The 144,179-nt window shown below is 38.1% G+C and overlaps 1 protein-coding gene and 3 pseudogenes across 1 annotated transcript; all 4 read left to right on the top strand.

The window, feature by feature from the left end:
- Positions 1-27,914: 27,914 nt before the first annotated feature.
- LOC110200882 (ubiquitin carboxyl-terminal hydrolase 15-like) lies at positions 27,915-80,114 on the top strand (annotated as a pseudogene).
- A 187-nt stretch (positions 80,115-80,301) lies between these two features.
- Positions 80,302-81,095, top strand: LOC144454100 (ubiquitin carboxyl-terminal hydrolase 15 pseudogene; annotated as a pseudogene).
- Positions 81,096-113,928: 32,833 nt separating this feature from the next.
- Positions 113,929-114,873, top strand: LOC110200892 (WD repeat-containing protein 82 pseudogene; annotated as a pseudogene).
- Positions 114,874-116,738: 1,865 nt separating this feature from the next.
- On the top strand, positions 116,739-118,665 carry HTR1E (5-hydroxytryptamine receptor 1E). Its single transcript, XM_020976307.2, has one exon. It carries the CDS (start codon positions 116,912-116,914, stop codon positions 118,007-118,009), a length of 1,098 nt encoding a protein of 365 aa, XP_020831966.1. The 5' UTR covers positions 116,739-116,911; the 3' UTR covers positions 118,010-118,665.
- Positions 118,666-144,179: the final 25,514 nt, after the last annotated feature.

The raw sequence follows: 144,179 nt of genomic DNA, 5'->3' as shown, positions 1-144,179 counted from the left end.
AAAAAAAAAGATTAAATTGAATTTAGATGACATATGATATTTTTTCCTATAGAGCAGGCCTGTACAACCTGTGGCCCGCCAAAGGATTTTGGGCAGTCCACAAAAAATGTAGAGAATGTTTTCCTGTAGAGAAGAATAAAGCTAATTCAATCCCAAGGAATAATGGTATAGGTTCACATGTACCACCAAAAAAAGTCATCCAAATCCTTGTAAAATGAAGAAGAAACAACAATGATGGTTGTAGACTCCAAGTCATGGGACATTGGGGTGGGAAGGGAGGATAACAGGCTGACATGGACAATGCAGAGATAAGCATTTTTCTGGCATATGTATCTATGATGTTATGGAGAGCATCCCAAGACTTGTCAAAACTCGACCACAAGTCACTATTTGTGATTAATGTGGGAGGAAAACATTGCCACTCAAGTAAACCTAAAAACAATGCTATGAATCATGAAGTCTCCAACAAGAAACTGAAGACCTTAAGAGTATATGTAGGTGGAATTTTCATCTGCAGTCATCGTTTCAGGAAGCAAAATGCCCCTCCCCTAGAGTCTTTACCAAAGAAACTGGATGGACCAATTTCTGTGTCTTTTAGTGGCCAAAATCTACTTCCTAGAAAAAGCAGTGCTAGAGAGACTGGAGGGTCCTGGTGGAGTCCTCATTGAGTCTTCATTCTGAACCATCTGAATAGTAGCTGTGTAATGGATGGTGGCCATCATTCAATGGATAGATACAAGTAGAGGACAAGGAGCCTTAGTAAAGACAAAAGTGAAACAAAGTAAAGCACAGACAAGATGAGCCAACAGATCATGGAGGGGTTGATGAGATATGCACATCTCACCTCTAACACGTTTCTTTGCTCCTTCCATCCCTGGGCAGGGAAGCTGTCTTCCATTACCAATCCAAATTAATACCTGGTAATTCTCTCCTAGGGGAAAAGTTTGACCCCTCTCAGCTATATCCCCCATACAGTCACCATATTAGTGAATTATTCCCAGATTGCTCACTTTTGTTGTCTACCACTTGCTACCTGTGAGATATTAGAGAACTGGTTTTTCTTCTCTGGCCCTTAGTTTTTCATCTCTAAAATTAAAAGAGTTAGAGAAGATGCTTCTGAAGTCCCTTCTAGCTCTCCTGCCATAAGGCCCTTATAGCTCAAAAATCTCATTGTCCTAAACCACAGTGCTGGCTATGTTACCGAACATACAATATGAGTTTATCAATAAGGAAAAAAGGCATAATCCAGTGAAAGAGCTAACAAACTTGTTTGGGGCTGCTCAATCACCCAATGATGCCTATATGATTTGGTGGGTTGTGAGATAAAAGCAGAATTAACCCGTTTTCCCTTCTAGCATCAACTACAGGATATCAGTAGCAAATGGTGCAGCTAAATGATAGAATACCAGGCCTGGAGTGAGGAAGACTCATCTTCTTGAGTTCAAATCTGGCTTCAGACACTTACTAGCCATATGACCCTGGGCAAGTCACTTAATCCTATTTGCCTCAGTTTATTCATTTGTAAAATGAGCTGGAGAAGGAAATAGCAAACCACTTCAATATTTTTGCCAAGAAAACCCTAAATGGGGTCCTAAAGAGTCAGGCACGACTGAACAATCAGTAACAACTAAATTTCACCTAATTTTAAAAAAAGTTTTCTATTCTTTCTAGTCATTTGGCATTTAGCATAGAAATATGATGTGGGGAAGAGGGAGGAGTGAAAACAACACGGTCTAGATTTCTGATTCATCCACCTTATTAAAATCTGTTTAGGTTTTCACAAAATACTCTAGTACATATTTACAGATGAAATTGGTTTTTTAAATCACAAATAATCACAAAATAACAATAATAGCTTGCTCTTTATATAGCACTTTCAAGTTTGCAAAGCTTTTTTTCCATATGTCATTTGATCCTCTCAACAGCCCTTTGAAGGAAAAGAGCTATTATGTCCATTTTAAAGATTGAGGCTAAGAGTAGTTCTATCTGATATTTTAAAATAAATTTTTATTAATTTTTTATGTCACTGAAATCCCTCTCCTCTTCTTCCAAAGATCTGTTCTTTAACAAAAAAAGAAGGAAGAAAGGAAGGAGAAAAGGAAGGAAAGAAGAAAAAAAGAAGGAAGGAAAAGAAAGAAAAAGAAAGAAAGAAAAGAAGGAAGAAAAAAATCAGCAAAACTGATAAAAGTTAAACAAAAGTCTGACTTCATATGCATATCTCCACACTCCAATTTCTGCAAAGGAGCAGAGCAGGGAAGTTATCTTATATTTCTTCCTTGAGGCCATATTTCTTCTCTGTAATGTTGCAACATTCATTTTTTATTGTTTTGCATATGTAATTCTTCGTGTTCACATTGTCTTAGTCATTGTGTTGACTATCTGCTTTTGTTGGGAAAGTTTTTTTTCTGCCCTTCAGTCACAACCTCACAGTGAGGAAAGGATGATCTCATAAACACCCAGCCCTGGCTGATTTATCAGACAGACACCCTCTCCTCCAAGTGCTTCTGTAGGCAGGTCACCAGAGGTTTGCTCCAAGGTCAGGAGCCTTCTTGGTTTTGTTATAGAGGCTCCAGCTCTTAGCACTTAGCACCTGCTCCAGCCAGGCAAAAGGTCTTCACTCCTGCTGCATCAGCAAGATGGTCAGCAGTGGATATTTCTGGTGACTCCAGCATCACCCTGTGTTGCCCCCAGGCCTTGAGGTGAGTGGTTCTAAATCTAGCAACAAGAACAACCAATCTGACCTCATGTGGCAAAATCTCTGTTCATGATAAGTCTCAGGAATATCTGTCATAATTGCTGTTGAGACAGTGAGATTCTCTCTCTTTTTTTTTAATGTCCTGCTTAAATCCAATAAAGATAAACTTGAAGGCAATGTGGTGTAGTGGATTGGACACTGGGCTTGGAGTCAAAAAGACATGGGTTAAAATTCTACTCAACACTTAGCTAACTGTTGACTCTGGGCAAGTCATTTTGCTGTTCTTGGCCTCATATTATTCATCTGCAAAATGAGGAGGAAGAGAAGAGAAAGAAAATTTAGGTTCTTTGGTCCCTTCCAGCTCTAAATCTACAATTCTAAGAAGGTGGGTAACTATTCACATCGAAATGCTTTGGAAATTCAGTACCACAATGCCCATCTCTTTGAACCCTCCACCATGAAAATGCAACACACAAAAGAAGGGGAAAACTCAGACAATTTGGGTGTTAACAGTTGTAATCAGAAATCACCAAAGGTGCCTTGGTTGTTACATTTTTAAGAATTTTGACATTGTACATGGGAAACATCTTGTTTGGGGAAATATTTTAAGGCACTATTCTGATCTACCTAATCAAATCATTTCTTACAGTCAATAAGCAATTGGCACAGTAGGATCTTATATCCTCCATGTCTTTCAGGGAATTATGTAATGATGAAAAGGTGACTTACTATGGAATATCATTTCATAGAATCACAGAATTTAATAACTGGAAAGTTCTTCAGTGGCCATCTGGTCTAAGCCACATACAAAAGGAATCTCCACTACAATAACCCCAACTGTAGTGTAGTATAGTGTAGTATAGTATAGTATAATATAGTATAGTATAGTATAGTATAGTATGTTTTCATATCCTGTCATATCACAAGTCATATCATATATTGTATCATATATAATATCATATTGTATAATATATTGTGTTATGCTGTGTTATGTTACATATTATGTTATATGACATTCTATTCTATTCTAGTCTAGTCTAGTCTAACATAACCTCTGCTTAAAGATCTCTAAGGAGGGAAAACCCAAGACCATTTTATGTTGATAATTTCACTTTTAGACATCTCTAATTTTTAGGACGGTTTTTGTTTTTGTTTTCTGATATCAAGTCTAAATTTTCCTTTGTGATTTCTACCCATTGCTCCTGGTTTTTCCCTCTAGTACCAAACAATGTAAGTCTAAGCTCTCAATCCCATGGCAGCCCTCTAAATTCTTTGTAAACGCCTGTGTCTGTCCTTTTTGAAGTAGCTAGGTGGTTTGGTGAGTACAGTGCTGGGATTTTCACTCAGGAAGATATAAGTTTGGTTGTGTGATAACAGGCAACTCACTTAACTTCTGAAGCCTCAGTTTCCTCATCTGTAAAATGGGGATAATAATGGTACCTACATTCTATGGCTATAGAATAAAAGAGCACAAAATGAGCTGATATAGATAGATAGATAGATAGATAGATAGATAGATAGATAGATAGATAGATAGATAGATAGATAGATATACATAGATGTATATGAAGTGCCTTAAAAACCTTAAAATAGGAAAAAGTTGGTTAGCTAATAATATTACTAATATTATTACTAATATTAATTACTAATTATTACTAATATTAATCTTGTCAAGAACGAACTTAAAGAGTATGTATTCACTTAAAAACCTAAATAAATGGAAAAATAGATCTATAGATCAGTAACTGTTGATATCTTTTTCAGTCCCCCATTTTTTTTAGCAATAATATAGTCTAGGGTATTTTTCCCTCACACTTTTTATCTTCCAGCTCCTTCAAGGCCCTCAAAATTGTACTGTCTCCAATACAGACCTTGTTTGTAACTAGTTGGTCTACTCTATTTGCTTTCCATACCTTCATTTTCTTTGAGGCCATTCACATTTCTTCAGAAAATACATCCAAAATGTGATGTTGGAGTCCAAATGTGGGTCACTCCTCCCATAGAATCACTGAATTTGAGAGATGGTAAGGATCTCAGCAATTATTCCCCTACCATAACACATTAGTTCACTTTTGAATATTTGTCGTATCTACAGTCTGTGCTACTTAATTGAAAATTAACATGTACTAACTTACGTTGTTATTTATCATTTTGTACATATGTCCTGTCTCCACAATCATATTTTAAGTCTTTTGAAGGCAATACCAATATGAGACACTTCTTTGTGTCCCTAATTTATAAACAGTAGATACTCACCACATTTTCAATTTGATTGAATCCAATTCAATGAGGGTTTTGATCCTCATCTTCAGAGCTAAGGATAAAAAGTAAACCTCTGTGGTTAGATAGGGTAGGGTTCCCCAAAAGTTATCATATTTCCCCAGGTAAAGACTGGTACAGGGGTGGGAAACCTATGGCCTTCTAGGTCCTTTGGCGCAACCTTTTGACTGAGTCCAAGTTTTACAGAACAAATCCTCCTATTAAGGGAATTTGTTCTGTGAAGTTTAGATTCAGTCAAAGGGCTGCACTTGAGGACCCCACTTGGTGTTTACTTCAAGAAAATCTCCAAATACAGCATATTTGCCTCATTCGCCATTGAAGATTATTTTCTCCTCTCTGACTTCACATGGACCCAAAAGAAACCACACCCACATTATAGTTTAATATACATTTACTAAAAAAAAAAAAAGAAGATACATTTACTACTACAAACAGAAAGATGGTAAAATTCAAATAATGAGACTCCCCACATAACTGTGTACCACTCAGGTAAAAGGTCATCCATACCTCATTATCGAGCTTCTACTCAGGAACATTTTAGAATGATGACATCTCTTTAACACCTCTCTTTTACTTACCTTATACTCTATATGCTCCAACCAGCTCTTAGTTTCTAGCTAGGTAATCTCTAGCTCTCCAGAACTCCAAGCCTCTATTTTTCTCTCCCTTTTCACTACTTCAGCTGCGTTTGTTGCCCTTTCAAAGGAATATATGAAATACAACTTGCCTCCATTAAATGCAAATTCCCAGACAGATGACACCATTATTTTATCACATGACTTCCTCAAGGGGACAGACCTCTTACTGTGTTTGATAATTTGAAACCAAACAGCATGTGATGATAATAGCTTGCTCTTATATAGTGCTTTTAGGTTAGCAAAGTTCTTTACAAATATTTCATTTTATCCTCACACAACCTTGTGAGACAGGTGCTATTTATTAACTGCATTTTGTAAATGAGGAAATTGAGGTAGGCAGAAGTTAAGTGATTTACCCAGAGTCGCACAGCTGTTAAAGGCAAGATTTGAATTCAGACCTTCTTGACTTCATGAGGTCCCCAGTCCATCTGCTGTGTCATCTCTTATACTAGGAAGGAGGTTAGAGTACACTACCTTTAAGGCAGCTAAGTGGTGAAATGAATAAAGTGTTGAGCTAGGAGTCAGGAACACTCATCTTTAAGAGTTCAAATCCAGACTCAGAACTTATTAGCTGTGTGACTCTGGGCAAGTCACTTAACCCTGTTTGCCTCAGTTTCCTCAAGTGAGCTGGAGAAGGAAATGGTAAACCACTCCAGTGTCGTTGCTAAGAAAACCCCAAATGGAATCACAAAGAGTTGGACACAACTAAAAACAATAATACCTTTCTTTGAGATATTTTAAAAAATTTTAATGCCTTCAGAGGGCAATATTTTATCCAAAAGAATCTGTGATGATGATATATTATTCCCTCTGGGCTGTTTTCCCTATCTTTTCTTTGCACTACACTGAATACCTTTAAGGTTTCCGTTTTGAGTTATTATTTCACATTTCCATACTAGTAGCTACCTTCAGAAATTTGTTGGGATATTTTGATGCATTACAAACAAATCTATAGCATATCTGGACCATTGCAATAAACTTCTAACATCTGTCTGCCTCAAGTCTCTTCCCATTCCAATCCATTCATCACTTGGCTGCCAGAATGATTTTTCTGAAATTCAGGTCTGATTACCTCACTCCTCTGCTCAGTGAATACCTATGACTACCTTTAACTCCAGGACCCAATATAAAGTCATCTTTGGGGCATTAAAAGCTCTTCATAACCTGTCTCCTTCCTACCTTTCCAGTCTTCTTGCATTGAGCTCCCCAATACATATTATACATTCTAGCTAAATTGTCTACTTGTAATTCCTTCAACAGGAACTACATTTTTACTGCACTGACTGTCCCCAATGCCTGGTATGAATGCTTCCTCATGTCTGCTTCTGAGCTTCCCTGGCTTCCTTCAAGATTCCAATCCATTTTCCGCAAGAAGCCTTTCCTGATTTTCCTCTGTACCTCACCCTAGTGACTTTGTTTGTGGGATTGTCATCCACATATATTTTGTATGTACCTACTTGTTTACATATTGTCTATCCTATTAAAATAGAGGGCAAGAGTTAATCTTTTTTTTTTGCCTTTCTTTGTATGCTTAAAGCTTAACACAGTTCTCAACACTGAACAATTACTTATTGAATGCTTGTCGACTGACTGACTTCCTGAAGTTTTTCATTCTTTCTGCCTAATTTTTACCCAGTGAAGAATTCCAGAAAAGGCATTTTAGGGGCAATGATAACAACAATGGAAGGAGGAAAGAAATGCTTGGATGAGTGTGCATTTCTACATGTCTATGAACATGTTCAGTTATCTAGATAAAGGTTATACCCATCCCTCCAAATTCAAAGTATATCACAGAATGAAAAAATAGGTAAACATTAAGCATAAAATTCAGATTAAAAGAAAACCTAAATAAGTCTCACCTTTTCACTCCCACCACCTATTTTTCATATAAAAAAACTGAGGAGGGCCAAGAGAAATTTGGTAACTTTCCCAAAGTCACAAAGTTAATAGAGATAGGATGCAAACCCAGGTCTTTCAACTAAATCCCAGTGTTCTTTCCACTATATACTGGTAAATCTTATGTGTGATGGAGTGATGAATTTAGAATCAGAAAACCCAGATTCAAATACCAGCATTGCCACTTACTACATATACTAATTTGAGCAAATTCTATAACCACTCTTGGTCTCAATTTCTTCATTTAAAAAATGAAAATGTTGGATTGGTGTCCAGTCATGTCTGATTCTTTGTGTGGACCACACTGTCCACGGGTTTGGTTAGTTGTTTTTTGTTTGTTTTTTTTTTTTTGGCAAAGATACTAGAGTGGTTTGCCATTTCTTCTCCAATGGATTGAGGCAAGTAGAGTTAAATGACTTACCCAAGGTCATAGTAGAAAGTACTTAAGGTCAGGTTTGAACTCAGGTCTTCCTGACTCCAGGCCCAGCACTCTATCCACTGAGCCATCTAGCTGCCTACTATTCACTTATATCAAAGGATAGCTGTATTGTGGAGTGTTCTGGAGCTAGCTGATAGAGACTCCACTCTCAAGACCCAATTACTAAATTTTCAATGTGAGCATTTACACCTAGGAAATGAGCAAATGCTACAAATCAGAACTTGATTCATTATTTTGTTTATTGTCTATACTTAAGAAAGGGATGGAGAAAATGTAAACAATGTAGATTTAACTTAAAAATGTTTCCTGCATACATTTCTTTTCTTCTGGAGAGCCAGTTGTTAACCATTTACCAGCATATGTCTGTCTGCCTGTACACTTGCTGGTTCCTTGTTACAAGCTAGTTCTAATTGGCCTTCTTCTTTTCAGCCTTCATAATATGGAAAAAGCTATTAATCTTGCTAGGGTAGGTAGTCAAGGGGCAGCTCCAGAAATAAGGAAAGTAAAATCAAGGCTAGTAGGAATTTTTTTTTAAAATGGCATAGCATAACAAGAATAGAATAACAAGGTCACCTCATATTTTTATAAGGTAGAGGTACTTTACTCACAACAATCATGAGTCAGATAGTTGCAGATATTACTATTCCCTCTTTTGCAGCTAGGTGAAGCAATGGATAGAGTTCTAGTCTTGGAATCAGGAGGATCTAAGTTCAAATCCAACCTCAGACACTTAGCAGCTATGTGACCCTGGGCAAGTTCCTTAACCCTGTTTTCCTCTCATTTTATAAAATGAGCTGGAGGGAAAAAATGGCAAACTATTCAAGAAAACCCCAAAATTGGGGTCACAAAGAGTCAGACATGACTAAACAAGAACAGCTTACAAATAACAGAACAGAGCTTCAAAGATTATGGTCAAATGGCTGGTAAAATTGAGAATTCAGATTTGAAGCAGTTCTCTTGAATCCAAATCCAGCACTGTCCATTGTGCCATTCTGCCCCTAGAAACATGTGCCTTTCCCCTAACTCCTCAACCCTTTCCCCACGAACTCAGTCCCTCCCAGTCAGAACTAGACATTCTGGCCCCTGGGTCAAGAAGCTCTAAAAATGCCCTAAAATCAACTGGGGAGGATGAAGACCCTGATACTGGTCCTATGGGAAGAGACTCCAAGATCCAAGGTTGCTTCTGGAGAAGCTACAGCCTGGTAAGGAGTAGTATGAGGACTGGGTCAGGGAGGAGCTCACCTGTTACGTGACTGGGTAAAATATGAGTGGGAAGTTCACCATCTGGTATCTTCCCAGCTTGATCATTCTGGCTAACTAGTTTCTATACTGTTAAATGAGAGAAAGTACTGTCCAAATATGCAACAAATTTTAAATGTGCAAAGTCTTTTAGAATCATTATTTAAAAGTTTCCTGCCTTCAAAATGTCAACGCCCTGAGGAACTGCGCAATTTTCTCTAACTTAGACATGACTCGATTTCTTTTTCTAGTCATAAAAGAATTGAGGCCTCATTAATTAGAGGTAGCTAGATGGTGTAGTAGATAAAACTTCAACTCTGAAGTCAGGAGGACCTGAGTTCAAATTCATCCTCAGACCCTACTAGCTGTGTGACTCTGGGCAAGTCACTTAACACTGTTTGCCTCAAGAGGACGGAGCCAAGATGGTGGAATAAAAGCAGTGACTTACTTGAGTTCTCCCCCAAACCCCTCCAAATACCTATAAAAAATGGCTCTACACAAATTCTAAAGCAGTAGAACCCACAAAAAGACAGAGTGAAGCAAATTTCCAGCCCAAGACAACCTGGATGATTGATTAGAAAGGCATATTGCGCCACGTGGGAAGAGGAGCACAATTCAGCTTGGGCCACATGCCGCAGCGACCCTGGAGCATGCCTCAGAGGATTGAATCGTGGGCAGCTGTGGTGGTTTCCAGACTTCTCAACCCAATAACACCAAAGACAACTTAGAAGGTCAGTGGGAAAAGTCTGTTTCTGCGGTGCTGAGAGAGAAGCATGGGGTCTCAGCTCCATTCCCTGAGGGCAGCCCTGGGCAGGGGCTGCCTCCTGAGCTTCCAGCCCACAGACTGAGGGGGAATCCAGTGGCTGATCAGAGGGGAATTTCAGCGATCTCTTTGCCAATGCTGTGGCAGGAATCTCTTGCTTTGCCCATGCTTGGATCTGGGTCACACTTCTGGGAAGCAGCCCTGGGGTGAGGAGAAGTGCTAGCATGGTGGAGCTTATAGTGGCTGGAGAAGGAAAACCTTTCTCACATTTCCAGGACAGAAAGGAGTGCTTGTGGTCACTAATAGACCAGAGCACAGGACAGGAAAGGAGTAAACACCTCTCCCCTTCTCATACCACCTTGGAAGAACTGAAAATTTACAGGTCCATACGAGTATCTCTGAAAACAGCTGTACAAACCCCTGAAGCTTGGGACAGGCAATATATTCTCCACATTGGAAGCAGACTCTTACCTTAACAAAGAGTTTAAAACTCAAGTAATTGGCTGGAATCATGAGTAAGCAGCACAAAAAGAGTCTGACTATATTATCTTAGTTTGGTGACAAAGAAGATCAAAACATTCGACTAGAAGAAGACAACAAAGTCAAAGATCCTACATCCAAAGCCTCCAAGAAAAATATGAATCAGTCCCAGGCCTTGGAAGAGCTCAAAAGGGATTTTGAGAAGCAAGTAAGAGAAGTAGAGGAAAAACTGGGAAGAGAAATGAGAGTGATGCAAGAAAATCATGAAAAACAAGTCAACAGCTTGCTAAAGGAGACCCAAAAAAATACTGAAGAAAAAACACCTTAAAAAATAGCCTAACCCAAATGGCAAAAGAGGTCCAAAAAGCCAATGAGGAGAAGAATGCCCTAAAAAAAAATTGGCCAAATGGAAAAGGAAGTCCAAAAGATTACTGAAGAAAATACTTCCTTAAAAATTAGAATAGAGCAATTGGAAGCTAGTGACTTTATGAGAAATCAAGACACTGTAAAACAAATCCAAAAGAATGAAAAATTAGAAACAATGTGAAATATCTCATTGGAAAAACAACTGACCTGGAAAATAGATCCAGGAGAGAGAATTTAAAAATTATTGGACTATCTGAAAGCCATGATCAAAAAAAGAGCCTAGACATCATCTTTCAAGAAATTATCAAGGAAAACTGCCCTGATATAGTAGAACCAGAGGGCAAAATAGAAATTGAAAGAATCCACCAATCTCCTCCTGAAAGAGATCCCCAAAGGAAAACTCCTAGGAATATTGTAGCCAAATTCCAGAGTTCCCAGGTCAAGGAGAAAATATTACAAGCTGCCAGAAAGAAACAATTCAAGTATTGTGGAAACACAATCAGGATAACACAAGATTTAGCAGCTTCTACATTAAAGGACCACAGGGCATGGAATATAATATTCGGAGGGCAAAGGAGATAGGATTACAACCAAGAATCACCTACCCAGCAAAACTGAGTATAATCCTTCAGGGGAAAAAATGGTCATTCAGTGAAATAGAGGACTTTCAAGCATTCTTGATGAAAAGACCAGAGCTGAATAGAAAATTTGACTTTCAAATATAAGACTCAAGTGGAACATGAAGAGGTAAACAGGAAAGAGAAATCATAAGAGACTTATTAATGTTGAACTGTTTACATTCCTGCATGGAAAGATGATATTTATAACTCATGAGACCTTTGTCAGTATTAGGGTAGTTGGAGGAGGAAAAATTATATGATAGATAGATAGATAGATAGATAGATAGATAGATAGATAGATAGATAGATAGATAGAGGGCACAGGGTGAGTTGAAGATTAAGGGGTCATATCTGGAGAATAAAATTAAGGGATGAGAGGATATACTAGGAGAAGAAGAAAGGGAAAGGTAGAACAGGGTGAATTATCTCACAAAAAAAACAGAAAAGGCTCTTACAGTGGAGGGGAAACAGGGGAAGGTGTGAGGGAATGAGTGAATCTTATTCTCATAGGATTTGGCTTAAGGAGGGAATAACATACACATTCAATTGGGTATGGAAATCTGTCTTACCCTACAGGAAAATAGGGGGAGAAGGGGACAAGAGAGCAGGGGATGATAGAGAGGAGGACAGATTGGGAAAAGGAATAATCAGAAGCAAATACTTCTGAGGAGGGACAGGGTCAAAAGAAAGAATAGAATAAATGGGAGGGCAGGATAGGATTAAGGGAAATAGAGTTAGTTTTTCACAACATGTCTACTATGGAAGTGTTTTGCATAACTGCACATGTATAACCTATATTGAGTTGCTTGCCTTTCAATGAGGGTGGGTGGGGAGGGATGCAGGGAGAAAATTTAGAACCCATACTTTTAAAAACATATGTTTTAAAAAAATGTTTTCACATGCAACAGGGAAATAAGAAATACAGGAAATGGGGCACAGAAGTCTATTCTGCCCTACAGGAAAATAGAAGGGGAAGGGGATAAGAGAAGGAAGTGGGGGAGATAGAAGAGAGGACAGACTAGGGGAAGGGATACTCAGAATGCATGCCATCTTGGGGTAGACAGAGGAGCAAGATGGGGTGAAAATTTGGAACTCAAAATCTTGTTGAAGTAAATGTTGAAAACTGAAAATAAATAAATTTATATTTTAAAAAAAACACTGTTTGCCTCAGTTACCTCATCTGTAAAATGAGCTGGAGAAGGAAATGGCAAACCACTCCAGTGTTTTTGCCAAGAAAACCCCAAATAAGGTCATGAAGAGTCGCACAAGACTGAAATAACTCGGCAACAACCATATAAAATTCTCCTACACACTGATGAAGAGTAAGGAACTCCCCAACTCCTCCTCCAGCCACTACATCAGTATTCTCAAAAGCATTAAAGCATCATTAGGAGTCCACTAAATCAAATCAGTTTGCCTGTTGTAATAGTTCCGATTATTATTCTCTAGAGACAGCTATTCAAAATGTATTTGAGTGATGGGACTTTTTTTTTCTTTTGTACCCTAGTCTTTTTAAAATGTAGTTTGTATAATTATAGGAGTAATTCCTTATTCTATGGTACTGTAAGTCTAAAACTTGTTATTCAATCAAATCTCATTAGATCTTTAAAACACTCACTGGTCAGATGAAAATTCCTCTCAGGGACTACTTCTGCACAAGCAGAAAGACCGTATTGGGAATGTGCATTATAAAAAGTCTCCTGACAATAAAACCCCTGCTGTTAGAGCAAATTTGATTTTGTGATGCATATGATAGCTTCTTTACCAGAATTATCATGTGTAATTTTCTTATGTGTAATTCTTAATGTAATTATACTTTGCAAAGTTTTCTAAAAAGATGCTTTGGTGTGAATATTTGGAAACGTGCCAGAGTTCAAGCTATAGCTACTTGAGTACCCCTGTGGGTTTACGTAAGAATCCACAGGGTTGAGAATATCTGGAACGGTGGGAGCCACCAAATAATAGGTAGAGCTGGCAGAGAATCTGAAGATTTGGGAGCAAGGAACCTGCAGGAACATGATGAGAAAATTACATTATATTGTATGCTCTATGAGAAGGAAAATATGAGTGTAATGGAAGGAAGGGGGCAGGAAGGGGGAAACCGACCAATAAAAGTCCAGTCTTTAACACATGCACAATATCCACATGGAGGCTTGGTAAGCCTATTTGAAGAAATGTGTGACAGAAAGGCACTCTTCCTCCTCACTTCAGAGCACATTCAGGTTTCTCTGACTATTTCCTTTTGGCTTACTACACAGTGATGAAAAGGAATGTTGATTTGCAGCTGAACCAGAAGTATTGTTTTTCATCCTCCATTTCTCAAAGAGAACCAATAACATCATGAGGGTAATGTTTTAACTTGCACAAGAGTGTGCATACAAAAGGTTTTAATAGATGAGCTCTCTTCTTGATAGCTTTGGAGGAAAAAGAAATGCTTTTCAGTAGCCAGATAGGGGAGCTGCTCCCCCACCTGACCACCATTTAATACATGGCACCACGGTTTCTTCTTTCTCTGTTGTGTTTAATCTTTCCTGAACTTGGGTGAGTATCAGTGACGGAGTGAATCAGGTTTGGGTTTTGTGAACTTCGAAAGGTCAGAGGAGCCATCAAAGATCCCTTCAGCAACCAAAGCTGACACAGCAGTAACTAAATTCAGTAAGGAGTCACCCCTGAGAAACAACCTGCCTGACCTAATCCACAAATGAACTTGGTGAGGACTCTGAGAAATGAGAAAAAGACTTCCTGGCTTAGGAAGTACTCTCCTTCTCAGAATTAGGGAGCTGGTACATTTTGTACCAACCACTTTATACCTCACCCCCAATTTCATAAAAAACCTTACTCTTAAGATGCCAAAAGAGGTACATTTTCAGTCAAATCAGAGTTCAAACTTTTTAGGAAGAATTAACCTTTCAGGTTTCTCAGTTATGAGATGATACTTCATAACTGAATGAGGGTTATGTAAGGTAAGGGCTACTTGAATGTAATGAAATTCCACACATGCTTATTAACAGTCTACTATATATAAGATATAAGGATAGCTAGAGAGAGGACCTGGACTCATATCCCAGTTCTTCCACTTGTGTTGTCTTAGGCAAGTCACTAAACCTCTCCAGGCCTCAGTTTTCTCATCTTTAAAATGAATAAGTTGGCTTAGAATATTCTCTAAGATTCCTCCTCGCTCTAGGTTTGTGATATGAGAAAACTGTGAATATATTTTATATACACATGGTATTTTCAAAGTGTGAATCTTTATATTTGGAGTTTGAGATAAAAGCTGAAAATTATTATTCAAATTGAATTTGTCATTCACCAGTCTTATTTACTATTATTCCCTTCAAATACTCTATGCCAGGTAAACTGCTGTACTCATTGTTCTCCAAAAATATGTTATATTATATTGTATTGTATTGTATTGCATTGTATTATATCATATTGTATCATATCACATTATATTATATTATATTATATATTATATTATATTATATTATATTATATTATATTATATTATATTATATTATATTATATTATATTATATTATATTATATTATATTATATATATTATTTATATTATATTATATTATATTATATTTATTATATTATATTACATTATTATATTATATTATATTATATTATATTATATTATATTATATTATATTTATTATATATATTATATTATATTATATTATATTATATTATTATATTATATTATATTATATTATATTTATTATATTATATTATATTATATTATATTATATTATATATATATATATATATATTATATTATATCATATCATATCATACTATACTGTGTCGTGTTGTTTTGCGTCATGTCATGTTGTGTCATGTTATGTATTCTCATGTTGTGTCATGTTATATATTGTCATGTTAAGTCATGTTGTGTCATGTTATATCATATTGTATCACTATAGTATAGTATATGGTACTCCTGTGCCATTAAACTGCATGCCTATTTATTCTTCAATTGTTGCAAGTTGACCTTCTTACCGTTCCACTCAAAGCGCTCTTAGAAGGTCAGAAAGTCATCTCCAAATCACTGAATCTAAGGCCCTTTTATTAGTCCTCATGTTTTTTGATGTCTCAGCAGGACTTGACACTAATGATCACCCCTCTTTCTTAATGTTCTCCCCACCTTTGGCTACAGAGATGCTGTACTATCAGTCAGTTTTCTTACAGATAGATATAGAGCTTGACAGTGTGGGAAGCAGGACTAGAGGCTAGGTTTTCTCCCTCTGAGTCCTGTATTTTTTCCCCACTGTGGTACATTACCTCTTAGAGTTCAAATATAAGGAAGGGTAGGATGGACATACATTTTGAGAGAGTAAATTTCATGTAGTTCATAGACACACCATGCCTAGATACTGGCAATGCAAATGGCAAAGTTACTAATGCTTTCCTTATGGGCAAGACAGATAAATGTGGGCCCAACGATAGCATAGTTCAGAATATACAGCCCTGGATGAGTGATCAAAGCAAAAGAGATTAATGGATTGATGTAAACCTGAAAGTAGTCTTTTTTTTTTTAGGCAATTGGGATTAAGTGACTTGCCCAGGGTCAAACAGCTAATAAGTGTCAAGTGTTTGGTCTGAGGCCAGATTTGAACTCAGGTCCTCCTGACTTCAGGGCTGGTGCTCTATCCACTGTGACATCTAGCTGCCCCTGAAAGTAGTTTTTCAACAAAGTGTTTTATATATCTGCCCTAATCCTGTGTTGTTCGAATATTTTTTCAAAGATGTAGATGAATGCATGGTTGGCATGCTTACCATATTTTCAGATGGCTCGAAGCTGAACATGAGTAAGTAGTGGATAAAGTTAGGATCAAAAATGATTTCTATATTCCAGAGGTCAAAAGAGATAAACCAAGAATACCCAGCTATATTGAGTATAATCCTTCAGGGGGAAAAAATGGATATTCAGTGAAATAGAGGACTTTCAAGCATTCTTAATGAAAAGACCAGAGCTGAATAGAAAATTTGATTTTCAAATACAAGACCCAAGAGAAACATGAAGAGGTAAACAGGAAAGAGAAATCATAAGGGACTTATTAAAGTTGAACTGTTTATATTGCTGCATGGAAAGATGATATTTGTAACTCATGAGACCTTTGTCAGTATTAGGGGTAGTTGGAGGGGAAAATTATATGTATATATGTATAGTTGCTTGCCTTCTCAATGAGGGTGAGTGGGAAGAAAATTTGGAACCCAAAGTTTTAAAAACAAATGTTAAAAAAATTTCACATGCAACTGGGAAATGAGATATACAGGAAATGGGGTATAGAAATATATCCTGCCCTATAGGAAAATTGAAGGGGAAGGGGGTAAGGGGGGGCAAGATAGAAGGGAAGGCAGATTAGGGGAAGGAGTATTCAGAATGCATGCCATCTTGGGGTGGGGGGAGGGATGAGATGGGGAGAAAATGTGAAACTCAGAATCTTGTGGAAGTAAATGTTGAAAACTAAAAATTAATAAAATTTAAATTTTTTTCTACAAACTAAAAGATGTTTAATTGAATAAAATGAAATTCATTAGAGATAAATGTAAATGTATATGCTTGGGTTCAAAAAAGGTTCAATGTACAAGTACAAGATGGGTACAATGTGGCTAGAGAAGAATTATGGGGAAAAGATCTGGGCAAAATCAAGCTCTACACAAATGGTTAATAATGCAACATGTTATCCAAAAAGCTATTATAATGAAGATTTAGAGCATGCCTATAATACCTAAGATGGCCTTCACATAGATGGTGCCACTATCAAAATTTTGAGTTTCATTAATAGAGGCATAGATTTATTGACCATTCCAGAACTTATGCTCCACTGGTATAAGAACTCAAGGTCATCTTCATGCCATGGTGAAGAGTAGAAGTAGGTCTCTGTGTAGGACCATATTTATTAGCCAGATCATAACATGCATTTCTATAGACAACCTATAAAACTTGTCCATCAGCATGTAAATCTGGGATGAACAATAAAAACAGGCAAGTTGGGCACAGAGTTGATTGGGAGGAGGAGAGCAGGATACATTGCCTTTAAGAAACTGCAAAACTCCTTTAATGACCCCAAGCTAAAAATAAAGTCCCATTTTTTAAAATTCCAATATCCTTCCAATGTTACTATATAACAGGAAAATACAGAACATAGCGATCACTGAAAAATTGAAAAGGAATATCACACAGAAGGCAATGGAAAGGTAAATGGTAGGTGTGAGCCTACCCTTGATAAACTCTGAAGGATGGGAGTAAAAGATGCCATCAGGGAAATGTGAGATGGAAAGAGAAGATGGGCTAGTCATGGGGTGAGGATAAGGGATGACAAGTGGACAGCTAGGCACTCCATTGGCACTCTAGTGCTATCAGAAGAAAACAAAAAAGGTCCTTTCCTGAGGTAAACTTTTGGGAGAAGATAAATAAGAGTTGCATAGGATGAGAAGGCATAGATGAGATGAGTCTTTTGTCATTGGAAGGAACATCCAAATCAAAGAGCCCGTGGATCCATTTGAGTATCCATAACAAGGGAGATGATAGTTCTGCTGCCATGAACCCTGGTCAGATCATCTCTGCGGTAATGTTCAACTCTGGCACCATATTTTTGGAAAGAAGCTGAGAAACTGGAGAATGTTCAGATCAAGATAGTAAGGAGATTAAAACTCTCTGTGAGGAGGTATAATCACATTGTGTGAGCATCAGCTAAAGGAACTGGAGGTGTTTAGTTTGAAGAAAAGAAGATGAAAAGAAGATATTATGACCACCTTCAAATATTGAAAAAATAGCTATAAGGAAGAAGGATTGAAATTTATGTAAATCCAGAGGAGCAATAGTGGGGAGCTCCAGAAGGGTTAATATTGACCAATGTGAGGAAAATCTGACTAATGACAAGAATTTCCTGAAAGTTAAATGGGCTGCCTATCAGGCAGTGGGTATCATTAGTGTATAAAGGTCTTCAAATGGGGACTAGGTAACCACTGGGTGAATGTGCAGAAAGGATAGCTCTTAGCTAAATTATATTAAATAACCTTTGAGGTCCCTTCCAACTCTGGAATATGTATCTGCCTGTTATTTTTAAAATATTGCTATACCTGGGCTGTTTGCCTCAGTTCCCTCATCTGTAAAATGAGCTGGAGAAGGCAATGGCAAACCACTTAGTATATTTGCCAAGAAAACCCCAAATAGGGTCATAGAAGAGTAAGACAAGATTGAACAATAATGGGGATGTTAAATGTGGAGGATACACACTGTCCTTGCCCCCAAGAAACTTTTAATTTAAAAAAATGTTTCAGTAGGGATAAAGCCAGGTTCTGATTAAAGAACACAATTATGTAACTACATCTTCTGGCCTTTCATATTATTGATCCATATTGGATCTTCTTTCAAGGCACTACAAGAAATGAGCTAAAATGGTTAGAGTGAGTTGTATATGGCATGAATGAGTTAAATATGGTTGTGTAAAAACTTTGCAAGTTAAAAGGCCGACACAATGAAGGTCTGTGCTAGAATGATAATTATAAAGCTGAGAATGCCAAATGTAATAGCAGTGCAAGATAAGCTAGAGGGTCTGGAAGCAAAGCTGAGAGGCATTTAGAGAGGAACAAAAGGAGACCTTTGAGATATGGATTAATTAAGAATGCACAGATCATGAACCCAACCCTTCAGAATGTATTGAAAAATATACACAGAAAGTTACTTGATGAGCCACAGCACTAGTGAGGCAATGCTGCACAATGGACAGAGAGCCAGTCACAAAGTCAGGAAGATCTGGTAGTTCAAGGCTTGTCTCTGAGACAAACTGACTGTGCGACCCTGGGCAAATCACTTAACTTCTTAGCAACTGGCCAGCATTGTAAGTAGAACTATTCAAATTTGTATTGGTATTCAGAGATTCCTCACTGGGAGTCTCCAACAATCATGAAACCATAGATCTGGACCAAAATAAAAAATGCAGCTAGATATTTTATTAATGGGGTAGGGAGTAGGGAGGGAAGCCTGCGAGCTTGCTGTATCATAGAGGACTCTTCTGAGCATACCACAGCAAGGATCCATTTTCAACCAAGATATCTGGTCAAAACTGCAAGTCAGTTCTCTTTGGTAAAATGCCATTCATCTTCCATTCCTCACCTCTTTCCAGAAATAGATACATCCTATTTTTAAAACCCAACTTCGTGAAGGAATGTCTCTTTATGTAGCAATAGTCTCACTATCCCATTCTGGATAAAATTCTTAACTTCTCTGGACCTCCATTTCTTTATATGTAAAACGAGGGAAGATTCTATGATTTCTGTACTTTTTTTTTCTAGCTCTAAATCCTATTTATGGAATTATGTAGAGTGCTGGTTGTTGTCCATCATTCTTAAAGAGGATCAAAATGACATCACTGTGTTGGAGTTAAGGTACAGTGTGTCCAAATGTGGCTGATGAGACCAATATGAGTTCAAGGCTCTACCACAGGTCAGGCACAAATAATCCACATAAACATTTGGAGTGAAGATGTCTCTAAATTTGCACATCACACTTTTTTTAGCTACAGCAATTCTGCTGCACTCAAAGAGCACAGTGCCTTCCTTGATGAGAAAGTAAGAAGACAGCCCTATGGCCTGTACCACCTGTGTGCACGGTTGTGACTACAGCTCCCAGTGTATCCATACCAGCTGCTTCATCACTTGTCTGTCCCACAGGACTTTGACGTAGGTAAAAATGACAAAATGATATGGGTGATATACTTTTATTCACACATAGATTGGACTTAAGTGAGGCATAATTGCAAAAAGTCATTGGTCTCACTCTGTCTTCCAGAATCATCAAAGTCCAGTGGCAAGACTAAGCCAACTGTTGATGGCTTGGGATGCGGTGGATGACCTTGGCATCTTCAAAGGCTTTAGCCATCTTCATGGCCATTGAAACAAATTGTTCTTATCCACCCAGTCAGCTGGGGGAAGTCTTCACATACTTGGGGTAGACAACCCCCCTAACTCACAGAAGGGTGTGAGACCCCTTGGTTACCCTCAACCTGATTTACCTGTCTGTAAAACAGTTTACTGGGGTATGGCCACATGGAACGCCAGGAGCCCCAGGCAAGATATGGGTGAATCAGATGGACACCAAAAATTGAAAGCATCCCTCACACCAGAGGTACTAGTCTTCCTTAAATACACCCTACATCTCATATAGAGTGTTAGTAGCATGCTAATACTCTTAGAAAGGGTATCTCTTTTTCTTCTAGTTTTATTCAGCTGAGGAAAAGTAGGCTTGCAGTAGGTAGTGGAGAGGAAGTGGAAAGGCAGCTAGGTATTAATGTGGATAAAGAGCTGGGCCTGGAGTCAGGAAGACTGGAATTTAAATCTGGCATCAGACACTTACTAGCTGTGTAACTCTGGATAAGTCACTTACCCTCTGTTTGACTTAATCTACTGGAGAAGGAAATGGAAACTATTCCAGCAACTTTGCCAAGAAAACCGCATGGACAGCATTGGTGTGCTCTGATCTGCAGGGCCACAAAGAGTCAGACACAATTAAACTACTGAACAATGACAATAACAGGGTGTGGCGGTGATGAGGTACAAGACAAGGGGGAAGTAATCTGTGCTACCAAATATGCAAATGTCATCTAGTGGCAACTCCCTTAAGACTTTAGACATATGGTACTACAAATTTAGCTAGAAGTCTAGGCGAACATGCCAGATTGATTCAACTCATACATAATGAAATCATGTCACACTTTCTCAACACTTCCCTAAATCTTAATGATCCTTTAAGGCCCTGGTTCATGTCCCCATTTCACCATTAAGTCTTTTCTACTTCTGCAGCATGTCATAATGATGTCTACAGGGCTAGACTTGGAGACAGGAAGACCTGGTTTCAAATCCTGTCTCCAATACTTACTAACTGTATGACTATAGGGAAGTCACTTAAATTCTGAATCTCAAATTTCTAATCTGAAAAATGAGAATACTAATAACTGGAATATTCACATTTCAAGACTGTTGTATAGCTCAAATGAGAGAATGTATGTAAAGCACTTTTAAAGCACTACATAAATTCTAGTTCATATGATTACTCTTTTTTTTTGTTGTTCAGTCATTTTTCAGTTGTCTCTGACAATTTATGACCCCATTTGGGGTTTTCTTGGCAAAGATACTGGAATGACTTGACATTTCCTTCTCCGGTTCATTTTACAGATGAGGAAACTGAGGCAAACAGGGTTAAATGACTTACCCATGGTCACATAGCTGGTAGGTAAGTGTCTGAGGCCAGATTTGAACTCAAGATCAGTCTTTCTAACTCCAGGGCCAACACTATCCATTGTACCACCTACTTGCCCTCATTATTCCTCTAGTCTTTACTATTCTTCTCTGTACCATGTCCATATTACTGAAAGTCTTTATCACATAAATATACGGTTTTGTACAGTTTTCTATTATCTAATGTGTTTTAGTTTTGTTTTCTCAACTAAATTATAAACTCCTTGAGGGAAAGGACTATATTGTACTTCTTTTGTATCCCCCACAGTTCCTAACACGAAACTCATGTTGGGCATATAGTAGATATATACTTTTTGAATAATTCACAGGGAATAATATCTTAACCTAAAGGAATGACTCTCCAATGTTTAGAACCATACGATGTCCAAGCTAGAAGGTACCTCAGAAATCAAATCCAATTCCTTCATTTAACTTTTTCTAGACATATTTTATTAATGTGCTTTGCTTTTACATTAAAAATATTTACAGATGACATTGTAACCCAACTCCATAAGATGTCTATTGGAACAAAGTAAAACTGTTAAGTAAAACTAATAATGCAGTAGCCTCATCTGAAAGTTCATGCAGAATTCTCTAGCTGTAACATTCCTAACCTATTTTTCAAATGAAGAAAAATATATTTTTTCTCCCTACCACCTCCCATCCTATTAAAACAGAAAAAAAATCCTTGTAATGAATATGCAGAGTCAAACAAAACAAATTCCCTCAATGGTAGTATATAATATATAAGCATGCTGTATACAATAAATACATATATATGTATCATATGTATTTTTTCTTGTTCTGCACCCTCAATCCATCACATCTGTAATAGTTAGCATATTTTATTATCAGTCCTCTGGAATCACAAATGAACATTGTATTGATTATAGTCCTTATAGCTTTCAAAGATATTTGTCTTTACAGTATTACCAGTATTACATAAATCATTCTCTTTCTTCTCCTCATTTCATTCTTCATCAGTTTATAAAAGTGCTCAACCTTGCTCATTTTAATAATACTGATGTTATAGAATAAATTGTTCTTCTGCCTCTGCTTACTTTGCTCTGCCCAGTTCACATAAGCCTTTCCGTGTCTTTTTGAAATCATCTATTTCCTCATTTCTTAGAACACAATAGTATTCTATCACATCATATGTCACAACTTATTCAGCCACTTTCAGTTCTGCTTAGTCTCCAGTTTTTTACCACCACAAAAAAAGAGTTAGCATAAATATTTTTGTATTTATAGTACCTTTTCTTAAATCTTTGATCTTTTGGGGATGTAGACCCATGGGATTTAGTAATGGTAGGGCGGAATCAAGGGACATACCCTATTTAGTAACTTGTTTGTATATAATGCCAAATTGCATTAGAGAATAGTTGTAACTATTCACAGGTTCACTAACAGCGCATCAATGTGCTTGCTTTCCCTCAGTTCCCCTGAAACCACAAACCAAAAACTACCATTATTTATAAAAGAAATAAACTAGAATCCTTTCCAGAGGTGAAACAAAGATGTCCATTGCCAAAGTTTCTATTTGACATAGTAGTAGGAATGCTAGCAATAACAATAAGATGATCTTGTACTTAAAGAATCCTAAAAAGTCAAATGAAAATAATTGAAACAATAAGAACTTAGGATATAAATAAATGCACAAAAATCATCAACATTTTTATATAATGCCATTTAGATGGTACAGTGGTTAGAGAACCAGAACTGGAGTCAGGGAAAACCTGAGTAAAAATCTAGGCTCAGGGGCAGCTGGGTGGCGCTATGGATAGAGCACCGGCCCTGAGGTCAGGAGATTCTGAGTTCAAATCTGGCCTCAGACCAAACACTTGACACTTACTAGCTGTGTGACCCTGGGCAAGTCATTTAACCCTAATTGCCCTAAAAATAAAATCTAGCCTCAGACACTTCTAGCTGTGTGTCCCCTTCATTTTATGATAAAGGAACTGAGTCCCCTAAGTGACTTTTCCAAGGTCAGACAGCTAGTGTGATTTCAAACATCCTGAGAGGGAGAAGAATGAGGCAAGAAGAGAAGAGTTCACCCCACCTTGCCATCTGGTAGCTTCCTGTTTGAACTAAGTATTCTTGCTCATCTTGCTGATGTACTGCAAATGCTCTCAGCATCCTCTAAATTTGGAGCACTGAGGCAATACCCTGGTCACCATGCCCTAGTTAGAGCTCTGTCATAATAGGTGAGGATGATTCACCATGATCAATGCGAGCCGTGTATTAAATTATTTTTCCCCAAGCACACATGCTGTCTGATTAATCCCTCCTTGTGACCAAAAGTGCACTTGTACCATCAGTTATTCTAAATGTGTAACCATAGAATAGAGTTTTTGTTTTGCTTTTGTTTTCATCTGTGCAAAATTAATTGAACCAATAAGATCTTGTTACAGAAACAATGAGATCCCAGGCTTATGGATTTTGCATGCACCCTCTATGGACATGGAATTCTGATTTCCAAATGATTTATTAAATCATGTAGTCTTGGGGCAGCTAGGTGGCAAAATGGATAGAGCACTGGCCCTGAAGTCAGGAAGACCCCAGTTCAAATCTAGCCTTAGACCAAACACTTGACAGCTATGTGACCCTGGGCAAGTCACTTAACCCCGACTGCCTCCCCAAAATTTTTTTTTGAAAATCACATAGTCTTACACATACATCACTTCATCACCTCTCACCAAGACTATAGGTCCCTAATTGGTCTCTCTACATGCAGTCTATCTTCTCTCCAATCCATCCTCCATACAGCTACCAAATTGATATTCCTAAAGTACAGTTTTGACCATGTCACTCCTTAGTTCAAGGAGCTTCAGGTCCTCATAGACTTTAGGATAAAATACAAATTCCTTTTTGTGGCCTTTAGAGCTCTTCATAGGCTATCTCCTTTCAGGGGTGGGGAACCTACAGCCTTGAGATCACATGTGGCCCTCTAGGTCCTCAAGTGTGGCCCTTTAACTGAATCCAAACTTCACCGAAAAAACCCTGCAGCCACATGTGGCCTCAAGGCCACAGATTTCCCACCTCCCGTAATGAATATTACTCCTAGTCATACCCTCTGTGCTCTGGACAAACTAATTTATTTGCTATTCCTCTTACATGATATTCCATCTCCCCATCTCCTTGTCTTTGCAAGGCAATTATTGCTCATGGCTGGAACACACTTCCTCCTCACTGACATCTTTAGGAAATCCTAAAGCTACTTATTGTTACCTCCCACATGATCCCTTTACTGATTCTTCTCATTTCCCCTCCCCCCCAAGACCTTTTCAAACATTATTTTCCATACATTCTATACTAACTTATTTATAATACATATCGTTTCCAGTAGATTGTAAGCTCCTCTAAGTCAGTGACTGCCTCACTTTTGTCCTTGTGTCCTCAGCACCTAGTACGGTGCTTGACATGTGTTGCTGTTGTTTAGTCGTTTTTCAGTCATGTCTGACTCTTCCTGACCCCATTTGGGGTTTCCTTGGCAAAGATGCTGGAGTGTTTTACCATCTCCTTCTCCTGCTCATTTTACATATGAGGCAACTGAGGCAAACAGGGTGAAGTGACTTGCCCAGGGTCACATAACTAGTGTCTGAGACCAGGAAGATGTGTTTTCCTGATGACAGGGTTGGCCACTTGACATATAGTAGGCAATCAATAAATGATAATTGATTGATTGATATATTCACACGCAGTTCAAGTCATATTAATTCAACAAACATTTGTTAAGTACCTACAGTGTGCCAGGTACTGTTCTAGGAATTGTTGGACATACAACATGGAATAAGATACAGTACATGCCCTTAAAGAGATTACAGGCTAATAATGTAGCTGATATCATATTGGTCTGAATATAGGCGTCCCTTGAATAAGGGACATAACTCTAAAATAAAATCTCTTTGAGGAGAAGAAAAATATTTAGATATACAGTGAAAAAATAACATGTCTTTTCATAATTTGTAGCTGCTATATTTGAAAGCATTCAGGTTGACCAATCCCCTTGGCTTCACAAAGGAGTGGGTATAATTTAGGAAGCTTGCAGCATCAGCTGTGGTTTTGACTGAATGCTTCAAAAAGTCCCTTTTTTCTATGCTTTTAATATATCTGAAGAGGCCCACAGAAGCCTTTGCCTGCAAAATTTCTTTCTGAATTCTGTCCATTTCTTCCCTTATCAGCTCAGCAGGCTTTTCTGGCGTTGAGGACATTTAGCCCTCAAGATTTATCAGTCTTAGATTTCTGATATTATTTATTTTTTCTTATCAGGCCAATATCTAGCCTTCCATGGATATATCTGCACTCAGTGGAAGGTCCAGTCTTGTTTTTCTTATCCACTTTCTTTGCTGGTAACTTTCCATACAATTTCAAATATTCACATGTTCTGACAATTCATTCACAATTCTGCATTCCAATTCCAGTTCTGATTGGTTCCTTAAAACAATCTGATTTTCATTCACTATTATACCTATCGACTGGACCATAGGTAGAGAATCAAAAATTTAAATATCATAATTACTAACTCACTAGAGCTACAATTATTTATTTATCAACTAGCAGAAACCCATAGGTTCACTGTTTGAACCTGTGTTCTGAGTTCTAACTACTTAAACTGATCTGCCTAGATTCACAGCTGCACCCCTAGAATGCGTGAAAACTGTTCTGTCCTTAAGGATAAAACGCACCCCATATTGCATGTTATTGATCTTAATTAATATTAACAACTGGCTAGAGTTTATGTGATGTTCTGCCTATTACAAAGTGCCTTACATATATTCTCTTATTTGAGTAATAGCCAAGTAGAAGAAATGGTTCACACTCTCTTTCTCTCTCTCTCTCTCTCTCTCTCTCTCTCTCTCTCTCTCTCTCTCACTCTCTCTCACTCTCTCTCTCTCAATCTCTCTCTCTCTCACTCTTTCTCACTCTCTCTCTCTCTCAATCTCTCTCTCAATCTCTCTCTCTCTCACTCTTTCTCACTCTCTCTCTCAATCTCTCTCTCAATCTCTCTCTCTCTCTCCTCTCTCTCTCTCTCTCTCTCTCTCTCTCTCTCTCTCTCTCTCTCTCTCTCTGTCTCTCTCACTGGAGCATTTCCCTGAGGTTCTTAATCATTCTCACCACCACCGCCATCCCTACATGTGCGATAGGAAACCATAGAGAATATAAGTATTTTTGATTCTTGAGTGTGCTGTGTCTATATTTGTACCATTAATTTGCTTCCTCACCAATAAACAATTTTAACCCTGGAAATGAGGTTTCAATTTTTTCCTGAGAAAATATTGGAGAACAGTTATGACACAGTGTTTGGCACAGATGGGTACTTCATAAATGCTTGTTGGTTGATTGACTATTGTTGCCTTTGAACTTCCATAGCAGACATATACATATTCCATGCTTTATACCAGTAATTAGCTCAATCCATTATTTTTCCTCTTCTTTCCCTCTCTCCCCCTCTTCCTTCCTTCTTTCTTCCTTTCTTTCCTTCTTCCTTTCCTTTTTCTTTCCTTCTTTCTTTTCTTCTTTCTTCAATGAAATAACAGCTCTAATTTGGGGGTAAAGCTCAATATGATTCAGCACTGTGATGTAACAGCCAAAAAAAAAAAAAGCTAAACTTGAATTTTGGCTGTCTTTAAAAAAAAAAGACATAGTATTCAGGATAAGTTCTGGTTCTGCTTTAGTCAGGCCACATCTGGAATTTTTTTGTTCCATTCTAGAGGCCACCTGTAGTAAGGATATTGATTAGGGGGCAGGGGGAATAAGCATTTATTTTGTATCGGTGATGTGTCAGGCGCTGTGCTAAATCTTCTGACAAATATTATCTTATTTGATCTTCACAAATACCCTGTTACATAGGTGCTATTATTATTCCCATTTTATAGATGATGAAACTGAGACAAACAGAAGTTAAGTAACTTGTTCATGGTCACATAGCTAGTAAGTATCTAAGGCTGAATTTGAATTCAGGTCTTCCTGACTCCAGGCTTGGCACTCTAACCTAACTAAAGACTGTCCAGAGGAGGGTAACCACAATGGTGATGATAACCAAAATGAATGATTGTTTGTAGGGAATGGAGATATTTTGTGTAGGGATGGGGTGAGAGATGAAACAGTATTTATTAAGAGCTTATTATGTGCCAGGCAAAACTTATTATGTGCCAAGTGCAGAGAAATGCAAAAACATGATCTCTGCCTACAAGGAGCTCACACTGTAATGGGGGAAGGAATGTGCAATTAGCCAAGAAGACAAGAAGAGATGATAGAGAAAAGAATAGAGGACAAAGCATTGTGGGACACCTTTAAAGTTGGAAAGAGAACAAACTGGGAAAAAAGATTAGAAAAAGCAGTCAAAGAGGTAGAAGAAGGTAGAAAGAGAGCAGATACTCGGAAGCTAAAGGAGGGTATCCAAAAGGAGCAACTGGTCCAGAGTATTTGCTGCTATGGCGAAGTCAAGGTATACAAGGATAGAGAAAAGACCAAGAGATCTGATGATAAAGAGAAACTGGAGAGAGCGGTTTCAGAAAAGCGGTGGAGGTTGGACATTACACAATAGGAATGAGATGATGGCAAAAAAAAGTAGAGGCAGTGAAGTTTTTCATTGAAGAGAAGGAAATACATAGGACAGCATCAGGGGGATAAAAGGGAAAAATGCAAGGCTGCATGTTTTTTGTTTGATTATTTTGCATTGCCTTGTTTTTAGGATAGGTGAGACATGAGCATATTTGCAGGCAACAGAGTAGGAGCCAATAGTTAGGAACAGATTAACAGAGAGAGAAAAAGCAATGGAATGATTGATGAAGCACACTCCAAGAGGAGATAGGAAGGAATTATTAAAGGGCACAATGAAGGGGTTAACTTTGGCTAGAAGGAGAATCACCTCATCCCCTAAGAATTAAGGAAAGAAAGAAGAAGAACATAAAAGGTTTTAAGAGCAGAGAGTGAAAATTGAGAAAGTGCATGACAAATAGCCTAAGTCTTTTCAGTAAAGTAATCAATGTGGTCATCTATTGAAGGAAAAAACATGACTTTAGGATAGAGTTGGGGGCTTGAGGAAAGAGGACAAAATTTGGGACAGCAGGGGTTAGGGATATGGTTTAAAAAGAGAGAGAGAGAGAGAGAGAGAGAGAGAGAGAGAGAGAGAGAGAGAGAGAGAGAGAGAGAGATGAATGGGTGACTATGCCAGGGGGAAAACCCAGTTAAGGTTAAATAGCATGAGGGGCAGCTAGGTGGCTCAGTGGATAGAGTACCAGCCCGAGATTCAGGAGGACCTGAATTCAAATCCAGCCTCAGACACATAACACTTACTAGCTGTGTGACCCTGGACAAGTCACTTACCCCTATTGCCTAGCAAAAAAAAAAAAAGGTTAAATAGCATGAATCTGTAGTAGACCCAGTCAGAACAATTTTGTGAATTTCTCTAGCAGTGTTTGGAGTAACAATATGCCATGTATATATTATATACTAATTTTGTTATATTTTTCATATATTATATTATTATATAGTATATATAATATATTAACAGTGCAGGAAGAGCAGGAAAACAAGGAGCTAAGAAATTCAAAGGTGGAAAATAATGCACTGTTGAAGCGATTACCCATGAGTTTAAGACTGAAAAGGGAGGAAAGTGAATCTGACACATAGGGCAACTGAAAAAACAGAGGGAATGAAGGCTCAGAAGTCTCAAAGAGCTGCTTCATGAGGAATGAAGCAGATGAAAAGACAGACAAGAGTTCATGAGAGGTTTTGATCAGTTCTTTAGGATCTTGAAAGTGGAGAAGTTTTGGGTGAGGCTGAGGTCTAAGGTGGAACTACTCTTACAGATACCTGTGGTAGAATACAGATATAGATCATAAGCCTTGAGGATATTGGAGACCAGGACTCTAGAAGAGTTGTCAATATGAATATCAAAATCACCAAAGAGAGGTCAGAGGGTGGGGTAAAGAGTAAGATGGTGAGCAAGATGGGAGAGGCACTATCTACAGCCAGTAGTTAGGCTGATATAATGGGGTAGCATGAACTCTTCTTATTTGAGGAAGAGAAGTTGCTGAGTGATGGTGACAGAGAAAAGATTTGGAAGCAAAAGTGGGTCACAAAAGGTCTGCTTATTTTTCTTCTTGGCCCATGAACTAGAAAGGACATGAGAGAAGGAATGTCCAGCATTAAAGAGAGATGAGGTAAAAGATGAGATATCTTAAGGGGAAAAGCGAGTCTCATTCTGTGCTAGAAAAGACAACATGGTACAATGAGAATTGCACTGCTTAGATGACCTAGATTCAAATCCCACTTCTAATTCCATCTGTATGACCTTGGTTAAGTCACTTAGCATCCCGGGGCCAGTTTCCACCATAAAATATGGGGCTTGGAATAGATGGCCTCTAAGACTTTTTCTGGCTCTAAAGTCATGATCCTATGAAAGTAGTGCAAAAGGAAAAGCTCAAGAACAGAATGGAATACTAATAATGGATTAGGGACTTCCGATGGCACAGTGGAAAGGCTAGGTAAAAGAGAACTAGGCAGAGAAGCGGAGCTGAAGTAGTTAAGGATGAGACTACAAGGAGAAGAATCAGGGGCGGGAGATCTTTTATATAGGCAGGCCATGATTCCGAATCTCAGGGATTGGAGAAGCAGAAAATTGCTTTTTGATAGTCATAGAGCAGGGTGAATACCAAAATCTGGTCCCAAGTTTCTAGTTGGAATATTTGAATAATAGACCTTTTGCTGAGAACCGTTTTCCCGGTGACTGAGGACTCGGTGGCCAAAGGCTACAAAAGCTGAGAGAACACTGGTATTTAAAAGAAGGAAAAACCTTATTTTAGCCAAAATTTCCACCTCCTGTGTCACCAAGCCACCTACTAACCAGTAACAAAATTAATTTCCTTCAGTATCCTTTTCTCTTCCTTCCCCTGTTATTGGAGTAGTAAAATAGTCAAAAGCATGGTGGAGGGAGGAGGAAGAGAGACTATGAAAACACATTCAAATGGCAATAACTCATGAATTGGATCATTAACCTCCAAATAATGAGTTGCCTTTACTTTAAAACTGGTATGCTATTTAATTAAAATTACACAACCCAGAAGATAATAGATAGTTTGGACAAGGACAGATTCCCCTGAACCTGAGTCCCTTGAAGTAACCTTCATGACATTTCTTAAGTGACAAAGCTTATTTTCATGGAAACTTCCTTTGAAGTAACCACACAGTGCTTGGCACGTGGTAGGCACTTCATACATGTTTATTGATCAATTGATTGATTAAAGTAGGCCAATTCCTTGGGGAAATGATGTACAATATATTCTTATTTCCTCTGTCTCCCTGGTAAAGGACTTACCTCCTTATATAATTTCTTTATTTTCAGACTATATAAATTGTTCTCTGTTTTTGAATACTGGCCCTAAATAAACCACAGCATCCTTCTTTCCAAGATGAATTAGAACATCACTCTTGTTCTATCCATTCCAAGTCTAGGTTTTATGAACCAGGGACAGAAACAGATCATTCCATATATATCAGGGAAAAAAACTTTTTCTGTGTTTCCTGTGGCAACTTTTCAGGTGATATCACTAGCCTGTTATCCCATTTCCTTAGAGAAGCAACTCAGAGCCCAAGGACTGGAATAATCACTCTTTTTTGCCTCATTTAGCTGTACTTTCAACCACACAGATCTTTTGCATCCACAGAGTACCTGCTATTTTCAAGAGGCACTCATGAAGCCTAGGAGATGGAGAACTGGACCACTGGCATTATTTTTCCCTGTTGTGCTGCTGTTATTAAAGAAACATGAATTTCTGCTTGGGAATTAACAAGCTGTAAGACTTCTTCCTTAACAATACAGCCATAATTCTGTTCTTGAGTGTGGCAAATAGTTTGCCATCTTATGAATATTCCCCATTTCACAGAAGCCTCTCGGGGTTTAAGTGCTTCACATTGTGGTTGCTGTGTTTCTGCTGCTGTAGTTACTCCCACTACCCACTCCAAACCTACCTCTCCACAACAGAATAAAATAAAATAAATCCAGGTTCAAGTAAATGCCAATTGCCTAGTAAAGCATCTGAATTCCAGTCTATGTGAATTTATTTGGGATTCCGAGTTTCAGGACTACTGAGTTCCAGCTCAAAAATGGTAGGCTAGCTGTGAGAAGTCCTTTCGTCAGATCATTTGGGTTCCTCCGAAATTGTTTTACCACTTAACTCTGGCCTGATATGGTAACCCTTAATTCGTTTCTCCAGGAGCTGTTACAAGGAGTCATAGGATCATAGACTTGGAGTCAGAAGGTACCTAAGGGGTCATCTAGTTAAATCTCTTTGTTTTACAGGTGAGGAAACTAGGCAGCAATGAACAAATATAGAAAGCAGTCTGCCCTTCTGAGAACTTTAGCTGTGTGATCTCTGGCAAATCAGCACTTCTCTGGGACCAGATTACCGTAGCTGTAAAATGGAGGGCATGGCTAGACGACCTCTCAGCTAACTTCCAGCTCTAATTCAGTCACAGAATCATAGATTATAGATCTAGAACTGAAAAGGACCTGCAAAGCCATCTAGTCTAACCCTCTCATTTGACAGGCCCAAGGAGGTGGTGACTACTCAAGGTCACAGGGGTTGGAAAAGGGAATTAAATTTAGGTCCTCTGACTCTGGAAAATGGGCTGGCATGTGAGGAATCAATTCAAATGTCTTCCCAATCTCCATTAATGACCTTTCCTACCTCCTAGGTCCCCTCTCTTAGAGAGACAGACACACCCATTCTTTCCCTCACCTCCTCCATATTTATGGAAATCACCACTTTTAGCTTTGAGTTGAGCAATTTACCTCCTCCCACACAAGGGACTATGCCAGGAGCCTCTAGAAGCTGCAAATTGTCCCTCTATTCCCTCTCCTTATGCCTCCCCCTTTTGCATTTCTCCATCCTCAGCCCTAATCCTTTTCCTCCCCTCCAACTCAACAAGAAAAAGAAAGGCCTTCCTTAAGCAACCAATTCTGAGCAATTCTCGTCTCCATTTCCGCAGTCCCGCAATCCAGAGCCAAGACTGGAAGAGGGAGGAGGAGCCCAGTTCCTCCGTTCCTATCTCTATTCCTAACCCTATCCTTGTCTTTACCCTTATCTTCGATCTTATCTGTTGTGCCCCTGCCTGCCCGCTTTAGTACTTATACAGTGGAAATCGCTGCCCTCTAGTGTTGGCACCTGGAAGCCCAGGAGGGGGCCCACCAGTCAAGTTTTGGGTTTTTTTTTTTTTTGCGAGGGGTCCCCTTTTGCATCCTGAAAACTGGAGGAGCTTGAGTAACCCCGAAGCTCAGATACCCTGTTCTCTTCCACCCTCTTTTGGGACCCTCTTCTTCCCTCCACCCCTTTCTTCCTTCCTAGCTGCCTGGACTGAATTGCTGCTACCTGCGAGGTGGGTTTAAAGGACTCCTCCTCTCCATCCTCCTCCCCTTCCTTCTTCTCATCCTCGCCACACTAAGAACCAGGCAGAGACTTGCAGAACCCTAGCCCCCCTGCTGCCGGGCGTGCTCCGATCCATGCCTAGTGCTGTCAGCTGGAAAGGCTTGGGAAGGGTCTCTCTCTGTCTCTGCCGGGGTCCCTCTCTACCCCCCAGTCCAGAGATTACTGGATTTCAGGAGCTAGATGGGAGAAGAGGAGGTTTAACATTTTCCCAGCACTGAGTGAACAGCCAGGAGTTGTGAGAAGCGGAGCTTCTCCTCCTCTATCTCTTTTTAGTGAGGAGAAAAGAGAACGAAAGAGGACAGCTGAAAAGAGCTTCGGGAGCCTCCTACTACCCCTCCTGCAGCTGTCTAAGCGCTTACCATGCAGCCAGGAGCTAGCTGAAGACACGGTGGGATTCGGAGCCCTCTGGCCCGCCAGGTGAGCAGGGCGCCACTTCCCTCGGCATAGCTGCCCTTTCCCCCTGGCCCAGAGTCTGGAACTCAGGCTGCTTGCCCTCCAGTGGATGTGCTCAGTGGGGTAAAGATGATGGGGGCAATATACCCTGAGGGGCGGGGGCAGGTCTGCAATTCTCCAAAGCGCAACCAGAGCATGGTGAGGGGAAAGAGCTTGGAGAGGGTGGGGAAGGGTACCTGAGCGTTTGAAAAGCACTGGTCTGGAACGCGTCGGTGTGCCCAGACAGCTGTGCCATCTGCCTGGACCCTGGAATGGCATGTGTTTCTTTGTTGGCAGCTCCTCATTAGTTACTGAAGATTCAGTTTTCTTTATGAAAACTGAGCTAACTTTCAGCGACTAGATACATGGGTGGATGAATGGATGGGTAAATATTGTAGATAAATAATGAATGTACATGTAATTCAGTATTTAAGCATTCCTTTAAGATTTCAGTTATTTGGAATGTGTATCCTGTCTACTTCCAAAAGGATTTAAGGTATTTTTGGGTAGAATAAATGATGGAGGGGTCAGGAAATGCTCAAATCTTGGGGTGATCCATGGTAGCCTCCAGGACTGCAGAAGAGAAGATAGAGAAACTGGAGCTGATTAAAAGCCCCATAGATAGGAAGAGCCAGTACATCCATGCCTCAATAAGTAATCAAGGATTTGACTTTGATAATGGAGATGCTTGGGCAGGGAAGTGATGGAAGTGGGTCAGAAAAAAGGCATCAGGGCATAAGTTAAGACTGCAACTTGTTTGGGTTCAGGTTATTCTAACCCAACACTGCAGCCCAAGTAAGGCAAGCAGATGAAGTTTGATGATCATTTATAACATATATATAATTGTGTTGTTTTATGTTTATATGTATATTTATAGAATCATAGATTTAGAACTGGAAGGAACATATATGGCAATTTGAGTCTAACTCCCTCATTTTACAAATGAGGAAACTGAGGCTCAGTGACATGTCACTTTCCTAGGGTTACACTGAGGCAGGATTTGACCCCAGGTCTTCTTGATTTAAAACCCAGTGCCTAAGTCACTAAGTCATACTGCCACCGTCCCCCCCCCCCAAAAAAAAAGGTTTTATCAGTGTCAGAATTATCCTTCCATGCCTCTGTAAGTAGGTGGCTTCATCAGTATCTATGGTCCTAAAAATGCACCACCTGGTAACCAATGTAATAGTGAGTGATAGCCTTCTCCATTCTGGCCAGGTTAATGTAAATAGGCTTTCCCTCAACTGAGAGCTACAGATTCTTTTACCCACAGATACCTGAAGATTTTCTCGGTTAGTAAGATCCGTCTGTGTTATATAGCCTTCATGAACTGAGCATTATTTCTACACCATGACAAGGCATTGAAGTGTGACTAGCAGGAACTTAGATATTGAAAGACAACCCAATATTGTCTCACTTGCAAGGGACATTGCTGTCTGCATCCTAAGAAGCTTTTAACTTCTCTGGTGCCTGTTACCTGGTCTTCCTCATCAGAGCAGAGGAGGAAATGGCTGAAATATTTAGGGGTAGACAGCTTTCCCCAAATGATCTGGGTTTGGTTTTTTGTTTTTGTTTTTGTTTTTTTTACTTTCCCAACCCATTCTCACATGTACATGAGTATGTGAAGTATGTGAAGGGCTACATGGGAAAATAGATGTCATTTTAATGCAGATAGCTACAATTTGCATAATGTCAAATCTGAAGGGCCTCATTTGGCTTCCTTGAATCAGTGGCATCATAAATATACTTTCTTTGAATAGTGTATGAAAAGAGAAACCCTCAGGTGGGAATGAATCTGTGACTACAACTTTACTAGCTGATCACATATGAAACATCTCATATAGAGAGACTGAATCATGCCATGATTATTTACAACCTTTTTTCTGGAGTGATCTGTTTTTTCTGCTGAAATAAATATGTTCCCTCTTCCAGACAATGAAGGGGTTACACCAGAGATCTATGAGCCCTAAGATGCCTTGGCAAATGTTTGGAATAAATGAATAGAGGTATTTTAAATACATTTTAAAAATTTTAGAATATGCTTCTCCTTTTCTCTTCTCTCCCTCTCATCTGAAATACAGGGTATCCCAAAAGTCTTAGTGCAGTTCTAAGCCTAAATAGTTTAAAACTGCTCTAAGACTTTTAGAAAACCCTGTTTTTCAGACCACTGGGATCACTCAACTGAGAGTACAAAAAGAGTCTATCAGAGGGGACTTAATTTGCTTTTCCTACTTTACTTAAAGCAAAATATGTTGCCACTTTCCAAAATCAAGCTACACCTTCAAATAGCATTCAACAACATGAAGAAGGAACAAATGAATTGACCACAAAGTTATATACATCATATCATCTTCAGCAATTTAAGGAGAGGTGAATGCAAATTTTGATGCATCAACATAGACATAACATGAGCTGTTGTTCTATCATCAGTATACGGCTGCAGCCATGAAGAAGTTGCTACAGCTCTCATTCCATATGCAGAGGAAACATTGCAATGGAGGTCATTAAATCAGCAAATCTAAAAACTGGAAAGGATCTCAGAACTACTGTATCTGAACCTGTGTCTGAGCATGATTGCTCACTATGTGCAAAACACTTACTATGTGCAAAACATCCCTAGTACTAAGTGCCAGGGATGCAAATAGGAAAGGAATGTCTTGCTTGCAAGGAGCTCACATTCAGATGGAAGAGACAATTACATATAGAAGGTTTCAGCTGCAAGTCAGATGACAAGGTTCCATGGTCCTTAGGATGAAGTAGAAAAGCAGATGGTATTTCTTATGCTTTAATGTCATTATTGTTGATAAAATCTTGTCTGTGTCTGATGTTCATCTATTTGACAGTAGCAAAGAATTTGGTGACAAGAGTTTTCTTTTCTGGATCTTTAGGAGCTGTGGCTGTATCAGTCGCAGAAAAAGTTGCCCAGCCACATCTCCATAAAGGCTGTTTCCCTGGATACTGACTGTGGGTGCTGGGCTGGAAGCAGGATCAGTGGTCTAAGGGGTATTGACATCTCCAGAGCTCTTGGGTTTATCTGCCCGTCAGTGGAAGATGGTTATCAGTTGGTGTTGACGGTATCAAGGAAGGGGGTCCCTTCTCTGCAGTGATTGCTCCCCTTAATGATGGTTGCAGGGTCCAGGCAGGGAGTAGGGACTGCTATGGCCAAGATTCTTGGGTTCAGAGTCATTAAGCCTGAAAATTTCAAGATAATGAGCATCTCAGTAGTCCCCAGGCAACCCATTCAACTTTTAGGTGGCTCTGTCAACTTTTTTTTTCTCTTAGGGGCCTTTACATAGTAAAATGGATAGAGGGTTGGATGTGGAGTCAGAAAGATCTGAGTTCAAATTCTGCATCAGACATTTACAAACTGTGTGACCCTGGAAAAGTCACTTAAACTCCTTGTGGCCTCAGTCTCCTCATCTTACAGATGAGGAGGTTGGACTGAATGATCTCTTAGGCCTTTTCAAATTCTAAATCTGCAATCCTGAGAGAACTGCTTCCAGAGTTGGAGGACCTGGGTTCAAATCCTACCACTGATGTTTGGTCCCTGTTTGACCTGAGCCTCAGTTTCCTCTTCTTTAAAATAAAGGAGTTGAACTAGATGTTCCCTGAACTACCTTCCAGCTTCAGATCTATGATCCTTTGATATTGCAAAAAGAAAATCTGGTCCAGTTCCCTGCTGTCCAGTGTATACATGTCTAAACCATCCATAAATGGCGGTTGTTGTTGTTCAGTCCAACTCTTCATGACCCCATTTGGGGTTTTCTTGGCAAAGATACTGGTATGGTTTGCCATATCCTTTCCAGCTCATTTTACAGATGAGGAAACTGAGGCAAGCAGGGTTAAGTGACTTGCCTAGGGTCACATAGCTAGTAAGTGTCTAAGGCTGGATCTGAATTCAGGTCTTCCTGACTCCAAGCCTAGCACTGTACTACACCACAAAATTTCGAACTTAGAAGAAATCTCATTTACCATCTAATCAAAACTATCCTTGAAAAAGAATCCCCTCTACAACATGCCAGATAGAAATCTGGCCTCTGCTTGAAATCACGAAACCTTACTTTTGTTACTTATTACCCGTGTAATTCAAGGCAAGTTATTCTACACCTGTATACAATGAGGGAGTCAGACTAAATGCCTTCTAAGGTTCTTCCCAATTCTAAATCTCTGCTTCTTATCATCTCCGATTGTCATAATTCTGTTAGGAGATAAGACTACGCAAGCTGTTCTCCACATTTATGGATGAAGAAACTAAAGAGCAGTCTTGTCTAAGATCACTCAGCTATGTATAACATCTTCCTAGTTTATAACAAAAGTGTAATTATATCACAATGTACACTTTTCTTAATGTTTTCACAGTTTTTATTGTAAGAAATGCTAAACAAAATATGGTTGTCCTTCATACTTGAAGAGGACCAAAATGACATCACCATGTCAGGATCAATGTGCAGTGTGTCCAATGGCAGCTGATCAGATGAGCTTGGAAGGCTCTACCACGTGTCAGGCATGAGTAGTTCATATGAACATTTGGAGTGGAAATGTCTCTAAATTCACACATTTCACATTTCTTTTGAGCTACTGCAATTCTGCTTTGCTCATATAGCACAGTGCCTTCTTTGATGCAAGGGAATAAATGAAATATACACAGCCAGCAGAGGCCTAGTAGTAAATTCACTTTTGAAGCTTTTATCTGACTCATCAGATCTCAGTAGTTCTAATTATAGGATCAGAAGGACAACCAGCATCCACTTCCATCTATATCCACCACCACAATAAACTGAAAGACTAGAGGAAAAGCCCATGATGAATCCAAATAAAACAAGGCTTATGCAGCTGAATCAAATCAAGAATTAGCTAGATGGTGCAGTGGATAATGTTGGACTTGGAGTCAGGCAAGCCTAAGTTCAAATCCTATCTTCAGTTGTACAACTCAAGACAAGTCACTCAACCCATCTTAGCTTCAGTTTCCTCATCTGTAAAATAGGGACAATAACAATACCTACCCCAAGCAATGCTTCACAAATTTTAAAGCACTATAGAAATGTTAGCTATTAATGTTATTAGCTAGACTACAAGCAGTGAGTAGATGAGACACATAAAAGATGTAGGTATCACAGGAGTTGAACAGAAGAAATTTACAAAGTCTGGCATGAAAGAAAAGTATTACAACGAGAAAAAAAAACTGTGGGGGGGTTGGAATAATGATTGACAGTTCAAAGAAGTAGCATCTGTGATTCTCACACAGTTAGTTTCTTGCCATGGTTCCTAACTAATATACCCAATTAGATTAAAGTACATCCAAAGTTTTTAAGTTCTGCAACGCAACCAAGTTTCCTAGCTGTTGTAAATAACATGTCTTCGAGCTTCAATTTTTTATTACCCCCACATCAATTTAAGACAACTGTTAAAGGAGGAAGAGGGATTAATCTCTGAATCCCTATGAATACTGTCATTGTAGATATATACACCTCCTGATGGCATCTTGCTTGGAGAAAAGCAAGCCATCTAGTATCTCAATAGTTATTTTAGTGCATCGTAAGGGACAGGACATGTACCTCTTCCAGCAATACTTGTTCCTTAATATTTCAAATAGACTTGGTCATCCTTATGCCTGTAAAATGAAAAAAAATTACATGATAGCTTTATTATATATTTTCAAGGAATAGCAAGTTGTACAAAGTAGACTAGCAGTTCTGGGAGCAATCATCTTTTTTATTATACCATATTATGGAAATACTTGTTTTATTCCATAAATTAAAATTAATGAAATAAAATAAGATGAAGGCTAATACATTGTTAAACAGTTAAGGAAGTCATATCATCAGTAACTTTCCCTACTCTTCTATGCAGCTTGAGTCAACGATACTTCCAGGAAAAGGCAATTTTTCTTATTTTTGGAAAAGTGCCTTTTTTAACCAAAAAGATCTACAATAAAAACCAACTGCCTATTTCAGGATTCTCTGTACATGTTTATTCCTTTTCCACCGGAGGCAAAATATCTTCATAAGTAGAGATGATTTTTCAGAACGGTTTTTAGCCCTTCTTATTAAGGTACTCTATGTCTTATAAAACAGGTTGCACTGTGTGCATACATACACATATATATATGAATACACACATATGTATGCATATATTTATATGTAAATGTGCACACATACATATAACCATATACAATATACATTATGTATGTATACATATGTGTATATTACATATATACATTCCCATACACATGGGTATGTTGTACATATAGGCGTGTATATATGCAAGCATATACATATACATGCATATACATATATACATATATACATATATATATGTATATTATGTATATACACATATGAATGTATATATACATATATACATATATATATATGTATATTATGTATATACACATATGAATGTATAGGCCACAGTGGTGGTGCAATGGAAACTATACTCCCTTTGGAGTTGGAGGACCTGGGTTCAAATCCCACCTCTGATCCTTCAATCAATCAATAAAATCAATAAGCATTTATTAACTGCCTTTTATGTGCCAGTCACTGTGCTAAGCACTGGGGATACAAAAGGAAGCAAAAGATAGTCCCTGCCCTCAAGGAGCTTACAATCTAATGAGTCTTACTACCTAAGTGACCTGGGACAAGTCACTTTCCCTCCCTGGGACACAATTTCTTCATCTATAAAATTGAGGGATTGTACTCTGAGGTCTATTCCTTCCAGCCATATGGCTATGACTCTATTCTCCATCCCTAAATGCCTCACTTTCTGCAGAAGATTTTGCCTCCTTTATAGAGATAAGCTAACCTGACTGAAACTCTTTCAACTTAACTCTCTTCTACCTTGGAATTTCTCCGAATCTTCATCAATCATCTACTCCTTCCTTTCAGTCTCAGAAGCATCCCTGTTTCTGACTTTTACCTCTCTTCACATCCATGAGTCTGTCCCTTCTTGCTTCTAGAAGCTTGCTCTGCCATTCATACCTACTTTCCCTTAAGCCTTCAATTTCTTCCACTATAATGATTCTTTCTCTTCTGGCTATGACATGCTCAGATGTTACCATCCCAAAAAACCCAACGACTTGGACTCCTGAGCTCTGCTAGCCATGTGGCCATCTGCAAATCACTTGGCTGAGCCTCAGATTCCTCTACTGTAAAATGGAAATCATAATAATTGTACTGCCTACCTCACAGAACTGGTGTGAGGGTAGTGCTTTATAAATCTTTCATTAAAGCACTGGATACCTATGCTATTGTTATTCATTATTCATTTACTTACATATTTATCTTCAATACTTCTTAAAAGAAATAGTCCCCACTCCCAGTCTATACTTCCTTACCTTCTTATTCATGTCTAAACCCCATACAATCTGGCTTGCACTACTTTTCTATGGAAACTACTATCTCAGATATCACCAGTGACCTTCTAATCACAAAATTCATCGGTTATTTCTGTTTGTTTCTCTGGCTTCTGATGCATTAGATGCTGTACTACCTTCTCCTTCATGTTTTCTCTTGGCTTCTAAGGCATCTTTATTTTCCTGTTTCATCTCAGCCTTTCTGACCATGCTTTCTTTGATCCTTTCCCTGACTCTTCACATTATTCCTGTCACCTTAAATGCTTGTGTTACTCTGAGTTCCAGGGTGAGTTCTCTTTTCTCTCTGTGTTCACCTGCTATGTGATCATCATCATTTCCCCGGTTTCCACTATCACTTCAGTGCAGCTGATTTTCAAATACATACATGTGTGTGTGTGTGTGTGTGTGTGTGTGTGTGTGTGTGTGTGTGCGTATCCCTGATTTCTTTCTTAAGCTCTAGATCAGCATTGCCAAATGGACCCTGGATATTTTCACATGTTATGAGAGGTAAACTGTTTTTTGGTGGATTAAGGAATGAGAGGAACAACAACAAAAGCCAGGTCAACTTTTGAGTTAGGAAGACCTCAATTCAATTCCTGGCCAACAACAACACAAAAATCATAGGTCCAGATATTAACAAGAGGTCGTGAGCATCTGAAACACAGCATATCCAAAACTGAACTCATCTTTCCTCCCAAACCAGACCTTCCTCTTGACTTTCCTGTTCCTGCCAATAGCCCCATTATTTTCTGATCGGTTACTCATGCTTTTAGCACCCACTTTGACATCTCTGTCCCTCATACATGTGAACACAGAGCCAATTCAGCAGTTGCCATTTCTGCCCCAGAACATCTCTTGCCTCTCATCTGTGCTCTTCATGCACTAAGATTCAGTTCAGTACTCTAGGCTACTCTTTGAGGCTACAAATTTCAAAGAAGGCATTGACCTGCATTGGTAGAGAGGATTTCCTCAGATGGCAGGATAGTTAGAGGTCCAGTTCATTTACTTACTAACTCCATGAAAATAAGGACAATAATGCATTTTTTTATGTTCCCTGAAGTGCCTAGCTCAGTGCCCAGTAGGTGCTAAATATTTGTTGAATGAATATTGAACAAGAAGTCCATTGAATTTTTGAAGTCCAGAAAGCTATGGGTTAAGTGCCATGCTTTTTCCGATTTTCTTGAACTGTTGCTTAGGTTAGCTTGTTCTTTTCTTCATTATAATTCATTTCAGAAGTAGTTCTGGTTTTTTTTAAAGCATCATTATCCCCTAAGAAAATATCAATGGTCCTTTGACCTTTGTTCTGTCAATTTTCTCTAATAAAAGAGCTTGTCTACTTTTTATTTTTTTCCTCTTACTTATAATCCTGATCTTGCTGGGGTTTTTTTTTTTTCATCTGTGCAGAAGTGAATACCTTCCCATTAGATATTTCTATTAGAGATGCTGTCAAAGGACTTCTGGATGAGTGGAATCTTAGACTAAATGATCTCCAAGGGTTGTTCCAATTCTGATATTCTCTGAGTCTTGACAATCACACTAGTACCTTTAGGGTTTCCATGTTAAAATATTATGTATTCAAAACTGCAAAGCCAATTGTTAAGGGTTGACTATTAATGGATGTATAGGAGAAACAGAGTGGTGTTGGGTCCTGAGAATGGAAGAGAGTCAGCGGAAATTTAAAAAAAGAGTTAGTAGTTGAAATTGAAGACCAAAACAGAATTGTTCTTTAATTGTCTGGAGGAAGAGAACATATCTTGGATCGGTGGTAAAAGCAGATGGGGACTAGAGAGAGAATTCCCTGGAGCCAAGGAATTATACTGAGCTGGGAATAGCTTTACTTAATAGCAATGATCATTTTAAGTGCCAGTTGCATACCAATCGCTATTCTAGGCAGTGGGGGAGACATGAAGTTTAGATAAGATATAGACCCTTCCCTTATTTTACTTAGAGTCTAGTAGGTTAAGTTAAAGACAATATATGACACTAAATGACTCAAATAAACCCTAAGGTAGGTTTTGTCCTAAGCAGGACAAAATCGGACTCTATCTATTGATAGAAAATTGTAATGGTTGTCTCCTCTAGTTTTACTCTAATATCTAATGGAATGAGTGTGACCCTGGACTCTCAAAGACTATACCAATAAAGTACAATTACTTACAAAGCTAGAAAGGCTTTTAATATAGTACTGGCAATAGATAGTGTCTGCTGTCCAAGGCCTAGCTGATCTCAACTGAAGAAAAGCTCATCAGTACCGTGACCCCAAGGACATGAATTCTTCAGACAAAACAACCCATAAAGTAGACCTCCTATATATGTATATGTAACTGCCTATCAATGTGTAGTTGAACCCTCATATAGCCTTAGTGCCTATTCCAGTATTTGTTACATTCAAGGAAAATTGCCCAAGTATACATAGCACTGAAAAACTGACTATGAGCTAAGCGGAAAGGCCGTATCCCAAAGACTTGAGAGTCAAGCCCCTCAGTGGTAGTATAGAAGGTAGGGCATTTGCAATAAGAGCTCATCTTTTCAGTTTAACCTTTTTAGTATCAACCACAGACTGAATAATAAAACAGATAGTTTTATTTCTGATTTTTTAAATGCTCTTTCTTTTCAGAAACTTTTCTTCTTACCTCTCAACCCCATGAAAACCTTCCCTCATAGCCTTCATTTCAGTACATCTATGACCTCATTTTTGTGGTTGTCTTGGGTTTAGTGGTAGCTTGGGACAAATAAATGAATGAATGAGGCATTTATTAGGCACTTATTATGTACAAAGCACTATGCTAAGTGCTAGGAATACAAATAGAAAAGCAAAGAGAGCCTCTGTTCCCAAAGAGTTCACATTCTAAAGGTAGAGATAATACATATTAAAGGTTTCAACTGCAGTCAGGTGGAAAAGTCTCATGGTCCTTAGGGTGCAGCAGCAAAGCAGTTGGTAATGCCTTTTCTTTAACATTATTATTAAATGTCACTAATCCTGGGGCTCTTGGGTTGAGGGTCCTGGCATGCCTTCATCAGAGTCTAAAAGGAAGTGGTGCTTAAGGTGGTGGTGGTGGTTTGATTTGCCTGGCACATTCTGCCTCCTGTCTATTCCTCAGGGTACCTTTCTGCTTCAGCTAGGTTAGCTTATTACCATCCTGTGTGTGGCCATTGATTAGCTGTTGGTGGGGATGACTATGCCTTTTTTCCACAGGAGTTGTTTCTGTAGATGATAGCTATAATGGCTAGGTTAGAAGCAGAAATGGTGATATGGGGGACTGGGGAATATTGCAACTCCCAAAGATCCTGTGTCTATCTGCCTGTTGGTGGCAATTAGTCAGCATTTTGTGGTGGTGATGAGGAAGGTGGGCCCCCTTTCCACAATTATTTCTCTCCTCAATGACGGTTGGGGTAATGGGATGGAAACAGGATATGGTTTGATTGCTGGACTTGGAGTAAGGAAGACCTAAATTCAGAGACTATTTTAGACATTTTATTAAGCTGTATGTCCCTGGACATATCAGATAGCTTCTCTGAGCCTTTGTTGATGGAGGGATTAGCCACACTATTAAATGTGAAGTTTATAAAACACTTCACATAATTATCCCCATTTCCTCATCTACAAAATGGGAATTACAATGATGCCTTCATCAGTGTTGGTCTGAAAATCAAATGGGATAGTATGTGTAAGGGCCCAAGACTGGATCTAGACCTATGATGTCATTAGTATATTAGGATATTTCATTAGTATATTATTATATTAGGAAATTCCTTCTACTAATGCTGGTTGGTGCCTTCTCTGCACCTTGGAGAGTTACCTAGACCATTGAGCAATTAAGTGACTTCCCAAAGTCACATAGTCAATATGTATCAGGGGCAGAACTTGAACCTAGTTCTTTCTTTCTCTCTCCACAGATGGTTCTTTATTCACCATATCACATATGTAAAACACTTTATAAATATTAAAACATTATGCACAATTCAGCCATAATTATTACAGTGTGGATCACAAGCCATCCATGACTTCTCCTATGTGATTCTTGTCCATGTTACCCCAAAGATTCTCTTTCAAAGGATCTATCTAATATACCAAAAATCTTTCTTTGGGCTGTTTTCTACTGTATGTGTGCCAGTGTAGCACTTGAACTGCACATCTCTTACCACTCTTGTCTACGCACATGATCACCTTCCCTGCACTGACCCGGGTAGTATCCCATAGGCCAATTGTTACACAGAGGTATGAATGACTGATAACAGCTCAAAGGAGCAGTTTTCAGAGTTTTGTGACTCTGGAATTACTTTTTCAATCATCGTTATACTAGAGGAGTGATGTGACTACATTATGTGCCCTAAAGAGTCTAAAAAGCTTCCTGAAAGAGAACTTTAAAATATACCATCACACAGAAGTCTGATGCCCCTAAAACCAGAGGTTGCACAAGAAACAGCCATTCTAGAAATGAGGTCTGAGTACTAGTTGCATAAAGTATTTCCCTTCCTAGAGAGATTTGAAATTTAACATCTAAAAACACAAACCTCTGAGATAATTTCAGCCATGAGCTAGGGAAGAAGACGTCTGGGGCCATAGGTCTTTCCTGAATTCCTCCCTCCTCAGCCCCTCCCTCCCATCAAACGAATGCCAAATCCAAAAAGTATATAGGCAAAATTGACACCATGAAATATGTATGGCAGTTCACATGATATTGGTCCAAAGTACACATGTCATAGTGACTCGTGTGGTAGGCTATAGTGTCTACATTAGTGTTAGTCTTTCATACCTGTCCTTTGGGGTTTATGAGCTGCGAGAATTTCATCATCTGTAAGAACTGGCCTAATGATTCCTCAAAGACCATGATTAAAAAAGGAAATTAGGAAAGCAAAAAGAATTCTGAAGCAGATACAGGCATCTAAGTAGTGAATAGAGATGCTGAAAGAAAATAACACTAAAAATCAATGTCAGAAACTGGATATGTATTAATAGCAATGGATGGCTCATGGATAGAGTTCCAGGCCTAGAGTCAAGAAGAACTAAATTCAAATCTAGCCTCAGATACTTATTGCTGTGGAACTCTGGTCAAATACCTTAGGCTCTGTTTGTCTCAGTCTGCTCATCTGTAAAATGGGGATAATAATACACCTACCTCTCAGGTTTGTTGTGCTATTATCTAAATGCAAATTCACTGGTACATATGTAGATAATGGAAGGATATACATATATTAGTTGACTCCCAAATCTCTGTTCTAAAAAATTATAGAAATACTGTCCTCACTAAGCAAGAAAACATATTGCTCTTATTCTGTAAACTTTTTTGAAGATTTATTTTCATGGGGTTTCCCTCAAAATCTGACAAGATACATTTAAAACATCTTGTGTGTGTGCATATTGTTACATTGCAGAGTGTGATATTAGCAACAACAATAGCAATAATGATAATAACACTGATGGCTGATATTTATATAGTGCATTAAAGTTTTCATTGCTATCTGGCAGAGATATCAGAATGTCATGACATCCAAAGAACTAAAGATGAATATCATTTATAAGGCAATGGAAAGATACATGATGGCGATGAATAGGCTACAACAAATAACAAATGAAGAACTCCAAAGAAGAGTAGGTATAAAGGATAAAGACACTAAGAAAAGGGGCTGGGCCCCGTGTCAAGAGTAGAGAAGTCAATGGTGAGAGTGTTGCACTGGTACTCTTGTAATGTCGGAAGACAGTGAGGAAGGCCTCTAGTACAATGGATGGACCCCCTTTGGGGAATTATTTTGGGGACAGGGAAGGGAGTCATCTAGAATGGACAGACATGAGTTGCTATCTGTTTTGTTCAAGGAAACTCATCAGTGAGATCATAGATCTATTTAAGTATTTGATTAATTTCAGGTTTATAATAGACTCTACATGTGTTAATTGAACCCCACAACAACTATGTCCTAGTTTGCTTTTGCTGCTTTTTGAGGAAGGAGAGAGTCAGTTTGGTACCATTATTAAGCAGCATTATCTGGGGGCAGCTAGGTGGCACAGTGGATAGAGCACTGGCCTGGGATTCAGGAGGACCTGAGTTCAAATTCGGCCTCAGACACGTAACACTTACTACCTGCATGACCTTGGGCAAGTCACTTAACCTCATTGCCTAGCCAAAAATAAGAATAAGAATAATAAAACAGCATTGTCTGTAGAATCATAGGACTACAACTGAAGTCCTAGTCTGACACTTAAAACCAGGGTGACCTATGACGTCACTTCAATTCTCTGATTCTCAGTTCCCTTATCTATACGATTAGGAGAGTTGAACTAGAGAACCTCTTTTCTAACAGTAAGCCTACACCTTGGAGATTTCCAAAAAATGATGCAAGCTAGCCAATAATACCAAAAAAAGAAAAAAAAAAGCAATAGAGCTCTGTATGGCACATTTTAAATCACACAAAGGAAGATCAAATGAATTAAACTCAGAAAACTAGGGGCATGGGGCCTAGAAAGGGAAGAAGAATCAAAATGTACTGAAATCATATTCTTCCAATAGACAAGGATACAACTGAATCTCTGGAGAAGACAAATATATCCATTATTTAACCAGTAGAGAAGGTCTGGGCCCTTGATGAGATAATCTTGAAGCACAATGAGAGAAGATGAGGGAGATCACTAATCATTTGAGAGTTACCTTCTATACCCATGTCCAAAGTCCAAACCAATCACCCAGGCTTTCATTCTGCCTCCAAGTTTGGTGCAAGCCCACCTGGGTTGTCCCACAGTACTGTTTGGGGAGGCAGAGTGTTTTATAGGTGAGACAGGATCTCCCATTTTCCTCCTCTGTCACAGGCAAGATGATGTCGATTAGTTAATAAGATAGAAATTTTTATCAAGGGGATGTGAGGAAGCAAGGAGTGTTTTTAGAGCACAGAGATTCTGTTGCAAGAGAGCCTCAGCATAAAAAAAAAAAAGATTTTTTTCAGACTACCCCAATTAGATATCCATTTGGCAAATGTTTCCAGACTCAGAAAGCTTTTGTTTCTCTCAACCTCCTTCCCCCCTGCCCTTGCCACCTCCACACATACACCATCCTACCTCCTACCCCCCCTCCCAACATACATGGTCACATAGCTAATAATTAGGTTTTAAATCTAGATCTTCCTCAACTCCAGGCCCACTATGCTATATTATCACAATGCCTTAATAGACTTCCTTTATGACCTGCTATAATTGATAAAAATCTGTGTTTTATAGTAACATATCTTATTGATTATTTATGCCTTGGAGTTTCTGGAAGGTCTAGATTTTAGTTAAGCACAAAGACTAGGGTGGGTCCTTAGGGATCCCAGGATCTCACTTCTTAGAGTGAATGGAAGGAAGAGAACCTAGAAAGTCCACTTAGCTAGGTGGAAACATCCAAAGCAACTCCATTTGCTTTTTTACTTAATGATTCGAGTTGAAAGAGGTGAGGGGATGGGGTTGTATTATTATTTCCTTCTATAAAAGAGATTTCCTTAAGTGTTCTTTAGCTTTGAATGTTGGGATTACAAGTCTCAATTCTTCTTATTATTAACAACCATAATAATAGCACTTATATAGCATTTTAAGGTTTGCAAAGCACTTTACAAATATTATCTCATTTGATCTTCACAACAACCTTGGGAGTTAGGTGCTATTGCTATCTCCACTTTACATTTGAGAAAAGTGAAACAGAAAGAAATTAAGTGACTTGTCCAGGGTCACACAGCTAGTAAGTTTCTGAGTCTGCATTTGAATTCTGGTCTTCCTGACTCTGTAGCACTCTATCCACTATGCCACCTAGCTGCCCATAAAATTTAAATGATATTTAAAAATTATGCATGAAGCCTTGAGTAACAAATCTAGGAATAATGCAGCCAGCTTGGGTACAAAGGGGATGGGAAGAAATTCTGGTTTCTTTGATGGTGGGTATGTGATCTTAACAGCTGAGGGGAAGGGACATTGACATGACCAGGGCTAAAGAACTTTTGTTAGGAATACAGGATTCAAGCGAAGGGAAGGTAACTATCTCCCCTGCCCCCAATTTGAAAGCAAGGAAGGAGAAAAAGACTAAAGAAACAGAGAGAACTCACAGCTTAGAATATGTTCCTTTGGCTCTGTATCATTTCTACCTCTGAAAATGACATTTGTGACAATTCACCTTCTTCTTAAATGAGTGGATTATTATCTTAGAATCATAAATTTAGAGCTGGAAGGGGCTTTAGTGGTCATTTAATCTAACCCTCTCCATTTACAGATGAGAAATTTGAGCCTCAGAGAGTTTAAGTAATTTGCCCAAGATCACACTTAATCTGAGAAGTTGGATTTGAACCCAGTTCCCTGACCTCAAATCTAGAAAACTTATATCTTATAGTTTTCGGTAATACACACAAAAGTCACGTAATTCATAAGTATCTCAAGTTTTGGTTATGCTATTCATTTGAAAAACAATTAAGTACTATGTACAAGAACGTTGTGCTAAGTGCTATGGCTAGGTAGTTTGTTTTTGGTTTTGGTTTTGTTTTTTTTTAAATGGGCATAATTCCAGCCCTCAAGAAGGTTATATTCTGGAGTGAGAGTGGGGAGGTGTTGACTGAGATCAGTACAATACAAGAGAGGATGAGATGGATACAAAAGAGAGATCCAGACAAAGTGCTTTAAAACATTTGAATCAGGAAAGGAACTACTTGCAATTTGCATATTGAAAAACTTAGGATGGAAGAGCTTAGACTAGATTAAAGCAAGGTTTGGTGCTGTGGAATGAGAATTTGAAATTTAAACATCTGTAAACACTGTCTTCTTTCCCTCCCCATCCCCACCTCCACTTCCAAATAGTCTAGTAAAACTCAAGCCTGGTAATATTTATGATGTCAAGCAAGGTCATACCTTTTATCAGGTTTTTTTTTCTTTATCAGAATTCATTTAATATTCTGATTATTCTGTCTTAAGATCACAGATTCAGAGCTAAAAAGGATCTTAGAGCTCATTGAGTCCACACTCCTCCATTTTACAGATGAGGAAACTGAGGCACTAAGCAGTGAAGAGACTTATCAAGAGTCGCACAACTAGTAAACTTCTGAGGTGCAATTTGAACCCAGATCTTCTTGATTCCAGGTCCACTGCCCTTTCCACTGTACTACTTGGACTCTCACTTTGAACCTGTTTTAACGTACATTTTAGATTTTTTTTTAGGGAGGGGTCAGAATAAACCATTTAAAATTTATATTCAGGGCAGCCAGTCCAGTCACATTGAAAACATGTTCAATTTCACAGATTCCAAACAATTATGGTAACTTAATCCACCTATAATCTTTGAGTCACAGGAAACAAGTTTCTAATGCCCCCAGACACCTTGCTTGATGCTGGGTAGCATTAGGGGAAAAATGTATTAGACCCAGTGTGTGACTTCTTCCATGCAAATGAACTGAGGAAGATGAAAGACAGGATCTCTAAGGCCCCTTCCAGCTTCCACCATTCTCTGATTGTAAGAATGAAAAATGTAATGGGCCTAATGACTTTAGAGGAGTCAGAAGTCTCATTGCTCATAAGTATGTTTAATTAGTTTTTTCAGCTCCATGGCTGAAGGGGAATAGTACTCTGCATGGCTTTCTAATGTCCTGGACTATGTGCCATTTCTGTGTAGCATTCTTCTGTAGCAAATGAATACCTTTGGATTAAAGTGATCTCCATTCAATTAGTAGCATTGATGGTATGTATGCATGTAATATAAACACCAAGTCCAGGTAGGTTTTGATTGATCTTAAGAATACATGCTAATAATAATATATTAAGACTAATACTCTCATTAAGAAGAATCAGGTTTTGTTTTATATTAACATGCTTAACAAATTGAGTATAGAATAGCTTAGTGGTCATTCTCCTATGGGTAATAAAAAATCACTGTCATTGAGAAAATGGGTTGACTTTTTTAAGCTGAAAATAGTAATAAGGCTCAATTACTTTTATTAGTATTACTTACTCACCCAAGGATAATAAAGAAAATATAATGAGCATTATATTAAGAATTAGGAGCTCTGGATTTTAGGCCTGCCTTTCCCACTGATTTCCTGGGTAACCTCAAACAAGTCACCTAAATTCTTTGTTCATCTTTTTTCTTATCCATAAAATCAGAGGACTTATACTGGTCCTACTTACCTCATAAGGTTGTTGTGAGGACGTATTAATATAATTGGGAAATTACATCATGGGAAATGTCATGGAATAGAATAGAAATAGGAACAGAATAGAGGCTCTTTGAAGGCTCCTTGAGATTTCATTTTTGTCTTTATAGCACTGTACCTAGAATGTGGCATGCTCTTAATAAATGCTTGTTGAATTAAAGTGAATTGTTGAATGTGACTCATTATGTGTGGTAGCAGCGGTGGCAATTTCTATTCTACTTTGTCATCCTCCTACCTCACCTTTCCCTGACAAGTAAACGGATTAGTATGATTCACAATGATCAAAACCTACTGTTATAAGACTCCTTTCAAAGTCAACAAGGTCATAGACACTGTACTAAGGGCTGGGGATACAAAGAAACCCTTGTCCCTGCCACCTAGAACTCACATTCTACTGGGACACAATGTGTAAACCATTAGGTAGATTAAAAATGTATACAGAGTAGGTGGGAGGTAATCTCAGAGAGAAGGCCCTAAGCGTTGATTGAGTATGGGAATGGTCTCCTATAGAAGGTGGGATTTCAACTGAGCATTGAAGGAAGGCAGGGAGTCTAAGAGGTAGAGATGAGAAGGGAGAGCATGCAAAGCATGAGAGACCACCAGTGAAGAGCCACTGAGTCAGGAGATGAGTGTTGAGTGTAAGGTAGAGCAAGCAGCTGACGAAGTTGGATTGTAGAGTGAGAATCATCTCCTCTTGTGTTGAGGCAGGAAAGGGAAAGGGAGAGATTTGTTTTAAGAGTTTTGAGTTAGACTGCAGAACCAGTTTTCCAGAACTTGCATACAATAAGCGCTTGATGAAGATTGTTAATGAATTACAAAAAAAAGATTCCTTTTGTATAATGGTCATATACAGACAGCACAGCATAGTAGATAGAGGGTCAGCCTTGAAGTCAGAAAGACCTGTGTTCAAACGCTGCCTGTGTTGCATGTTGAATGCCTGACCATGAACAAATTACTTGGCTTCTCAAGCGTCCCCCAGGAAACTCTCTAAGATTATAAGTTACAGATAAGTTGTCGGTCTATATTAGTGAAAGTTTTCACACTGTGGAGTTCCTCACACTTATGAAACCACCAGCTGGGACGTAAAAATAATAATACATTGCGGGTTCATCTTGTTTTATATACTAGGCATGCTTCTGAAAATTTGCACATACATTGAATTTTTATGAATGAAATTGCATGTCAAACACATGCAGGGAGATTCTGTTTAGGATTATATGAGGAAAGCTTAAAGAGCATTAAAGATCAACCATCTGGGCCAATACCCTCATTTGACAGACCAAGAAACTAAGGGACAAAAGACTTGCACAAGATCACAGAAAGAATAAGTAACAGAACCAAGATTTACATCCAAGTCTTTTGACTCCACATCGACTGTTCTCTCTATTTCATCACACTGGGAACCTTACAGAGAATACATTCATAATTTAAATACTTTTTTCAGAATAATAGCTCACATTTATATAGCACTGTAAGGTTTGCAAAGCCATTTACATATGTTAACTTATTTGATTATTTGGTCATTTTCAGTGCTCTCTCCTCTGTTCTACTTTGCATCTTTTGCTACACTTTCTGGCCATCCTCCACTGTCATTGTGAAAGCAGAATGGGCCACGTGGAACTGAGCACCGTTTTATATTTGTCTTTATTTCAATGTCTTGGCCAAAGAATTCTCCATCTTTGATGGTGATAAGCCTCTTCTTACTTAGCTATGCTGTTTTCAGACAGGAGACTCAGTCTGTAACCAGGATATTCTTAAAGCCAATATTATGGATTGAACATGCCAGAGACTGTGCTCCACTGGAATAACCTTAAAAACCCAGGGTCACTTCCATGCCATAATGAAGCAACAGAGTAGAAATTTGTGGAGTTGGTATATAGGAGGAAGATTGCCTGGATTATTTTGGCAAAAGTATTTTGGGCAGGCATGAATTATCTGGATTATTTACACAGTCCTCTCCCTCACTAGTATTTCCTTGGATTTAGCGTGGTACCTGGCTCATCAATTCATCTGGTTTATAGGTTGTATGTTGTCTGCCCATTAAACTGTAAGCTCCATGAGAGCAGGGACTGCCTTTTTATCTTGCTTTATATCTCCAGCCCTTAGAATAGTATATGCCATATACTATGGCACATGGCAGGCACTTAATACAGGTTTATTCACTAACTGATTGCCTGACTCAGCACAAATCACTGCCTTCCAAGTGAATAAAAGAGAAAATCTCTTTAACAGCCCTTTACAGTTTTATTTTTTAGCACAAATAGTCTATATCATCAAACCAACAGCTAATTATGAATGACTTGAATCATTTAGCTACCAGTTAGCAAAATCCTCTTTACCTAAAGAAGCTTCCAGTGAATGTGTATGTTATAAAAGCGAGCTGTTCTCTTGTAAATGTAACCCAGAATTGATGTTTGGCTTTCTGAGCACCTGGACATATGTTCAACGAACATACATAGACTCTGTGAGGTTTTTCCCACAAGGAATGAATTCAATACCTGAATGCCCAGGGAATAAAGCATTTCCTAACTACAAATACTATATTCAAATTGTCATTCTTAAAATTTAAGAAGCAGGTCTTCTCCTTGAACAGCAGCCAAATATAACCATCTTGCTTCAGAAAATGGATAGCACTTACCTTGTATTTTAATATCTTACTAAGTAAAGGCCATGCTTTGTTTTAACTGTATTTTTAAACAGTGTTTGAGACAGCATGTTACTAAAAGTGCCCTGGGTGTGCTTTGTGTGTAGAAGAGCTCTTGAAGGCCTCATAGTAATCCTCCTTAGAAAGGTTATGAAAAGAATACGTAGCATGGTTGGAAAAGCCTTCAAATATGAGCCAGGGTACCTAAGTTCCAATATAGGCTAGAATATTAGTACCTGGCTATGTGATCTTGAACTTGACTGTAAAATGATGGGGTTGGACTAGATGACCTGTAAGGTCTAACATTTGTGGTGTTTAAAAAGTTCGAGAGACATAATTTCTGGGTAATTTAATCATTTTATTAATAAGAAGAGGTCAGTGGCACTCTAAAATGCCAAAGACCCCTGATGGTAGTGGACTCACAGTTTATATGCTCTTGGAAGAGTAGATGTTCCTGAGGGTGGCAATCAACTTTGGTTAATGATTAATGGGAGAATGAATATTACAATGAAAGGTGGCTATATTACAATGAGGTTCTTGGGAGTATGTGACTTGGATCACCCACGTCTTGGTCAAAGTGATTCAGCAATTTCCGTATCACCCATCTGACAAAAGGGAGAGTCAACATTTTCCCACACCTATCTGAGCAAACACAATGAGCAGGAATTCACTCATTGGCCTAAATTAAAATTTCTTTTACTGTCTTTTGATTAGATCTTAGCCTGGCTAAGTCTTTGAGCAAGATTTCCCATGCTAGTTGATTTCTGGATGAGAAAGTAGAAAAGAGGAAAAATCTTAGTCCGATTTAATAATTAGTTATTAATACAAGAGAGAAATAATCATTTCTTTCACATTCTACCACATTGGCCAAGAATAATATGACAAACTAAAAATCTATGACCATGAAATAATCATTTCTTTCATATTCTGTCACATTGGTCAATAATAATGTGACAAACTGAAAAACCATGACCATACCTAGAGGAATATAGTAACAGAGGACATTGTCACTTGGGTAGACTTTTTTCCTTTTTTTATCAGTTTTCCCACACTGTAGTAGAGTGGTGAGCACTTCACACAGGTGAATTTCTTACCCACTCCTGCTTTTCTTGAGTTCCCAATTACCCATTTGCCTGTTAATAAACCACTCCCTACAATATCAAAAGGAAGTTTTCTAATGTAAAGGGATTAAAACATAATTTCCCATCACTGTGGTGGTTCAATTGTTGATGTGTTTTAGAATGGCATGATAACCATTCCTGCAAAACCTCAGTGACACTTTGCAAGGTTCAAATACTGTCAGGCCTTTACACTGTAGCAATAGAGACAAATCAAAGTGAAAATGTGCTTAAGCATAGCATTGACTTGTTCACAAATAGAATTAGAAATATAATGATGACAATGTTATCTAAGAAATATTTCTTTTTTCCTTTATAGTCCTTTTTGGCATAAAGAATCGGCTGCCTACAGGTCAACTTTATAAAGTCTCAAAACCTTCACTTTCCTTTGTGCTGTCAAAAACACAGCCTCTGAAGAAGTGTGTGTGTGTTCTTCACATGAAGATTTTTTTTTGAAATTTCAAAGCGGTTCTAATCAAGGTAAGAAAATATTTTAAATTGTTTTAGCTTTAAAATGTGAATTTTGAAAATCTCCTATCATCACTACCATCATGTAATTGCTATGTTTGCCACTACAAGGTATCACTTCCTAACATTTCATTTCCGTATGTGAATCACTGTTGTCATTGATTTTTAAAAGGCCCAATAAGAATAGGAAAAAGCTGTACTGCATAAGGTATTTGTAGTTAAGCAGATGTGTTCTGCTAAGCTAATGATGTCGGCCATCTTAAAACACTTCTTTTTACATATATTTATATTCTTGTGAAAAATGTATTATAGATGGAGGGGAAATCCATGAGTCAGAACTCAACAAAAAATGCACTAGAGGAAAAGCAATAAATATTGGACTTTCTACTTAAATATATATTGCAAAATGGAAAATGGTCAGCTTAATTAAATAAGTTGAATAATTTAAACTCAAGCAACACGACATTTTAAATGGCACCAGGGCATTTGGGTCCCCCAAATGGACCACTTGAAAAGATCTGGGAACCAATACTAGCCTCTAAGTGAAGTCAAAACATTCCTTTATTCTATTGTAAAGTAGCTTGTCATTACCTCTGTGTCAGTGGGGATTCATACAAACCCAGCGGGCATAAGAAATGGGGATATTGTCTTTGTACCGTGGGAAAGCAAACAACCCAAATGGTGTCAATGTTGCCCTACTTTATTTTTTAGAATTATCTGTCATTTTATTTTCTGCTTCTGAATATGAAGCATCCTTTGAGCAACCCCTCTTCTTTTACTAGGTTTCCAGCTGGTATTTAATGAAAGTCATATGGTCCCCAGAGCCTGAAAGAGATTTATTTTAATTTGATTTTTTTTACCCCTTATCTAGCTGTCACAATTGTACTCTGGAAAGACTTCCCCTATGGCAAGAAATAGTTCAGAGTACCATATGAGGAGGTGTCTATAAAATTAACGCATGAAGAGCCATCTTCCATACATACAACATCTGCTTCTTGGAAATAGATTGCTGTTGAACTGCTGTATCCTGAGTGCTACCTTAGAGGTAGCTAGGTGGTGCAGTGGTTAGCATGCTGGACCTAGAGTCAGGAAGACTAACTAGCTGTGTGAGCCTGGGCAAGTCATTTAACCACTGTCTGCTTGTGTTTCTTTATCTGCAAAATGGAGATAATAAGAACACCTGACTCATCATAGAGTTGTGAGGATGAAGAGAGAACAAGCACTTATTTAGCCAAGAACTGCTAAGAACTTCATAATTATCTCATTCAAGAAAGTGAGATAGTATTTGGAAAGTGTTTGCAAACTTTCAAGTGCTATAAAAGCACTTTCCAAATATCTCACTTTCTTGAATGACATAATTGTTTTTAAAATATCTAAATATTATTAGAATGCTTACCACGCTTGATACTCCATAAATAGGACTTAGTTCATGATTGCCAGACTAGAAATGTTCTCATGATGCTCCCAAAAGATTTCTGATTTTTTCATTAGGAGGTCAATGGAATCAGTAGCTGGGAAGCTTCTTTCTTATTTTTGGAAAGACGTTGCTCCCTGCATATGCGTGTGTGAGTACACCCACACTCACACACACACACACACACACACTTTTCTGTATATATTGTTTCCTAGAGATGAGAGCAGTCATGGGAAAGAAAGAAATGCCATCATCCCTGGAATCCTGTTGAACAAAACACAGATGTCTCATTATTTAAAAGCGTCTAGAGAACAGAACCCAGCTACATGAAAAGAAGCATTTAAAAAAAAACAAAATTCTGTTTACTTTTTAAATAATTAAGAATATTCAAAAGGTAGTAAAGGCATAATGGCTAGAGAGCCAGCCTTAGAGTCAAAAAGATCTGGATTCAAGTCCTACTTCTAAAACACACTGACCAGATCACTATGGGCAAATTACTCAACCCCTCCATGTTCACTGGTTTTCATTGGTGGAGGGAGTTTTCTCCTCTTGGAATTTCTTATTCTAATGAAATCACAGTCCCAGTCCCTATCCTTTTTTTTTTCCTGAGGCAATGGGGGTTAAGTGACTTGCTCAGGGTCACTCAGATACTAAGTGTCTGAGGCCAGATTTGAACTCAGATCCTCCTGACTCCAGGGTGCTATCCGCCATGCCACCTAGCTGCCCCCCAGTCCCTATACTTATTAATAATTTACATTTATATAGCAATGTATGGACAGTTTACAGAGGCAATTATACAATTGTACCAGGCTACACCCTTTACAAAGTGGCTTACTTATCTTCTTTCACTTAGACCAATAGCAATCCTATAAATTAGGTAGTGCAAGTAATTTTGGCTCCATTTTACACATGGGGAAACAATCTCAGAGAGGCCAAGATCCTTATATCATTGGATCATAGATTTAGGTGTAGAAGAAACTTCATAGGCCATTGAGTTCCACATTTTATTAGATGAGAAAACTAAGCCCTAGAGAAGTTGTGACTTGATCACACATGTATCAATTAATCAATCAACAAACATTTAGTTATCACATCTTATCAGTAAAGCACAATGGCAGGCACTGGGGATACACATACAAGACAATAAGAAATAAAAAAAAAAAACAATCCATATTCTCAAGGAGCTTATATTCTAACAGAGGAGACAAAAAGTAACATATAAATATATATATATATATATATATATATATATATATATATATATATATGTATCTATATAGCATAAATATGAAGTTAATCAATACAAAACTATTTAAGGTCATTAAGTGCAAATAATGACAAAGGAAGGATTTGAACTCAGGTCCTCAGGCTCCAACCCAGTGTTTTTTTGTTCTTGTTATTTCCCATGGTACCTGTCCGTACCAAACTATGATTGACTGACCTGGGAGTTTCAACTCCATGGAACAAGATACCCCTTCCAGGAAAAGCCCATCACTTCTAAATTCACCACCATGATACTGACTCATCCCTTGACTGACACCACCTCCCTCAGCTTCCTCTCGCCTCTGATTGGAGTAAGGAATATCAAACTCCTCCCAATGCCCTACTTGTAGAGGGCAGAAACTGGACTTTAAGCTTACTCTACTTTGCATCTGATGCTCTACCTGGTTTCAACTTTACAGAACAAGATAAGTCCTGGTGTTCACCCCCCATCCCCATCCTCAACCCTGATTTTTTGTCTCCTTTTGTCTGTTGTCTCCTCTTTAGACTGTAAGCTCCTGGAGGGCAGGCACTGTCTTTCTTTCTATTAATTGTATCCATAGTGGGGCCATCAGTTGTCTTGACTGTCATCTTGCCATTGAACTTTGATGATTCTGGAGGAGAGAGTGAAGCTGATGACTTTGCATAGCTCTGCCTCACTTAAATCCAATTCATGTGCAAATCTAGACATCACCCTCATGATGTCATTGGTCCTCCTCGAGAGCAAGGGTGAACAACAATCTGTATCCCTAGTGCTTAGCATAGTGCCTAAAGCTTAGTAGACACTTAATAAATGTTTATTGGATTGCATTGGATTGACCCTGCTAGATTCTAGGACTAATATACTGTCACCAGGAGGGTAGTAAGCCTTTAGTAACTAAACTCCAAAGTAAATTTAATTCATTATGTGGCTGCCTTGTCCTTCAATATATAAAGCAACAAAAGATTTGACACGATGAGAAACACCTTACCCCTCAATCCCACCAGAGACATTCAACAAACTTTAAAGACATAAGCCTTCCTAATTAAGCCTGCTCAGTCAACCTTACGCAACCCAGGCAGCCTGCAATTTAGGGGATTTTAAAGACCTCAAAGCACCTCCCCAGGGAGAATTCCTGCTCAGAAGAGCCAGACATTAGAAAACTTGCCCTAGGAATAAGAAGGCAAGTTCCAAACTAATAAGTTCTGCCTCCTGATGTGATTATTTGGTGAAGAGATCATCTTAAACATCAGCCTACCCTGAGGATGATGTTTTAATTTGATCTTTTTCAGTTTACCTTGTTATTTAAAAAAAAAATTCTCTGTCTCTCTCTCCTACCTCTTAATGGCTTTCTAGAATAAGCTAGAGTTTTTCTATTCACAAAATCATAGACATACAGAATAGGACAATTGGGAAGAACCTCAATGATCACCTATTCCAATTCATAGATAGAAAGAATCATTACTATAACAAGCCCATCAGGTGGTTATCTGGCCTCTGCATGAATGCCTCCAATTGGTGGAGGCCACCACATCTTGAGTAGACTCATTCCAATTTTGGAATATGAAAAGGCAAAAAATAGCCCTTGCTAATAAAGAGATTATAGTCTAGTGGGGGAAACAATGTTCAACCAACTATGTACAGATAAGATCTATGCAGAATAAATTGAGGGTAATCTCAGAGGGAAGGTATTATCAGAGGAGAGGAAAAGGCTTCTTACATAAAATAGAAGTAGATAGAAGTATTGAAGGAACCCAAGTAAGCCAAGAAGCAGAGATGAATAGGGAGAATGTTCTAGATATGGAGGACAGCCAGTGAAAGGTCATGAAGTCTAGCAATGGGATGTCATGTCATAGGACGAACAAGGAGGTAAGGTATAAGAAGACTGGAAAGGCAGAAACATGTCAAGTTATGATGGGCTTTGAAAATAAAAGAGTGGATTTTTATATCTGATCCTAGAGGTAATAAGGAACCACTGTGTTATACTGACAGTCAGATGTGAATTTTAGGAATTAAAGACACTCTCAGGTTTGGGGCAATGGTAGGGCACCACTCTGTAAAGGGAGAAAGAGAACCCAGGTTACCACAAGGCCCTTTCTGGAGACATAAATCATCCTTATTCATCCCCAACTAGGGAAAGAGGACAAATAGCTATCTTCCTATTTAAACCAGTCTTAATATGAGAATAGCAGGTACCATAAGACCTGAGTTCAAACCATGGGTGTGCCACCTATTTCCAATGCAACCCTGATGGCCATGGTTTTCTCATGTATAAAATGAAAGTTATATTAGATAACTTCTAAAGTCCCTCCAACTTTTGATCTATGATCTCAATATTAAGAATAATTAGCCTACATGAAGCCTGATTGGATGGAGGGAGATCTTACAGTTCTTGAAACCAACCCCCACCTTCCTTCTACATATCCTCAAAGTATCACGCTAAAGACCCAGTGGGACATCAAAAGGTACCCAGAAACTGAACCATCAGAAAGAGTTAAGTGTCTTCAAGCAACTCCTTCTGAATTTGAGACTGACCTAAGATGGAGCTCAAATCTCATACCATCCCATCCGGAAGAGACATTAGACGTTACCTTGTTTAACCCCTTCAGTTTACAGAGGAAGAAACAGACCTTCATTTACTGTCAGAACAGGAAACTGAGTTCTACTGATTCCACATTGTTGAAATGTGATTTCCATCATCATCATGTTTTTGATTCAACCTGACTGTTGCTATACCCCTACTCCACCACCAGACTCTACCCTTGCATTCTTCCTTAAAGGATCATAAATGCTAATAATAGACTTTAAATTTCTTGTCCTCAGACAAAGCCATTGTTATCAATCCTAGGTATAGCTTTATGTAAGATAATTCTTCAACTTTTGCACCTTCACCATGGAAAATAGTGTTTGGTAACAGGCAAAATCATTAACCAGTCATACTACAAAGACCTATGATTTCATTGACTATTACTCTCCTCTGGTGCAGGTGTCCTTAGATTATTTTCAAAAGTCACTGTGGCTCCAAGAATGAATGAATTAATAAATGTAAAATCATTTATTTAGTGCTTAATATATGTCTCGGGATGCAAATAGAAAAGCAAAGATTGGCTTTGTCTTCAGGAAGCTTCCATTCTAATGAAGAAACTAGCATACATAGGGATAAAATAGTAGGGAGATTCATTGGGTCCAGAAAGTTATAGGGATAAATAGGGCCATAGGGAAAGGGGAGTAAGTTGGCATACCCCATTCAGGAACAATGGTAGAGTTGATTTGATAATAATTCCTCTTGACCCTCTTTAAACTTAGCTAACCTGGTTCTCAACAACAGATCCATGTAGAGAATACAGTCTTCCTCTGACATCAAGTCTTTGAATTAAAACAAAACTGCAACTGTGATTCTCCTGAAGGAACAGTGGTCGGCACCAGGCACAATTAACAATTGTCTGTGATTTATACCGCTATTTCACATGCCTCTTGAAGAACAAAATGTTAAACCTTCACAGCCAGTTGTTCCCAGAGGGGAAGTTGAAGCCCAATATGCGTAAACTGCAATGAGGTTAATGATAGTTAATGATGAACTTAGTGGCATAGTCATCTGCGCCATATACTGGCACATGATAGCATAAACTATTATCAGTCTGTCCTCCTCAGAATGAAAGTGAGATAAGCAAAGTCTCAGCAGCATCTTCTCTATCCCAGGAGATCTTTCAAGTCTCCCCCACCCACCACTGTAACATCAGGGGCCTGGATCAGAACTGATTATAAAAAGGAAAAAGTTTGGCACGATAGTCATGGAGACAAATTCAAGGCAACTTCAAAGGTCGCCTGACTCAGGTGTCAGTCCCATTTCTGATACTATCTGTGTGACCTTGGGCAAGTTAGCTCAGTAGCTCAGTGAACGCAGCACTGGGTTTAGAATCAGAATGACATGAGTTCAAATCCTGCCTCAGAAACATGTTAGCTCTGTGATCCTAGGTGAGTCATTTAAGCTTTCAACCTGTTTCCTCATCTGTAAAACGGGGATAATAATAACACCTACCTCACAGAGTCATTCTGAAGATCAAACAAGGTAACATATCTAAAACACTCTGTAAACGTTAAAGGGCCATGTAAATAGTGGGCACTATTATTATTAATAAACTCACTGAGCTTATTTCTTCATCTATAAAATGAAGGGGTTAGACCAGATGGTCTCAAAGTTCCTTTTAAGCATTAGATCTATTGTCCTTTGATTTCCAAACTGTATGTCCAGCAACATGATCATAGAGGTAGCACTGGAAGGGAGCTTGGGTATCATCTTGTCCATTTCCTCAAGATTACAAGGAGAGTAAGCATTAGAAGTAGTTTTCGAATCCAGGTCTTCAGATTCAACACCCAGTGCTCCTTCCACTGTACCATACTCCCATCCCGGTCAATCTATGCTATAGTCAGGCCATCCGTAGCACAAAAATTTTCATAACATTAGTAGGTAGTAGGAAAGAAGCAGTTCCACACCCCACACTTTTTATAGGAGAGATATTTGAAACAGACTGTATACACACAAACAAGTAATGAATTGAACAAACTATCCTGATAAATACAGTGAAATGGTGGATGGAGGAATCCAAATGGTCCTTCCCACTATGAAAAGAAAACATATATTTTTGCCTCAAATTGCCCAGGTCAGTTATGTCAATTACTTTTTCCATGTAATTGGTCAACTCAGTTATTATGTTCAACCCTTCAATCTAAAAAATGGATGGGCAAAAGATGCAGCCACTCCCAAACAATGTGACTCTCAGGAAAGACCACTAGTGTAAGAGTCAGAAAACATGGATTCTAGTCTTGATTTTGTCACTAACAAGATGGGTGACCCTGGGTAATTAACTTAGCCTCTCCAACCTTCAATTTCTTCATCTATAAACTCTGCTCTAAACTGTCTCTAAGGTCTTTTTTTTTGATTAAATGTCTTCTGCTCTCAATGCCTTATGATACCCAACAATTCTTGGTCATCATATTGTTGTTGTTCCAGTTGGTTTTTAGTCCTGTCTGACTCTTTGTGACCCCATTTGGAGTTTTCTTGGCAAAGATACTGGAATGTTTTGCCATTTTATTTTACAGATGAGAAAACTGAGGCAAACAGGATTAAGTGACTTGCCCAGGGTCACACTGCTAGCTTCTGAGGCCAGATTTAACCTCAAGAAGATACTCATCTTCCTGACCCCAGGCTTGACTTTCTATCCACTGTACCACCTAGTTGCCCTTGGACAGTATACCTTAAAAGTTTAAAACACTAAAGTTTTTATTTTTGTGATCTGAGCAAGTTATCAATAATGTAACCATTTAATTTATTTTCTCACCAACATTTTTAACAGACATTTATAATACTTTATTTATTTTAGCCTCTCAGTGAGTTAGGTATTATAGTTATTATGATTTTCATTTTACAGATGAAAGAGAGATGAAGTTATTTGTCTATGGCCAAACTGCTGGTGAGTGCCAGAGATGGAATTTGAATACAGGTCTTCTGATTCAGGCCCAATGCTTCATCCAATAAGTACTGAATACCATATTAAGCAACCTTGCACAAAAATACCAAAAATACCATTACAATGGGATAAAGGAGCAAAATTATTTTCTATATAAGCTGTGTATTTACCTAATAAGAATTAAGTAACAACATGATTATAATTCTGTGAATTGTTGAGACAGTCTTACCGTGTTGACATCTATTATTCTATTCTAATACTTTTGTTCCATATTAACTTTCAATATAGAGGGAGAGTAATTTATTTAAAATTCTTACTATACATGTTTCAGAAAATTATTCTTGTTGCTATAGTACTTGTGGCTTTTTTTTTTTGTTCTTAAAACCGTCTATTCATTTCTGCACCATTATAAGTAATACACCTAGTATTTTAACATCTTAATTAGGTCAGATCACAAATGAAGGAAAACCAATTATATTTTTTTCTCTTTCACCTATTAGCTATTTTCCTGGGCTTTTCTTTATTCCATTCTTTCAAAACATATTTAGATACCCAAAGCAGTGACCACAATTGAATCCAGGGTTTTAATTTGTACAGGATTAATATTTTTAGGGTAAAAAGTGTCATTACTCCTTTCCTGAGCATCTGGTTTGCCTAATTAATTTTCTGCTCCTTGTCAATGGACTTAATGATCCACTTCCAGCCCTTTCCACTGCCAAGTGCATCACCATGGCATTGTTACAGCAGAGATGTCACTGTGGACTGGTAAGGAGCTTTGTGGTTCTGGAGCAACAAACAAAAGCCATGTTATCAACAAGGGAAGAGATGCAAGTCTGTATCTCAGAATATTATTTATACCTTTTATTTTGCTCAAGTTTTTATTGTCTTTCTCCTATCTCCAAAAATATTCTTTATGTTGCAGGAAGATGAGGGTGTGCATATATTTTTTAACCATATTAGGCCCACATTCTTGGGGGAATTTTCTCAAACTAACTCCAGCTAGTCTTGGCTACTCTCTTGTTCCATTATGGCCTCAACAATCACAGACAGTTGTTACAGATACGTCACCAAGCTAATGTCTCCAACAGACAAGAATAATGAACATATTCTTTCATTTTGCTTTACTGCCCAAGATCAGGTGATATTCTGACTATGTATGGGTTTGTCACCAAAAAAAGACCTCGCCAAGCGTCTGTAAATCACAGTAATTGTAATAAAGTGAACAATGCAAAATCAAAGAGAAATTTCAATACAGCTCTATTAACAGCTCAGTCCTTACTGTATTTTATATACAAATGATGTAGTTGGCAGAGCAATAGAACTGGAGTCAGGAAGACCAGAGTTCAAATCTGACCTCAGACACTTACTAGCTGAGTGACGCTAGGCAAGTCACTTGAACTCTCTCAGCTTCAGCTTCCTCATCTGTAAATACCTCATAGGATTGTTGTAAGAAACAAATGAGATAACATAGGTAAAGCACTTTGTAAACCTTAAGGTGCTATATGATGCTGGCTATTATCAGTATCATTATTGCTAATAATAGTAATAATAAATATAAGTCAATCCACAACATTTATTGGACATCTCCTCTAACAAAAGAAAGGTGGAAGAAAAGTAAAAGGCATGCTACCTGTCCTCAATGTGATTACAGTTTCATGGGAATAAGTAGCACAGGCAGGTGAAAAATACATATAAATAAAACATATCAAGTGAACGATGTACTTTAATGAAAATATGTTATCCTGACTTAAGATTTGAGCTAATAAAATTAATAAACAAATTTTACACTGTGCTTGTGTTTAGCTTTCTAGTCCCAAGGCTAATTGGGTTTCTGCCTTGATTATGACTGCTAAGATACGAAAGTAGGTTTTCATGTCAAAAGGTCTGTTCCCTTTCTCACTAGAAGGGTAGGCTGGGCAAATACAGGTTGATATCTACATGGATAACTGAAAAAAATATCCCAAAGGAATCTCAAACTCATCATTTGTCCAATATGGAATTTGTTATAATAATAGCTAACAGTTATAGAACACTTTAAGGTTTGGAAAGCCCTTTACATAAATGTTATTTCCTTTGGTTATGAAAACCATCCTGTGAAGTATTATTATATGAAGTGATATTATCTCTATATTCCATTTGAGGAAACTGAAGCACTGAGAGGTTTAGTGACTTGCCCAGGGTCACATGGCTAATAGGTATCTGAGGTCAAACTTGAATTTAAGTCTCCTGATTCCAAATCCAGCATTCTGTCCATTAGGCTGACTGTCATTCTTTCTAACAAGGATACTATCACCTTTCTAGCTATCTGGGGTCAAGACTTTGGAATCATTCCATTCTAATTAGCCAGCCTCACCACCTATATTATGGCTTAATAACATCCCTGACCATACTTTTCTTTCATGAGTCATGAAATTCACTCTAATCAAGCCTGGCCAAACCATACATATCTTGAGTGGGTCTTTCTGGATGCATGGTCAGGATACCTGAGGTGGTGCGATGAGAAAACATGAGGAATTATTTTTTGATGGGTAACCAAGGTTTCTAATCCTCTTTCCTATATTCTCCATCAGTCAAGAATCCACTCATGCACTAGTGCTCATGCATGTCCATCCCTACAGCTAATTGTCTTCAAACCTGAAGCAACTTATGGCTCTCTTGACTTTCTTTCCACCTCTATTCCCAGTAGCTTTCTTCTCCCACTGTCAGTGCCTCAACCCCTATAGTCTCATCCTCCTATTGGTGAGGGCCTCCCCTAACCTCCATTGAGGAAGTACCCATGTCATCCATGCTGTCTTCAAACATGGACCAGCTATGACATCCCAGACCACTTTTTCCCCTTGTGCCTCTCAACCCCTACCCCCTGCTTTTAAGTTCCCTTTTATGTGTTGTCTTTTTTTTCCCCACTAAAATGTATGCTCGTTGAGGGCAGGGAGTGTCTGTCTTTTGTTTGCATTTGTATTCCCAGAGCTTGGTACATTGCATAGCACATAGTAATAGCTTAATAAATGCTTTATCTGCTTGTCTTTCCAAAGTAGTTCATACTAGAGATGAAATGAAAATTAGATGTCATCTAGTCCAACCCAATCATTTAAGGAGATTAAAGATTCAAAGGTGTTAAGTGAATCAAGTGCAAGGTCAACTAGGTCCTAGCAGAGTCAGAGTCTATATCCAAGTCATCTTTTTTGTTTTGTTTTTGTTTTTGTTTTTATTTTTGGGGGGCAAGGCAATCAAAGTTAAGTGACTTGCCCAGGGTCACACAGCTAGTATGTGTCATGTCTGAGGCCAGATTTGAACTTAGGTCATGTCCAAGTCTTCTAACTCCAAATCCAGGACTCTTTCCATGACACCACTATGCTTCTGTGTTGACCTCTACAAAAAGTAGGCCTAACAGAGATTTGTCTATTGAGATGTAACTGAGCCACTTTCTTCTGTATATGGTTGCCCTTTATTTTTAAAGATAACACTCTTCATGTATGAAGGCATAGGTAAAAAGATCAGGATGTGACTAATAGTTCTTCCAATGAAATACATACATAACGTTTTCCTTTATTGAGGTCAAACATGTTATGGACAGAGAGTATTTGCTTCACCAACTACAAGTCTACCTTTTACACATGTGCTTTTAGTCAAATCAGCAAGCTCCTACAGTGTATCTAGCACCGTGCTAGGCTCTGTAGTAGAAACAAAATGCATAGAAGCTGTAGTACCTTCTTATCAGTATAGTTGTGAAGGCAAGATACATGAAAAAACTAAAGAACATGAGGTAGACAAATAGATATATAGATACATAGGTTAAAATATACCAGTATTTTTTCCATATAGCTATAGAATATTTGAGCTGAATCTAATATTATTAATAGTGACACCCACCACCTTTTATTTTATAGATGAATACAAATCCAGTTAATAAGAGAATTGTTACAACCAGATGCAAAAAAAAAAAGTAAAAATTAAGATTAGGGATAGGTCCTTTCACAACCCTCTGTTCCCCAGCTACATACCCCCAAATACAAAAATAACAGAAGAGGAAATATTGTTGGTAAAAATAAGTCCCTCAGCCCAACTATCTCCTTCATAATATATGACTTGAGAAGAAGATGTGTTTCCAAAGGCACTAATACAAATTCCATCTAGGAAGAATTATCAGGTTACATTTTAAAGAACTGGTTTTGGACCATTCATTCAACAAGCATTTAACTGCCTGCTATAAATATCAATTCTTGCTGTGACTTACAGCACTTTAATTTAGCTTGGAATGAACTTGTAAAAATGACTTGGCTGAAAGATGTGACTCAGGGAGAGAAAGTGTTGCCAATTTGTGTTAAGGATCCATAAATGGTTATGATTGTTACTTCACAAGGTTTAGGCACTGTACTAAATGCAAGAGAGATTGATCTCTTAGTCTGATGTAGGATTTATTTGCTTGTAAGACAGGAAGAACTTATTGTTTGTCATTCATTCTAGAAGAGGACCGTGACATCAGCAGAGTGATGCCACGACATAGAAGTAAATTGGATTCAAGTGAGGGAGGGCTGTGCAAAGTCACCAGCCTCACTTTCTCCTCCAGAGCCATCTGGGTCCAGTGGCCAGATATGGATCAGAATGACTGGAGATGGCCCCTGGCAGGAAGAAAAAGGCCTTCTTTGGATGGAGAAAATTAGTTTTTCTATCACATGCTTTCCATCATTTGTTTGTTGGGCTATTAAAACTTAGGGTCTATTCCTTGGAAGAGCTGAGCCTTGAAGAAGAATGTAAGACATAACTTGTTTGCTGAATACGGAGGGGTAATTTCTTTTGAACCAAAAAATCAAAACAAAGGAATATTTGACCATATTGACCATGAAGGAGAGAAGATGAAAGGTGAGATACAAGTTGTGAGGGAAATAGTAAAGAATGAAGATAAGTGATTCAAGAGGCAAAGAAAGCAATGAGAAGGTACCAGTTTAAATAACTGGTCAATGTGCCAAAAGAGAAAGCTCATGTACATTCTAAAAGTGAGTAGCTCATTGTTCATTTGTTATCTATCATTTCCTTCCTGTTTGGCTCTCCTGTATCATAGGTATTTTGAGACAGTCTTCTGGTATAAGGGAGTCCCTCCTAGAGGATGAAGGGTTCCCCTATCAATCCTTACTTTTTAGAACTGAGCTGGCAGTGCCATATTCCCCTAGTCTAGATGTGGCTATCAATACGTTAAGTCTTTGTCTGAGTACCTAGTTTATGTCTAAGGAAAGCCCTGTGGTCCAGCCAGAGACTTTGGGGAAAACAACCCCTTAATGAGATCTGGTACTAAGAACAGCAAGTAAAATGATGGGAGTCAGTTCAATGCAAAGCTTTATTGCAAGCAATGGGGAAGGGAAGGAAGGGAAAAGAGAAAAAGGGTATTTAACATAGAACACAGGCAAATACGCTAACATAGAGCATAACTCACATAAGGGCAACGCTGTGTTGGGGAACACAGCAGAAAGGGGATGTTCCAGCAAGGAGGGGTGCTCCTGCTGGAGGGGAGCAGGAAAGATCTGGTGGGAAGGGATACTCCTGATGGAGGGGAGGGTGTGCTCCAAAGCGCTCTTCAAAGAGTGAGGTTCTTATACTATGATTTTGGATGGCCTCCCTGGAGCAGGCCAAACTGAGTACCAGGGGTCAGGGCAAAATATTGTTTTAGGAGGTTTGTCAATAGGGAGAAAATCTGGCAGTAGACAAAATGTTATTTTGGGGGGTTGCATATTAAGAACAAAAACAATCTGATTTTAGACAAAATATTACTGGTGGGGTACTGCTGTACCAACCTTCAAAAATATTATTTTCAATATTTTTCCATGGGTATGTTCTATAAGCCTCCAGCCTTCTCTAAGGGGAAACTGTCATGATGGCTTCAAAATCATCAGGACTAATCTTATAACAATGGTTTTCATGCATAGATTCTATAAACTACAACCTCTCTTAAGGGAAAACTGTCATGGTGGTCTCAAAACCATCAGGCTTAATCTTATAATAATAGATCACGTATGTTTAGTAAGCATTTAAGTTCCAGAAGGAAAGATTAGCTTGCAATCATGATATAATTGAGGATGAACAGTGTTATGGATACACAAAAAGTCATTTGTCCTTATTTAAGAGTCTCTGTTTTGCATCCTTTTTATAGGAAATTTTATATCCTAAATTACATTTTTCTTAAGCTGAAAATAAAATGAGTTTGAGCTCCACAAGTAGAAGCTGGCTAAATTATAACATCTGACATTCAGATATTACTGTAAAAGTTTTTTTTAAGTGCTTTTCCTACGTTTTCTCATTTTAACTCTACAACAGATCTGTGAGGTAGGTGTTATTGCTGTCACCATTGTAAACTTGGAAAGGAAAATGAGGTTGAGAATGGTTAGATGATATCACACACAGTAAATATCTGAAACCGGCTTTAAACCCAGGTCTTCCTGACTCCAAGACTAGCACACTATACAATGTGCTATGCTACTTCTTATGTGGAGGATGAAGACACAACTCAAGAACGTTCTGGGAAGTAGAGGGACAGTCTTTTAAAACATAAAGTTTATCACAGGTTCATGACTGGAAAGGACCTCAAAGGCTGTTTAGTACAGCTCCTTGCCCATATTACAGATGAGGAAACTGAGGCCCAGAGAGGTAATTTGTCCAAGGTCACAAGGTGATAAGCAGAAATGAGGGTATAAAATAAGATCCTGATGAGTAGGCAGATTTCAGAAAAACCCAGAAAGACTTATATGAACTGATACAAAGTAAAATGAGCAGAACCAGGAGAACATTGCGTATAGTAACAGCAACATTGTGTGATGATCAACTATGAATGACTTAGCTCATCTCAGTAATACAATGATCCAAAACAATTACAAAGGTGCTATCCACATCCAGAGAAAGAACTGATGGAGTCTGAATGCAAACATAAGCATAATATTTTCATTTTGTTTTCTTTTTGGTCTGTTTATTCTTTCAAACTATGATCAATATGGAAATATGTTTTACATGATTGCATATATAGAACCTATATCAAATTGCTTACTGTTTTAGGAAGATGGGGGGGAAGGAGAAATATTTGCAATTCAATATTTTGTAAAAAAACAAATGCTAAAAATTATCTTTACATATAATTGGAAAAATAAAATACTATTTCTAAAAAGTCAGATCCTGATAATCTATAGTACAGGCCATAGGATCATATATCTAGAGCTGGACAGGACCTTAGTGGTCAGCCTCATTTTACAGATAAAGAAGTTGGGATCCAGAGAGGTTAAGTAACTTTCCCAGGGTGACACAGCTAATAAATATCTCAGGTGGGATTTGAACTCAGGTCTTTCTGATTCCAAGTCTATCACGCTGACTACTATGCAATCTAAGTTTCATTGTCCATTCCTCACTCTGTGTCACATACACTCCACTATATCCAATCAGTTGTAGTCTTATCATTTCTAACATCTTTTGTATATCCCCCCTTTTTCCTTCTGACACTGCATCTTCCCCTGCTGCATCACCTTACACTGTAATAGGCTATTGCAGTAGCCTATTCATTGGCCTTCCTGCTTCAAGTCTTTCCCCACTCCAATCCATCCTCCACTCAAACATCAAAGTAATCTTCATAAAGCTCAGGATTTATAATAAAACCCTACCACTGCCCCTATTCAATAAACCTCAGTGGCTTCCTATTGCTTCCAGGATCAAATATAAAATCCTCTGCTTGTCTTTTAGAGCTCTTTATGACCTATATCCTTCTTACCTTTCCAGACTTCTTATACCTTACTCTCTTCCATATACTCTCCAGTGATACTGGCCTGGCTGCTGCTTGTACAAGACACTCCTTCTGACCCTGAGTGTTTTTACTGGCTATCACCCATGCCTGAAATATTGCCCCTCCTCATCTCCCCTTCCTTGCTTTCCCAACTTCCTTCTTCACCTAAAGTCTTATCTTCTACAAGTCTCACCTTTCTGAGTCTCCTTAATCTCCGTGCCTTCCCTCTAAGACTCCCCACAATTTATCCTGTGTATAACATGCTCATATATAGTTGTTCTCATGTTGTTTCCCTCATTAGGCTGTGAGCTCCTTGAGAGCAGAGACTGATTTTTGCCCTTCTTTGTATCCCCAGGACTTAGCATAGTTACTGGCATATAGTAGGCACTTAATAAAACCTTATCAACTGACTAATTGATGCCTTTCTGTGGATGACAAATACCATAATAAGGAATGTTCTGGGATGTAAAGAGATGGCCTTTTAGAATACAGTTTACTACAAATTCAGTTAAGTGACCCATCCAGAGTTACACAGCTAGTAAGTGTCTGAAGCCAGATTTGAACGCAGGAAAGTGGGTGTTTCTGATTGTAGGCCTGACGCTGTATCTACTGTGCTACTTAGTTGCACTGAAAAGGCTTTTAGAAGTCACCTAGTATACCATTTTACAGATAAAGAAACTGAAGCTAAGAAAGGTTAAATAATTTACCCAAGGTCACAGAGACACTAAAATGTGAACCCGAGTCCAGTGTTCTTTCTTTAGCCCCATACCCAAACATAAGGGGCCATCTCCAGTTGTCCTGATATATATCTTGCCACTGGACCCAAATGGCTCCAGATGAGAAAGTGAGGCTGGTGACTTTGCACAGCCCAACCTCACTTAAATCCAATTTGCTTGCCAGTCATAGCATTACCTTCCTGATGTCAAGGTCCTCTTCAAGAATGAAGAACAAACAAAAACAAACCTATGATGCAGATAATTGAGCACTGGTTGTACTTTTGTCCTTGAGATATGTAATAGGGAAATCAAAGTTCTTGTTGCATTGAAGCAACTTCCCACTCTGTTAAAATTTACAGAGTTTAAAAGCAAACCTACCTTTTTAGCCTCCTGGAGTCTTAATTATCTTTAAAATTCACTTTTATAGTTTCATGTTCCAATCACTACTTTCTGAAAATAGCACATATGATGACTGAGTAATTATTCATTCTATTCAGTAAATTTACACAATTGAAACTCTGTCGGTGGCATCAATAGAATGTTCTTTATGCGAGTTATATCTCTAATCTACTTGAATTAGACAGTGGCAAAAGGACTTGGGGGTGGAAGGAGGAGGCAATCTGAAAGAATGTTTTGCTCCTCGATCTTACTAGGAAGAGCATGGATAACCCACCAAAATGAAATATGTCTCAAGTGTGGCCTAGAAATAGGGTTGTCACTCTAGAGGGCTAGAAATGCACTATAGGAGTGTAATGGAATCCATTAAGGCTTCTGAGTCAGTAAGAAAGGACAAGAGGTTAGGAGATAAAAGCATAAAAAGACTCAGTGGAAGGACCATCAATTTCTTCCTAGGTAAGTGAATCCTCTGACTTGAAAATAAAGATGTGTCAAGTCCTTTGGCCACAAAATCTTAGGGGATTTTCCTTTGTATGAGAATGAGTGATTGAGATAAGGAGTTTGAAGCTAGATCTTGGAGCCACTAAAAATTCTGCACTACCATTTGGTGTTATCAAATCAAACCTTCTCGCTTTATATGTAGACCTTGGATTTGTATCTGCTGTCTCTCCCATTAAAGTGTAAGATCCTTAAAAGTATAGATTGTTTCATTTTGGTTTGTCTTTGTATCTCCAGCACCTGTGGCACATAATAGGCACTTGACAAATATTTCTTGATTAATGATTGATGTACATTACAAAACTTACACAAAATAGGAATTATTAAAAGATGACATAAAGATAAAATAATATTTGATCCTTCAATCAAGAAGAAGTCACCAGAATTTGTTGCATAAGGAAGAGACGTGATAAGATTTATACTTTAAGAAAATTGCTTTGGCACTTGTGTGAAGGATAGATTAGAGAAGGAAGCAGCTTGAGGCAGAGGGAACAATTAGGATGATATTACAACAATCCAAGGGAAAAGGAAAAAAAGGACCTGAACTAAAAGACCTTCACAACCTGGCCTTATCTCCTCCACTCATATATTGGCTTCCTCGCTGTTCTTCATGTATGACACTCCATCTCTGGTACCCATGCCTTCCTACAGGCTCTGCCCAGAGCTGGCGTACTCTCTTTTCTAACTTCTATCTCCTGGCTTCCCTGGCTTCCTTTTAAGACTCACATAAAAATTCACCTTTACAGGAGGCATTTCCTGGTCCCTTCCCCCACTGCTAGTGGCTTCCCTCTGAGATTACCTTTATTTACACAATATAAGTCTTTTACACAAATAGTTATTTCATATTGTCTCTCCCATTAGAATGTGAGCACCTTGAGGGCAAGGCTCATATTTTTGTCTTTTTTTTTTATATTTCCAGTACTTAACAAAATGCCTAGAGCACAGTAGGTATCTAATCTATTAACTAACTGAACCAGGATGGCCAAGCGTTTCATTAATGTGTTTGTATTTTGTTTCACCATGTGTTTCAAAAGAAGACGGCATATATGAGAGATGCTAGGAAAGTAGGGATTATAAAATTTGACAGTTGATTGGATTTGGGGGTGAAGGAAAATGAGAAGTCCAGATAACATCAGGTTGTGAACCTGAGCAACTGGCAGGATCATGGTGCCCTCAGTAGAAATAGGAAATATAGAACTGAACTGGGTGTTGGTAGAAGGGTAAAGAGTTTTATTTTAGATATGTTATGTTGAGTTTGAGATGTCTAAGGGATATTCACTTCAAAATGTCCACTAAGCAGTAAGTCATGTGGAACTCTAGGAGAAAGATTATTGCTGGATATGGTAATCTTGGAGTAATCTCCATCGGGATGATAATTAAACTCTTGGGAATTTAGGAAGTCACCAAGTGAGTGAGTGAATGCACAGAGTTAGGAGAGGAGGGATTGGGACAAGCTATTTGGATATGCCCGCAGTTAGGGTGAATGATATAGATGAAGATCCAACAAAGAGACAGAAAAGGAATGGTCAAATGGATAGAAGGTGAAATGTTGTCAGGTAAAACCCAGAGAGAAGAAAGTAAGCATAATGGAAGAGAAGGTGGCCAACAGTGGCAAATTCTACAGAGAGGTCAAGAAGTATGAGAATCAAGAAAAGGTCATTACATTTGGCGATGAAGAGATCACTGATAACTTTGAAGAGAACAATTTGAGTTGAGTGAGAAGGTGTTGAGAACCTAGGAAACTGGCAGAATAATATCGCCCTGGACAGAAATAAGGAAATACAGGAGAAGGTTGCATTTAATGGCAAAGATAATGTAATTTCAACCCATCCATGCCCGTTCACCTTACATTAATCATTTTTTTTTCCACACTGAAAAATGAAAAGCATATGGAGAATAGAGTTTGGTCTTATTAGAGCATAGCACCTGGTCCAAGGATTAGCACTGGCAGCCCTGAAGTGATGGAGGTGCAGGGTGTGGGGTGAAGAATTGGGTGAGGTTATGATTATTCCAAGATGCCCATGTCTAGTATAGACAGCTAAGTACAGAGGTAGAATGGGGCAGTGTATTTCAGGAAATGGTATAGTTCTATTATAAACTCAAGATTGGTTATCTAGGGTGAGAAAGAATGCAACCCATCTTCCCACCATCTGATTTGTTAATGACATACCCCTTGGAGCCAATCTACAGCCTCCCAGACAGTTTCAGCAATATAAGTCCAGCTTTGAAGTACAAAGCGTTCATTTAAAAACACTAGCTTCTACGGCAGAATTATTGGTGAATCTATTGCTTAGCTTCAAATTTTTATTTCTATCATGTGTTCTCCTCCAGAGGAAAATCTCCTAAGATTTTAAGGCAAAAGGGTGAGTATCACCTTGTTTTGTTGACTTGTCAGCTCCTAACTAAGTCTCACAGAATCACAGAAATTCAGAGCAGGAAGAAAGTTGAAAGGTCATCTAATCCAACTCATACAACATATTTTTCGGAAAATATGCATACCAGCATTTGTAGGAAGAGCTCCGTTAAGAAGGAATTCACTATCTCTCAAAAGGCAGCCCATTCCATTTCGAGATAGCTCTGATTGTTTGAAAGTGTTCTCGGGGGCAGCTAGGTGGCGCAGTGGATAGAGCACAGGCCCTGGACTCAGGAGGACCTAAGTTCAAATCCAAGCTCAGATACATAATACTTCCTAGCTGTGCAACTCTGGGCAAGTCACTTAACCCCAATTGAAAGAAAGAAAGAAAGAAGGAGAGAAAGAAGGAAGGAAGGAAGGAAGGAAGGAAGGAAGGAAGGAAGGAAGGAAGGAAGGAAGGAAGGAAGGAAGGAACGAACGAACGAACACTACTCTCAGTCTTGTCATCTGGGGCCAAGCACAAGTTTCTTCCCTCTTCAATATGACAACTGTTCGAATTCTTGAAGGTAGCTATCATGCCTCTCCCATGTTTTCTTCTCCAGGCTAAATCTAAATATCACCAGTTCCTTCAACTGATTTTGTTATGACATCATCATCATCATCATCATCATCATCATCATCATCATCATCATCATCATCATTTACATTTACATGGCACCTACTATGTCCCAGGCACTGTGCTAAGCACTTTACAAATATTATCTCATTTGCTCCTCACAGCACTGGGAGGTAGGTGCTGTTATTATCCCCCTTTTACAGATGAGAAAACTAAGACACATAGTAGTTAAGAGACTTATCCAAGGTCACACAGCTAGTAAATATCTGAGGCCAGATTAGAAATTAGGTTTTCCTGACTCCAGGTATGGTGCTGTATCCACAGCATTGCCTAATTAACCAAGGCTTTTCACAATTCTCATTACCCAACCATGGATGCTTCCCAGTTTATCATGCTCTCATTGTATGGGTTGCTCTTCACTGGAGGTCTTCAAGAAAAGATTTGATTACCACTGATCACATATAATGTAGAAGGGATTCCGGTTCAGGTATGCTCTTCAGAGAGCAAATTATTTCTAGTTTTTGCTTACGTACACCAGCGTGCCTTCCCTTCCCATGGGCAAGTTAAAAGTTGATTTTAGTAAAACTACATATTACATTTCTGTTTTTTGCAACAGTGTGGTGATTCTAACTCAGCATTGATAGTCTACTGGAAACAAACATAGCAAAGTCCCCATGATTTTTGTTGTTCCATTAATTGATAAATATATCTAAAATGTGTTGAAGTCAAGGGTTGAAAATGCTGTGATACTCAGTTTGTTCTCAGTGGTTCCATGACATTTAACCAATACTCTGGAAGGTTTAAACATAGACTATGCAGATGTATATTTTTATAAGCCCACTCAAACTAATCATATAGCTTCTCACAAAAGCTTGGCAATAAATGTTTATGGGTTGATCCTGGAAAACAATTTGGAATGCATAAATCTCTAAACTGTTCTTACACATTGACCTACTGCTCCCACTCACAGTCATACATCAAGGAGGTCAGAAACAAAAAGAAAGGTTTCAGAGGTGGCAAAAATATGCATAGCAGCATTTGACTGTGTGTGTGGTAGCAAAGAACCAGAAACAGTTGTTGGTAACAAAGTGGATGCCATCGATTGAAGAATACCTAAACAAATTGGGGCACGGACATGTCGTGCAGCATTATCGTACCATGACAAATAATAAATATGAGGAATTCATGTAAACAAGGAAAGAGATGAACTGATGCAAAGGGAAGTGAGCTGAGCCAGGATAATAGTATACATAGAAATTAGTTACACTAATGAAAAGAACCATAATACAAACCAAACATGATATAACTATAATGACCAATCTTGGCTCAGAGAAGATTTGAATAAATGTGTTCCCTTTTCATTTGACAAATGAGTGGCTATGGCCAAAAAAAAAAAAAAAGTACTGCATGCACTGTCAGACACAGCCACATTATCCAATTTTTTTTTCTCTGTCACTAGAAAAGGTACATCAGAAGTATGGGAGAGGAGGGTATAACCAGAAGTGACTGATAGAAAAGCAAAATACATCCTTAAAACAAGCAAACTGTCCAGCTTAGCAGAAGAGGAAATAGGATACTTCAATAACCCTATCTTAGAAAAAGAGATTGAATAAGCCATAAATGAGTTCTATAAGAAAAAAATCCCCAGAACCAGATGGATTTACAGGTTAATTCTACCAAACATTTAAGGAATAATTAATCTCAATACTATACAAATATTGGAAGGGAGAAGGTAAATAAGGAAGCCTACCAAATTCCTTAGATGACACAAATGTGATTCTAACATCTAAACCAGGGAGAGCAAAAACAGAGAAAGAAAACTATAGACCAATTTTCTTAATTGATGCAAAACCTTTTTTTAAAAAATACTAACAAGGAAATTACAGCAATATATTGTGAAGATCCTACACTATGCCCAAGTAGGATTTATACTGATGATTTATGTGGATTTGTTTTGTATCTTGCAACTTTGCTGAAATTGTGAACTGTTTCAACTAGTTGTTTAGTTGATTCTCTAGGGTTCTCTAACTATACCAACATATCATCTGCGAAGAGTGATAGTTTTGTTTTCTTCTTGCATATTTTTATTCTTTCCATTTTTTTTCTTGTCTTGTTGCTATAACTAGCATTTCTAGTACAATATTGAATAATGGTGGTGATAATAGACATCTTTGCTTCACCCCTATCAAGTTTATCCATATTACAGATAATGCTTGCCCTTGGTTTTAGATAGATCCTATTTATTATTTTAAGAAAGGTCCCAGGGCAGCTAGGTGTTGAAGTGAATGGAGCACTGGCCCTGGAATCAGGAGGACCTGAGTTCAAATCTGGCCTCAGACACCTAACACTTACTAGCTATGTGACCCTGGGCAAGTCACTTAAGTCCAATTGCTTCACCAAAAAAAAAAAAGGCTCACTGATTCCTATTTTTTTTTAAAAAGAATGGTTAATGCTACAATTATATGACTTGTGTTGTTTTTGTTATTGATATGACCAATTATGCTGATAGTTTTCCTAAGGCCTTCCTGAGAAATTCCATTTAAAATAGCTGCAGACATATAAAATACTTGAGAGTCTATCTGCCAAGAGAAGCCCAGGGATAATATGAACACAATTACAAAACATTTTTCACACAAATAAAGGTAGGCCAAGCCAATATAATAAAAATGACAATTCTCCCAAAGTTACTTATTCAGTGCCATAAAATTATTTTATAGAGCTAGAAAAAAATGGTAATAGGATTCATCTGGAAGAAGTAAAAGTCAAGTATATCAAAGGAATCAATGGCAGAAAAAAATTGTAGGTGAGCAAGGGAGGTATCAGGGCTACTGCCTGCGTAGTCCCCCCCTCCTCAGCCACTCCCAGCCTTGAGGTCTCATCTGATATTTAGTGATAGTGGTTTATTCAAACAGTGGGAAAAAATGTGTTGGATTTGGCAGTTGGAGCAAATACCAGATGGTAGATGAAAATGTGTACCCTGGTCCCAACTGATAATTTGGACTCCTTAAAGATGATAATGCTCAATTCCTTAAGGAACATCTTATTGATGAATTGAATTATGTCCTCTCGCCAACTGAAGGTTGGAATTAATTTGTCAGGTGGTACACATTGTTGGAGGGTCAGGAATCAACCATACACAAAATACAATTGAAAAAGAAATAAGAAAAATCTTTGGTATTCCAGATGAAAAAGAGACCAGATTATGGAACAAATACATAAGTCATACATTTGAATCACTAAATAAGCCAGACAGTACCATTTCGGGTGCTGGCTTATATCAAGTTCAGATGCTAGTAATACAGAAGAAAAATGAAGATGGGACACGGCCATGGGGTCCTTCTGTTCCTAAGTCCCCAGATACATCCAATTTTTCAACTTTATCAAAGATCTTTCCTTCATCTCTATCAAAAAATTATAACAATATCAACAACAGAAATGTGAAAAATTCACTCTATTGTCTCCCATCATACATTGCTTACAAGAGCTATGATTATTCAGAGACAGGAAGAAAGAAGGAACAGCCTGGCCTGTATGGCCTAAGTAATTTGGGAAATACGTGTTTCATGAATTCAGCTAGTCAATCTTTAAGCAATACCCCTTCACTTACTGAATATTTCCTCAGGGATAAATATCAAGGACTGAATTTTGACAATCCCTTAGGAATGAGAGGTGAAATGGCAAAATCTTATACCGAACTCATCAAGCAAATGCAGTCTGGAAAAAACAGCTATGTCACTCTAAGAACCTTTAAGACACAAGTAGGATGCTTTGCACCTCTATTTTCTGGGTATCAACAGCAAGACTGCCATGAATTACTAGTTTTCCTATTGGATAGTCTACCTTCAAATTTGAATAGAATTAAGAAAACAACCTTATATTTAACTGAAGGATGCTGATGGAAAGCCTGACAAGGTGGTTGCTGAAAAAAGCCCAGGAAAACCATTTAAAGAGATATGACTTTATCATAGTAAATATATTTCATGGCCTTTTCAAATCAACCTTAGTTTGTCCTGAGTACACTAAGATTTCAGTCACATTTGATGCTTTTTGTTATTCAACACTTCCCCTGCCTATGAAAAAAGAGCATACTTTGGAAGTTCATCTAGTTAGAATGGATCCACTTGCCAAACCTTGGCAGTGCAAAATAGTTGTTCTCAAAATTGGAAATATACTAGATCTTTGCATAGCTGTATTCACTTTACCAGGAGTACCAACTGATAAGATGACAGTTATTGATATATACAATAATAGATTTAATAGAATATTTGCTATAGATGAAAATTTCAATAGCATTGTAGAACAGGATAATATTTATGTATTTGAAATCACCATCAAAAGAACAGAAGATATTGAGCAAATCATAATTCCTGTTCATTTAAGAGGAGAGACACACAGGCTATAGCCACCATAGAGTTCATCACTCTTTGGCCAACCTTTTCTTATGACAGTATCTAGATATGATGCTGAAGAAAAACTCTACAATCTTCTGTTGTTGAGGATGTGCCATTATGTAAAAACATCTACTGAAACTGAAGAAACGGAAGGATCCCTACACTGTAAAGACCAAAATATTAATGGGAATCTCCCAAATGGAATACACAAAGGATGTTTCCCAAGCAAAATGGAAACAGATGAGCCAGCTGATTAATCTAGCCAGCATCAAGAACTTCCTTCAGAGAATGAAAACAGTGAGCCTGAAATTCAGTTGGAGGATATAATGACTCTGAAATTGATTATGTACTGAAGAAACTTGCAGAGGTCAACTTCCAAGGGACACAAAAAGTGATTATTTAAATTCATCATTATTTCATTCCAGTTCAACTTAGGCAATACTGATATCAACTGCATCAAAGATGATGCTAGACATATTAGATTTGATGAAAGACAGCTTAGACTAGATGAAAGATCTTTTCTTGCTTTGGATTGGGATCCTGATTTTTTTTTAAAAAAAAGATATTTTGATGATAAATGCAGCTGAAGATTTTGAAAAACATGAAAGTGTGGAATATAAACCTCCCCCCAAAAAAAAACCTTTTGTGAAGTTAAAAGATTGCATTGAGCTTTTTACAACAAAAGAAAACCTAGGTGCTGAAGATCCTTGGTACTGTCCAAATTGTAAAGAACATCAGCAGGTTACAAAAAAAATTTAGATTTATGGTCACTGCCTCCAGTACTGGTGGTGCATTTTAAGCATTTTTCTTACAGCAGATACATGAGGGATAAGTTGGACACATCCATTGATTTTCCCATTAATGACTTGGATATATCAGAATTCCTTATTAATCTGAATACAGGGTCTTACTGATACAATTTGATTGCTATGCCCAACCACTACAGAGGGATGGGAGGAGGGCAATATACTGCCTTCACAAAAAAAAAATAAAGCTGATTAGGGCAGCTAGGTGGTACAGTGGATAGAGCACCAGCCCTATAGTCAGGAGGACCTGAGTTCAAATCCGGCCTCAGATACTTGATGCTTACTAGCTGTGTGACCCTGGGCAAGTCACTTAACCCCATTGCCTACGTCCCCTCCCCCAAAAAAAAGATGATGGAAAATGGTATATATTTTTTGATAACAGTAGTCTCACCTGCTTCTAAACATCAAATTTGTCCAAAGCAGTATATGTGCTCTTCTACCACAGACAGGACGCTTTCAGTGGGACAGGGTTTTTTTCCCTTCACCAAGAAACTAAACAAGGTGATTCAACTGCCACAGGCATCCTATTAGAAAGTGATGAAGATAGTAATGAGAATGACAATGATATAGAAAATTAAAACTGCATGAATGCCAACTAATGAATGTCCTGGAAGCCATAAAAGAAAGACTTTCCTGCAGGTGGCTTCTGTTGAAATAATGAAGTTACCCACCACATTAGAACAGAAGTCTGAGATGGGGAGTTTCAAACATGAGAATGTAAGTCCTTTATCATATTTTAACTTGTGCAGTACTTGAAATGAAACACAATGAAAACTTAAACAGAAATTGTCTCTTAATACATTTATAGTCTTGTATTTACAAGCTAAATTTATATAAGAAATCACAAATAAACCCCTTTTAAGTTAAAAAAAAATCGTGAAGGAAGATGGCCTAACAGTTTTAGATTTCAAACTGTATTGCAAAGCAGTAATCACCAAAACAATCTGGTACTGGCTAAAAAAATATGAAATAGAGTGGATGAGATTAAATACAAAATACACAGTAGTAAATAACCATATTAATCTAGGGTTTGATAAACCCAAAGAGCCAAGCTTTCAGGACAAGAACTCACTATTTATGAAATTTGCTAGAAAATCTAGGAAGCAATCTGGTAGATAGTAGGCATACAGCAGTATCTCACTCTGTATACAAAGATAAGGTTAAAATGGATGAATGATTTAGACATAAAAGGTGATTTGTTGTGTTGTTGCTATCCAGTCTGACTCTTCATGACCCCATTTGGGGTTTTCTTGGCAAAGATACTGGAATAGTTTGCCATTTCCTTCTCCAGTTCATTTTTACAGATGAGAAAATTGAGTCAATAGTGTTAAATGACTTGCCCAAGGTTACATTGTAAATGTCTAAGGCCAAATGAATCTTCCTGAATCCTGGCCCACCACTGTATCGTAAGTAAACTAGAAGAGCATTGAAAAATGTGACTGTCAGATCTATGAATAAAGAGTTTATGACCAAACAAGAGATAGAGAGGATCACCAGAAGTAAAATGGATAATTCTGATTATATGAAATTAAAAAGGTTTTGCACAAACAAAACTAATGCAGCCAAAATTAAAAGGAAGACAGGAAACTGGGAGAAAAATTTTACAGCAACTTTCTCTGATAAAGGCTTCATTTCTCAAATATATAGGGAACTGAGCCAAATTTATAAAAATAGGAGCCCTTCCCAGGTTGATAGTCAAAGGATATGAACAGGTAGTTTTCAGAAAAAGACATCAAAGCTATCAATAGTCACATAAAAAAATGCTCTAAATCACTACTGATTAGAGAAATGCAAATTAAAACAACTTTGAGGTACCACTTCACTCCTATTAGACTGACTAACATGCCAGGAAAGGAAAATAACAAATGCTGGAGAGGATATAAAAATATCTGGACATTGTTGCACTGTTGGTGGAGTTGTGGACTAGTCCAGCCATTCTGGAGAGCAATTTGGAACTGTGGACAAAGAGCCATAAAACTGTGCATACCTTTTGACCCAGCAATACCAGTATGAGGTCTGTATTGCAAAGAGATCAAATAAATGGGAAAAGGACCTATTTGTACAAAAATGCTTACATCAGCTCTTTTTGTGGTGGCAAAGAGTTAGAAATCTAAGGGATGCCCATCAATTGGGGAATGGCTGAACAAGTTGTAATATATAATGGTGATGGACTACTCCTGTGCTATAAGAAGTATTGAGCAGGATGGTTTCAGGAAAACCTGAGAACACTTATGTGAACCCAGGAAAAGTGAATTGAGAAGAATGAGGAGAACACTACACAAAGTAACAGCAATATTGTAAAGACAATCAACTGTAAAAACAAAACAAAACAAACCAAAACAAACCCTTAGCTAATCTGGTGAAGACAATGATCCAGGACAATTTCAAAGGACCCATGATGAAAAATGTTATCCACCTCCATTAAGAGAGCTGATGAACTCTGAATATAGATTGAAGCATACTCTTTTTTTTGCTTTATTTTTCTTGTTTTATTTCTTGTCTGTGTGGTTGGGGGTTTTTTTTGTGGTTTTTTCAACATGGCTAATATAAAAATATGTTTTGCATGACTTCACAGGTATAATTGATATCAAATTGCTTGCCTTCTCAAGGAGAGGAGAAAATTTGGGATTCACAGGGGTTTTTTTTAATTTTTAAAAAAATTTTTTGCAAGGCAATTGGGGTTAAGTGACTTGCCCAGGGTCACACAGCTAGTAAGTATCATTTGTCTGAGACTGGGATTCACAGTTTTTAAAAAAATAAATGTTAAAATTTTTTACATATAATTGGGAAATATTCAATGAAATAAATAAAATGTATTTTAAAACAAACAAAAAGTTTCACAGGCTAGTTCATAAATCTTATAACATTTAGATAAATAAATCATAACATTTAGAGCTGGACAGAATGTTAAAGGTAATTAAAGCAAACCGTATCTGAGAAATATTAAATGATTTGCGCAAGGACACATAGGAATTACATGATAAGACATGTTTGAACCCTGCTCTTATGATTCCTAATCCAGGAGTCTTTCAAATACACTTCATGGTTCAAAACTGGGAACTAGCAGAGTTTTATCATGCCCCCATTTGGAAATTTTGCTTCTTAAAATCAACAGCTCATAAGATTTAGATTTTAGGAATGACCTAAAATAACTCTCCTTTATTTTGCACATGAGGAAACTGGGGCACTTCTGAAGTGACTTGACCATGATTATAAAACTAGTTAATAACAAAGTCAGGATTTGAACCCAAGTTCTCAAATTCTAGATTCAGAACTCTTGGCACTCTACCATGGCACTTTATGCAATCAAATAAGACAGCAAAGTCAGGTGGAATAAAATGTATGTGACTGTGGTCCCTCATTAATAGTCATGTAATGAGAGAAAATGCCAGAAGGACCCTATTCACATACTACCTGAATTCCAGTTGGAGAAAATAGAATTCTGAAAAATCAAACTTTGCCTACCAGTATCCCTGGAAGCCCCAGAGAGACTCCCATAATTCCATTGGGAAGCCAAATTCCTACAAGCCTAAGAATAAATTTTGTAGATAGTTTCAGAGTTCTTTTGGCTCCTAACAAATTTTAAGAGATGACTTTTTCTCTGCATACTGTAAAGATAAAGTTGATATAGAGACACCTCAGAATTGCATTCTCAAACAAAAGGCAATCCAGAATAACCTTGCACCAATTCTCACATGCAGCACCTTCCCCTTCTAATCTGACCCACCAAAGCCAGTTTCCCAATTCTCTATGGCTATCCTAAGAGACAAACAGAATCCAGATTTCCTCATGTCTCAGGGAATGCAGAGATAAGACCTTGTTGCTCGGACTCAGATGCAATTAGGTACAGTCCATTGAAACAGCACTGACTCACATAGGAGGTAGGAGGTGGTGAGTTCCCAACACTGTAGATGCAGAGGTCCCTGGGCCACAGTCCTGCAAATATTTCTCTGTAGGAGGCTGCAACTTCTCACAGTGCTAATTTTACTGTGTTCAAGTAGAGACAAGCAGCCAACTCACAAAGCACCAAAGTGAAAAAGGGGAATTGAAGAGGGGAGGTACTTGGGCTACACAGACTCTTTGGTGACACATGGAAAAGAAGCATTTACTGAGGAATTATCCACCCAGCAACTGCTTCCCTTTCTTCTAACAGCACCTGTCCATCCACCAGAGGGTATGTGCTTTTATAACCCTTTCTGCCATGCATGAAGGAAGGGACTTTCCCAAGCTGCCATGTTTCTGCTTCCTTCATTAACATAGTTTTAGCTACAGTGGGTGATATAATGGCATTCATCACTGATAACATTAGTAACAAACCCCAGGTTGCCTGTAAGAACCTGCTGAGAATTCACAATTCATTAGCAAGAGCCAAGATTTCTCAAGACTATTTAGGGCTAAAGGAGTGCCATTAGCATCTTAGGAACTCCAAGTTTCCAAATAATGCTGTTATCCTTTCCAAACTTGCCCTCCTTCTTCCCTCAAAAATAACCCCTTTTTTTCAACAGGATTTTAATACAATGAAGCCAGATTTTACCAGGTTATCTAGAAATCACCAAACACTCAGCTCTCATGTCTTCTATTTTTTGACATATATTTAAAACATCTAACCTTTGTTCTTTAGCTTCTTAAAATGGAATAGAAAAGTATGCACAAGAATACCACCAACATAAGGGAATATAGGAGGGAGGTGGTTATACATGCACAAGAACTTTTGTAAAAATCAAAGGATATTCTCTCTCTCATCGCTCTCTCTCTCTCTCTCTCTCTCTCTCTCTCTCTCTCTCTCTCTCTCTCCCTCTCTCTCTCTTTCCCTCCCTTCCTCCTCTCTTTCTCTCTCTCCCACCCTCTCTTTCATCTCCTCCCTTCTTTGAATTGTAAATGAATAGAGGTCCTTTTATAGCCTCTTTCCTGTCTCAGGTCCTCAGTATCATATACTACACACCACAAAACTAGTTAAGTCACCTCCTTCTTTGATTAAAATTAGGGATGTGCTGGTAAATTCCTAACAACCAGCTCTCTGAAAAATAAAATGACAAGCTTTTAAGTTTTATCTGAATTAACATTTTCTTCATCACTTTCTGAAGTCCAAACAATCAACAGAACAGTAAATCAAGCCTTGATTTGTAGCATTTCATCATTTCTGAAGGGTAAATGCTCATACTAAAAATTTAATAACTGTCTGTCAAGCAGGTTTGAGCTGACGCCATCATACCCTGGCTAAACTCATATGAATTTCATAGAGAGTTGTGGTTTGGATCTTCAAAACCTCATACCCTGCCCTCATTTTTGGAGACTGATTCAATTCCAGGTCAATCTCAGGGTCCTTTAAACCAGTAGTTTGAGTTCATGTGAGATAACTTCTATCCCCAACTCTTCTAAAAGTCAGACCCAAATTGTAAAGGTTAGTCTTTAACTAAATCAGCTCCTTGGAGAGTGAGAGAAGCTATTTCATTTTGCCTGAGATACTGTCATAGGCTATGTTTTGTGCCTATTGTCATGCAACAGAAAAAGTACAAAATTTGGAGTCAAAGGATGTGGGTTCAAATTCTGACTTTGCTACTTAATACCTGCATGACCTAAATCAAATCACTTTACCTTGCTGTACTTCATTCAGTTCCCTCATTTGTAAATTGATGACGATGAACTGGTTGACCTCCAAAGTCCCATCCAACTTTCCATGCGTGATCCTGAAAGGCAGTTTCCAAATGCATCCATATATCTATCCAGCCATTTTCAGTGTAGCATTGAACTAGACAAAATAAACAAGTGGCCTCTGTCCTATAGTCACTCGAAAATCTGGTTTGGGGAAGAGAGGCAGAATTAGTAATATTCACATCTGAGAATACGCAACTATGCCTGGGGTAAATAGGGTGAAGTACTTCTCCAATCAACTTTTTAACCTGAGACACATCCAGATCTGCTAAAGAGTTCACCTATAATAATGCCAAGGGAACAATGTGGACTATCTGCTAGCTTCCTATTTTAACTCACTGCTAATTAAGTGCTAAGCTCTGTTGCTTCTACACTGCTGAAGAATTGCATGTGCTTTCAGGACCTTTTAAATTTCAGCGCCCTGGGTGAAAGTGCCAGCTGCCCTGCCCTAGTTATAGCCCCATGGGGAAGCTCCAGGGCTTCTTAAACTTTTTCCACTAGCAACCCCTTCAGCACTTCTTAAACTGTGGGTCAACAGTGTCATGACAGTTTAAGAAGCACAAGAGAACAACTAGAACAACTAGAGAATCCTAGCAAGCAAATGGTGCTACAATACTAGCTCTCCCCAGGGATTGAGAAGTTCAAAGCCGGAGAAGAGGTGAACAAGGAGTGAGGGCTCAGCTCTAATCTGATCATGAATGATTCAGGACCAACAATCAAGTGTACACTGGGCTGAAAGCCAAGCCATCTCTGACAGCGCAGGTGGAACTCCATTATAAAGAACAGAGCATGTCTGAAATAAAAAAATAGCATGATCATATGTTTTAATGTGTGTTCTAGAACTGCATTTTGCTGCTGTTCCTTTTTAAAGCACCTCATTTCATGATGTTAAAAACTTTTGGCAATATAAACAGAGTGATTTCATAATCATTAATTATCCAGGTTTCCAGCTTTGACAGAAAAATCTAGTCTTTGTCTTTCCCACAGACAAAAATGCTTTCTTCTATATCCACAGAAATAGAAAATCTTCCATCATTTCATGCCTAAGAAAAAATGAAAAATCTTTATGTAAATTTGATGAGCACTTCCATAACATCCCAATAATCTATAGTCTTCCATAGTTTATTTATATTCCCTTTTGTATTGAGGTATATATTTAATTCAGCAGCCAGATATAGAAAAATTTTATTTGGATGGTTGGCTAAATATGGTATCACCAACTCCTATTATTCAAACCTTTATAATCTAGTTTTCAGCCCTCCTTTCTGTCCCCATCCACAGTTTAAAAAACAACAACAACATTGGGAGTCAAGAATCAAGAGTCCTAGTATCAGCTCTGCCATAGAAACTCTAGTTGCGTGACACATGATTCCGTTTTTTTCTTGGCCACAGTTTGCTTGTCTCTAAAATGGAATCACTAAATCCCACTAAATGCTCATTAAAATTCTATGACTCAAAATTGTTCTCCCCCTCTAGACATTCTGTGGCTTCACATAATAGCAGGGTGCTGTTTCTCTTTGTTAAAGGGAAGGTTATGGAGCAGCTAGGTGGTACAGTAGATAGAGCACCAGCCCTGCAGTTAGGAGGACCTGAGTTCAAATCTAGACTCAGATGCCTTCCATTTTACTAACTGTGTGACCCTGGGCAGTGCCTAGTCAAAAATTAATAAAGGGAGGATTAGGGCTGGGGAGGGGACAGTGGGAATAATAATAATAAAAAAGGCATCAATAATTTCTTTTTCAAAGGAATAAGATAGACTAGGAAAAGGTGACATTGAGCTATTCTGCTAATTTCTTTTGGCAGTTCTGGTAAAAAAAAAAGTTTGACTGGGAAGGTTGAAGCTGCTAGTTATACATGAGAATGAAGGAGGAGGTGAAAGGCTTGATACAGAAATTAACATTTGACTTTAAAGGACAACAAATTTCAAGTGGCATTTTGCTTGCCTGAGAACAATGGTTTCCTAATACCCTGAGCAAAATATTTCCCTGAGCAGAATAAATCATGTTCACTGCTTCACAGGTAAATATTTATGTGTGGGGATAATATTTCCACAAAGCTAAGAGAAATGAAGTGGAAAATTAATTCAGAAGAGGAGAGCTGTATATTTATATCATTTCCAATGAAAAACGTTTTCTAAAAGGCCTGTTTAATACTCAGGATTTGAGGAAGGACCCAATTGTTAAACAGCCATAAAAGGTTATCCATCACGTCCAGGCTGTATATCAGTGGCTCTTCGATTAACTACCCTCAACTGATGCTGCCTATCTAGTGTGTTAAGACAGACAGGTATCAGGGTTTAGTGGGTAGCATTTTGAACCTAAAGCCAAGGAAACCTGGTTCAAACCATGTCTCTGACACTTAACAGCCATGTGCCCCTGGGCAAGTTATTTAATTTCTGTAAAACTCAGTTTCTTCTTCTGTAAAATGGAAAAATTGATTCTTGTAGTACCTACCCCACAGTATTCATGCAAGACTCAAATGAGATCATGTGTGCATATTGCTTTGCAAGCTTTAAAGTGTTGTATTTTTAAAAATTGTTTTTATTAGGTTGTATGAGTTCCTTGATGCATTGAGGATGTTTTTGAAGACATAAACTGATGAAGAAAGGAATGAGCAAAACCAGGAGAATAATGTATCCAATAAAAACAAACAACTTTGAAAGTTATAAGAACAATGAGCAATACAGTGGCCATTGATAATTCCAGAGAACCAGCAATGAAACATTCTACCCATTATAGAAAAGTGATGGATTTAGGGTAAAGAATGAAGCATATATATTTTTGCATACAGTCGTTGAAGGAATTTGTTTCATTTGTCTGTGCATATTCATTGTTTTTTTTTCTTTTTTTTTCCATTGGAGTGGGGAGTAGGAAGGAGAGAAAATTGATGTATGTTTATTTTTAAAAAAATAGTTGGAGAGTTCTACAGATGGGGAATGTTGCAAGCACTTTCAGATGAAGTCACTATATTATTAATTTTACTTAATTATTATGCTTTGTCAAAAAAGACCTCTTACAGAGTGGGAGTAGTGTGTAAATGTTTGTAATGTAAAAACAAAAACACTTCAATAATTTTTTTAAAAATAGAAAGTGTATCATCAGGTTTCTTCCTTCAGTGGAGGCTTTTTTGCCTAGAATACTACTTCTTCCCTCCACCATGTACCCCACTTACTTAACCTACTCAATCAGAATGCCCTTTAGGACTGGTTTCATGCAAAGGAGGCCTCTAGCTCTTTTAACTTCTCACTATAGCACCAGATAGACTATTAGGAGCACATTCTGTGCATGCATGTACCTTTCTCTTATTTCACTCCATTGAGGAAGCTGGGTGTCACAGTGGTTAGAGTCAGACTGAACTGAGTTAAAATTCAGTCTCAAACATGCACTAGCTATGTGATCCTGGGCAAGTTTCTGAGGCTGGATTTGAATTCAAGTACTTCTGACTCCAGGGCTAGCACTCTAGCCACTGTGCCATCTAGCTGCCCTAGGTAGTAGTACCCTGCTACTCAGTGGGTTGGCCACCAAGTTTATCTCTGTCATCCGCTGGATGTTTAATTGTTTTCTTTCTAGACCAAGATCTCTCAGGATCTTTAAAGTTCAGTCTGTTTAGATCATAGAACTAAACTCTTACTATTCTGGAGAAGAAAGACTGTGAAAAGGAAGAAATATTAAGGGAAAGAAAGAATGTAAAATATGAATGTTTCAGAGGTAATGAAATGTGACTGAGTAAAACTGCAGAGGAAATCAAGTAAATCTATAAGGAATATCTTATCTTTTTTATCATGTAATTGAATCATGTTCCACTTTGCCATACAATTTCATAGGCCCAGACCTTCCAGGGAAAAGTCCTTATTATCTGATCATAGAAAGCAGACACTGTTTAGAGCCTATTTAGTTCAAGAGAACAGGACAAGCAGAACCATGAGAAGCAAAGGATAAGAAGGAGCTTAGTGAAGTATGGTCGCCTTCATTTCAAAGGCAAGTCAAAAACAACCTTGGAGTCTAAGAGTAATATCAGAATTTCATCACCCTTCCTCTCTAAGAGAAAATCAGTAAGACTATCAGAGTTAAACACTCTTTAAAAGGCTGAAAGGAATTTCTGTCTCTTTCAAAGTATCCTCCCTTTCCTCAAACCTTCTGTGAATTATATTATGGAAGATTTTTTTTCTCAAGTCCAGTGTTACATTTTTCTCCTCTGCATTTCATACCAAATTTAGAAAATGTCAGAAGGAAAATCTTTTCCAGAGAAATAATTGATTTCCACTGGGTGATTGATTTAAGAACTATTAATCTAGGAAATAACCTGCTGGAAGCCAGCAGAGGCTGACTCTCCTCTGTGTCAAATTTTAAAGAAATACTTTTAATTTTGATGTGCTTTGAGCTCTGTGTGAGAGGAAACCAGGGTAATTGCAAGGTGTTGGGAGCTGTCAAGTTCTCCAATAAAGGATTTGCTATAAATATACTGTGGAGTTTAAAGCCATATTGAAAACAGTTGTTTACTTCTACCCTAACAGTAAGCAAAGTGTTTGGCACTTGTTTAATTAGGATTTGATATTTCTTAATCCTTTAACTAATCACTTTAGCTTATTTTATTTTATTTTATTTTATTTTATTTTTATAGAATACAGAGGAGTTTATCAGGGAAAAGAATATTTCCTGTAGGGCCTACAGCATACTTTATCAGGTCTTACGACTTTGTACAAAATGCCCTTTCAAGGCACGCTTGCTAGTGGAGATATCACTGAAACAGTTGCATTTTTTTAAGTTACATTGATATACTTTGTTTTTATACCACCTTGATTTTCAAATATATTCTTCTCTCCTCCCTTACATAGAGTGTCATTCTTTGTAACGAGAGAGAGAGAGAGAGAGAGAGAGAGAGAGAGAGAGAGAGAGAGAGAGAGAGAGAGAAAAGAAGTTCAGTCAGTCAATAATCATTAAGTGCCTACTACGTGCTGTATACTGTGCTAAACTCTGAGGACACAAGAAGAGGCAAAAGACAGTCCCTGCCCTCAAAGACCTCACAATCTAATGCAAAACTAACCAACAAATTAATGTGTCTTACAGTAAAAGTATATGCACTATTCTATGCCCCTACAGAAGCCACTAAGTGATGTAATAGAGAGCTAGGCCTAGAGGCAGGAAGACCTGAGTTCAAATATGACTTCAGACACTTACTAGCTGTGTGACCCTAGACAAGTCATTTAACCTCAATTCTTCAACTGAAAAATATGGATTACAATAGCACCTGTCTCCCAGGGTTATCACAAGGATCAAATGAACAATATCTGTAAAGTGCTTGACACAGTGCCTGGCACATAAAAGATGACTAATAATGCTTTCTTTCTCTTCTTTCTTCCTTCTTTCCTTTCCTTCTTTCTTCCTCCTTTTCTTTCTTTACTTCTTCCCTTTCTTCTTCCTTTTTTCTTCCTTATTTTCCTTCTTTCTTATTTTCTCTTTCTTTCTTTCTCTCTTTCCTCCTCCCTTCCTTTCTTCCTTTCTCCTTTCCTTCCTTCCATCTTTCTTTGCTTGTTTCTATCTTTCTTCCCTTCCTTTCCAATTCTCCAATCTCAGCAAAGGAGGAAGATGCATTTTCTCATCTCTTCTTCAGGGCCAAGCTCGGACATTATAAATTACACAGATTTCAGTTTTCTAAAAAGGAGCACTTTAATTAACTTGAGCTGAGTTAAAGGCAGAGGGCCAAGCACATAGGAGTGAAGGGAGGAAGCTATAGCAGAGCCTAGAAGTCAGCTTTTAGGTAGAGCCAGCTCTTACACATGTGTGTATATACATATGTATATATATATATATATATATATACACACACACATACATATATATACACATACATATATATACATATATACATATATATATTTAAATGATTTTAAAAGAAAACATTTCTTTGAATGTTATAAAACACTATCCAAACATAATGTGTTATTACTAATACGTTTGATAACATCAGGGAATGGTACAGCCTGATACATGGAGGCTACCTTGTCTTGGGGAGAGATTTGTGCAGAATCCAAAGCAGCTCTACCAAATCTGGGTCTGTATTTGCACTATGTCTGTAATTGTCCTTGACAATCTTTGGTTCTTCCTTTCTGTAATCTCCTACTGGATCATCCTACCGCCTTAATGTGGACATAATCTAAGGCTCAGTCCTCAGCCTTCTCTTTCCCCGGTACTCTCTGTCCCTGAGTGATCTCATCCACTCCATTATCATCTCTAACCAGATGATTCCCAAAACTTTGTATCCCGCAATATCTCTTGTGAATTCCAATCCTTTGTTGCCAAATACTTGTCTAATGTTCGCACCTGGATGTTCCCGGAGCACCTCAAACTCAATATGAACAAAACAGAGCTTATTATCTCTCTCCTCCCAAACATACCCATCCTCCATATTTCTCTGTTTCTGCTAAGGGTGTCATTTTTCCAGTTACTGGGGTTTATAGCCTCAAAGGCATCTTTGACTAATCTATCTCCTTATTTTTCCATCTCCATTCATTTACCAAGTCATGCTAATTGTACCTTCCACATATTTTATTTTTCATCTCCTCTCTACTCACCTGCTCTTGTTCAAGTCTATATCAGCACTTGCCTTGATTATTATAATAGCCTCCTAACTGATCTCCCTGCTTCCAGTTGTTTTCAACAGCAATACATCTGCACACAGGCACCAAAATAATTTTCCTGATACACAAGTCAAAAACTTCAATAGTTCCTTATTGCCTCTAGATTAAAAACTCTCCTGCCTGGTATTTAAGGTTGTCTTGGCAGCCATGGATAGAGCTCGTGCCCTGGAGTCAGGAGAACCTGAGTTCAAATCTGGCCTCAGACACTAACCAGTTGAGTAACCCTGGGCAAGTCACTTAATCTTTTTTACCTCAGTTTCCTCATCTGTAAAATGAGGTGGAGAAAGAAATGGCAAATCACTGCAGTATCTTTGCCCAGATAACACTAAATGGGGTCACAAAGAGTTGGACATGACTGAACAACAACAAAACAGACAAACAACCTGGTTTCAACTTACCTCTCCTAGCACAGTGCTTTGTACACGGTAGGAATTTGATAAATGTTTTTGAATTGAATCAATATTATTTTTAAAGTATTGACTACTAATTCAGTTAGAAAAATTATGAGTACTTTCTTATTCAATTTTAATCTGCTTTATTTTATTTTATTTAGTTTAGCTTTATATTTTTAATGAAATAAAAACATTTTAAAAAGTTAATAATACAGTATTCTTTAGGCTTCAAAAAGTTTTAAAGAAATGTGTCCAAACCCTGACTACTGCTATGATCCTAACTTGAGTCAGAGCCTCTAGAATGTTCTTTCCTGAAGAAAATAAAAAGTTAATTAGCCCTTATCTCAGATTATTAGAATTTGAAGTGGATGTCAGTTTAAACTTGGGAATCTTAGGAGGTATTCAGGCAACAAATATATTGATAGGTGGAAGATCATGATTTGATAGCCATGATCTGATAGCCTCTACTTACCCAGGTCCTAATTCTCCCACCTCATCTAATCCTGTGTAATCCTTATTAACATATCCCCCAAAATTCTCCATATAGGATCCTAATTGTGTTCAGTCTGACCGAGAAATTCCTCTTTTTCCTTTGGTATGTTTGGGTTAACATTATAGCAATAGAGTAGTCCTTCTCTTGTTTTCTATCCTTGTTATAATGTGCCCAACCAACCTTATTTTCTTTTCATCCATACCTTAAACAGTTTTCTATGCTTTTTCGTGCTTGCAAGCTGTTGACAAGAAGCTAGTCAGTTTATGGCCACCTTACATCTTTGTCATATTTATTCTCCTAAAATCAGATTACTCCATGCTCTGTGACTAAATAGCATCATAGAGTAGATACTGGTGTTGAAGAGATGAACTTGTGTAGTAGCGAACAAATTAAAATCAGTGAAAGCAAAACTGTCCAAGGTAGTCTTTTCTCTTGTTCATTTCAATTCTGCATTCAACTTGCAATACCATCTGCAGTAAGTATCTAAAAATATTCCTATTGATGGAATAACTCAATGTGCAATACACAGTTAGATGTCACAATTTGGCCAAATGTATTTTTCATCCACTCTGTTTTTACAATGCAGGTGATTAAATCAATCTGTTGCTTTGAATTTCATTGAGATACTCTGTAATAATTGATCAAATTGATCAAATGACATCTGTTAATAAGTGTTGACTGGAACAGTTGATTGCATATTTACTTTATATGTGTATCAATTATATTAACAGAATTGATGTCTAGCTAAAATGAATGGATGATTCAAAATCAAGTACTTTTCATTATTCATATTACCTTTCATTATTCTTCATTCAACAAACATTCCAATATTAAATCACTACCATGTTCATTGTTTTATTCTCCATTCTATATGCCAACTTAATTTACTTTAACATTAATAATAACTGACATTTATAAAGTTCTTTAAGTTTTAAACATCATTATACATATGTGACCTTATTTGATACTCACTGCCTTATGAGGTAAATGCTATAAGTGTTACTATGCCTGTTTTACAGATGAGAAGACTGAGGTAAGGAGAAGTTATATGACTTGCCAATGTTCATGAATTGTGTTGTTGTTATTTGTCCTTCATTGTCAAAGATGACCAATGACATCATGAGGGTGATGTCTTGAGTTGCTTGTAAATTGGATTTAAGTGAGGCAGAGCTGTAAAAAGTCATCTGCCTCACTCTCTCCTCCAGAGTCATCAGTCACCAGTAGCAAGACATAAATCAAGACAATGCAATGGGTGACCTTTCCAATAGAATGGTAGAAGAGACTGCAAGAGATAGCCTTCCAAAAAGAAAATATGCTGGATGTGCACTTGTAAGAATTAGAAGCATAGACTACTTTTGGTACCTTAAAAAATAAATAGAAGAAGATGGGATGATAGCTTAAAGGAACAGTGTCAGATTTAAAGGAAGAATGTTTTAAGTAATCTGAACAATTTTGAAAGCATAGGGAAAGAAGCCAGGGAAGATGAAAACATAAGAATTTAAGAGAAAATTACTAATTGATGAAATAAGCTCCCAGAGTTGTGAGGTGATGGGATCAAGGGCAGAGATATATTCAAATTGGCAAGGAAGAGGTTTCCATATTTAAAGGCAAAGCTCAAATCCTACCTCCCCTGAAAGATGTCAAACTTTAAAGATACCAAATTTTATTATCTATAACATAGAGATATCTACATTTCATGGGGTTGCTACGAAGAAAGCTCTTTGTGAACCACAAAGAGCTAAATAAGTGTAAGCTATTATTATTATTGACTCATGATATCTTTTCTATAGTCTCAAATTGACAAAATGTCTTTCATCTAAATAATTGTCAAAGGAGTGATTCAAACCCAGATTCCCAGTATGTTTTCTACTACTCAGTACTCCCTGGTAGAAGTTGCATATACCTGTTAGAAAAAATAAAAACCTTATCAAATAATACTATCAAATAATAATCTTAGTCCATTAATAAAATTTATTAATAGCTGCCTACACCCAACCAGAAAGAATTCTGTTTTCAACAAGAGAGGACTCTCCTCTAATTAGCTTAATAGGTTTTAAAAGATGACTTGCTTGCATGACTTGCTCTCTACTAAAACTCTTTTTAAGAACTCCACTCAGAATTCAAAGCTTAGCTGTCAGCTTCCTATGTGGTCCCTTACCACTTGAGCTGTCCTCCCACCAACATATCATCTGATTTCAATCCTAGTGAGAGATTCAATAAATGCCTAGCACAAAATTGGAACAGGAGAAGGGGGTGGAAAAGCTTCGGAATGTCCCAGAGACCTACCAGTCCCCAACATATGAAGAGATATCACTGTTTCTGAGATCTATAGCAATGACTCATCATGTCCCCTCTTCACCCCCCTCCTTATGCTGCTTCCCATTCAAGTAAAAATATGTTAAGCTGAGTAATTGCAAACTTTGTAAAACAATGGGAACAAAATTAAGTTTTGAACAGATTTTGCTTTCTTGTGGTTACAAAAACTGGCTCTTTCCCCTTCCTTCTCCATTTGGCAAAAACCATTCGAAGCTCACCTCATCACAGGTTTCATTAAAAGGGGATTTGTTTGTATTTTTTCAAAAATAAACTGAAGCTAGCTTAGGAATCATCATAGAGTTAGAGCACACTTTTAGCTCTCCTATTTGTTTGAGGATGTATTTGTGTACTTGCACAGCTGTGCCTGCTCCTCGCCATTTGTGCCTTTTGAGTGATTAGCAAGGCCATAAAACTAGAATCATGTCTGATAAAGGCTCAGTAATTCCCCCAAAACAAACAAACAAACAAAAAAAAAACCTTTCCAAACTCATTTAAAACTTTTCCAATCAAATTCTTCTATTTATCATCAGTTGGGTAAACATATGTTATCTCAATAAGCAATTAGCATTTTAAAAAAAAATAGAAGCATTTCAGAATGTCAAAGTACTTCTGTAGTGACCCATTCAACAAGTATAGCAAAACTCACAGTGATTTTTAACACTGTATAATCTAGCATAGAGTTTCTTAACCTGAAGTCTATGAACTTTTTTCAAATGTATTTTGATAGTTTTATTCCAATATAACTGATCTCTTTTGCATTCTGATGTATTTTATTTTATGCATTTAAAAACATTATTCTGAGAAGAAGATCCATAGTCTTCATCTGACAATAACCAAGATTCAAAATTTTGATCTAGTGATACATACTTTCCACATTGCTTATTCTTTTCTAATCTGTATAGTTAAATGGTGCAGTGGATAGTGTGCTGGACCTGGAGTCAGGAAGACTCATTTTCTGGAGTTCAAATCTGGCCTCAGACTCTTACTAGCTGTGTGACCCTGGGCTAGTCATTTAAACTTATTTGTTTCTGGTTCCTCATCTATAAAATGAGCTAGAAAAGGAAATGGCAAACCACTCTAGGCTCTTTGCCAAGAAAACTCTGAATGGCTTCACAAAGAGTCAGACACGATTGAACAATAACATTCTATGCCACTGGTTATTTTGTTCAGTTCTGGGCTCCACATTTTTGGAAGGGCATTGGCAAAATCGAGCATGTTAAGATGAGAAAGACCAGGATGATGAGTTTAATGGAGACTGCGCCACCTGAGAAATAAATGAAGAAACTGAAGATGTTTAACCTAGAGAACAGAAAACTTAGCTGCCTTCAAGTATTCACAAGTTGTCATGGGAATAAACTTGTTCCATTTGGCCACAGAGGACAGAATAAGGAGTGACAGGTGGGAGTTGCAGAAAGACAGATTTGGTCTTCATATTAAAAGAAAATCGTTAATTAGATCCATTTCAAGGAGCATTTGTAAGTACTGATTGTATGCAAGGTATTGTTCTAAACACTAGAGATACAAAGACAAAATGAAGAGCTGGAGATATAAAGGGGAAGAATTCTTGGTCTCTATCCTTATAATCTAGTTACAGAGACATTGAAAGAAATATTTAACAGAATAGGGTTCAGGAAAGAGGCTGGAGTGCTCCACTATGGACTTTTCTCCAGGTTGACATGGTACCATTAAATGACACCTTCTTGACTGTTGGATCAAGCTACCTATCCATGTGATCCTGAAGTCCACATTCCTCTATCTTTTCATTAAGGATGTTGTAACTTTTTTGTTGTTCAGTCATTTCAGTCATGTCTGACTCTTCATGACCCCATTTCGGGTTTTCTTGGTAAAGATACTGGAGTGATTTGACATTTCCTTCTCCAGCTCATTTTATAGATGAGAAAACTAAGGAAAACATGGTTAAGTGACTTGCCCAGAGTGACACAGCTAGTAAGTGTCTGAGGCCAGATTTGAATCAGGAAGGTGAGTCTTCCTGACTCTAAGCCTATCCAATGTACCACCTCGCTGCCCACTATTCAATTCTAGGTTGAGCTTATTATCCATCCTCAATGCCTAATCCAGATATATGTAATGATGTACTCCATAGATGTGCCACCTAATCGCATGTCATAATCTGAATAGTATTTTTCATCCACTTTGTTTTTATTACATAGATTGTTAAGCTTATATCTTTTGAATAATCATACTCCTCATGGATAAACCTTTATAATGTTTGAATACTTAACAGAATCAACACACTGCCATGTATAAACAGAAGACCTCACCATCTCTAAGGAATCCATCTTCTATTTGGACTTGCTAACATTTCTCCGTGATAATAGCAAACACATATGATAAGCACTCATCTCCCTACTTGGCACATGCCACTTGTATTAAACCTTGATTACTATTAATAATCAGATCACTGAGCAGATTATCTTTGTCATTATTCTTTTCAGAGAATGAAGTATGCTCTTAGCATATGAATGAGAGACTCGTTTTTTGGAGGAGAGACTTTAAGGCTGCAATTTATTCAACTGTGATAAAGATTTTGTTTGGTTTTGGTTTTCATAATCCACAAACAATAAGCACAGTTAATGTCTTGTGTCCTCCAGTAGAATTTCATATGCTTTGTATCTTTCAATTAACTATCTGACTTTGAATATGTGGTTTGTTGTAGAAAACTATTTGCAAAAGCCTGTCCATTCTGTTCTTATATTTTCATCAAAAATGCCCTTCACACATGAATATATTGTTTCTTTTAGTAATAACTTTGCAAAGACAAAATAGGCACTTCAATATTAATTGAATGGGAGGGAGCAAATTCCATGTTGGAAGGAGGGGTAATATGGTCATCCATATTTTTCCCATATTTTGGCATCTTCTCTCCCTAAGATTTTTTTGGGGAAGGATGGGGAGGAAAATAGGTCCAGATCTGGATTTCACAGGTATAAAGAACTCCTTATACAGAAACAGCTTGTGTGGAAACTTATTAAGATGGCACAGTGGACAGAGGTCTGGATCTAGAATGAGGAAGATCTGAGTTTGAATTCTGCCTCAGATACTAGTTGTATGACTCCAGGCAAGTCAATTCTCTGTCTGCCTTAGTTTACACTTCTGTAAAAATGAAAATAAAAATAGCACCTACCTCTTAGGATTATTGTGTGGATAAAATGAAATAATATTTTTAAGTGTTTTGCAAACCTTAAAGCACAATATAACTACTAGATTTTTATCATTATCATTATTATTCCCTCTGCCAGTGCAGATTGCCACCCATGAAGATCTGACCACCTATTTGTAATTTACTTTCCTAGAGAGTTGCCTGGGGCACTGAGGGATTAAGAACATACCCATAGCAACATAACCCATATATATGAGAAGCAAGACTTGAACCAGTTCATCCTGACTCCTAAGCCACCCTCTACCCACTGCCCCATGCTGCCCCCCTCTCTAAGAACTATTCATTTTTAAAAAGATAATATTAAATATATATCTAAAGATAAACTGGCAACTAGGTGGTACACTGGATAAAGTTTGGAGCCTAGAGTGAGGAAGATTCCTTTTTCCTGAGTTCAAATCCAGCCTCAGACACTTACTAGCTGTATGACCCTTAACCCTGATAGCCTCAGTTTCCTCATCTGTAAAATGAGCTGGAGAAGGCAATGGCAAACCACTCCAGTATCTTTGCCAAGAAAATCCCAAATGTGGTCATAGTCAGATGTGGCTGAAACAACTGAACAACAAATTGCTGCCACTTACTGGCAAATCAGTGATTCCTGGTTTGAGGTAATGGTGTCTTTTTTCTTCTTTTTTATATGAGAGACAATAGGTAATGTGATGTAGCAGAAAGCTTGCTGGATTTAGTGTCAAAGGACTTCAGTTCCAATCACAGATCTGCCACTGACCTGGATATATCACCTTGGACAAGTCACTGAACTCACTGGGCCTATTCCCTGATTTGTAAAAGAAAACTGGATGGACCACTTCTAAGGTCCCTTCCAAATCTAAATCTATGATCAATCCATTATCATTTATTTTAATGTAGCCCAGATGGTCTTTTGTTGGCCTTGCCAGTGTGGAGGCTGAGGAATGTAAGGACAAGTATCATTAGGAATTGATACCTACAGTTCTTGTTCATGCACAACATACCAGCAAAAAGGAAAGCCAAGTTGGGTGAGATTGGAAAGTCCCATCTGATAACTCAGCAGGATGCAATAATCCATGCAAGCAGAATACATAGTCATATACTGCACTATTGCTTCAAGGGTGTATTATGCCCCAATTAGTTTTAAAGCGACCTAGAACGGAATGAAGAAATTTTCTCTGTATACCAGAAGCCAAAAAAACCCAGACATTGGCTGGAATAATTTGTTCTTTAAAAGTGCCATCAGCGTATACCAAAGAAAGTAATTTCATTTCCTAATTCTTAAAGTATACTAATAAACTCTCAAGTATCTACTAGATTTTAAGTTACTTCATGAAGTCCATTTTTATTATCACTCAGCTTAAAAGTAATTAACACTTTTATAAGTCTCCTTTATATTAAAGGACTTTCCTTATTAACAGTAGTAGTAGTAGTAGTGGCTACCTATTGAATAAAATACCATCTGGATGTCAAAATACTGTGCCCTTTACAGAGGTGTCTCCAGGCCATTTCTATTCAGAAGAAAGCAGAAAGACTCAATCAGACAAAGATTACCCAAGGATGTCTGGTTGCAAAAGTTGGAGCACAACAGCACTTTCTAGTTCCAGATTCCAAAATCAAGGGGCTCAGCTAAGTAAGGCAAGATAAAGCTCAATATTATCAGAGGGAGACAGAATCAAGACCTCAGACTGACTATGGGCAACGGCCAGAATCAGAATGACAAGGGAGGCTTAGCCACTTTAGATAGTAATTTGGAACAATATCTGAGATGTGGAATACATTCCAAATACACAAACAAGGTGATTTCATCCCAGTTTCACAAAGGTGGGTGGGAAAGATAAGAACTTTAATGGGGAAAGTCCCAAAGGCAAGTTAATGTCTCATAGAAATTCCAGTGAGAGCTAATTGCACTGAATTTCAAAATGTTCATGTTTCTCCTTTTACTCTTAGACGTGTCAAATTGCACAAAGGAATTCCAAAATTCCAGAATTCTGGAATTTTTTATAATTCCCTTCTTTCCTATAAAAGTTTTCTAGAAATCCTATAACAACACCTGCCACTGTGTTGATCCACTAATAGGTCATACATTTTTAAAAATCTGTTTTATGCAAAACCCAGGTGCAGCCTGCAATCATATTGTTAGTAAGAGAATAAAGAAAGCAATAAGAACAAAAAGAGGAGTATTGATTAAAAATTCAATATACATCAAGGAATCTATGATGTCATTGATATGGCTACTCCCTATAATGATGCAGACTACAATGCGTCCACCATTTTCTTATCCATGTAACTCTTGACCATGTCCTGTTGTAATGCTCCAAAGGGGTCCAACCAACATGACATGGACCTTCATCTAGGTCTTTTGACATTTTTGTAAGTATCAGTGCAGCATGTGTGCTGTCCATCAGTCATTCCCTCATTTGCCCTATATGACTCAGCTCCTTTCCCAATTATAGATCATTTGAGTGAACTATTTTTACATTATTTTGTCTTATAGTTCATTACTGGTAACATGCTGCAATTTATTTACTCCCACTATGCAACTCTCCATTGTTCTGTGGGTGACCTACAATATTGATCTCTCTCAGGTTATGGTATTCCATGATTATTTCCATTTTTTTTTGTCCAATTTCCAAGCTCCTCTCTAAATCCTCTAGGGATAATCTAGTTTAATTGGGTCTCATGCCAAATGTTCTATAAACTTAGGCTTGTTTTTTTTTCCTTCAACTGTTCTTATTGTTTTATGGGATGATACTGACCATCCTCTGTAATTTTACAAAGGAGTTTATGTTCTAAACTAGTATTGCTCTCAACTACCATACTCTCTAGTTGGCAAGAAAACCAAGTGTTTCCTGAGTGAGGTGGGGGTTGCTTTTTTGTTTTGTTTTGTTTTTCCTGAGTGAGGTCTCTTTTAACCTCCCCTCATGATGATTGCTTTACTTTGATCAAAATTCCAGAAGATATGGTCATACTTCATGTAAATGTCTATTCCTTTATCCATTTCCCATTCTTTTTTACATCGATAGCTTATTTAAACAGATCAGAATAAAGACATTTAAATTCTGCTACATGGCTTCTCTTTTTTTTTTTAGTTTAATGTTGATTTTAATCTCTGTTATACCAAATCAATGGACTTGAATGTACCCAGAGAAGTGATTCAGCCATAGCTATATATTTAATCATTTCCTGTTAGTGATTCTCTCTCTCTTTTTTTGTAGTCCTTTGGTATATCCAATGCCTCCCTTTTCTCTTCTTAAAGTGTTCTTGATATAAATGTATGAGGCTTTTGTGTAGTTTACAAGTATTTGAGTTCTTTCATTTTTCAAACATGAACCTTTTGTTCCAAAATATATTCCCTCATACTCCCATATATCATTCTGTGTACTGAAATCATAGATATATTGACTGTTTAAAAGAAATCTTACCTAGTTCTTCATAGAAGTTCTTCTCCTTATCTCTGCAGCAGATATTGGTGTATAAACTGAAGTTATCTACATGGTGATCCCTTTGCAATCATTATGAGCACTTCAATACAAGATGACCAAATGAGCCATGAAATGTGCTCCTTGTTGCCTTGGACACGTGATAAAACTAATACTACCAACTCCCTATTTTGCCTCATCAAACTTTCTATCTGCACCCTTGATTCCATTCTTTCCCATCTTCTCCAGCAAATTGTTCCCTCTATCATCCCCAGTCTCACTAATGTTCAACCTCTCCCTATTGCTGCTGCTTGCTGCCTACAAACATGCCCATGTGTCCCCATCCTTAAAAGTCCTTCATTTGATCTGACCATTCCTGCTATCTGCCATCCTATATCTCTTTTCTTTTTTGTGGCTAGCCATCTACAGTCAGTTTTTCTACTTCTTTTCTTCTCACTTGATTCTAAACCCTCTGAAGTCTGACTTCTGACCTCATCATTCACCTGAAATTGCTTTCTCTAAAGTTGCCAGTGATACAATTGCCAAATCTAATCTTTTCTCAGTTTTTATCCTTCTTGACCTCTTCTCTACTAACCTTCTATATGGCATCAATTGGTAATCTTATCAGCTCCTATAGATTCAATTATCACCTTTATATAGAGGATTATCAGATCTATTTATTCAGCCCTAACCTCTCTCTTCAACTCCAGTCTTACATCATCAACTGCCCATTGGACATCTCTAATACTGAAGGGAAGACATTAATGTGTACTAAGCGAGGGAATAAGATTCAAGCATGCTAGCTAGAAATGTGTAGGAAGGGTAGGTATGACAAGAAATTGACAACAGAAAGACCTTGTTGGCTATGGCAGAAATATGGCTATAGACAAAAAGGTAATAAAGGTCTGAAGTGTGCTAATGACAGTGGGAATGGAAAGAAAGTGAAAGATCCAGGATTTATTTCAAAGGTAGAATCAACAGGAAGAACTCAGTGACTTTTTGCATATGGAATGTTAGGAAGGGTGACAAAGAGAGAGGAACAAGGAGGAGGAGAAGTCTGATTTTAGGTATGTTTCACTTAACCTTCAGGTGGAGATGTCCAGTAGGTAACTGAAAATCTGTCTATTGTTTGGAAGGAAGGTTGGAGTTATAAAGATTGTTGGTAGGTAGGTAGGTAGGTAGGTAGATAGATAGATAGATAGATAGATAGATAGATAGATAGATAGATAGATAGATAGATGGATAGATGGACGGATAAATTGATTGATTTAGTTATCATCCATATTGATAGTGTTATCTGAATTACAGTCATAAATAGGAGTCCTTGTGCCTAGGGCATATTTAGTTCTGGAGGGAGTAGTACAGAAGATAGACAATCGTGGTGCAGTTGCGCCAGGACAGAGGTTGGCTCCTCCTCCCAGATAATCCAGGCAATGTCGCTTTAACATGAATAGTGCTCTCCTATTCTCTAGGAGGAGAAAGAAAGGTATGGCAGGGGCGAGAGCACACTCTGAAAGACACAATGATAGGACCTTAAGGGTCCTGGAATCAAGCAAAGGAGCAAGAAAATTATATCATATAATACAGATTATAAGAGTACCTCTGTGGAAAGAAATCATGCCCCTTACGTAAGCATCCTAGAGGAGCTGATGTAATGGGCCCCTTGTTAACAGCTCTAGTAATCATGCTTATGAAGGAGATCACTAAGGAACAAAGAACAGAAAAAAGGGAATATATTCAAGGATAAAGACTTGAGGGACTCCTACATTTAGAAAGTGAGAGTAAGAAAGGGAGACACTAAAGGACTGGCCATAGAGGCAGGATACCATGAGCTAGAAATGTGTCAAAATCCAAAGAAGAAGAAGATATCCAGAAGATGGGGATGGCAGGTGGTGTGGAATGAGTAGATAATAAAGAAGTGGAGTCATCAAGTGCAGACTGTTTGCCAAGGTCTTTCTAAATCAAAGGCCAATGCTCTATTCACTGCATCACCTAGCTCTGAAGATATTCAGGGACAAATAAAATAAAAAGGTTGATTCCTGTGGATATGGATTTAGTAAATCTAATGCAAATCCTTTACCTCCTAGCCTGTTTTACCAAGAATATAATCCCAATTTAGAATCATAGGCTCATAGATTTAGAGTTGGAAGGGAACTTAGAAACTATCTAGGCCAAACCTCTCTCCTTTAAATTGACAGATGCAGAAACTCATGCCCAGATAAATTAAATGAATTACAGGAGGCACATAGGTAGCTCACAAGAATGCTATGAAGTTCTTTTAAACGATGACTTTTATGACAAATTTGGTGATGTCCTGTCAGAAAAATTCTGACTTCAGAAAAAAAATGCTGTGTGAGTACAAAACTATAAAATCCATTTACCTCTCTTATTTCTAATGCCTTCCCTCTGTTAATTATTCCTGTATACTATTATCCTGCTAATATTAAATTATTATATAAACTATATTAATATAGTCTATATAATGTTATATATAATATATGAAATGTACAATATAAATGAAAAATTATATATAATATATACATTATATATAATTTAATTATATTATGTGTTATGTTAAAATACATGTCATATTAATATATAACATTATATGTAATATTTTAATATTATATTATGTTAATATTGTATTTTCCTGTACATTATCCTATATATAGCTTGCTTTATACATATTTGTTTGCATGTTGTCTTCCCCATTAGACTGTGAGCTCCTTGAGGGCAAGGACTGTCTTTTGCCCCTTTTTGTATCCCTAGAGCTTAGCACAGTGCCTGGTACAAACTAGGCTCTTAATAAATGTATATTGATTGACTTTTCATGGCTAGCAAGGACCAATTTGATATTTGAAGCTAGGGGTATCAAGTGTCTCTGGAATGCAAACAGGAATAGAGTTGATTTTCAATGCTGCAAGAGCTATTCCATTTTATCCCATCTTCTCCAACAGATTGACTCCTATGCCATTCCCCACTCTGGCACTTCTTTTCAATCTCTCCCTACCTACTGGCTAATTCCCTACTGCTTACAAACATGGCCATGTCTCCCTCCCATCCTGAAAAAAAGAAAAAAGACTTCTCACTTGATCCTTCCATCCCTCTTAACTATCCTCCTTGTATCTCTTCTGCCCTTTGTAGTTAAACTCCTCAAATAGACCATCTATAATAGCTGCCTCTACTTTCTCTCCTCTTACTCTCTTCTTAACTCCTTACTATCTGGCTTTCAACCTTATCATTCCACCAAAATTGTTCTCTGCAAAGTTACCAACAATCTCTTGGTTGCCAAATTCAATGGCCTTTTCTCGATCCTCCTTCTCCTTGACCTTCTGCAGCCTTTGACATTGTTGATCACTGTCACCTCTTTGGTACTCCATTCTCTCTAGGTTTTTGAGACAGCACTCTCTCCTGGTTCTTCTTCTCCCTGTCTGCCTGCTCCTTTTCACTCTCCTTTGCTAAATCTTCATCCAGGTCACACTTTCTAACTGTAAGGTATCCCTCAGAGTTCTGTCCTGGGCCATCTTCAATTTTTCCTCCGTACCATTTCATTTGGTGATTTCCCCTCAGATCCCGTGAATTCAATTACCATCTCCATGCCAATAATTCTCAAATCTATCTTGCCCCAACCTCTACTAAACTCCAATCTCACTTCTCCAACTCCCTTTCAGACATCTCCAATTGTATGTGCACTAGACCTCTTAAACTAAACATGTCCAAAATAGAACTCATCTTTCTTCCTGAGTCTCCACCCACTCCATCTTCCCTATCACGGGAGAGAGCAACACCATCCTCCCAGTCCCTCTGCCTCACAAACTAGGAGTCATCTTTGACTCCTTCCTGTCTCTCATCCCCCATAACCAATGTATTGCCAAGGCCTGTTAATTTCACCTCTGCAACATTTCTCAAATATAGCCCCTTCTCTCATCTGACACTGCCACCCTCCAGTGCAGTCCCTCATTCCCTTCATGTCTGGTCTTTTGCAAGAGCCTACCAAAGGGATCAGCCTGACTTAAGTATTTCCCCACTCCAATTCATTTTCTATATAAATACCAAAGTGATTTTCCTAAACTGCAGATCCAACCATGTTAAGAAACTCCAGTAGCTCCCTAACACCTCCATGATCAAATATAAAACACTCTGTTTGACATTGAAAACCAAACAGGGCCTTTATAACCTAGCCTCCTCCTACCTTTCCAGTTTTCTTATACCTTTCTCCCAGCTATGTACTCTTTGATCCAGTAACACTCACCTCTTAACTGCTCCACAAACAAGATACTCCATCTCTTGGTTCAAGGCAATTTCTCTGACTGTTCCTTATGCCCATAATGTTCTCCCTCCTTATATCTGCTGGCTGACTTCTAAAACTTCCATTAACTCCCAATTAAAATCCCACTTTTTACAGGAAGCCTTTCCCAGCCTCTCTTAATTCTAGTGCCTTCCTTCTGTCAACAATTTCTTATTTATACTGTGTATAGCTTGATTTGCTTATATTTATTTGCATGTTTTCTCCTCCATTAGATTGTAAACTCCTTGAGAGAGGGAACTCTTTTGCCTCTTTTTGTATCCCCAGAGCTTAACACACCACCTGGCATACAGTAGGTATTTAATAAATGTTTGTTAATTGATAGATATTCAAAAATATTTGTTGAATGAATGTCCTACCCACTAACTACAACAAATACTACTCACTAAGTACTTCAAATAAACAACAAATAATTTCATGGTTTTGCAGTGCCTAATTAAGTGAAAGGGACCAAAAGAAGGGAATAGTAGTAGTTGAAAGACACAGAAAAAGAAGTAATAAGCAAAGGAATGTTCTGACACTGAATAGAAGACAAAAAAAGCCAAGGGTAGTGGCGTGTATCTGTAATCCCTGCTACTGGAATAGACTGAGGCCAACAGATTGATTGAGTTGGGGAATTCTGAGCTCTAACAGGGCTAAAACCAGTTTAGCATTCACAGTAGGTCTGGCACCAAGAAGGTGAGCCCCTTGGATCAGAGGCTTAGCCACCAGGCTGCCCAAGGAGAGGTGAACTAACCCAGATCAGAAACAAAGCTTATTTGACAATCAGTAGATTATATAGAGGCATAAAGAAAAACACAAAGTATATAGTAACAGACTTTCAAAGAGCAACATCCTTATTTTGTGACTTTTATAAAATGTGTGTCACATTTTCACAGCTACAGGCATTAAAAAGACAGAGTTAGGCCTCACTTGCTATCGACCCCATGGCTTCAGATAAAATTAAGCCAAGAACCAGAGCTAGCCTACTAGTCCTTTACTACTACTATATACTTTTCCTCTTACCAATCACTGTATCCATTAAACCTGTTGACAGTTCCCATGCATGTAGACACATGAGGCAGACATAGCCCACATAGAACTGGCTCCATAGATACAGCTGGCAAAGGATAATATTGTCTTTGCCATGTTTCAGAATCAGAGGAAGAGTCAGATCCTGGAAATGGGTTGCAGCTGAATACAATGAGATGGATTTGTAATGGATGAATCTTGATAGAATAGGGCCATGAAAGGATCCTGGCATGGACAGTACCAAGATTGAGGTAGATGGTCAAAACAGGGATTCTGAGGCACATGAGGGTGTTGGGGGATGCCTGGAACATAGAAGTATCTGTGTGAAATTCAGTATCAAAAAGCTTCCTTAATGACTGACTGCATCCTAGAAGGCTACTATCCTATATTCTTTTGAGGTATCTAAGTATATTTAAAAATACCCACATGGGACAGTGAAACAGGCACTGTCCTAGAATAGGTGTTCTTATCTTGGGATTCATAGACTCCTAAGGGTATCTATGGATAGATTTGAGAGAGTTTGTGAACTCAAATGGGAAAAAAAATACATTTTTAATTAATTTTCATTAATTAATTATTTATTAATTTTAAATAATTAATTAATTTTGAATTAATTTTTTTGTTTTCTTTGTAATCTTCTATATTTTTGTTATCCATTTAAAATTCTGAGAAGGGGTCCATGGGCTTCTCCAGACTGTCAGAGGTATCCACAACACCAAAAAAATGATTAAGAATCCCTGCTCTGGAGTAATAGAACATGGATTAAAATCATGCCTCTAATACTTAGTACATGTATGTCCTTAGACAAGTCACTAGGCCTCAACTTCCTCATCTATAAAAAGCTTCAAATCCATGATCCCATCCTTCTTCACTCATTACTATCCCCACAGGACTTATCACTAGTCTACCAAACTACTTCCCTCAGTGCCTACCATAGTGGTTTGCACACAACAGGTGCTTAATATAGCTAGGAATTTATTATTTAATTTCCACCAACCCTTAAGCATGCCAGCCCAAGAGCTAAGTCTTTTATGAAACCCCTTAAGATCTATCCCATTTGGTACCAGCTAACTCACTCATTATAGCTATCCTACAGAGGCGTATTTGAATCTCAGCATAGCTGTAATTGGTTGTTTACCACGTATTTTTTAGCTTGTAAGGTAATCACCTAACCTGACTGCGCTCTTGAACTTTATTATGCCAGTCTGGGAATCTTGTCATTCTATAAGATCACATCACCTATGAAACTCATACCTCCTGTTCCTGGAACCCCTCTTTCCTACTTATCGGAGAAGTGGACAGTGGACAGTGGAGAGCTCCTTCCAGATCTTCCATTTAAGGAAGGTACCCAGGGCAACCATTCATCATTTCCCATCAGGCTACATTCTGCTGAACTCCATCATTATGCTCCCATACCAGGTAATTTCCCCTCACCCATTCCAACTTCTTTTAATGTATCATCTTCCCCCATTAAATTGTGAACTCTTTGAAGGCACATAACTGTCTTTTACCTTTCTTTCGACCCCCCAGCACTTAGCACAGTGCCTTTGGGCTAATATATTTTGTGCCTTTGTGCTAAAATAATAAATGTTTATTAACTGACTGGACTAATATATAAAACACAAATAATACTTTGTGTTGGACAGTGTCACTCTGACCTTTAAATGTAAGTTTCTTGAGGACAAATGCTTCAGGATAAATTCTTTGTGATCATAGCCCAGAGGAACTCAGTGTAACTTTTTGCAGAAGCACTCAATAAATGTTGCTAGTTCACTGATCAATGAAGCCATGGCTTCCAGCCCTGCCTCAGACAAATGCTATTAACATAAATACCAGTTTCCCAGTGAACTTATCTTGAAAGGGTAGCTGTTTTTAGGTTTAGCAGTGCTGCTTTTTTCACATTTAATGAATTGCCTGAGAACAATTTACCATAAACCTCAAACTAAAGAATGTGCTTTTCATTTTTCCCCTCTACCCAAAGAAAGGCACAATAGGCTATGTAAAATGTCAAGAATAATTAGATTCATTGCATAATTCTCCTATGACTCTAATGTACCCTTGGAACTGAATATTTGCTGTAAAGGTTTAAATTTGGTTTGAAGGCTGCATATTAAAAATAATATGTATTTTACTTAATGTATTGTCCCTAGGTATTTTTTTTTGTTTTTTTCCCTAGGTATTTTTTTTTAAATCATAGAATGTTAGAGCTAGAGGGGACCTTACAGATTAATTGATCCATTCTCTTCAGTTTTTAGATCTGGTAACCAAGGCCAAAGGACTAAAATGACTTGTCCATGGTCACATGAAAAAAGCAAAGTTGTCCTGTAATGCAAATATTAAAATATGCTTTCAAATGTAAAGAAGAGCTAGCTGAAATGACCTTGCTTTTAGTACTTGGCTTCCAACATCATTAGGGCCCTCCTAATTTCCCAATTCAAATGGACTTTTTTCAATCCTCATCTTGCCTGATCCTTTATAAACATTCAGCAAATTCTGAACACTTCTTCCTTCTTGATATTCTCTCCTCCCTTTGCTTCTATAACATAGCTGTTTCTTGCCCCCCCCCACTTCTTATTCTCCTTGCAGGTCCATTATCTCCTGCCTCATATGTGTGTTTGATCTAATGATTCTGTTCTCTATCTTCTTCTCTCTCTACAGTATGCTCCTTGGCAATTTCATCTACTCCCAAGAAGGATACCATCTATTCATGTAGATGGCTCCCAAATCTATATTTCCATTCCCAATTGAGTCTCCCTTGAGCTTAAGTCTTACAGATTCAAATGTCCATAGGATATGTCCATGCAGAGATACCATCAATACACCAAACTCAATATGTTCGAGGCCATCACTTTCTGAAGCTTAAAATCTTGGAATTATTTTTTCCTGTATACACCCATATTTATAGCTGCCAATCCTCTCAATTTTCCCTTTGCTATATCTTATATCCCCTCCTCCTTTCTACTCCTACTGTCACCACCCTAGTTTAAGACTTCATTACTTCTCTCTTAGATTGTTATATTAGTTTCATAAATGTTCTTCCCATTCCCCAACAACTTTCACACAGCTGGCAAAGTAATCTTCTCAATGAACAAGGGCTGATCACAATTACTACCATGCTCAAAAACTTCAGTTTCTTCTCATTGTCAGCTGAGTAAAATATATACTCCTTAACTTGGGATTTGAGAACCATAACAATCTAGCCCCAACCTATCTTTCTATTCCAATTTCATATTACTCTCATTGAAACATGCCGAACTAGACTACTAGGAGTTCCCTAAAATGTTCTATCCTCCCCCACCATTGTGCATTTGCACACCATGTTCCCCATGTTTGGAAGACAGTCACTGCCATGTCTGCCTATTGAAATCTTTCCCTTAGCAAGTTTCTCTCAAGCAGCATGGTAGTGCAGTGGATAGAGCACTGGCCCTGGATTCAGGAGGACCTGAGTTCAAATCTGGCCTCAGACACATAATACTTACTAGCTGTGTGACACTGGGCAAGTCACTTAACCCCATTGCCTAGCCAAAAAAAAAGCAAGTTTCTCTGATAAAGGTTTCATTTTTAAGATGTATATGAAACTGATTCAAATTTAAAAGAATAACAGCCATTCCCCAATCTATTCTCTGACCATTCCTAATGATCAGAGGGTATGAACAACTAGTCTTCAGAGGAAGAAATCTAAGCTATCACCAGCCATATGAAAAAATGCTCCAAATCACTAATCATTAGGGAAATGAAAATTAAATAAACCTGAGGTTCTACTTCATACCAATTATATTGGCAAAATTAACAAAAACAAAAAAAGAAAATTACAAATGCTGGAGAGACTGTGGGGAAATAAATATATTAATGCACTATTGTGGAGCTGTGAACTTATCTAGACAATTTGGAAAGCAATTTGGAACTATTCTCCAAAAGTTACTATACTGTACAAACTCTTTGACCTTGAGATACCACTACTAGATGTATACTACAAAGAAATAAAAGAAAGAAAAAAAGGACCCATATGTACACAAATATGTATAGCAGCTCTTTTTGTGTTGGCAAAGAAATGGAAACTAAGGGAATGCTGATTATTTGGGGAATGTCTGAACAAATTATGATATATGAATGTGATGAAATGCTATCGTGCTGTAAAAAATCATAAAAGTGACAATTATAGAAAAACCTGGGAAAATATGTATCAACAGAGTGAAGTGAGCACAACTAGAACAATAACAAAAATATTATAAAGGCAACCAACATTGAAAAACTTAAGAACTCTGATCAAGGTAATGACAATCATGATTTTGAAGGACTCATAATTAAAGACGCTACTCACCCTCTGTCAGGGAGGTAATGGATTCAGAAAGTGTACATTGAGATGAATATTTTTTGGACATGGCCAATGTAAGAATTTTGTTTTGTTTGACTATTTGTTAAAAAGGTTTTGTTCTCCTTTCTTTTTCAGTGAGGAAGGGGAGGCGGTAGAAGAGAAAGTGAATTTTCATTAACTTTTTAAAAATTAAATAAAAAAAAAAAAAGCCTCCTCTTCCTTAAAGGTCTAGTCCAGTGTTGCTTCTTCCATGAAGACCTCCCTATCTCCACACCTGGGAGTGAGCCATCCCTTTTCACGTCTCTTGTGTAATTTGGATTAAAGTTGTATGTATCTCACTCCCTGTATTAGATCATAAGAGGGGATATTATTACCCTCAGTTCCTAGGACATAGTAGATGCTTGGAAAATGCTTATGGAACTGAATTATTCAAATTTAATGTGCTAAGACATTAATTCAAGTAGAAAAATAGACCCATAAATCCTTAATGTCTTATTTGGTAATGATCTGAGAATTTTAGTTGTACGAATAAATATCCATTTAGGAGGAAACCTTCCTCTACCAATTCAGGTAGGTACTTTCTCTGTAACTTCTCATCTTTGAGAATTGTCTAGATTACTGAGAAGTTGCCTGGTGTTGCATAGTAAGTATGAGTCAGAAAGGTTTAAACCCAGATGTTTGGGACCAAGCCTGATTCAGGCCAGTGTGATGCTTCATATTCAGAATAGGAATGAAATAAATACTCAGACTAGCCAAAAGGTAAGAAAAGGAGACATGTCTCCCTGGCTTATCTCCATACAGAAACACACATAATCAACAGGGTATGGTGGGGTGATTTGTGAAGAAACAGTATATTCACCAAGTCTGAAAGTCCCTGACTCCACATGGATGGACCTCTTTCGTGCCCTTATATGACCAGTAAGGCATGCCAAGGTCTAAACTTTAACCTTCTAAAACCACCAAGTCTTATAAACAGTTTCAATAATTTTTAAAGACAGCAACTAGCCCAGGCCAGTCATTGGAGGGCCTGGTAAATATTTCTCATACCATACCAAATTCCTCTGCAGCAAGTCAAGTTCTTCTAAATCTTCTACCTTTTCAATGTCTTTAGATCTATTGCTGGACAACCCTAATCTTAGAAAAAGAAGATCTAAATAAAAATGATAGCCAAAGAAAAATAAACAAGCAAAATAATGGCCCCATAAAGGAGTGACCAAATATGGAGTGGAGGGGGAAACTAACTCTCTCATGTGGCAAGAGTATTTCTCCTCACACAATAGATCTTCCTGGCTTCAAAACCAGCTATCTGGCCTGGCTCAGCACTATCACCATGAAGCTGATGGACATCATGCTATGGAGCTTCCATACGGTCAAGGTGTTCCAGGAGAACTCTGAGAACATCAACTGCTTCAATTTCAGCCCCAATGGTGAGACCATCATCTTGAGCAGCAACAACAACTTTATCACCCTGTACGACTGTTGTGAGGGCAGACCAAAGAGAACACTGTACAGTAAGAAGTATGGAGTGGACCTAATCAGATACACACACGCAGCAAACACTGTAGTGTACAGTCCTAACAAAATAGATGATACAATCTGCTACCTGTCCTGGCATGATAACAAATACATCTGGTACTTTCCCAGACCCAACAAGAGGGTGGTAGCCTTGTCCATGTCACCAATAAATGACACTTTTATCTCTGGGTCCTTAGATAAAACCATCCAACTCTGGGATCTTTGATCTCCTAACTGCCGGGGTCTAATGCATCTCCAAGGAAAACATGTTTGTTCTTTTGACCCAGAAGGGTTAATTTTGCTGCTGGGGTCAATTCTGAAATGGTTAAACTTTATGATCTTTGCCTCTTTGATAAGAGGCCATTTGTGACCTTCAAAATGCAGTATGATAGGAACTATGAGTAGATAAGCTTGAAGTTCAGCAATGATGGCAAACTCAGTCTTATATCTACCAATAGCAGTTTCATCCACCTGATTGATGCATTTAAGGAAGCAGTAATGCACACATTTGGGGGTATAACAACAGCAAAGCTGTCACATGGGAAGCCTTCTTCACTGCAAATTCTCAATTTATTATGATTGGCTCTGATGATGACAAGATTCATGTCTGGAATGGAAAAAAAAAAGGTGCATAAAGGTGGCTGTGTTGGATGGGAAACATACTGATCCCATAACCTGTTTGCAATTCAATCCCAAGTTTGTGACCTTTGCCAGTACATGGTCTAACATGGCATTCTGGCTGCCTACCACTGATGACTGATCATTTGTCAGCAGCATCTGCACATTAAAATGCAACCAATAAGAAGAAAGGGACAGATTATTGGAATTATATTGTTCTCCTGACCCCGAGCATCCTTCTACCTAGCCCTTCTCATGAACATCACCATACAGCCTTTAAAAAATACTCCTTTGCTACATTCTTTCAAAATGGCTCTTGGTGCTATCGACATGAAGTTGGACCCAGATTTTCTAGTGGTGGCCTCTATCAAGCTCCTCCTGAGCTGTGTTGGGCTCATAGGCATCAGTGCAGACCCTTGGCATAACCTCCCCTTTTGAATGTATAGGGAGCCTATAAAATCTTGACTCCACATATCTTCTTTCCTACACCCCGTCCCCACAAATGCATGGAAATCTAGTTCTGGTTTTGAGGTACTAGTGTAGTTTCCCCTTTTCCTTCTGCATGTGTCATGATTGAATTTTCCCAGTATTGTTGTGGCTTTATTCCATAGCCATCATGTTTCTTCAGTACCAAAAGTTTAAAAATAATCAGTTCAGATGTCCAAGGTACAGAGGGAAGGACAGAGCTATATAAGGTCTTGGTTTGCAAGGAACTCAAAGAACTCTACAGAATGTTAGGGTGATGGGGCCAGGTATGGACTTAGTTGTGTGGCCAACTCAAACCTTGTTCAGTCTGTTTCTCACTGGCATGGGGAGTGCAGAGAAGCCAGGGAGACATGAAGAGGTAGCAGATCAAGTGCCTCCAGTAGTCAAGAAAGCTTACCTCCTTAGCAGATAGAGGACCAATTCTGTGTAAGCAAATGGCAGCTGAGCTGGGATACAGCCAGGTTGTCTTTGTCCAATGATCTTTGGTGTGTACATATTTATGATGGATGGGGGACGGGGAACTTATTTTTTTACTTTTTGAAACCAATAACTATTTCATGTAGGCCAGTATTGTGGAATGAATCCAAATTGTTTACACTGATGCTTTCTTTCCTCTACCCTTCTTCCCCCCACAAAAAAAAAAAATCCTGTAAATAACTTACAGATAGTCCTACCCTTTTCTCTAGTCACCCAAACCCACAAAACTGATTCTGGGCATGTAGTTTTGTTAGTGTCTAGCTTTTTTATATGACTTTTTTCTTATTTTACATTTCAGCTCTGTGTGTACATCTTTGTTTTAAAGCAAAAACCTACACGGGCTTTAGTACGATAGTCTTACAACCTCTTGTTCTCACCTGCTTCTTGGTGTTGTCAGTTCTTTAGCTGGGCCACCGGAGAAATGCTCCCACCTCTGAGATGGGGAGCAGCCTGCTTTTCTGCCTAAGAGTGCTACCACAAGTGTGAGAAAGTTTTCCCTCTTCCCCTTTTTCCATTTCTTGGATAACATTCATGGTTACTGCCTAGCCTGGAGACCATTGATTGACTCCCTCAGGTGATCACTGGCAAGCTCACAAGAGTGACTATTCGGTATTTTGCAAGCCTTTATAGTGGAAAATTCTCCAGTATTAGTCCCTGTTGTACTCTAGTCCAGTCTGTCTTTGCACATGTGGTGTGGACAAAAGTCACTCTGAATGATAATGTCTCAGAAATTGTGATTCCCAAACCAGTGGTTTCAGTTTGTAAATAGCCTTTGTGCTAATTATATTGTGCACACTTAAAAAAAAACAGCTATATGTCCCTCATTCCACTAAGGCTACAAATGGAGAAATAAAGATGAATTTTGTCTATAGAAAGGAGAAAGGGAATATTATCTGAAAATTATTTTTTAAAAAACTGATTATGATTACTCAGAAAAAAAGAAAAATATTATAAAACATTTTTTATTCACAAATGACATCATGATGTTTATTATCCATTAATTGAGCCAACAAATTTCTGTTTTGTTTTCTCCCCCAGGAAATCTACATTCAGGAAAAACTCTGGGTCCCTTTCTCATAACCAGTGAAAATGGAATATAAAGGAAAATATGTGAAAAATACCTAGAACCTCTGATGTGTTGAAGTCTGAATGATCAGCTAGAGGAGAGAACTTCCATATTTCCTACAGTAGATCCTAGGACAAGGAGAATTAAAAAAATGAATTTCACAAACTGTACAACAGAAGCCAGTGTGGCCATTAAATCCAAATCAGTAACAGAGAAGATGCTTGTTTCTATGACTTTGGTGGTAATCACTACCATGACCACACTCTTGAACTCAGCAGTAATTATTGCGATCTGTACCACCAAGAAACTCCATCAGCCTGCAAACTACCTAATCTGTTCTCTGGCTGTGACAGACCTCCTGGTTGCCGTTCTCGTCATGCCCTTGAGTATCACGTACATTGTCATGGACAGCTGGACCTTGGGTTACTTTATCTGTGAGGTCTGGCTGAGTGTAGACATGACCTGCTGCACCTGTTCAATTCTCCATCTCTGTGTGATTGCCTTGGATAGGTACTGGGCTATCACCAATGCTATTGAATATGCCAGGAAAAGAACTGCAAAGAGGGCTGGAATGATGATACTCACAGTGTGGACCATCTCAGTTTTCATTTCTATGCCTCCTCTGTTCTGGAGAAGCCACCGTCTTCTCAGTCCTCCACCTAGTCAATGCACCATCCAGCATGACCATGTGATCTACACCATTTACTCCACACTTGGGGCGTTTTACATCCCCTTGACGTTGATCCTGATTCTCTATTATAGGATCTATCACGCCGCCAAAAGTCTTTACCAGAAGCGTGGCTCCAGCCGCCACCTGAGCAATAGAAGCACCGACAGCCAGAACTCTTTTGCAAGCTGCAAGCTGACCCAGACTTTCTGTGTGTCTGACTTCTCCACTTCTGACCCAACCACAGAATTTGATAAGATCAACACCTCAGTCAGGATACCTCCCTTTGACAGTGACCTAGATCAGATGGGAGACCGCCAGCAGATCTCCAGCACCAGGGAACGAAAGGCTGCTCGCATTCTGGGACTGATACTAGGGGCATTCATTTTGTCCTGGCTGCCATTTTTCATCAAGGAGCTCATTGTAGGTCTGAGTATTTATACTGTGTCATCTGAAGTGGCTGACTTTTTGACGTGGCTTGGTTATGTGAATTCTCTTATCAACCCTCTGCTTTACACGAGTTTTAATGAGGATTTTAAGCTGGCCTTTAAAAGGCTTGTCAGGTGCCGGGAACATTCCTAAAGGGGTAGAAAACCAAATGTCTTTGGCCAGCCTTGTGAAATGCACAAAGGGCGTTAAACTGGTGAAGTCTTATTAAAGATGGCTGATTCAAGGCAGTTTGTAGGCTGTGGGAGTGGGGGAAAAGGATGCAACAGGGTGTTGTATGTGGTCCTTTGCTCTTCTTTTGGGGGGTCCTGATATTCAGTAAGCTGTTTTCTACCTCCGGTATTATGTAAGGTATGTTAATATCAAGTCAACTTTATGACACCAAAATGAAAACCTTCACAGAAGTAACCAAAAGGAAAATAATGTTTTATTTATTTTAACAGCCCTAATTATTCCTGTAATCAGTAAATGAGAAAATTCCTCTTGTTCATAGGAATTTTTTTTGGTGGATTCTTTTGTCTGTATATGGCCAAACCAATGTCTGACTATTTGCCTTAGAGTGGTATAAAACTTGACCTTGTTTGTCTGTTTGTATACAGATCCAAGCAGAAACTGTATGGTTGTACATAAAAAATAGAGATCTATCACTGTCCTGTTAACCCCCGCTTGCATCCCTGCGCTGAAAGCATTTACCATGGCACAATGACATAGCACATCGACTGCAGAAGCGAGAACCTTTATTTCCCAAGGTCCACAATTAAATAAACCAACTCAAGTTTCAAAAAGAACCCAGAATTCTATGGGGATTTTGTGTAAGTTGTTTATTGTGAGTATAACATATAAACAAATGAGAAACAAGAGAAAAACATCTTCTACTTGGTACATTTGCTTCTGGGGATGTTCCTGTTTCTGGGGCTTAAGGGTGAGAGGTAAGGATTGAGGATTTTATAGCTGAGAGAGACAGATTTTAGAGATACAATCCAACCCCCTCAATTTGTGAAGGAGGAAACAGAAGTTCGGAAAAGTTGAGTGATTTACTAAAGGTCTGTTGGGGATCTATTGGTGCAATTAGGAGGCTTCACAGAAGAAATAGATAGGTCAGTCAATAGAGAATGCTTTTTTAGGCACTTTTATTTGGCACATTTAAGAAATAGCTTAACTGGAGATTCCCAAAAGAGCATGGAGGGGGAGGAAGAGGTAGCAAGACAAGGATACTACGTCATTATTTATCCCCAAAATTGAGGCAGCAGCCAGTACCTGCAAAGCTAAAGCTGAACCTACCCCTAAACCATGGCAATAGCTAAAACTTGTAAAGTGAGATAGAGAAGAACAAGATAGGTATACAACCAGAGAAGTCCAGGCCAAGGCAAGAGGAGGGAGTTTCTAAGGCTTTTGTGAACAGTTCACAATGTTACACTTAATTCTCACTTGTTTGGTGAGTGGGACTTCTGGGACCATCCTCACTGTATGTTATCAGGGTATCTCCAAGAAGCTGATTAGGGCCAAGTGTTTTACAGGGACAGACAAGGTTCTGCTTATGGATGTCTGATTGGTTTTCTACCGATCTGCAGGGTGGCACCAATTAGCTGCAAGTTTCTGATTGCATAGGTATAGATGGTTTAACATATGAAGATGGCCTTTCAGAAATGGTCAGGGCAGAAAAGAAGGGGTACTAGACAGGAGGAGAATGTTTGGCTATGGCAGAAGACACACACTGGATAAACACTAGGCCCCCAAAACTTTCTGGAGTGCAGCAGCTATGAATAACCTGAGAAATACAGTATCAAGTGTGCCCATGACTAGATGACATCCCAGGCACACTAAAATTAAAATTTCTTATTGAATTGAAAGGTAAGTGTTATAATTCTCCTGCATATAGGAAATCCTAAAAATACATATGTACAGAGAGAGAGAGAAAGAGTGAGTGAGAGAGAGAGAGAGAGAGAGAGAGAGAGAGAGAGAGAGAGAGAGAAATACAATGTTATATGTTCATCTAGGGGGAAATCATCCTCTAAAGACTTCTGTTGTGAAACGTTACCTGCAGAATTTATTAATGGATTGACTTAGCAGAGAGAAATTATAAAAACAGGAAAAGTCTGGGCTCACACTTAGGACCATGAATCAAAAAGGGAATTGGACAAGATGTTCTCCCAAATCCTTTCCTACACTAGAATCCTGCAGTTGTAAGAAAATTAAATGTGGAAAAAGTCGTTCCCAGAATTCTTTTTGCACTAATAGAGAGATCATAGCATTGTAAAGTGAGTGCTAAAGTTAGAGACCAAAGACCAGAATTTCAATCCCACTTCAGACATGGGTGGAACACTTATCTTTTCAAAGTCTCAGTTTCCTCATCTGTAAAATGAGGATGATAATGACTTTGCTACCTACCGCACATAAATTGTTGTGAGTTAGGGCTTTGCAAAAACTCACAGCTCTGTGCAGGGTGTCCTAAAAGTCTTAGTGAAGTTTTGGGGATACCCTGTATCCATGTAAATCATTATCACCACAATGTAGCTCAGAACCAAGAAGTAGCAGGGTAGCCACAAAATCCCACTCTGGTTTAAGCAGGCCTATGGAAGCCCTGAAGTCACTGCTGCAGTGTCTATGAAGGACTTCAAATCTGCCCATTTTCAATCCAATGGCAGGAAGGAATCAGGAGTAGGGGCAGCCCCATGGAAGTTTATCCTGCCTTTGGGTTGCTGGGGAAGATGGAGACCCTTATATAAATCATAGATCTAGAGGTAGATGGACCCTTAGAGTTTATCAAGTCCCATTTTACAGATGAAGAAACTGAAACGCAGAGAAGTTTAAATGACTCACCCAAGATCACACAGGTAGCAGATTTCAGTAGCCCAGCTGCTCTGACTCCAACTCCATAGATCTCTCTATTGCATCATGCCACCTCTGTCCAGGGGGCAGTTAGGTGGCACAGTAGAAAGAGCACTGAGCTTGGAATCAGGAGGATCCGAGTTCAAATCTGACCTCAGACCCTTACTAGCTATGTGACCATGGGCAAGTCACTTAACCCTGTTTGTCTCAGTTTCCTCATCTGTAAAATAAGCTGGAGAAGGAGATGGCAAACCACTCCAGTATATTTGCCAAGAAAACCCCAAATGTGGTCACAAAGAGTCAAACATGCCTGAAGAAACTGACAACACCTCCATCTATTTGAGGGCACAGGGAAGGGAACAGGTAATTAATGTTTTCTGGCCAATTTCTGAAGAGTGGTAACAAGTGATGAAAGCCTGGGCCTGCCTCTGCTAGCTGAGTTTATATCTGAGTGCGTCTCTGGATCAACATCCAGAGAAGATTAATAGTTGATAATATCTAACATTATATAGTGATGATTATCTTCCAGGCACCATGCTAAGAGCTTTACAATTATTATTTCATTTGACCCTCACAACAACCCTGGAAAGTAAGTGCAATTATTATCCCCATTTTACAGATGAGAAAACTGAGGCAAACAGAAGTTAAGTGATATGTCCAGGATCACACAACTGTTAAGTGTTTGAGGCTGGATTTGAACTCAGGTTTTCCAGACTCCAGGACCAGCACTGTAGTTACTGTGCCAATCAGCTAAAGTACCAAGTAGAAAGCTTTCTAATGAAATACCAATGAATTGTAAAAAATGATGCTGGCACCAAACATTTTCATCTGTTACTAAATGAATGTTGAACAGCTTGTTAGGTCACCTCATTAATGAGGCCAGAGTTAGAGCTTTGATCCCCACATAGGTCAGTTAACTTTACTCTCATGGTCATATACTACACTCAAGCCCATTCAGAAATTAATCTCTGCAGGATTCTATGTAGCATTATAAGATTTAAAGAGGAAAAGTAACTTAGAGGCCATTTAGTCCAACCCTCTTATTTTTACGAATGAGGAAACAGAGGCCCAGAAGACTTATATGACCTGCCCAGTATCAAATAGGTAGTAATTGGCAGAATCTTGAATTAGAACTCAAATCCTCTGACTTGAAATCCAGTGTTCTTTCCACTGTGCCACACAGCTCTCATTATTAAGAAGGCTTTTGTTTCCCCACAAATCTGTGTCCTTGTTTGAAGAAGGAACTAGTGTAAAAGTATTAATGGATCAACACAAACTTAGAACTGGCCCAATATACTCTGGGTCAATATCATCTTCATATAGGTCATCTTCCTATATGAGGGGCAGCTTTCATGTGGCTGGCAACAGGATAGTCTGGGCCAAGACCAGGAAGTTGGCTAACCGGGAAAGATCTGGCAAATGCTAATGGTCTGAACCAAGGGATCTTTGTGTTGTGGACCCATTTGGCAAGCTAATGAAGCCTATAGAGTGCTTCTCAAAATAATATGGGTTGCCTACCTTTATAATTAAAGGACATCCCAAATCTCAATAGTAAAAATGAAAATGTAATATTTCCCATCCATGTTCATGGATTCCCTGAAATCTATTGAGGGACCTACAGATCATGAGTTAACAACCCCTGGTCTAAACAGACAAGAGCTCAAGTCCAAACAGTTTCATCTAAAACAGGGAGGAGCAAGTAGAAAGTCAAGGCAGATGTTCAGAGTCTAGGAATTAGGGAATTGACTTGAGCTGCATTATAGAGTAGGCCTGAACTCCAAACCCAAAGAAAAGGTTATTAACACTCTGCCATCTAACACTACCTACTGTTTAGCCAGAAGGAGATCCCTCAAAGGTTTGCTAGTGGGCCCCACTGCTTAGAATATAGAGCAAAGTAGGCAGCAGTGGGGAGGGTTTAGTATTTGTGCAACTCTCCACGCCTACCAACTACTTCTCATTTCCCAGTAAAAGGGTGCCAAGTCGTGGTAGCAAGATCCATTCCCTAGATATATTCATTACAAGCCATGGGATGGTTGCTGAATGAGTAAAGTAAGAATCTGAATGTGTTGTTGACAAAACTGAGTGGAGTTTGAGTGCTTAGCTGATGTCATCGTCTATAAAGAGACTGTTTATTGCAAACGTGTGAGGAAGAGTGACTAGATATGAGAGATACATGTCTAAAATGGAACCCTGGAGCTTGGGAGGCCCTAGAGGTGGAAGCTGATTCCTAGGTAGTGGAAGTGTAGAAAAAACAGACTGGTGAAGACTAACTTGCCCCACTGGTGCTTCGAGCCCTGGAGTGGTCTGCAACTTTAGATTCTGATGCCCTATTATACCACACTGTCAGCATTTGGAGAGCAGTGGCTAGCACAGTTCTGAGCCCCTCGGAATCTTCGTGTGTAAGAGAAGCTAATGAATCCATAGTCTGGGGGTGAGACCATATATGTAAGTCTATATCCCCTGTCCCTGCTTGTAGCAGGCACAGGAATTCTAGGATAATATCACAACTCCACATTAAATATTTTAGAGAAATGACTGAAACTAAGGTCATATCCTCATGTATATTTTTCATATCTGTACTAAGGACTTTGCTAGGTTGATGCTTATTTAGACCAATGGTGCTGCTAATCATTAACAACATTGTGCATGTCTAAGATCTGCTCTATTGAACTATCTATCTTTTCCCTACCCAAGAATTTTTATCTCATAAAAAAATAAAGGAATAAGTGTTACCTACTGCTTTTGAGATTTGTCATTGCCAATGGTGATTACCACTTTTGTGGTCTCCTGGTGGTCATGCTTCAAGAAAAAATAGATCTGCTAAATACATGATAGATAGGAACATTATCAAAAGGGTCAGGATTTTCTCTCTAGATAAAGAGCAGAAATCTGTTATAATATGGCTTGTTGCATGACCTGTCCTCCATCCTCCTGCCTAAAACAGAACTATATCCAGCAAAACCAAATATGCCACAGTCAGCCCATAAGGAATTTTAGTCTTTGTACTCCACCAAGCACCAGTGTTATAAAATGATGTCGCTGTAGAGGACTCAATAGATCAGACCATAGCTTAGAGATGAAAGGCACCTGCGAGACCTTTTATATATGAGGAAACTGAGACCCCCAAAAAGTAAAGTGACTTGCCCAACGTCACACAGGTAGTGAGCATCAGAGGAAGGACTTTAACCTAAGCTCATCTGATTCCAAAGTCAGTACATTTTCCACTGCACCATGTTGCTTTCCCTAGTTCAGATGCAGCAATTTGTTTCATGTATTCTTTGTGCAGAACTCTGTGCTAGGCAAGAGGAATGACCTTGAGTAAGTTAATTAACCTCTCTAGCTTCAATGTTCACATATGTAAAACAAAGGAAATGGACTAGATAACCTCTAAGACCATTTCTAAAACTAAATCCAAGACCCTGTTATGAAAAAAATGGCATTTATTATCTTCAAGGTGCTTAGAGCCTAAACTAGAGAGAGTGGAAGAGACATATAGGCAAATGATTAGTGCAGAACAGAATGTGGTGGGACCAATTGGTGGCACAGTGGAAAGAGTTTCAAGCCTGGAGTCAGGAACACTCATCTTCATGAGTTCAAATCTGGCTTCAGACACTTAATGAACAAGTCACTTAACCTTGTTTGCCTCAGTTCCTCATCTGTAAAAGAGCTGAAAAAAGAAATGGCAAACCACTCCAGTATCTTTGCCAAGGAAATTCCAAACCAGGACCACAGAGAACTGAACATGACTGAAGTGACTAAACAATAAAAATCAGGGACTAGTGTAGAAGGATTTGTAAGCTAAAACAATTACTAGAAAGTTTATAGAGATGACACAAGCCTTGCCTTAGGCTAGCACTTTCCATATTGACATCTCTGCAGAGCTGGGTCATTTTCAAAAGTGCCAGTAGGCAATGAGAATAATCACATCTCAGAGTAGAGGATGTCCAGGATTTCAGCAGTCTTTCTAGGACTTCAGAAGATTCAGAAAACCTCATATTTAGTTAGAAGAAGAAGAAGAATTTACTTAAAATATTCAAAGATTTTCTTCACAACATCCTCTTTTTTGACATCATGGTATGAAGACAGTATTTAGTTTTTGAAGGTTCTGATAATGGAGTACAAATTCTGGTAGATTCAACCAGGATGGAAAGACCTTGAGTACGGCCCTGAGTACTCAAGCACCTGCATGCTTAAAGCACCAGACTACTAAAGGAGAAACTCATTATCACTAGTATTTGGCTACTGTAACCTCTGAAACAAAGAAGAAGTTTAAAAGGCCCTCAGTTCTGTGAAGCCTTTCAGCTTCTACAGTACTGGTGGCAGAGTGATCAGAAAGGGGACATGGGGTACTAAAAATCAGTTGCTTTATTTCTATTTATAAATATAACAAAATATTGGTCAATGAGAATACATGGGATGTTTGGTAAGTCCTGGGAGAACATGGATGTTTGATAAACCAGCTTCCAAAAATGAGTAATAGAGGGTCCTGTTCTCTACTTGGTGATTCTGATTTTGAGTAGATGCCAAAGGGGAAAGCAGACCCAGAAACAGGCTCACTAACCATCCATATATTTCCAGGGCTGGGCCCTTATTCCTAGTGCCCTATAACAAAGACCTTAATTTAGCTGTGAGTACTTTAGATGTGGGGGGCAGTTAGGTGGCACAGTGGATAGCATGCCAGGACTGGAGTCAGGAAGATGAGTCTTCCTGAGTTGAAATCGGACCTCAGACACTTAATAGATGTTCAGCCCTGGGCAAATCATTTGACTCTGTTTGCCTCATTTGTAAAATAATCTAGAGAAGGAAATGGCGGACCACCCCAGTGTCTTTGCCGAGAAAACCTCAAATGGGGTCATGAAGAGTTTGACACAACTGAAACAACAGAACAACAACCACAAACGTGTGAAATGAGGCTGGAGCTAGGCTATGGAGGGTCTTAAATGCTAGACTGAGACATTTATAGTTTATTTACTAGACAATAAGAAGGCCAAAGAAATAAATTCAGACAAAGAATTCTTCATTTTCTACCCTGTCCACACCCCATTTGTTCCCCTCTGGTGGAAATGATTCTTCCCTCGGAAGCAGTCTTCCCCACCCTAACAGTAGAGTGTTGAAGGAAAGCTTCCTCTTCTCTCCTGCCAATTAAAGTCATAGAATTCAAGCTAGAAGAGGACTTCAGAGGCAATCTAGTCCAATTCCCTCTTTTTGCAGATCCTGAAGTATAGAGAAGTTAAGTAATTTGTCCAAGGTCACACATACAGTGTCAGAGATGGAACTTGAACTCAGATCTTGCTGACTCCTAGTCCAGTATTCTATCTAGAACACCATGTGTTGCCTCTTCAAGATATGTTTATTACGTGCAAATTATCCCCTGATCTACAAATCACTCCTATCTGACTCAGAATTGAGAACGGTGGTCTCCGCCACCTTTCTAGAGCCATGTAACAGGTGTGCTAGTAGGGATCTTAACGAAGGGATCATAGAGGCTTTGATGCGTGTGTGTGTGTGTGTGTGTGTGTGTGTGTGTGTGTGTGAGAGAGAGAGAGAGAGAGAGAGAGAGAGAGAGAGAGAGAGAGAGAGAGAATCAAAGAAAGAGAGGAGAGAGAGAGGAGGAAAGGGAGGAAAGAGAGAAAAGGAGGGAAGAAGGAAGGAAGGAAGGAAGGAAGGAAGGAAGGAAGGAAGGAAGGAAGGAAGGAAGGAAGGAAGGAAAGGAGGGAGGGAGGGAGGGAGAGAGAAAAAGAGGGAGAAAACGGAGAAAAGGCAGACACACACTGATACAGAGCCCACTACCAGAAGGTAGAATCATTGAAGACTGTTAAAAGATATAACCGACCAGGATAGAGAGAACAATTTAACTGTGTAAAATACTTTGTAAATCTTAAAGAACTATATTAATATCAGTTATTATTATCATTAGTCTATAGTCACCAGGCTTCCAGTCTGGTAATGATTTTATTTCCCTAAACTTTCTACTACACTCCTGCTGAGCTCAAGCAATGCTTCTAGAACAATACAGGGGTGTTCTGGTAAATGTTTAACAACCAGGCTGGTGGGGGAAGGTGGATATATGCAAACACATTTTTAAGCATATTCTGCATTATTAATACTTTCTTAAGTCTAGACAATCAATAGAACAATAAATCAAACCCAGATTTGTGGGGATTGTTAAAGTATTATTAAATATTATTATTTATAATTTATATTATTTATAATTATTAACTATTAACTATTATTAAATAGGCTCTTGCAAGCCAGTTAGAGGCGGCTCCAATACACCCCTGCTTAACAGTCACTCTAAAGATACAAGACAGACAAGCATTCCTGTAAATAAGGATGACATTAAATTACCTCTCCTGAGACCATTTTGACCTGCCTTAGTCAATCATTTATTAAGTGCCTTCTGTGTGCCAATACTTTGTAGGCTTTGGGAATCCAAAGATAAAAATGAGACAGTGCCTGCCTTCAAGGAGCTTACATCCTTTGAAGGAAACAGCATGCATTTAAATAAATTACATAGAAAATATACACAAAATAAATACAAGATAAAAATTTTAGGAAGAGGGCACTAGCACCTGGGAGAAGTGGGGATCAGAAAAGACTTCATGTAGAAGACAGACAGAGGGAGAGAGACAGACAGAGAATGAGAAACAGAGACGAGAGAGAGAGACAGAGAGAGAGAAGCAGAGAAACTGAGAGACATAGAGAGAATGAGAGAGAGAGAGAGAGAGAGAGAGAGTTATTATGCCTTACCCATTTCAAGTAGCTAGAAGATAATGAGGTGGCAGTTAATAATTAAGGTATTCCAAAGGATAGCTAAGCAGACAGGCTCCTAACAAAAGACAACTGTCAGAGACTAGTACAAGCTGGATTAAAGCCCAAATGGAGTAATATTTGAAGGTCAAATGACAGAGACCCATTCGTATGCCCTCCCAAATACATCACCACTTGCCACTCTTATCTGAGCTCTGATCCATTAGACTCTCCCCAGGAGCTCTCTTTTTCCACATAGAGGTTACTGAGAGCTCAGAACTCTGCCATTCTGATGTAGAAGAAAAAACAGTCTGTGCTCTTCATTTAGCTAACATCTGTCAAAGGCACTTTATTATTTTACAAGTAATTGCTTGGAGAAAGAGTCTGACCAACAGTTTCCCCTGCTAAACAGAGAACTCTGACCCATTTTTGCAACTCACTTTTTACAGTAGTCATAAAGTAAAATAAATAAATAAATAAAGATGTTCTACAAAATCGAAAGGATAAAGATATACAGTTTTCACTAATGGTTTTATAAAAACCTGCTATTTTACAAAGAAAATAGGTTTCTCAGGGAAGATCTAGTCAAGGGTCTTTAGCATCTCAGGAAATTAAAGACGTTTGAAAATTCTAATCTGATCCATTAATCAGTGGAGACCAAGAATACTCTTATAATACCTATTCTTAATTTTTTCCAACATAACAGAGTTCTTAGTTCTAGGCCTATAGAACTACGTTATGCACAGTTATTCAGTATCTATAAGGACCCTCTCATAATAGCTCCCAAAATAATAAAAATTGGTCTATGGGGATCAATCTTAGGACTCAACATTACATAACCTCTACGACTAACTACACCCAGAGGACACTTGCCTCTTCCTAGCCTTAGAATACATTCTCATCATTCACCAGAATTCAAGAACCAATCACTTATTTAGAAAAGAGAATCAGCTGCAAAGGTCCACAAGTAGATGTTATAAGAGTTCTTTCTAATCTGCTGATAAACCTCATGAATGCAAGATTTCCAATGTAAGAAATCCCTGGTCCTCCATTTAGCAAACCTGTGTAAACTGTTAATTCGATTTCCATACATGACTCCAGGTTTAGATGTCTACTGGCTTGAAAAAAGAGATCAAACCGAGATCATTGAGATCAAACTCAGAAATGCCTTAGTGATAAAAGTAAAGAAAGCTTTGCTTCACACTTCACCACTCTGTTTGAGGTATTGGTTGACTCATTCAACTTCCTCCCCCCACAAAAAAAAAATCCCTCCTTTTGCACTAAGACCCATATACCCTGGTGATTTGTGGAATGAAATGAGGATCCTAAAAGTATCATTTTGTCAGTCAGCAAGTATTTATTGCTTAGTATGTACCAGGCAGGCAGCTAGTTGACTCACTGTATAGAGAGACAGGCCAGAAGTCAGGAACACTCCTGTTCCTGAGTTCATATCTGGCTTCAGACACTTACTAGCTGTGTGATCCTAGGCAAGTCACTCAATTCAGTTTGCCTCAGTTTCTTCATCTATAAAATGAGCTGGAATTGGAAATAGCAAACCACTCCAGTATCTTTGCCAAGAAAACCCCAGATGGGCTTACCCCTACCACCCTCAACAACAACGATGTGCCAGATACTGTATTAAGCTCTGGGCATACAAAGAAAGGCAAAAATATGGTCCCTGTTCTCAAGGAGCCCATAGTCTCATGATAATAATTGACTATGTATTCTAGAAGTTAACAGATATGTCTCCATGTCCTGTGTTCTCCAGTTAAGCTAACTATTGAAATATTTAAATAAATATATATTTCAAACCTTTTTCTCAGAACCATGTCTTATCAAACACCCAGCCATCTTCTCCCATTTCCCCTGAAATAATCATCTGGGGGAGGAGGAAGCTGTCCAGAAAGAAAACCTGTGATTCATTATTCTGACATCCTTTAAATTGAAGTTAGTACTGTTTATTCATGCGTGTGTATGTGTGTGTGTGTGTGTGTGTGTGTGTAGGTGTGTACATTGCCTTATACAGAATTGTTGCTCCCCTTCATCACTACTGAGAAATTCAAGCCACCCTCTACATACACCTCAGTCTGGGGACACACACCCATTTAGAAAACATTTGTTTTGTTTCTTGGTTCTTTCATCCCTAAGAGAAATGTTTCAGTGTTTTTTCTGTTAACTAGACTGTTAACTAAAGTGCAGGAAAAAAACAGACCCTTTGGTTTCTTCTATTTTTAAAAGAATGTTTTTCTAAGGATTACTGAAAGGAAAATGCAAAATCTTTACAAAGTAATTATACCTATGAACTCTTATATGCCATATTCTCTTTAATCATGAAACCATTGATTTAAGAATGAGAAATCATAATTATATGCATACATAATTATATAAAAGTGCATTGTGCATATATGTGTGAATCTGCATGGGTGTACATACAAAGTACATATATGTACATATACAAATATACATACATATCCATATATCTCAAGAGCATTATATTTACATGTACATATATTTTTTTAATATAAAAAGTGATACACAGCTGATGAACTTCCTCTACCAATGCAGACCAGTATCTCTTCTGTTAATAGTAACAGAGTGTTGCCTGGGGCAGGGGGAGGTTATGATCACTGCCCAAGGTCACATAGACAGTATGATAGAGGCAGGATTTTAATTCAGCTTTTTCTCACTCCTGGGCCAGCTCCACATACTACTCTGACCTTCACATGTACATAATGTATCTGTAGAAAGACATCCATTTGTCTATTTTGCTTTGCCTTATTGGTCCTCAGTCCAAAGGAGATGATTGGACCATGTGGTCTCTAAGGTGCCCTTTAGGTCTAATACTCTATGAATCTTTGAGATTTGTCCTTAGATACATCTCACATGCTTCATGTCCTTTTAAAATCTGTTTTTGTTCTTTTTTCTTTTTTTCTTTCTATCTTTTTTTTTTGAGGCAATAGAGTTAAGTGACTTGCCCAAGGTCATAGAGGTAGTAAGTGTCTGAGGCCAGATTTGAACTCAGTTCCTCCTGACTCCAGGGCTGGTGCACTGCATTACCTAGTGGCCCCTGTTTTTGTTTTCTTTAGTTGTCTCATTCTTTATTTATTTTTAGAATCATTTGTGACTGACTACATTGTCAGAATTTCAGCTTTAGCACTTCCTATCTGTCTAATACTACATCTTGGGTAAAAAACACTAATGTGGCCATAAGCAAATGACTTGAACTCTCTGGGCCTCAGTTTCTTCAACTGTAAAATCAGAGAGTTGGGCTGAATGACCTAAAAGATAACTTCCAACTCAAATTATGATTCTGTAATCTAAAAGAAAAAGGCTTGCATTCTTTCTTCAGGAAGCAGGGGAAGGAGAAAAGGAAAAGCAAGAGGACTTGAATGGGTAAAGAGAAGCAGTGTCATCAAGAAATAATGATAGAGCCCCTGCAATTGAAATCATGATGCCTGCTTGTTGAACAAAAAAGAGGGAATGTCAACATATATAAAGCCGGTATGGTCACATACAAACCATAATCAGACAGTACAGAGAGCTTTGTTTAGAAAGACTGGGGAAACATTGAGTAAACTGAAAATATCCCCCTTTAGCTGGTGGGTGAGGCCTTTTACGTGCAATGATATTGACACGGAACAGAACATGCTAAATCACATTTTACACTTGTGCTAAAGGTTCTTTAGCTAACTGTCATACAAACCATAATATTTAGAAACTTCATGAGCAAACCAATTATTTTCCTATCATCCCCCACATGTCACCACGTTTTAAAATTCTTGTCAATTAGTGTGAAGCTTAAGATAATCTGAGATAATTAAAACTAAATGACAGAAGGAACCTAATTTTCACTTCCTCTTTTAGGAGAAAAAAAAAAGATAGTCACAGCCAGCTCACTAGAACTATCCTAATTAAATTACCTACTTTGCTCAGAACCGTATTTTGGTCCCTAACAATTTCTACTGTCCTTTCTTGAGGATATCCTATATACATTGGCCCCTGAAAACCAGCTATGTTTGGTTATAATTGAGAGGTGACTCTTTTCTCAATCACATAAAAGTTCAACAGCATTGCAGTGCTTCTGGTCGATCAGTTTTTCTGTAATCCCATCCCTGCTAAAATGAGCTAATGTGGTTCCCTAAAGCATAGCCCTATGACTGTTAACTACTTGTATGTGGGGATTTATGGGGTGTTCAAGGAGGGATAGTACCTCTGGGGTGATGTCTTGATCAGCTTTTTCCGGGGCTGCTCAACCACCTTTGGTGTCCACCTATTACCCAACTGTCACCTGTATCCCCAAGAAGCTGTAGTATGTGCAGTGGCCACACTCTGGTAAAACCATCTCAGCAGGAAGGCTAAACCAGGGTAAGGCCTCAGACCCATTGGAGAGTCAGGGGGATGTCTACCTCACGTATATGAAGACTTCCCCTGGTGGAATGGGCAGATGAGAACAATTTATTCCAATGGCTATGAAGGTGGCTGAAGCAGGTTCTGCATAGTGCTTAGAACTTGGTCTGACATTGAAGATGCCAAGGTCATCCACTACACCCTGGGCCACTGCCAGTTGTCTTGGTTTTTGTCTTGCTACCAGACTTCAATGACTCTAGAAGAGAGAGAGGCTGATGACTTTGTGCAAATAAATCCAATTTATACATGAGTCAAGACATCACCCTGTGATGTCACTGGTTGTCTTAAAAAACAAAGGATCAATAACAACAACAACAACTTGTATGTGGAAGGATACGAAACTCCTGATTGACTGAGAGACCTTTGAGCTAGTATGCTACTATGTAGGGAAATAGAGAAGAGAAAAGGAAGAGAATTACTTCATTGGAAAAATCCAATCTTAGCAGTCTCTTGGATTTTATGCACTAGAATCATGGGACATATTGGGGTTCCAGTTTTCCCCACATATGCACAGTCCAAAACATCCCATTTCCCATGCTAAAATTCATACCTTGCCCTCTCTTTTTGAACTCTATCTCTCTGCTCCTCTCTCTCTCTGTCTTTCTCTCTGTTTCTCTCTCTCTCTCTCTCTCTCTCTCTCTCTCTCTCTCTCTCTCCCTCCCTCCCAATCAAGAGTCATGTCTAAACATGTAGTACACAGAGTTCACAGGGATATACTTCAGGGAACCACCCTACTCTTCCTGAGTGGGAATGGAATTAAATTCCTAATAAAAATGCTAGCAAATCATAATTGGACTCCAAGGTTGACATTTCAGTTGCCCCCATTAACATGTTCCTGAAATTAGTACGTTTCATTATCTTAGCTAATCTCTGTTGGACATATAGCAATCACAAGATGGTTCTCTATCTCCTTAGCAACAACTGATTGTCATCCAAATTTCTATTTCAACAAGCATTTATTAAGCACTTAAAATGTGCCAGGTACTATGCAAAAAGGTGGGGATACAAAGAAAAGCAAATACATAGTCCCTGCCTTCAAGGAGCTCATATTCTAATGGAGGAGACAACCGAAATCAACTATCATATACAAGATATTTAGAGTGTAAATGGGAGGGGGAAATAGGAAAGATCTCTTACAGAAAGTGGAATCTAAGCTAAATCTGGAAGGAAATCAGGAGGAGGAGGTGAGGGGGGGAGAACATTCCAGGCATAGGAGAAAGCCAGAGAAAAGGCAAACGTTAGTCATTATGTGTAAGGAGCGGCAAGAAGGCTGAATCACAGGGTAAGTGAAGGGGAGTCAAGTATAAGAAGACTGGAATGATAGGAAAGGGCCATTTTGTAAAGGGCTTTGTAGCTGCTGCTGAAGAAAGGAAGCTACATCACTATGGTGGAGTGAGGACCTAAGAAAATTCACACTTTGTCTACACACAGGAGGGGAAAGGATTTATCTGACTCCTTTGGATATGCCTGCTATATCAGAAGGGTCAATAAGAGGAACAGAACTCATTGATTTAGAGCTGACAAGTCCTCTCATTTTACAAATGAGGAAACTAAGGCCCAGAGTGAGGTTAAGTGACTTTCCCAAGGTAATATAGCCAGTAAATGTCTAAGGCAGGATTTGACCTCAGGTTTTCTTAACTCCAAGTCTAACACTCAATCTATTGAATCACCTACTTGCTTCACTAATGTTCAATTGCTTCTGGTTAAAGCAAGGAAGGCCCCATTCAATAGGACAATGGACAACAGTGAGTCTTTCCTCCTTCCTCTCAGATTGGGATGGAATCAGGAAGAGTTGGAGCAAAGAAAAAGAAAAGGAGCTGAAGGGGAGGACAAAGACAAGGAGGAGGAGGAGACATGATAAGAAAAAGAACCATAAAGCAACTGAATCTGAATACTGTGAAATTATGATGACCAAGTTTGGCCCCCAAAAAGAGATATGTGAAAACATTGCCACTTCTCCACAATCCCTTTGTACATGTGGAAGTTTACAGGTGTAGAATATTGAATATAACATCAGATTACCTTGATCACGGCTTTCAGATAGTCTAGTAATTCTTAAATTATCTTTCCTCTATCTAATTTCCAGGTCAGTTGTTTTTCCAATGAGATAGTTCATATTTTCTTCTCTTTTTTCATTCTTTTGACTTTGTTTTATTGTTTCTTGAAGTCATTAGCTTTCAGTTGCCTAATTCTAATTTTTAAGAATTATTTTCTTCAGTGAGGTTTTATACCTCTTTTTACTTTTGGCCTATTCTGCTTTTATAGGAGTTCTTTTCTTTGGTGGATTTTTGTGTCTCTTTTACCATTGGGCCAATTCTGTTTTTTTTAAGGTGATATTTCCTTCAGCATTTTTTGTACCTCTTTTACCGAGCATTAATTTTCACTTTCTTGAATTACTCTCTTTTCCCAATTTTTCCTCTACCGTTCTTATCTTCTCCTTTGACTCTTCCAGGAATTCTTGTTGAGCTTGGGTCCAAATAGAATTTTTCTTTGAGGCTTTGTTTGTAGCTGTTTTCACATTGTTGTCTTTTTTTTTCTTCTATCCAACAAAGATTTATTAATTATTGAATGCTTGAATTCTCATTTATTAACACAATGTGAACAGCCTTTCCTCTTTGGGCATTGGACATCAGATTTCTTGATAATTTTCAAATGTTCTAAATTCTAGCATTATTTTTCACCCAGTACACTTAGTGTTGCCACTTCCAGACTCTCCCACTACCATCCTCACTTTGCAATCTCTTTTCCTTTAAGGGTCATATGACACACATTTATCACATTTACCAGAACTTGCTGTGTGTTTTCCATCAACCCCCAGGTCATTCTCCTAACCCTCCCAGCTTAATCAACTCCAGACGATCTTTATTACCATCAGGATCACATATAAAATCCTTAGTCTAAAATTTAAAGCATTTTTTAAATCTGGCTCCTTTTTTACTTTTCAAGTCTTCTTACATTTTACTTACTTCCATGCGATCTATAATCCAACTACTTTGGACTACTAGCTGTTCCTTAATTGATGTTTTGTCTTCTCCCTCCATATCTTTCTTTTCATTTTCATTTGAAAATTTTTTTTTCAAATTACATGCAAAAACAATTTTAACTTACAGTTTTTTAAATTTCAAGTTCCATATTCTCTCCTCCCCCTTCCCCTCCTCCCTTCCTCAGGCCAGCAATTGGATGTAGATTATATATGTTCAGTCATGCAAAACACATTTCCATATTAGTCATGTTGTGAAAGAAAACACAGACCAAAAAGAAAATAAAAAAACAAGAGAAACAAAGTTTTTTAAAAATTATGCTTCAATCTGCATTCAGACTCATCAGTTCTTTCTCTGGAGGTAGACAGCATTTTCATCATAAGTCCTTTGGAATTGTCTTGATCATTGTATTTTTGAGAATAGCTAAGTCACATTCACAGTTGATCATCCTGAATTCTCCTGGTTCTGCTACTTCGCTTTTCATATAAATCTTTCTAGGTTTTTCTTAAACCATCCCACTCATCATTTCTTATAACACAATAATATTCTATCACAATGATATACCATAACTTGTTCAGCCATTCCCCAGTTGATGGACATCCCCTCAATTTTCCAATTATTTGCCACCACAAAAATATCTGCTAGAAATATTTTTGTACAAATAGATCCTTTTCGCTTTTTGTTGATCTCTTTGGGATACAGGCCTAATACTAGAATCAGTGGGTAAAAGGGTATTACAGTTTGATAGCCCTTTTGGCATAGCTCCAAATTGCTCTCCAGAATGGTTAGACTAGTTTACAACTCCACCAATACTGCATTAGCATCCTGATTTTTCCACATCTGCTCCAGCTTTTGTCATTGTCCTATTCTCTCATATTAGCCAATCTGATAAATGTGAGGTGGTACCTCAGAGTTGTTTTAATTTTCATTTCTCTAATCAATAGTGATTTAGGGCATTTTTCACATGACTATAGATAGCTTTGATTTTTTCTGAAAAGTGACTATTCATATCCTTTGACCATTTATCAATTGGGGAATGACTGATAGTCTTATAAATTTGATTCAGTTCTCTATATATTTAAGAAATTAGGCCTTTATCAGAGAAATTTGCTTTCAAATTTTTTCTCCAGTTTTCTGCTTTCCTTCTAATCTTGGCTGCATTGATTTTGTTTGTGCAAAACATTTTTAATTTAATGTAATCAAAATTATCTATTTTACATTCCATAATGCCTTCAGTCTTTGTCTTGATTATAAATTCTTCCCTTTTTTGTAGATCTAACAGGTAAACTATTCCATGCTCCCCTAATTTGCTTATGATAGCACCCCTTATGTTTAAATCACAGACCCATTTTAACCTTATCTTGGTATGTGATGTGAGATGTTGGTCTATACCTGGTTTCTGCCAAACTGCTTTCCAGTTTTCCCAGCAATATTTATCATATATTGAGTTCTTGTCCAAAAAACTTGGATCTTTATATTTAAGACATTTATTACTGTGTATTGTGTACCTAATCTATTCCTTTGATCTACTCTATTCACATTGTTGTCTTCTAAGTTTATGTCTTGGTTTTCCTGACCACCACAGTAGTTTTTTTTTTTTACAGTCAAACTCCTTTTTTGTTGTTTGCTCATTTTCCCAGCCTATATCTTCACTTTGAACTTTATGTTAAAATTGGGCTTTGCTCACCTAGCATTCTGCCAAGCTTTAGGCTTTTTCAAGATGCTGTTTTCAGAGCTAGTTCAGGGGGGTCTGCAAGTTTTTAGTGCTTCCAAGGTGGTATTATCCTGGGACAGGGATAGTCACTGCTCTCCTGGTCTGAGCTCTTTACCCAGGAAGGGCCCCTGCTCACCTGCAGCCACAAATGCTAGCACTCCTCTTGGACCTGGAGCTACGATCAGTGCCCCTACTCCTTTGTGGCCAATAACAAGCCCTCCCCTCTATCTAGAAACTATGACCCATACCTGCTTATGAGCAATAGAGTTGTCAGTCAGCACCAGCTATACCCAGTGCCAGCAAAGGGTAATCTCTGACCAGTTGTCCAAACCCCTAACTGTCTCTGGGCTAAGAGCTCCCAAAGTTACTGCTGCTGCTGCTGCAACCTCAGACACCATGGGTGCTCTTTTCAAAATCTGGGCCTGTGCCCACCCTACTGTTGTAGACTTCTCCTTTTGACTTCCTGAGTTGTCTTAGGCTGGAAAAAGTTCTCCCTCTGACCTTTTGTTGACTCTGTTGTTCCAAAATTTGAGATGTTATTTTAAAATTGTTTGGAGGCGATTACTGGGAGATTTCAGCTGGATCCTGGTCTGTACTTCACCATCTTGGCTCTGCTAGAACCTAAATATCAGACAATTTAAGGAGGTAGAAAACCAGCTCTGAGTGGGTTTGAGGAATTTCAAAAGAAGATAGCACCTGTGCTGTGTCTTGAAGGATGAGAAGGAATCTGAAACTGGGGAGGGAGGACGCAGGAAACATGTAAATACAGGGAGGTAGGAAGTAGAATGGTGAAAATGTCCAGCTTTACTACAACATAGGGTGAATAAAAGGAAGTAATATGAAATTAAATTTGGAAAAATAGATAGAAGCCAGGCTATACAACATTTTCAATACCATGCTGAGAAGTTGGCCTTTTGTCCTAGAGGCAACAGGAACCACTAGAGGTTTTTATCAGGGGAACAGCATGGTTTGACTTGGACCTGAGAGGCAATTAGAAGTAAGAGTAAAAAAACTTTTATGATATTTCTCAATGTCATTCATTTTGACAGTAAAATATAATAAGTTGGCTTACCAAAATCCTGAAACTTTTTTAAATATTGAAATAACTTAAGAATAGAGGTGATTATTTGAAATTTTCAAAAATTAAATTTAAATTAGTTTCAAATTTTATTGTCTAATTTTTTAGTGAAATAATATTCTTTTGCAATAGTTAAAAGCATAAACTTATTTGAAAAGAAAGTCCACTGGAAGATCTGAAACTAGTACAAATAGAAACAAATGAAATAGTAGAAATACAGAAAAACAAAGTAAATAACCCAAATCCAGAAAATATGATCTGCCATATTTGTCAGTATAATTCATAAGTACTGTTACAGAGAGGATAGTAATGTTTCAGCTGCAGGTAGCATGAAATCTAATAAATTTAACCATCTTGAAAGTGCACATGCACAATATGTTGGCAAGAATAAAAATTTTTCCAGAGAAAACTAAATGCTTTAAATAAATGAAGACTTTTTTTCTAAAATCATATCTGTAATATCAAAAGCACAATTTGCTTCCTATAAAATTGTTTAGAGATTTACAAAAATTTTTATGGTATCTGCAGACACTGAGCAAAACAATGCTAAGCAAAACAGATTAAAAAGAATCTTCAAATCATTCTACTTGAGGTTAATATAATAGGAAGGAGAATTGTCCATGTTTGAAGGCCTTATGAGAAATTAATTGAGAAACAAAAATCTTTCTATTTTGCATTGCAAGTGGATGAAGCAGCAGATGTAAAATGTCCATTTGATTATATATGTACAATATGTTGTTGAAATTGGCATAGATTTGTCTCCTTGGCAAATTTATTGATACTAATGACACATAAGAATAATATTTTGGTTTTCATATCACCTACATTTCTCAAAATTCCTTCCTCCTACTTCTCCCCGAACCATCCCTTATTTAAAAAAAAAATCATAAGAATTGAACAGGGAAGGTAATGTAGCAGACCAACCAACACATAGACCGTCTGGCATTGTACATACTGTTCCACATCCATACCCTCCCTACCCCCTCCTTTCTCTGCAAAGAAGAAAAGGAAGTGTATTTTCATATTTCTTCTTAGGGCTAAGCTTAGTCATTATAATTTCACAGCATTCAGTTTCAATTATATTGTTGCTCTTTCAATTATATTTTTCTAAGTTATTGTGCAAATTGTTTTCCTGGTTTGCTTACTTCACTGTTGTTGTTCTGTCATTTTCCACTCGTGGCTGACTCTTCATGACCCTATTTGGTGTTTTCTTGGCAAAGATACTAGAGTACCATTTCCTTCTCCAGCTAATTTTACAGATGAGGAAAGTAAGACAAACAGGGTTAAGTGATTTGCCCAGAGTCACACAGCTAGTAAGTATTTGAGACCAGATTTGAACTCAGGAAGATTAGTCCTCCCAACTCCAGGACTCCACTATGCCATTCAGCTGCCCATCTGCTTACTTTACTTTGCATCAATTCACATGTCTTTCCACATTTCTCTGTAGTCACCATATTCATCATTACATTCATGTAACTTCTTTTATCATTTCCCAATTCATGTGCATCTGCTTTTTTTATTCAGTTCTCTCCTATTATAAGAAGTGCCGCTATAAATTTTAGGGTATATGTGAGTCCTTTCCTTTTATCATTGCCCTCTTTGATTAGCAGTTGGATTTCTAGAACAAAGAGTATAAATATTCTAATTACTTTATTAGCATAATTCCAAATTACTTTCCGTAATTGTTGAACCAATTCATAGTTCTACCAATAGTGTATTAGTGTTTCTATTTTTCCATAACCCTTTGACATTGACTTTTACCATCTTTTATTATATTGTCCAACTTATTGAATGTGAAGTGAAACACATTGTTGTTTTGATTTGAATAATTTGTTAGGGTTTTTTAAATGAAAATCATATAATGTGGAAGAATTATATTGAACTCCTTACGGAGGGAGCTAGATTGATGCTAGGATGAAAAGTAGGTCTACAAACCGTTAGTTAAAATTCATCCCTTCATAATTTGGACATATCATATGCTTCACAGAGAAGCAATTACATAAAGAAATATGAACAAGGACACATAATTTTTTTCAAATTATTACAAATATAATCAAATTTATAAAAAAGGAAGGTTCTTTGTAAAATTGTGTGGGAGCAAAGTACATGGTGCTTCTATGTTATTATAAAATATGCTGGCTTTCTTATGCCAAAGTACTTGAAAGGGTGTTTGAGTTAAAAGTAGGAATTTCCATTTTTATTAGTAGTAGGGAAGATGAAATTCATTTGATAACAAAAAAAACTTCCTCTCAAATCTCACATTTTTGGTAGATAATTCTGAAAAACAGAGTACTCTGAACAAATCAATACAAGGTTCTCAAATTCCTACTCTGATCTAAAAAGATAAAGTAACTGCATTTGCAAAAAAATTAATATTCTGCACAACAAATTTACAAAGTAAAGTTTCTTTTAAAATATTGCCCTTTTACATAAATGTTGGAAAGTTATTTGAAAGAAAGGATTGTTTTGGTTTTTGACCTGGTACCTCCAACACCTTGCACAATAGTGCAAGTGAGTAGGTTCTTAATAAAGATTTATTAAATGAAATTTAATTGAATGAGATGCAGTCTGAGGGGGGACCACCTCTGGGAATAGCTGAAGTGGAATTGCCTGACCTGAGAGGCTGGTATGTTTAGGAGGACAACAATATGAATATTGGAATTCCAAAGTATAAGGGCTACCTGAAGATCCTCTCTGCCCATCAGCACCTTCTACTCACCTCAAACCCAAGTCCATCCCTTCTTCTAGTCTTCTTGAGGATCGATTAGCTCAATAAGGACATTTGTTTAGGATGGGGTGCTCAACCAATCAGTCTTGAAATATCTTCTTCAATCCTTTAAAAAAATCTCTCAAAGTTTCATGAAGAAGGACATGGTGAGTATGAGCAAGGTGAGGCACATTACAAACAGTTAAAAGCAGCATAAATGATGTACTTGAAGAAATACATGATCTAAAAAGAAGATGGGATGTTCTCATAGCAGAGTGAAAAATAATAAACATATAATTATAACTAGCATTTTTGTGGTGCTTCAAGGTTTTCAAAGTGCTTTACAAATATTCTTATTTATTTTCACAACAACCCTTAGCTCCATTTTATGGATGAGGAAACTGAAGCAAATATGTCTGAGACAGATATGAATTCAGGACTTCATGTCTCCAGCTCTAACTCATGCTCCACCATACCACCTAGCTGCCATGGCTCATGTTCTCTGTTGGTATCCTTACAATATCAAGAGAACATAATATAAGCCCCCCAGAATTTTAGTTGGTTGCCTTATGGTAAACTTATGGATGTGAGCTGCATAGGATAAACAGGCCAAAATGGCTGGCAATCTGCACCATTGGTGCGTACCCATGCTGAAGAAATCCCAGAGCCACTGGGGCATTGAAGTATTGAATAATTCTCAACAGCACTGACTCCTTTCCACAAAAACAAAAAACAAAAAAAATTAATGCATGAGAGTAATGGCCTTAATCCCTGACTTATATGAAGCATTGAGTCTATAATGTCTTGCTGTCTCTTAGGAAGCCAAGCAACTAGAAAGTTATTATATCATTACAGGTCACACAGTAAAGGATGGCTAGGTGGCACAGTGGATGGAGTGCCAGACCCAAAGTCAGGAAGACTCATATTCCTAAGTTCAACTCTGGCTTCAGACACTTACTAGCTATGTGACCCTGGGCAAGTCATGACACCCTGTTTTCCTCAGTTTCCTCATGTGTAAAATTAGCTGGAGAAGGAAATGGCAAGTCTTTGCCAAGAAAATTCCAAATGGGGTCACAATGAGTTAGATATGACTGAAAAACAAACTGAATAGCAAATAATAATTAGAGCACCTACCTTCCAAGGTTGTTTTGAGGATCAAATGAGATAATATTTGTAAAGTGCTTTGCAAACCTTAAAGTGCTTTATAAATGCTAGCTATTATTATCATAATAAAGTCTATGAAAGGACTGATACGGAGAAGACAGGGGACTGTAGACCACAGTCTGTCCCTTTATCCCTTCCTGGCCAACACTCTCATTCCCTTATGTGTATTGTTTCTCCCATTAGACTGTCAGGAATGCAAATAAAGAGAGGTACATGGAAACTGTAGAAATTAGGTGGCCACCTTCTTAAATATCCACTCTCACTTTCCCCCACAACAACATACAAGCTCTAGGTATGGGGAATAAGCACAAGTATGAGGGAAACTCTGTCTGAATCACATCGATTGCAACTTTAGGGTAGTAATTACAGGAGAGTGGGTTATCATTAAGGATGTTTGCCTTGACATGGGCCCCAGGCATGGTTGATTGGTATGGTTCTGAAAGTGTTTTCTATGATTTTTCTGTCCCTCAAAATTAGAATAAAATAATTGGAGGAGGAAGCTAATCCATTCCCATTAAGAATCTCTGAAAATTTCAGAATTAGGTTACAGCACCTACGTCTGGATTGGCTAGGCTTCATAGCCAATAAAATGACTGACTCTCCAGGAACTCCCAACTATGTATCACTTCACTCCCTGCTCTCTAGCCACCTGTCCCAATCTCCTTGCTAACAGCCTTTCCCTTTCCTTGCTCTACTTCCTAATACCCTTTCTCCACCTTCTCCCTCTCCTACCTCTTTAAAAGCCAGTGATCAGATCACTTCTGGCCTTGTTCCTGGACAGGGTGTGTCAATTTCCTCCCCCCTGGCTTCACTCCCAGACTTTCTGGACCAAAATGCCCCTCCCTGGCCAACACGTGTTATTTCCCCCATTAGACTAAAAACTCCTCGAAAGAAGGAACTGTCTAAGCTTCTATATTTGTATTCTTTAGCACTTAGGACAGTGTTTGGCACAAAGTAAGTGCTTAATGAATTTGTTTTTATTCACTCATTCATTCATTCAACTATCAGTTGGGAAACCCTGTCCTAGAGGGTAGGGGTCATTCCTCATCTCAAGAAGAAGGCTGAAGACTTAAATTCATCCAATTGCTAATGCAAACACTCCCCAAAAGGGCAAGAAAAAAAAAAAAGAAATAATAGAAGTCACCAAAATCCAGTAAAGAGAAAGCAAAAGATCACCATATGTAGAACCTGAAATATCTTTAGAAAGAGACAATGAGTCATTAGGGAGATCTTTTGTGAATTTTGCAAGGGTAGTTTAAGAAACCAAAGGACCTAAGATGTTAGAATGAAAAGGAATTTTAAAGATGTTCTAGTACAAACTCTTATTTTAAATATAATGAAATAGTGATTGAGGGAAGTGAAATTATTTTATTTGAATCATATGGGTAAAAAGTGACAGAGCCAGTATTTGGCTTTAATATCCTTTGATTCAAAAATCCAGTATTTGGGGGCTTTTCCCACTCTGCCACAGTACCTCCTAGAAGTCATTATCACAGAATAATAAAACATCCGAGCTAGAAGGAAGCTTAGAGATTATTTACTCCAACTGCCATTTTTACTTCTTCATTTTACAAATGAGACCCAGAGAGATTAGGTGACTTATCCAAGGTCTCACATCCAGTTAGTGACTAGGCCAAAACTAGAACATAGGTCTCAAATCCTATTTCATTGTTCTTTCCAATACTTGATTTTTTTTCCTCTCTGCCAGGGAATAAGACAAGGAAGTATAGAGGAAGGGGAAAGAAGCAGAAGATATTTCTAGAAAATGAGAACCAAGCAGATCAAAAGGAATGATAGACAACACAATTTATGAGTTAAGTGGCACATATTTTTCCCCTTATAACCCAATGTTTTGTTTTGTTTTTTGGAAAAGATAATGATCTTTTACATTTTAAAAACAGCCTACCTTGGATCAGTCACAGTCAATCAGGCAGAAAATCTCCATACAGATAACAATAAGAATTCCAATATTAATTATATCCTCCATTTATGTCCATCACCTACTAGCTTCACCTGCCTGAAATAGCATCCTTCTAAACAGATTGCTTAATAAATAAAGCTTCTTAAGAAATATGATTCAGGTGGAAGAAAATTACTACGTTTAAATGTCTTTGGGTAGGAGAACACGGAGATTTAAAATGACCCAAGACTTTGCCTTTTTGTCTTTGATTACTGAGAAAAATTATTGACCATTAATTTATCATTAGCCAGCCTAATTAATTGATTGATTTTTAATACTTGGAAACTTTGTCTCTCAGAATTTTCAATCCTCACACTTTATAGGGTTGCTGTGAGGATCAAATGAAATAATGGATACAAATTGCTTTGTGAACTTTTAAGTGTTATCGTTGTAGTAATTCTAATTGTCATTATTGTCATCACCATTATCGTTGCTGTGATCATTATTGTCATTATTGTTGTTGTTGTTGTTATTATTATTATTGTTATAGAGGCTGTCAGCACTGTGACCAGAGACATAGCTAATTTGGTCATCAGTCAGGCAGGGAAAAACAATAGAGCTGACATGGGTAAGATGCAACAGGCCAACTTGGAGGCAAAATGTGGAAGTGATATTTAATGAGGGAAACAGATAGTTTCTGTTCAGATAGATAAGGCATTTATTAAGTGTTCACTATACATCAGGCACTGTGCTAAGTTCAAAGGATACTAATGCA

Source organism: Phascolarctos cinereus, unplaced genomic scaffold (assembly GCF_003287225.1).
Source record: "Phascolarctos cinereus isolate Bilbo 61053 unplaced genomic scaffold, phaCin_HiC Scaffold_5;HRSCAF=322, whole genome shotgun sequence".
NCBI lineage: Eukaryota > Metazoa > Chordata > Mammalia > Diprotodontia > Phascolarctidae > Phascolarctos > Phascolarctos cinereus.
This window is presented reverse-complemented; position numbering and strand designations above follow the sequence as displayed.

Bases quoted from the DNA above. Each gene is read 5' to 3' on its own strand.
- HTR1E (XM_020976307.2), top strand. From the start codon at position 116,912: ATGAATTTCACAAACTGTACAACAGAAGCCAGTGTGGCCATTAAATCC.